General features: G+C 42.0%; 4 protein-coding genes across 7 annotated transcripts; 3 read left to right on the top strand and 1 right to left on the bottom strand.

Moving 5' to 3' along the window:
• Positions 1 to 80,376: 80,376 nt before the first annotated feature.
• On the bottom strand, positions 80,377 to 110,411 carry cep192 (centrosomal protein 192). Of its 2 annotated transcripts, none has more exons than XM_053881602.1 (50): positions 110,326 to 110,411; positions 109,265 to 109,499; positions 108,260 to 108,367; positions 107,914 to 108,038; positions 107,712 to 107,728; positions 106,333 to 106,474; positions 106,107 to 106,222; positions 103,383 to 103,686; positions 102,989 to 103,167; positions 102,822 to 102,893; positions 102,211 to 102,366; positions 101,248 to 101,455; positions 101,015 to 101,164; positions 100,252 to 100,316; positions 99,915 to 100,139; positions 99,666 to 99,810; positions 99,516 to 99,592; positions 99,171 to 99,434; positions 97,909 to 98,662; positions 97,711 to 97,828; positions 97,476 to 97,632; positions 95,881 to 96,526; positions 95,584 to 95,769; positions 95,280 to 95,428; positions 94,962 to 95,192; positions 94,760 to 94,882; positions 94,305 to 94,445; positions 94,154 to 94,232; positions 93,956 to 94,095; positions 93,353 to 93,445; positions 92,500 to 92,618; positions 92,084 to 92,275; positions 91,876 to 91,966; positions 90,526 to 90,705; positions 90,188 to 90,448; positions 89,961 to 90,082; positions 88,843 to 88,952; positions 88,604 to 88,751; positions 88,351 to 88,441; positions 87,636 to 87,714; positions 87,444 to 87,567; positions 87,255 to 87,360; positions 86,962 to 87,181; positions 86,820 to 86,896; positions 85,872 to 85,967; positions 85,656 to 85,775; positions 84,428 to 84,540; positions 83,528 to 83,654; positions 81,584 to 81,642; positions 80,377 to 81,382 (listed from the first exon to the last, which is right to left on the bottom strand). In XM_053881602.1, the coding sequence occupies exons 2-50, from the start codon at positions 109,435 to 109,437 to the stop codon at positions 81,250 to 81,252; spliced, it is 7,911 nt and encodes a 2,636-aa protein (XP_053737577.1). In that variant the 5' UTR covers positions 109,438 to 109,499; positions 110,326 to 110,411; the 3' UTR covers positions 80,377 to 81,249. The 2 variants fall into 2 exon arrangements, with proteins under 2 accessions (XP_053737577.1, XP_053737578.1); XM_053881603.1 differs by having other exon boundaries at positions 94,169 to 94,232.
• A 709-nt stretch (positions 110,412 to 111,120) lies between these two features.
• On the top strand, positions 111,121 to 119,739 carry seh1l (SEH1-like (S. cerevisiae)). 2 transcript variants are annotated; one of them, XM_053881037.1, is made up of 9 exons: positions 111,121 to 111,326; positions 111,642 to 111,692; positions 112,361 to 112,507; positions 113,627 to 113,838; positions 114,295 to 114,393; positions 114,782 to 114,922; positions 115,751 to 115,905; positions 116,335 to 116,488; positions 119,548 to 119,739. In XM_053881037.1, exons 1-9 carry the CDS (start codon positions 111,216 to 111,218, stop codon positions 119,720 to 119,722), a joined length of 1,245 nt encoding a protein of 414 aa, XP_053737012.1. In that variant the 5' UTR covers positions 111,121 to 111,215; the 3' UTR covers positions 119,723 to 119,739. The 2 variants fall into 2 exon arrangements, with proteins under 2 accessions (XP_053737012.1, XP_053737011.1); XM_053881036.1 differs by lacking the exon at positions 119,548 to 119,739 and adding an exon at positions 116,568 to 117,692 and having other exon boundaries at positions 111,122 to 111,326.
• A 2,439-nt stretch (positions 119,740 to 122,178) lies between these two features.
• ptpn2a (protein tyrosine phosphatase non-receptor type 2a) lies at positions 122,179 to 131,601 on the top strand. Its single transcript, XM_053881816.1, has 9 exons — positions 122,179 to 122,378; positions 123,436 to 123,526; positions 123,609 to 123,709; positions 123,788 to 123,886; positions 125,489 to 125,626; positions 127,015 to 127,224; positions 127,781 to 127,942; positions 129,677 to 129,870; positions 130,074 to 131,601. Exons 1-9 carry the CDS (start codon positions 122,322 to 122,324, stop codon positions 130,261 to 130,263), a joined length of 1,242 nt encoding a protein of 413 aa, XP_053737791.1. The 5' UTR covers positions 122,179 to 122,321; the 3' UTR covers positions 130,264 to 131,601.
• Positions 131,602 to 133,390: 1,789 nt separating this feature from the next.
• cep76 (centrosomal protein 76) lies at positions 133,391 to 142,053 on the top strand. Of its 2 annotated transcripts, none has more exons than XM_053881305.1 (13): positions 133,391 to 133,604; positions 134,105 to 134,260; positions 134,353 to 134,434; positions 134,516 to 134,740; positions 134,831 to 135,016; positions 135,701 to 135,798; positions 135,885 to 136,013; positions 136,395 to 136,583; positions 139,746 to 139,912; positions 140,800 to 140,959; positions 141,104 to 141,268; positions 141,522 to 141,739; positions 141,838 to 142,053. In XM_053881305.1, the coding sequence occupies exons 1-13, from the start codon at positions 133,542 to 133,544 to the stop codon at positions 141,974 to 141,976; spliced, it is 1,977 nt and encodes a 658-aa protein (XP_053737280.1). In that variant the 5' UTR covers positions 133,391 to 133,541; the 3' UTR covers positions 141,977 to 142,053. The 2 variants fall into 2 exon arrangements, with proteins under 2 accessions (XP_053737280.1, XP_053737279.1); XM_053881304.1 differs by having other exon boundaries at positions 134,350 to 134,434.
• The last annotated feature ends 2,126 nt before the right edge of the window (positions 142,054 to 144,179 follow it).

The raw sequence follows: 144,179 nt of genomic DNA, 5'->3' as shown, positions 1-144,179 counted from the left end.
TCAAGTTAATTCTGTGACTATCAAAAACATTGTTTTTCTAATATAGAGTTCTTTTAATTCAGTTCTGAGTTCAAGGATTGGAGGAGCAAATGAAAGCAAAAGCTAGACAGAGCCCGCCGTCGCTTTTCCTGACACTGTATGGTTGTCCAGGTGTATCTATGTGTAGCTATTCATTCAGCAAGTTTATAAAACAATCCTCTCATTACTTATCGCCCCATCTGTCCCTTGCTGAATGCCATCACCTGCTACCAGGTGATCAGAAGAGGCCAGAAATTCCACAGCTTCCTGCTATGACTAACTCTGTTGTCAGTTTGTTATTCCATTTCATTTGTAGATAGTGATTCCTTAAGCTCAACATAGTAGAGCCAGACAGGAGCAGGTACAATAGCAGTCAATGCAAGTCTAGGAACTGCAAGGTCAAATGAATGCAAATGCGAAAGAGCATGGAAAATTATGGAATTAATGAATTGATATATTACCTGCTGGATGTCCACTAGATGTCATTTTTAGTATGTACCGTATTCGTTTATGTCAGGATTAATTGCTTGAGGAATGTCGGAGAATTTGTGGACTATATGCTTGGTGCATGCAGCTCTTCACCTCCATGTTATAGTGTTTGCTTACTTGGTTAGTTTGCATTGTTCTCCACTGCATGTTGACCACTATGTGTTTTGTTTCAATTCTTTTCTTTTCTGTGTTCCGATTTACTTGTCTGTTCTCTGTTAGAGGTCTTTTCCTTAAGTTCCATGTGAGTGGTCCTCTCCTGGTTCAGTAACACCCTCCGCTCTCTTCTCTGTCCTGTATTTTCATGTATGCATAAATTGTCAAATCTCACTGTTGCCTGTCACAAAATGCACTTTGGTTTCAGCTGTTGTGGACGCTGACACAGTCGACAAGTATAGAAAGAATTCAGACAGAATGGGTGGAGGTCAGCGAGAGAAGAAATAAGTTGATCCATCGTAGAGGAGTCAACAGTTAAGAGAAGAATAAAGAGGCATGTTAACAGGCATGGAGAACACTCATGTGAGGAAAGGAAAGTGAAGAGGAGTCAACAGAAAAGAGGTAGAGTAGAGAGGATTGAACTGGAGTGGATGGATGTGGTGGAAAGGTATTGAATCCACTGAAGTACAGAACAGGTGCAAACAAGTGCGAGGAGCCGATAGGACAGTTGCAGGGAAAGAATGGAAGAGGACAGGTAAAGAGAAGATCCCATAAGAAAGCAGAAACAGGAAACAAATGTTGACCGGAACGTGATAGGAATCTTGGCTCATGACAAAGAACTCCCCAAAGAAAAAAACAAAAAAGTCATACTACACGAATGAATCAATGGGGATAGGAGAGGAGTCGACGGCAGAAAGAACTTGAGCATTGAGGAGGGGAGGGAACAAGAAAGCGTGGAGCTGCAGTCTGTCTAGACAGTATTCATGATCCATCTGTCTGCCAGTGTCACGGCAACAGCCAGCGGCCACAACAAGATGGCAAACTCCATTACCAACTCAATTTGCCTTCCTCCCCTGCCCCTTCTACTTCCTCCTTCTTTTTTGCTTTCTGCTCAATTCATGCATTTTGCTTCGGCTCTGTCTGGCTTGTTCCTTTCTCGGCGCCTCCTCCAGCTTTTCATATCTGCCTATGTGTACCGTTTCCCTCTTGTTCCATCTCACGCTCCCTCCTCATCCCTCTCGCTCTGTGTCTCACTCCTCACCAGAAAATTGCAATCATTGTACGGGGCTCTAATAACGCCGGCGCAGACACAGACTCTTACATTAACATTCACTCCAGACGGTTAAATATTTTAAGTACCTGGCTCGGCGTTTGGCGATGAACTGCCCCTTCCCCATCCTTAAAATCCCACCAAAGGAACAAAGAAAGGCAAAGAAGCACTTGCCATGGGGAAACTAAGGTAGTGAATAAGAGATAATAAAAACCGAGTTGAATTTACCGAAAAACAAAGTTGGAGGGGTTTGAAGTGAAGCTCATTTGGAGGAGGGAGGTGGGCAGTGGATGCAGGAGAACAGATGAGAAGGAGAGATGTGGGTTGAAGAATGCACACACACATACACACACAGACAGCATCAAGGATGAAAGTGCTGCTGTAAAAAAGTTTCCCTCTCCTCCTAAAAGTCGTTGAAAGAGAACGCTGCTGCACTTCAAAGTGACCTGGCAGACAGCCATCGGAGCCCACTGTTGTCCTTTCTTCTCCCTAGATCCTTTCACACTCACTTGATTGAGGAGAAATGCACCACGGTTGCGGTCTGCGGTGAAGCAGTGGAATGGCAAAGTGAAGAGAAGCTCATGGGGAAACGTGCCACGATCAGTGGGGCCAATTTCATTTGTACACTAGAAGTGTGAACCTTTACTTTCCATTATAGTAACTCTCACGAGGATGTTTGTATCTCCAGATTGATGATAATATGCATTTAATACCAACAGTCTAGTATATATAATAGTATAGTCTATGATAAGCTCTTGCCTTAACATGACATGGCTGGACAGCTGGCATCTTTGTAAAGAGTCCAGCTGTGCAAAGTAGAGGTAGACCTGACTTTCTTACTTGACTCAAAGTACAGAAACTCTGAGTCAAACTCTAGTCTACTGAACGTGAATGTTGCTGTGTGATATTATTACTTGAGTAAAGCTAGTAGAAACAGCTATTAAAATTAAGTATCAAGTACAGCACTTCAAATATTTTCAGGAAAGATGGGATTGTTAAATCCTTTTGTTCCAACAATTAAGTCATCATATGAATACCGTAGTACTTTAATATTTTTATTTTTATTTATCAAATTTACAAATAATGTATTGTCAGTCAGTAAAAAATACATTAAGATGACGTTTCACAGTAGATGAAAACATGGCAATAGTTTAATCCAGGTTCCTTGGTCATGACTGACTACAGTGAAGTTCAAAGAGGGCAAGTATTTAACAGTGACAGTGTAACAGCCCTCTTGCTTTAGCGTTTCATCATGGCCAAAGAGACTAAGAAAACAATCCAATTACCCTTACAGGGCGCATGTACTGTTGTACATAGTTGGCGTAGACAACTCTGGTCAAAAGCCTGTCGTGAAGGTGCATGGAGAGAAGCGGCAGACACAGAGTGGGCAACAGGCTGTGTGTATCCTACTTCATGAGACATTCAGTTCGCTCCTCAGCTTGAGAATTGGCTCTGTCCCGACAAGGACACCTCTGTGAGATAACAAACATGAAACGCGGAGAAACAAAAAGTCAGCAAGAGGTACAAGTTGACAAATGTTTAGGGTAAAAGGGACCGTCTGTCTTGCTGCAAGCGTGTTTGATGACGCCTGCTGATCAATAAGTCCACCACCCATCCATCCAGTGATGTTGTCTCCCGTGTGCATGAGTCTATTGTCAAAGTTGGGCATGAGCCACTCCAGTGGACACTGGTGTTATGCTATAAGCTGCTTCCATCAGTCAGAATGAAGTGCAGCACAGGAGATGGATATTGGTGGGTTCCATTCACCTCTGCTGAAGTTGAAAGGTAGAATGGAAGGAATGATGTCTGCAAACAAGTAGGAAAACAAGCTGAGCTTTTCCATGCTTCACTATAATGTGAACAATTTTTGGATAAAAAGGGGTACTGCCACAAAAAACAGGATGAAGGGTCACAGATGGAGTTTGCATGTAACCATTTCTGATTTTCATGTGTGTTTCCTTATTAATTTGTGTTTGCATAAACATTTTGATTTTATCAATATTTTGGATTTGCTCACGAGAGGAACTGGGTGTGAAAGGAACAGTTTGGACAGCTGATGACACAGGAAAGTGGTTTCTGGCAATTGAGAAATCCAAACGGATCAGTTCACAGTGGGACGGGATCTGCGCTGCTCGAGCGCAGGGATCCAGCAGTCTAGTTCCTGTTTGTCCCTTTCCTGCTGCGGAGGGGTTTGGCATCAGCGGTGAGCTGCCCAAGCAACCTGATCCACATTCATCTTCTCATACTCTCCAAGGAGCAGCCGGGTATCATTTTATTTTACTGGCTTTTGATCACACCGTACCTGAGCAACGCTTCAGGCCTGAAATGTTTTATGTATTATGTTGTTGTTATGTTATTAATGATAGCTGTTTTGGGGTTTGAACTTAATCATAGCGTGACATTTTACTTTCAACCATGCCGTAACTGATTCATTAAATGTTTAAAAGGACACTGAAGGGCTCCATTTCTTATATTGTAAAACTGTAAAACTAGCCACAGAAACAGCTTGATCAAACAAACTTTTCGTGTTTAAAATATTAATGAACAAGTCAGTTCTGAATAACCCAATGTGGCTGAAAAGACCCACGCACATTCTTGATCAGTTCTTGCTCTAGCTCATATTTGAGTGTATTTGAGGTTTTGAAAAGAAATTACTACGTTGAAGTTGTACAGAAACAAGGTCAATCCGTCAAAACAAAGACACTGAAGTATTCCACATGTTTCTTTGATGTGACACAGCCACAAACCATCACGCGCTCTGGGTCACGGTTATCATCCCAAGTCCCTTTCCCCTCATAAAACGGTGACGGTGCCTGATAAGATGGGGCAGCAAAGCTCTGCATACTTGCGATGACAAATCTAAAGTTCAGTTGGTTTCAGGAAATCAGGAATGTAGAAATGGTGACGATGAAGCGTTTGGTGATGGGGGGGGGGCTTGAAGCGTGCTGCCCCGCAGTGTGATGTGTGGAGCAGTGAGCTGCTCCAGTCACGCTGGGCTCAGCAGGACTTCATGCTGTCACACTCTTGGCACGCATATAAATATCCAGAAGAAACAAGAGGAAAAAAAGCAAAATATTATGTGCACGCATCAATAAACATTAAAGATCAAGAAAGAAAGTGCGTAGAAATGCAAATCAGATGAAATGAGTTTTGGCTCATGTTGTTGATGTTGAGCCAGGTATACTCCTCAAAGCTACACAAACATCTACGCTAACCACAGTTGACCAACGTAACTCTGTTATTTGCTCAGCATTCACTTGAGCTCTTTGGTGAGAGTAAAGTGTGAGGTACAGTAAAAAAAACAAAAAAACAAAGGGATGATGTTGGTTCTGTCCTGGATTATCCTGGAAACAATCATTGCACAAAAGTTAACGCATGAAAGAAGTGTGTTGCCTGGAAGCCTCAGCTGATTAGACCCAACTGAGCACAGAGAAATGATGTGTTCACCATAGCAACAAACCAGCTTTGGCTCTTGTGTCCCAAACTCATCACTTGATGTGACTGCGCAGGTCTAATTGACTGCTGTAATCATGTCTCCACCAGATTCCTCACTTTTCTCTTCTACTGTTTTGTTTTTAGGCCCCATCCTAACAAAAAGAAAATGATCTTTACAGGAAGTGTGGGGTAGGGTGCTATACCACTGCTCTACTGGGTGGAGTTTGTCTCACCACTCATGGCAACAGAGATCATCGACATCTGAAGAAGGAGAGCAGGCTGCATCATGACGTACACCCCTGTCTCCAGCTCCCATCTAAGGAAGGAGACTGGTCGGCCTCCGATGTCCACTGACTGTTGAGCAATGCTCCACTCTGCAGGATGAAGTTTAAGAATTGATTTGTATGAACATGCAATGTTGGTAATGGGACAAAGAACAGATGATCCTGCTGGCCATGCTGTAGTGCCACCTCTTCTTCGCACCCTGAGGGTCGTGCATTCCATAATCCTACTGCCATTCCAATGGTCATGTGAATTTAACTAGGAATGATATTAATGACACTTCAAATGCTTCAAAAGATATGTTATGACATAGGTAAAATAAAGGGAGGGCAATTATATCAGAGGATTCCAGTATGAGAGGCAACTTCACCGCATTATAATCGAATTACAACAGCATTGTGGTGCTCAGTCATCCCTCAGTCACAAATGCTGACCATAATGTCATAAATTGTACTACAGTGAATTGAATCTCTTGCTGCTGCTTCTCTGTAGCCGTAGACAGAATGACACTGCAGATTCTGTCTTCCTCCTCCTGTAATAAGCACAAGTTGTTCTGCTGTTGTCTAGACGCTTGCCAGGGGTGTGGAGGGGAGGAGGGGGCTGGCACGCAGATCTGATGGAGAGGACAGACCAGCACGACCGTTCTCTGGAAAGAGCATTTCCCTTGTCTTTTAAGTGCCAATTAGTAAGGCTTGGATGACTTGTCCAACCTCTCTTCACTTTGTCTTTCATTTTGTCTGTGCTGTTACTCATGTCTTCTGTCTGCCTCCTCTTTCTGACTCTCCACCTCCTCTCCGGCTCCATTACACTACATTTGTCCCCCATGTTGTCTTCCCTCTCCCACCCATCTCCTCTCTTTGCGTCTCTGAATCTCTCTCTCTCTCTCTCTCTGCAAAGTGAAGTCTGCTGGAACTTGCAGGGCTCTAAACCCATCATGGATGCGCACTAATGGTGATATTTCACCCAAGTGAGACGGGCAGGTTAATTAGAGTGATTTGAAAATGCCAGACGTGCTGGTGAGATGACGGATCTCCTGAAGCTGCGCCAACATGCTATTAGCAAACTCCTAATCACAAGGATGATAAATATGAGCATGAAAGAGAGAAAGGAAATAAACCAAAATACCATTCTGGCTCTGGTTACTTCAATGCAAGTGTAAATATAGAAGTATTTTGAATATCTGGAGGTTCATTTCAGTATTTTAACTCACGTAAAGCATGAATGGCACTGTGGTAGCTTAGCTTATAACAATGGACATCAGAAATGCATGTTTTAAATTGTGCAACAAAAAGAAAAAATACTATCAATACTACACAACAAATTACCTTTTTTTTTTTTTTTCAAAAAAGGTACCAAAGTGTCAAACCTGGCATTGCAGTATATCGACCATATTGTTTGCAACTCCAGCTGCCGGACACACTTTCGTGTCATGATAACCCCAGTAAACTGTTGCAAGGACAAAGATCTTATGAATAGTGGAGTCTAAGAGGCTGAGGAGGCAACACACTACAGCGCACTAAACTGTCAATACAACATGAAGAATGTTAGCTCCAGCTTGTACAGGATATAGATAGATAGTTATTAGGAGTGGGATGATATGGGTACTGTGGCAATATTTCGCCCATGGTAACGCTAATATTACAATACTCAATGGCTGCAATATTTGATACATTTGTAAGAAATTCCATCAGTGATATATCCCGCTGTCTCTGCTTGAAACAGAAAGAAATACCCTTAAAAAGGAAAAGTCACGTAATGATGCATTTATTCAATGTACAATTTACAAAGAAAATTGAGCTCAAAGAAAGGCGCATTTGCACACTGTCTCACTGCCTCCAGTTTTGTAAGCATAAGAATGGACAGCTGGACAAGTTAAAGTGCCTGAACATTAACATAACAGTGCGAAGCAATGGTTCTCCCCTCTAGTCTTGAGTGCATATATTGCCACCATCCTCGCCATTCAAAGGATGTATAACGGCTACGTTAGTCTTCCTCTTAGAAGCCAAGATGACAACCACGTGATTTTACCTAGATAGGAACAGAGCTTCACAACGGAAAAAACGCAATGCATTGTAGGGCAACTGGAAAGTTTGTCTGTGACACAGTCACCAGCTCTTTGCAGTGTTTGTTTGTTGATGTCCGTCTTGTTAAACTTCGGCCATGTTGGAAAAGTGCTGTTATTGACTGCCACACTCGTTCCCATGACTGCTTTGGTAAAACACTGGTTTGCGATAGCTCCCGTTTCATTAATGAGGGAAGAGCCAAGGATGCTGCTTCCAGATGTAGCAGTGATGCAACTTATAGCCTGGATAGTGGCCGCGTAACTTCCAAAATGGCCGTCTGCCCACTGAGGGTGCCCCATTCTAGTGAGATTCCAGCAGGAAGGGATGAAATTCATGGTTCTCAAGGCAGCATAGCTGGCCTGAAATGTCACGGAATGATCTGACCAGGATAAGCTTTATAATGACAGGAAGATGCAAGTGGAAATGATAAAGAAGTTCCCTCATAAAGAATGAGACATGCATTATCTTCCCTGCGAAACTGTGGGTTAAATTCCCAGAGGGTCGTGTGGTGATCTATAAAACCTCAGAGAAGGCTTGTCATCGCTGAAAGATGCAAGCAATGATTAGTATGACTAGACTATGACTTGTTCAGAACCTTCTGAGTCATAAGAAAAGTTTCACAAAAACAATGATTCATAATTCACTGTATCCACCTATCTACAATCAGGTTTTCTTACAGGACTCTGCAAATCAAAATGCACTGCTATAAGAGATACCTAAACCTGGCTGGGAAAGGAACATGTAAAACAGGGGCTAAATATTACTGGAACTGTTCTCGCTGCTCCGGCTCTCACATTCCCCCCTCAAGACTCTTAGATTAATGGGGAGGGTCAGAGGTGCCAGGAAAATAGTAGATGGCTGGAGCACGAGTGATTCAGGACTAAATGGAGGCTGGTCACTGTGGTAGGGCACTGAGCCAGTCCTGCTGGGGTTTCAGTTATCTCCACGATCTTTCTTGGACACTTTGGACAGCAAGATATCTGGGACTTGTCTTGGGTTTTGTTGTTCGATGAAAAATCTTTGTCTGCTGACAAAGAAAGAAGTGAATAACTTTACTACTTTGTCAACATTAATAACAACAAATTGTCACATTGATTTCGTGGCACAACTAGAGTAGAAATTCTGCTGCAATATTGCATGTATAACCAGGTCTAATTGCTTTTGATGAAAGGAGCCAATTTAGAGTCCTGCACCTGCTCTTTTGATGATGAGAAATATACTGACAATTAAAACCTATTAAGCGTGGGACACTGGTGAGATCACCTGTGCCCCTCCACACTCATAATGACGCTAATTTAACTGAAGGGGGTCGTACCTCTGGAAGAAAGCCACACTTGAGTTCAGCTTTTTTATGAAGCGAGGTGAAGAAATTATTAAAATGAGAAACAGGGGAAGCCTGTTCAGAGTGTGTGCAACTCAATATTTCTCACAAATGTGTCTCCATAAATCACTGAAATGACTTGAGGTAATGACCCTGATCCTTGGGGTTATGATGAAAAAATAGTGAAGAATGAATGATCAGATATTGTGTGTTTCGAGATTAAAATGTGTTGGTTATTGCTCACTGGCGACTCACTGGAGGGAGGGTGTTTGCACTCAGAGAGGGCAAACTTCTGCCAAGCAGCTTAGGTCCAGCCACAACAAAATCTCCTAATGTGTCTATCAAGTTACACAGTAGACAGTTGCAGCGAGTAGTCGTGCAACCTTTTCATTCATTTTTAAAAGCCACATTAACACGACGCAAGCATTATGAACACCTGTAATTTTTATCCCAAATCAGACATTTCTCAATGTCTCTTGCGGGAGATGTCCCTTCTGTGACGTGAATGGTAGCAGCCAACTCAGTGCTGACAGTCACATCCAGTCTGACAGCTGTGATGGGATGATAAAATGTCACTTGTTCGTGTTCTTTAGTTTTTTTCTGAGGCTGTTGCCTAGTAACGCCAAATTATCAAGTAAAAACATACAGTATCGCTCCCAAGGAGAGGGTTGTAGGTTGTTCACAAGCACAGCTGACAAACAAAGGCTGTCGTGTGCAGATGTACATCTATAACTTTGTCAAAAAGACTCAAATGTAATGCTAGATTAAGGCATTCAGGTGAAGTCACATGATAGTCATTGTAATATGATTTGTATTTTTGTCTATTTGCATACACGCTTTCTTTTCAACAATGTCTGTAGTCATTTGTCTCGCATATTTCACTGGCAGGATTGACTCAGTCAGCATGTGATGAACAACATAAAGCAATTTTTTTGCAGCCATTAGCACAGTTGGTAGCAGTCTCTTCTTTTCTTGCCCTCTTTCTCAGACACGCTGTGAGGCAGGGATCAACTATTTGTGCTCTGCTTGACTACTATATACATTTATAAGCCGTGTCCAGTTGGTTCTCAGCTACTTTTGAATCAACAATTGCAGATTCACTCATTTGCCGAAGACCCATAGATTTTGGCATTATGTGTAAGGCATATCGAACATACTGTCATATGGTGATAGAGGATGATAAAGTAATAAAGGATATTACTAGTGTCCCCCACTCCATATAAACTGAGGATTAAACCACGTCAGTGGTTTAATTAACGGTGAGTAATCTAAGGTATAAGGGGCGTGTTTCAGGCATCAAAACAGGCAGTAAAGAGCAGATTTCAAGCTTACTATTTAAAAAAAAGTTTGTCATCCAGTCAGAAATACCATCTATTTTAAATACATTTTCTCCCGTTGGTAATGAGAAAAAAGAGTGCGATGTCCTAATGAACATCACAATGGCGGCTTGCCGGGTCTGCATCCTGTGTATGTGCACCACTTCGGCGGGTTTAACAAATGTGTTGCAGAAGCATCTGTGAGCTACGTAGGCTCAGGGCATTCTTCCAAACTGCTGTCCTTCTGTCCCCCGCCTCTTTTTTTCATCTCTATCCCCGGCCGCTCCTCCTCAGTTTGTCACTGCTGCTCTCACCGCCGCTATTGGGATAATTAAGCCTGCCAGAATTTTGCTGACTAAGCACCACTAGGAGGGGGGGGGGAGAGAAGGAAGAGGCGGGAGGAAGACCTTCAGACTGTGTCTCTTTACTGCAGCCAGGACTGTGTACGCACAAGTGAGTTGTATTTGCCTCAGGGAGCTGCGGTCACTCTGGACCACAGCAGAGTTACACTACATATGAGCTGTCCTCACTATAGTTTGCCTGTCTGGCATCTGTTATCATGGTAACAAGTGTCTGACGCATGCTGTTACTCCGTCAGAGCAATGATATAAAGAGGATACAATGAACAGTGGATGGATTGGGGGTTCTGTGAAGGTTTGAGAGTACCATGTTTCGAGTTCCTTTTGTGAAGAATCTGGTATCTTGAAGTTGTTATCAATGTAGTATACTTATTTGGTATATCAAGATTCTGCAATGAATGCGAAAACTTGCCCCCAATAATGGAATGACCAACAGATTCCTTTTTAGACTCTTATTTCTTTTTTTCATACATTCTTTTCAGTCTCAGCTATACTTCAAATGTTGGTCCTTCTGTCATTGAGTTGGCCACTGGTGCTACAGCCCATGAGTGGCCAACCAGTTGTTGCTGAACAGAGCCACATCCTACAGATATGAAAGGCTGTAAGGCTCACCTGAACAGCTGGTCACGTGACTTAGCAGCACTATAGGGGTTAAAGCACATCCCTGTGTGTCACAAGGTTGCTGGTTCGCTTCCGGCGTATGTCTCTTGTGCATGCATTTTTAAAATTCATACATTTTACCGTGATCCTCCTCATAATATCAAGTCGTGTACATAGATTTATTTGACTCATATATATTTTTTACATGGCTCATGCCACCAAAAACGTCACCCCAGTCTATATGTGTGAGCGACGCTGCAGACTGGAGCATCTCATCTTCACTCCACTGAATTAAAGTGACTTCACAATGTTCAAAAATGAATAATAGGTGAAACACATGCCATACGTTTAGTTTAGGGAATGACAAACTGAATCGTGGAACTAAGAACCATTGAAAGTGTCTATGTTATGTCTATGTCTATGTTTCAAAGTTACACGCAAGTCAGTCTTTGAACAATATTTTGACATTTCGCCGGAATAGCTCTTATTTTTTTTGTCTTATTTCCTGTATAAACCATCATCTCGATAGCAACGTGACCAAAATCGCAGCCAGTTTGGCGACTCATTTGGTGAAGAGCTGCATGAAACTGGGGAAAGAGCCGCATGCGGCTCAGGAGCCATGGGTTGGCCAGGCCTGCTATAGTCGATTCAGATTCTTAAGAAATCTTCACTGGATGGCATGAGCAAAGAAATCCGTCTGAACGTGTCTGTAGTTTCGGGGAAACGTGAAATATTAGAACCTCTGATGAACAAAACAGGGTTCAGTGCAACGCAGGACCAGTCTGTGAATGTAGTTTTTCCAATTTACTCAACAGTTTGCATCATCTAATTTTTCTTCTTTTTTTCTTTAGTAAATTTGATGAATATGACTTGCACCTGGTTCTGCTGCTGGTTGGAGTTCTCAATGACAAATATCTTTACGGTGATCACATGGTTTTATGTCATTTCACAAGATTTCGTTTGTTTGGGTGCAGATTAGACATGGTTACTGAACACAAATAAAATCAAAAGTAACAATAATAATAATAACAATCATGCAAGAGTAAATTGACAGATATATTAAAAAAGGCAGAGGAGTGTTTAAAGCTAGAGGAGAACAAGAGCAACACCAAGGAAGCCTTGGAGGCACAGAGGAGAAGAAAAACAGGACATCATTTAGACTTTTTGGTGAAAATTGGACCTTCAGTCATGAAGCAAGAGCAGGCTCAAAACATGGGCAAGTTAAGTGGGAGACTGGCGTGGGAGGAGTCAAAGCCTCAGATTCACGTTCATGATTGTCAAGAGGCCATTATGGATGTGGTACAAAGTATAGAGAACAAGACATTGGTGGGCGGTGAGACATGTACATTGTAAAAGTATAGAGTGTATCTGTAACCTCTCACTATAAATTGCAACGTTCCCAGAGAGGATGAAGATCACAAAGGTCATACCCCTACACAAAGTCAAACGAGAACGAGAGAGATAAAATATGGACTACCACAATGCTCAGTTCTGCGACCTGATAATATATATTAATAATATACAGTATGGTGTCAGGTGTCAGAACAATTGAATCATGTGGAAAGGATTGAAACATTGAGAACAATGAAATGAATAAAAATGTTAAATGGCTAAATAAATAGCCTCTCGCTAAATGTAGAAAAAAGATAAATTCATGGTGTTTTAAACATAAACATAAAGAAGTGAAGAAAAAAATGAGTCCACAATGTCTGATGTATATTATTATATATTGATAAAGAAATATTTTTTCAAGAGCTTGTTTTGTGACTTCCGTGAAAATCAACTGTGTTTTACCTTCCCAGAACTGTGCACATTAAACAGAACCGCTCCAAGGTTGATCCATAATATAGAAGCTGTGACTGGAAATCAATATAAAGTGATGAGTCAATACTGTCAAACTGCACATGCCCTCGCCTACAGAACCCCACTTTCAAACAGACACCCACCCATTGAAACAAACGTACACACTCTCTCGGGGGTCGCCACCTGTCCACTGAAATACGGAAATGTCCCATATGAGACGCACACATTATTTTAATGAGACAGTGTGCGATTTGTTCCATATTTGTGAGTCCCAAGTCACTTGGTCATTGTCTTCCTGTTAATTATATTAAGTATTGAGAATTAATTGTAGAGCATGAACATCTGGTGTCAGAGGTGTCATATGATGTGCAGAGGTGCTGAGACAAAATGCACTTTTACTGTCACATCTTCTGCCAAGATCTCTCAGTGACATGACCAAGTTCTGTCACTTATATGACCAATTCCTTCACATCCACTACCAGGATCTCTAACTTCTTCGACCAAACAATCAAACTCTCTCACATCACGACCAAACTACTACTACTATGAGCTCATGCACAGGTGTGTCAGAGATCTTGAATATATGGGTGTGAGTTCTTGATAGTACACATGGGAGGAAGCCGCCTTGAACAATGGCTCACTTGAAATCTCAGGTTCTGATTGGTTAACATACAAAACCCACCCACCGATAAATGAGCTTCTCAGCTTTACAGTCGATTGATATCGTGACGAAACTAATGTCTTCTGGGTATTTTCAGAGAAATTGACAACGCAAGACGTGTAGACATAGATTATTCGGAAAGCTCCACAACTCTACACAAACAATTTCTTTGTTTCTAACCAACAATTCCACGGTCATGGCCCACATTTAGCAGAATTAGGGGAACTGTATGTTTGTTCATGCTCTGGACACCCGTCTCACCACAATACATTGTGCATTGATCGATATCGATTGGTGCTGTGTCGGTCTGCCACTCCCCAAACTCACCCATTCTGTTTGTTCAAGATGGCTTCTTGTTTGATCAAGGTGGTGCTGATGTGAGAGAACTTGGTGATAAAAGTGAGACAACTTGGTAGTAGATGTGACAGTAAAACGTGAACCTCATAGTGTAAACATTTCAGCAATGATCTACACATTGGTTTTCGGCACTCATGTACACAATTTGTAAATTTCCTCGATCCACTTTGTTGATGAGACATTCTGTGGGAGCCCTCTAGTGGACACCTATGCCAGCACATATATAAAACCCTTCATCAAATGTCCAACAACTTCAACTCAGTGGATCAATTCTGGTTTTGTGTGCACATAAAAGCACTAGAAATGCACATGAAGCATGTTTCAAGAGCTGAATGAATCACACCTTCTTGAATGTTCATCAGGATCTCTGTCTTCTTTGTTGGCTTTTGTTTACTCATCTTTAAAAGCATGTGCACACCATTAAGAAAACCTGGCCTGAAGGAGCACTCTCTCAGCTGCAAGACTGCTTCTCCACAACCCTTTGGGACATATTCTCCAGCCACGACCTCCAGGAGTACACAGACACCGTACTCTCCTACGTCAGGAACTGTGTTGACACTGTCACTGTCAACAAGAGGGTCAGAGTGTTTCCTAATGAGAAACCCTGGATGAACAGCGAAGTGCAGTCCCTCCTAAAACACCGCAACACTGCCTTCAAGTCAGGAGATGGGGCAGCATATAGAGCAGCCAGGGCAGACCTGAAGAGAGGCATCAGGGAAGCCAAGGCAGCCTACAAGAGGAGGATTGAAGATCACTTCACTGACAACAACCCGAGAAGGATGTGGCAGGGGATAAATCACTTAACCAACTTCAGAAGCAGCAACCAGGAAACAGCTAGGACGGACATCTCGCTGGTAGAAGAGCTCAACCACTTTTTTGCCCGCTTTGAGACGGCCAGGCCCTCAGCTGACACACCAGTCCCACCCACCCCCGGCACAGACACACTGACGCTTCAGGAGCATGAAGTGAGACGTGTGTTAAGGTCAGTGAACCCCAGGAAGGCGGCCGGCCCCGACGGAGTACCAGGCAAGGTACTCAGAGCATGTGCCGACCAGCTGAGTGGCGTTTTCACTGAAATCTTCAACCTGTCCCTATCACTGTCCATTGTCCCACCCTGCCTCAAAACCTCCACCATCATCCCCATCCCTAAAAAGTCAGCAGTGGACAGCCCAAACAACTACAGGCCTGTTGCACTTACGCCTGTAGTCATGAAGTGTTTTGAGAGATTGGTCTGTCAGCACATCAGGACTTGTCTGCCCCCCTCTCTGGACCCCCACCAGTTTGCGTACAGACCAACCCTATCCACCGAGGACGCCATCACCATAGCACTCCATGCCACGCTGAGTCATCTGGAGCACCAGGGAAGCTACATGAGGATGCTCTTCCTGGAATTCAGCTCAGCATTTAACCACATCACCCCAGAGATCCTGGACCAGAAACTGTCCCACCTGGGCCTCTCCTTCCCCATCTGCCTGTGGGTCAAAGACTTTCTGACTGACCGCCCACAGACGATCAGACTCGGCCCCCACCTGTCCAGCACCATCACACTAAGCACCGGTTCCCCACAAGGATGCGTCCTGAGTCCCCTCCTGTTCACGCTCTACACATCCGACTTCTCCCCGACTCATCTCTCAAACACCATCATTAAGTTTGTGCATGACACCACCGTGGTCGGACTCATCTCAGGGGGGGATGAGTCTCACTACAGAGATGAGGTCAACAGACTGACTGCATGGTGTTCAGTGAACAACCTCCAGCTGAACACCACAAAAACAAAAGAACTCATCCTGGACTTCAGAAAGGGCAGAGCGGACCCGCCCCCCTCCACATCCACATCCACGGTGACATGTAGTGAGGAGGGTCCACTACATGAGGTTCCTGGGTGTGCAGGTCTCTGATGATCTCTCCTGGTCTGCAAAACACCAGGCGGCGGTGAAGAAGGCTCAGCAACGTCTCCACTTCCTGAGGGTGCTCAGGAGAAACAACCTGGAGGAGAGGCTGCTGGTCACCTTCTACAGAGCCTCCATAGAGAGTGTCCTAACGTACTGCATCACAGCGTGGTACGCTGGGTGCTCAGCTGCAGACAGGAAAGCTCTGCAGAGAGTCATCAAGACAGCCCAGAAGATCAGAGGACATCGCCAACTCCCACTACTTTAGCAGAGCCGGCAACATCGTCAAAGACTCGTCCCACCCCAGTGACTCTCTGTTCGGCCTGCTACCGCCAGGCAGACGCAGATACAAAACCAGGACAAATAGACTCAGAGATAGCTTCTTCCCGAAGCTAACAAAACCAGATAAAACAGTCTGCAAAATTCATTTATTATTGACCATATTGATCATAGTGCTATAAGAAATAACTATGTGCAATTATTCACGTTTACATCCAGATGAGTGGCACTTTCTGTTATTAGGCTCTTTTTACTGCTGCTACTGGTGTATATATTATTTATTAGTACCTACTTGTTGTCTTCTGCTCTGCTTGATTGTTTTTGATGTATTCTTTTTACGTTGTTTGCACCGAGGGAGTAGCGCTCGAATCTCGTTGTACACTATACAAGGACGAGTCTGTCTCTGACAGAGGCTGCCTGAAATAAGTCAGTTCATGATGCTACTAGGGCGGGTCGGGCTGTCGGGAGGAGAGCGTCGGAGCTCAACTGACAATGAGCATGGCAGGAATAAAGGGCAGCTGTCATTATGTGACAGACAGTGAGTGGTCATCCAGCTTCCTTTACACTGAAGTTTTAATCTTCAGCCGATAGACAGCGCCACTCGATTCAAGGGTGATGACTTCAAGGAGGAGATTACGGTGATTTATTATGTTTAAGCCATATGATGTGCGGAGAATCAGGCTGAAGAGTTTGGATTTGAGAAAGGACTAATGAAAAGACGTCTAGCAATTACAGGAACTCAACTGAGCCTCTTTGTTCTTTGCACTTCTGTCTCCTGGCGTTTCCTACACCCTTCTGTCCCTCTAGAAGGAAGGCAAAGCACCGGGTAGTTTGACTCTCAGCTCCTCTGAATTAAAATTATTTCATACCAAACAATGATGAATAATACATGAAACGGTAGTTTAGTTTTCTCAAAACTGAAAAATGCTCACTCCGGGTTATAACACAAAAATAACACCATCGACATAAACAGTGTAAAGTGTAATGCATGACCATCCATGTCCTTGAATATTAAATAGTTAGACATGTACTTATACATATGTTTGACTCATCACAGAATATTATATATACCTGCTACATATATGAACATTTGTGATCCCAATCGTGTAAACAATATTTGAGTTCATCCTCATACCATATATCTGCATATATTGCTGTACTGTATGTACATGAATCTACGAGGAAATAAATGGCACTTACAAGAAAACTGCCAATTTTACTTTATTTGTTTATGCCTAAATGTAAATATTGTGCCACATGAGCAGGAGAAAAATGGGCATATGCACTACATATGTACTGCATATTGACATACGTTACATTTTCGTACGAGAAGTACAAGCAAAGTAATTAAACTATTTCTAGTTAAGTTAAATGGATTGCTGTTGGGAGGGTTATTTGTGGTACATTTGAAATATATGCTCCATGGAGGCATTTGTTCCCTCAATTGTTAGTAAACAAAAAGTCATTTCATGTTGCCAATATTGTCATGTCCGCACTTTATTCATTCTGTTTATTGTTGTATTTCTTTCGCATCCTGTCCTGTGCTTTTATTTTGTTACTCCCGGTTGTTCTTTCCGTTTCCTGTCTCTTCTCCAGCTTTACAGGCAACGCAGCTGGCGCTCATCTCCTCATCAATCCTTCCAGGGATAAATTCCCTACAACGCCAGCTCTGTTGGCCAGTTGGTAGTTTCTTGCTCCATTAAGGTAGAACTCTTTCCAGACTTCTGTGTCCAGACTTATCGCTCTCGACCCTTTTCTCATCTTGCCTCTGTGCTCGAATTCCTATTCAGCCATACCTTAGTTCCTCGTTCCTCCTCACTCCATTTCCGTTTCTCTCCCTTGAATCCATTCAGTTTGTGCGTGAACTGTTGTGTTATATTTCCGCCATCATGACAAATATAATATTCTGATGGTGCTCATGATTCGGACTAAAATTGCCTTATTTCTAGCAGCAAAGTTGCATGTTAATGAGGGATCTGGAGGTGAAGCGTTTCGAGAGAGTCAGGTTTGTGGAATGATGCAGGTGGGAAGACAACTATGGAATATAAAGGAGCATAGATGATAACGAAATGGGAAAATAATCAGGTGTGCTATTATCAAGCTATTATCCAGCTAACACGATCGACTATCTCACCTCTATCTGTCCCCTTGCTCCCTCTTTTGCTCTCTCATTCATCAGAACCTCACTACTTCCATCCTTCTATCATACTACCATCCCTGTTCTAGATCAACGCCACCTTCTCCACAGTACTGCCTGAACTCTTCCCCCTGAATTTCGTTTCTTCCTTTTAACTGTTGCTACCTCTCTCTTTGCCCCTACGTCCACCCTCAAAATACTCTCATGGTCCTTCTGCTTCATCCACAATTTCTCTGATTCCATCTTTTTCCGTTCACTGCCCTGGACCGATCTACTCCAGCACCACTTCACAGTCTCTGTCCAGATGGAGGCCAAATGCTGCCTCTGTGTCACATAAGATTTCTGTCAGAAACCGGTGCTTTCAGTCAATGACGGAAAACTTTTTGAAACCTGCTCTGAGAGTGAGAAGTGGTGTCATAGTCTTCCCTTCACCTTCACCTTCACCTTCTTCTACCGCTTATCCGGGGTCGGTCGCGGAGGCAGCATTCGGAGCAGGGAAGCCCAAACTTCCCAGTCCGCACAAACCTCCTCCAGCTCTTCCCGGGGGATCCCGAGGCGTTCCCAGGCCAGACCGGAGACATAATCTCTCCAGCGAGTCCTGGGTCTTCCCCGGGGTCTCCTCCCGGTAGGACATGCCCGGAACACCTCCCCAGGGAGGCGTCCAGGGGGCATCCGGATCAGATGCCCGAGCCACCTCAACTGGTTCCTCTCGATGTGGAGGAGCAGCGGCTCCACCCCGAGCTCCTCCCGGATGACCGTACTCCTCACCCTATCTCTAAGGGTGCGCCCAGCCACCCTGCGGAGGAAACTCATCTCAGCCGCTTGTATCCGCGATCTCATCCTTTCAGTCATTACCCACCTGATCTGACCTTGACTGGTGATGTTGTCGGGCGGTGGAAAGAATACTTCAAGGGTCTCCTCAATCCCGCCGTCACGTCTTCCATTCAGGAAGCGGGGACTGAGGACTCAGATGACTCTCTCATCGCCCGGGCCGAAGTTGCCGAGGTTGTTTGTAAGCTCCTCGGTGGTAGGGCCCCGGGGGTGGATGAGATCCGTCCTGAGTATCTGAAATCCCTGGATGTTGTAGGGCTGTCGTGGCTGACACGTCTCTGCAACATCGCGTGGCAGTCAAGGATAGTGCCTCTGGATTGGCAGACCAGGGTGGTGGTCCCCCTGTTTAAGAAGGGGGACCGGAGGGTGTGTTCCAACTACAGGGGGATCACACTCCTCAGCCTCCCTGGGAAGGTCTATTCCAGGGTACTAGAGAGGAGACTTCGGCCAATAGTCGAACCTCAGATCCAGGAGGAACAGTGTGGTTTTCGTCCCGGTCGTGGAACATTGGACCAGCTCTATACCCTCCATCGGGTGCTCAAGGGTTCATGGGAGTTCGCCCAACCAGTCAACATGTGCTTTGTGGATTTGGAGAAGGCGTTCGACCGTGTCCCTCGCGATGTCCTGTCGGGCGTGCTCCGGGAATAAAGGGGTGCGGGACCCTCTGCTAGGGGCTGTCCGGTCCCTGTATGACCGGAGCAGGAGCATGGTTCGCATTGCCGGCAGTAAATCAAACTTGTTGGCCTCCGCTAGGGCTGCCCTTTGTCACCGGTTCTGTTCATTACTTTTACGGACAGAATTTCTAGGCGCAGCCAGGGGTCGGAGGGGATCCGGTTCGGGAACCACAGAATTTCATCTCTGCTATTTGTGGACGATGTTGTTCTGCTGGCCTCATCGGACCGGGACCTTCAGCATGCGCTGGGGTGGTTTGCAGCCGAGTGTGAAGCAGCCGGGATGAGGATCAGCACCTCCAAGTCTGAGGCCATGGTTCTCAACCAGAATAAGGTGGTTTGCTCTCTCCAGGTCGGGGGAGAGTTCTTGCCCCAAGTGGTGGAGTTTAAGTATCTCGGGGTCTTGTTCTCAGGGAATATGGAGAAGAGCTCATTCAGAACAGCTGTTAAGCTTGTTGGAAGTAATGTCGAAAATCGTCCACTATTTTTGATTACAGTAAGAGGGAAAACAATGTTGATGAACACTGCAGACCACATGCACCTGCTTAAAAACATGATCACCATATCACCTCGCCAATTTGTAGTGACTGTGTGACTGAATAGAGCTCAACCTTTGTGTTGTTCATGTTGTCGTTCTGTGTGCCGTGTGTAAAGCATCTGTCTGCACATTTGCTGCTTCTTATACAGTATAGTTATATTATATAGTCGGGATGCTTACCTTTCACCTTGGAACCGACACATATCTGGTATGTGAGAATCGGCACTCAACTGTACTCATTTTTATATTTGTGTGTGTTTATGCGGTAATACATAAAATCTCAGTCCCTTAATTGTTAATTATTTCTTAATGTAACAGGTGATTTCATTGCAACCTTTGAACATTTTCATTCATTATCAAGCATCAGAGTCTCACCACCTCTTCGACTAAGCATGGGGGAAACATATTTTGGTCACATCCATATCAGGTGCTTCAATTGCATGAACACCGTAAACATGTAAGACGTGATGATTGGAAGATACACTAATACAAGAAGCCCATTGTCCATCAATATAATCAATCGTATAAGCAGTTTATGATTGCTCAATCCTACAACAAAGATCTGGGAAAAATAAAGACAACCACATGTGCACCACGCCCAATTAATTCTTCATTTCACATGTTTAGCACCGCTAAAGCTGAGAGTGTCTTCACATTTCCAGATTGTGAGAAACACATCGACGTGCCTGATTTTTTGAAGGTTGACAGCACAACTTAAAAAAAGCAACAACAATGATCGAGATGGATTTATGTTTTTATTACTCATATTTAAGGCCGAAACCTACCAAAACAAATTATTAATTTAAATTAATTGTGCTGAAATAAGAGAGTCGCATGACTCACATTGTTTTCTCAACATCCAAGGCATGCGCTCTCCCGCAGCGGCGGAAGAAACACAGGGAATGTGGGAATGTTGCCTGCTGCGTCCTGTACAGGTACTGACACACAGAAGTGTAACACAGCCAAAAGCTGCCTTTCTCATCAGTATAGTAAGCAAAAGTCCCCGTTCCCAACATCAATATATTACGCCATAGGAGTGAGGATGGGTTGTCCAGAGTGAGGAGGATGCGTCCAGGCACCAAGACACAGCACCGTTGACTGGCATTAATGGATGATACCAATGGTTGAATTCAGTACCTATCTCTACAATCTGAGAGATTTACAGCTCCTCATGCAGGTCTGCTACATGTACTGCACCATTGTAGGCGCTTTTCAGTGAAACATCTTCATGTTGACAGAGCACTTTTTTGCTATTTCCTCACACACACAGTTGAATTCTGAGCTGTTAATGAGTAATTTATCAGCATTAGGCTAAATGCGTAAAAACTGGTGGATTCAAGTCCAGTCAAATTGGTCACTGGGAGGTCACTGGGGGCACGAGACCATACAGCCTCCCTTCTATGCTCAGTGGATCAGCGTTTTGGGCTGAGTTACATCATCCTTTAAAACCATGGTGACATGTCTTTTGTGGTTTGTACCTTGTACAATGAGACATGATCAAACTGTCACCTACTGTAGGTCTTCTAATACAGAGCTCTCCCATGAAGCAACTTGGTGCCCTCAGATGTCTCTAGGTCCAGTCCTCATTGCTCTGTTGACAATGATGAATGTAAATGAAGCAGACAGTGACATTCAACATTAAGATGTCCTGAGAAAAGTGGGCATCTGCAGACGTGGACGCACAAAGGAAATACACAAGGAACCGTGTGGAAGGTAGGGTGGGGAATGGCACGGTCCTCTTTAGCTCCCCACACCCACCAGTTCTTACATGAAAGAAAGAAGTTTTAGAGAAAACAGAGTACCCCATGTGACCCTGTTTCACAGAGGAGGGAAGAGATAGAGCCCCGTGTCAGCGTGCCACTTTGAAGTCTGTCTGATAAACATGCTGGAGGAGGCTGCAACCCGGAGAACAACAAACTTTATTTACATTTCAAATGCGGCAAGCACCGCTTTTTTGGGAGGGGTGCAGTGAGGTTAGAAGGGAGGGGGTCTGGCAAAGTAATCAGAAAAACCAGTGAAAAAAATGAGATGTCTCGGCAAGAAAGGAGAATGTCTGATTTGGTTAAAGGATGACATCGTTCCTTTTTTTTTTTTTTTTTTTTTCACTGCAGCTTGCAGCAAAGTGGAGATATGCGACTGGCATAGAGGGGCTGATTTTTAAATTGAATTGGAAAGGAGGCAGAAAACCTGTAGGATAAAAAAACTAAAGCAGCGAAAAAGCGATAGCTAGACATATCATTTGGTGCAGCTTTTTTTGGGAATAACAAGAAGGATGACAGCAGAAGGGAACGTGAGGGAAGGACGGAATGTGTTGGTGCAGAGAGCAGACAGATGATAAACAAACACACCCTGTCTGGAGTTTGAAACTGCTCGTCAGATCTCAGTTAGCGGCGCTCGCCTCTTCTTATCAGAGCTTATCACAGCGAGGAGACACAGAACAGCTTGTGCTCTGGCAAAGGCAGAATGAAAGGCTAGAGCCGCGCCGCTGTGATGCAGCAGGATATTGACTTTATTATTTCACTTGTTTAATTCACTATTTCTGGATTTGACAGAGTGAAAGTAGCTCTTGCCCCAGCTTGGTGTGTGAGAAGTTAGAGTTCAAGGGGTTCATTGCTTCTATTGTGTGTATGCAGAATGTGGAGTTCAGCGCGTGCCTTTGCTTGACTCCATTTTTGGTATCACTGGTGGGACCTGGGGCTGAGTCAGTTGCAGTCACTGAAGGTCCACATTGGCTTGAGGCATGTCCACAACCCTGGACTGGACCTGGCTCCCCTGTCTCAAATTTGGTTGCATGTCAAGGAATTCAAACTGAGATGTTTATATCAGTTCATCTTTCTACAGCTTCGTCGTAAAGAACAGAGTTGAATAGACTACGCTCTTACTGTCCACCAAGGTGAAATGTTGTCTCTGGCTCACCAACAAGGTAAAACAGGCAGTTCTAAATGGCACATGCAACAACAGTGTAAAGAAATTGTGGCAATTAAAATGAAAATAAAAGTAAAGATTCATGATTGAAAAATTCAGCTGTTCATTGTATGGCATTTGGAATAAAATATTTTTTTGAGGATGTCTTTCGATGGGTGTTCAACTGATCCACAAAAGGGCACATGTGCTGTGGTGCCTCTCAGAGGATGGGAACTGTCTGCCACAATTCTCCCAGGTTTTCTCCTCACCCGAAAGATGGCTGAAGCTTTCCCATAATTCCCATAAATAAATCGGTTTAGTTTGTTCTTGCACAAGAAGAACTCCTTTGTTTTCAGCACATTCAACCGCAGCTGGCTATCAAGATGAACCTCCACCTCTTGCGATTTCCCTCATGGTCTTGGCCCGCACTTTGGAACCTCTGCTCTACATGCTGAACCCAGCTGTGGTGAAACTCACTCATTCATTTCTTGTTCCTCCATGGTTGACAGCATAACTAATAGGTCACTTATTGTTATCGATCTGCACAGCTCTGTCCATGAACACATCAATGATGCATCCGATTCACTGTTACCGCTCAGGTGTCAAGTAGAGTCGTGCTGACTGAACAGTAATGGTGACCAACGATGCCAGGAGTAGTTCATTCACGTAGTTTCTGTTTTTTTGGTTTATTTCAGTGGACTGAAGATGAGATGATGTCTGCAGTGTCGCTCACACACACAGACTAGGGCGACTTTGGTGGAGGCATGAGCCACGTAAAAAATTATATCAGTCAAATAAATAGACTGCACATTTCTATCTACGCCGCTTGATATTTCGAGGAGGATCAGGTAAAATGAATGAATTTAAAAATGCATGCACAAGAGACATATGCCGGATGCGAACCAGCTTTAACCCCTATAGTGCCGCTAAGTCACGTGACCAGCTGTTCAGGTGAGCCTTACAGCCTCACATATTTGTAGGATGTAGCTCTTTTCAGCAACACTGTAAAACAATGTGGCTCTTAGCCTCTGACCGGTTGGCCAACCCTAGTACTTTGCTAGGCAGGATCATGCGGTACTGTCCAGTTTGGGTACTTTGACACTGCCATCCCTTCTTTATTCACCGATTGATTTCTATTGTTTGGATTGTTTTAATATACTTGTGAACAACAGAGAGAAAAACGAGCTCAGCTTTCAAAACTCTAATATACTCAGAGGAGACATTTGTTGCCTGGCAGAAACTGTGCTGGGTGCATTAACTTCCTGCTGACAGTAATAGTCAGTACGCCATCATCTTAATGTGAACTCCAGCAACACACAATCAGTCACCAAAATAAATGAACACTTCATTAAAGCAAGGAAGTGAGCGTTAACTGCCTCAGTGCTGCAACAAAGCCATACAAGACCTCTTACCTCTCTAGGGGTTGCCAGAAGGAGGAAGCTCTCCAGCCGAACTGGATGACAACAACAAGTGTGTCACGCACGGTACTGTAGTCGTCTGCTGTCGAGGCGACAATGATCTGAAGGACCCTGGATGTCACTCAGGGACTCGTGCTTATCAGTGCGACCGCTGTGACGCAGACAAACACAGAGCTGGAATCATTTAACTAAGAGTCACCTCCTAGGAAGCAATGATTACCGACTAAATTCAATCAAACTTTCATTAAATACATTCATTAATACTGAGTTGTCCCTTTTCAGCTTGTGTGGGTTGTTAATGTCAACTGAGACACAAAAACAGAACAAAGATATCAATGATCGAGGCTATTTTTTTTGCACAATGCTTCACTGTGGTCAGCATCAAAACACTGCCACACTAGTCCACAGTCTGGTTTCCCCCTTGAAGCCCAAACATTCATCTACTTCCCAGTCTTTCATTTTATTCTCATTCACCTAGCAATTTTCAGGATCCTGACATTCATGCTGGCTTGTTGAAATCAAATCATCATTGTAGTCTTTGTAGGTCGTGACATCTACTTACTTTGCTTTGCTGACAACCTAGTTTTCAATGGATTTGATTTCCTTTGACTGCATTAAAAGATCTCGCTCTTCAGTTTTGATACATATGTATGTATGTATCACCAACGATATATGGGTTTGTCAACGATTCAAAATATCAATAGTGTCTTGTAAACATTCAAGTCCAACTATGTCCACAAACTACATCCGCAGGGGAAATCCAAAACATCAGAATGTCCAAGCTACAATGAGAAGTCTGCACATCATTTGTCTGCTCTATAATGCACAAGACTAAAATACATCCGCTAAATCACAGACAATATTGTGAAAGACACACAAGGCAAAGCAGGGGAAAGGAACTAGTAGTAGTCCATAAGGAAAGAGCTTGCCAATGTGTGCCAAAGGGCCCCTCCTATCCTCAACATGGTGGTGCCTGGCTCAAGGACACCACAACAGCACGACCAGGGACGGGATCATGAGTGAGAAAGGGTGACAGGAAGTATCAGCATCACATTGTTTCAGCATGATTTATTAGTGGTTGTAAATATGAACCATTTTCTTGGACATGAAATGAATTTGTGACATATTTTGTCTCCTTGATGATCTCCTTTTTTTCCCTTTAATTGAATCCAAACAGCTTTTTAACTCACTTTTTAATTTCATGCCATTTGATCTCGTATTTTGACGGCTTGCCTTTTGTTTCCTAGCGAATAGAGCAAGGACACATTCGTCACTGCCTCTGCACAGAATCCTCAGTTAAATCATCACTTTCATAAACAAGCAAAGAACAGCCGAGTGAGGCCTCCAGCAGGCGGGATGATCTATGCAGCCGTCACTTAGTTCAGTGTTTACAAGCATCTATGTCCTGTTGGCCTCAGCGGTCGATCGAGGACAGGTCCTCTAGTTGCAGCTAGTTAGATAATGATCATCCGCACTGTGAAAGATTAATGAGGTCCACTCCATTGCACTTCATTAGTTGCATCTATACTGAGCTATGTTCTGAGCTTTAGCTTGACAAGTCTGGATTACTGCCAGGCGGAAGAGTGCAGAGGCTTTTTAAGGTGAAAGACGGTGTATCACACTTCACCCGTGACTTTGAAAAGAAAGAGCTCTTCGATCAGGAGGGAGCACTTGGCTATGTGTGAGGCGGCTTTCACACGCTGGACTCCATCTGGTCCAAGTCTGATTGGCTCAAGTTTTGGGCACAGATTTGAGTGCACCTGGTGACCTTTATAGCACCGGGCAGCAAGAGGTGGGGGATTTAAAAAAGGTTGTCTACTCATAATCTTGGAAGAAAGCAAGTCCACAACAGACAGGATGGTGCTGAAGCTGCATCAACAGCATTTGAGGGAGAATTGTTTACGCTGACAAAAGGAGAATGCTGTCATCGGAGACTGCTGAGGCAGCATAATCTTTGTTATAGAATTAGTCGCATGCAAACAATGGTCCCGCATATGCTATAAGAGTGAATGCAGAGAACTTGCTAAGAGTGTGATCTTTAAGGCTGAGATGATGGCGAGTGGAGTGTTCTGGCGCCGATTTTTAAGAACAAGCAGGATTCTCAGAACTGTGACTCCTGAGGGATCTGGTTGTTGAGTCACACCATCAAGGTCTGGGGAAGAGTGGTTGAGTTCAAGCTTAGAGGAGAACTCAGCATCAGTGAGCAGCAGTATGGTTTCATATCAAGAAAGAGCTCCACAGACCCGTTTGTTTGCTCGGAGGATGTTAATAGAGAAGCACAGAGACGGTCAGGAGGAGTTACACAGTCTGTGTGGATCAACAAAAAGCCTATGAAAGCATTCCCAGAGAGGGAGTTTGGTACTGTCTTACTGTACACCAGTATATCAGAGGGACAGCACATGGAGAACTTTGGGGAGAGTTAGGTAAAGTGTGGAGCTCAAGATGAATTTGGAATCAAACAAATAGCAAGGAAGGCAGAACTTGGCATATTCTTCCAGGCTCAGAATGCTTGCCACATTGTGAAACCCTCTCAGACTTTTCTGGCCTCCTTTTACTTTATCTGGAACCAAGTTTGGACACACAGACTGACATTGATCAGGCCTTGCGACCGTGGGAAAAATATATGAGGAGATATAGAAAGTAGAAATCTGTGGTTATGGACAAAGAGCTGTTGCAGTATAACATGTGGCTGTAACAGCCAGGAAAAGTAAAAAGAAAGACGGACAATTTTGCAACACATTGTGTGATGGATTTGATGTTGTGTGTTGTCAGCATCTTTCAGTGTCCCTGGCAGCGTCTATAAGGTCCTCATCTGCATCAACACCTCTACTGCTTTATTTGCACCGTGACTGTCACTATCACTCTTATGTTGCTCTTAAGTCAGTGGAAGAAAGGAAACCAGGGCACTGTAAGTCAGTCGGGGTGGGGGCTCAGACTTGTGTTCCGTGTTACCAGCATACAGTACATTAGGGGAAGTGAAAAGAAAACAAGCCATAGCAAACCAAAACGATTGCTCTTATGGCCGACAGGCAGATACAGCAGCCTGGACTCAAACTAACAATCCTGCCTGAGAGACAAACTCACCCACAAGACAGAAGAGCCAATGGGCACAATTAGCTCAGACTTCCACGAAGAGACAACTGATCAAACGCTCCTCTCTTCGGGGGTTTCTACAGGTTTACTTTAAATGTCTCCTGATGAGAGGTTTAGTATTTGAGGCCGTTTGGTGGGTTGGTGGTCCAATTATCAATGGGACTGTTCACCGACTCCACTGAAAGACGTAGCCGAGGGTGTAAACATGACGCATTGTGATGTAATTTCCCTAAAGTGAACCGTAATGAGCTGTCAGTAACAAGCTGTTGGGTTTTTATACAACTGGCCAGGACGTGAAGGCAATGTTTGATTTTGTGGTTCTGCGTGCGTCAGCTCCCAGGCTAGACTCAACTATAATATATGTATATTTTGAAAGCACAGAGGCAGGATGGTGCCGTGACCTAAAACAACTATATTAATAAGAATTAAATTTTTTTATTTTGGCTTTGTGAGTATTTGCAAATACTGATCAGAGTTTTTTAAATTTCTTTCAGTGGGTGTTCCCTGAACAAACACCTGACTCTACGGCCACAGATGCACATACCATACCATAATGTAACCCTGTGTTAGCATAGGGTAGCACAGATCAACAAATGAAGTTTTTTCCCGATTTTTCCCATAACAATGAATGGAAAAAGAAATAATGTGTTCCAAGCCTTAAAATAGTCTTTTGTAGGAGTGAATGTAGAGTGTCTGCTGCAGGTGCACTGTTCGTCTATGTGTGTGGCCGCTGCATGTGGGAGGTGTCGCCGGGTGAGTGACGTCTCCAGAAGAGGTGCCCGGTTCGTGTCCAGCTCTGAATGTGCGCTTCTGTGCAGTTTGGCTGTGACAAAGTCATAAACCAAGTAACGGTCTGTCCAAGACTCGCCTCATCCCTGTCCCAGCTCCAGCCCACAACAGGACATCAAACCCTGGAGTGTGCGCTCCAGCCTCGGAGGTGTGGAGAGCGAGCAGCTCCCCTGTGACACTCTACCACGGTCCAGTGCGGAGACAGGAAAGGTTTTACACCTCAATATGAAGAAAAAACAGTCAGTAAATGAAGCTAACGGGACACGTCTGCATACAGAGGCTGCGTTATACACAATAACAAAGCGCGTCGTGGGTCAGCTGATCGGTCCGCGCACGTTATGTTTTTTCCAGCTTTTTTTGGGTTCAAAAACGAGGTACCAGTGTACAAATAAAACTGCGATCATGAACTCTAGCACACTCAGCTTTTGTGTCGGGTTTCACACACCAAGGAGCCACGGTCATATTTCACTTGCTATTTTGCCGTTAAAAAGTGCGTAAGTGTTTTGTTATGACAATTTCCTGGATTCGCCTCACTTCTCTCTGATTTACTTTTACTTCTAACTAGTGCCGTCATTTTAACGCGTTAATTCGATTAATTAATTACGGTGCAATTTAACGCATTAAAAAATTTAACACAATTAATTATGAGTATCAACAGTGGCGAGCCAATGCTTGCACATTTGAATTTTGGCCCATTGAAGGACCCGTAGAGGCATGTTATACTTATATATTATTGAGCTTAAGTGCCTATTTGAGACAGCCTTATTTTATTTCAGAATTTTATTTATTTGACTGAATCGCTGTATTTGTATTACATTTTTGAAAACAGCCTTATTTTATCTATTTAACCGTATTGCTGTTTGTTTTACATTTTTGTAGACAGCTTTATTTTATTTATTTAGCTGTATTGCTGTATTTGTTTGAATAATGCACATGTTTGAATAATGCACCTGGCCTAACTGGTTTGAGGATGTGCTTGACCTTTACTTTGCTCTGCAAAAAAAATGGAATCGTTGCCCATGTAAGGCGGACTGGAGGGGCATCACCAGCCCTGTAAAAACCCACAATGCATTGACTCCACGGAACATAGCAGGACAACACTGTTGTAGGTATCAGGTGCTGTCATGAGCCAGTATTTGACAAGTATGAGTACTGCGAAATAGTATCGGTACAAGTAGCAATGCTGGTATCGGGACATCCCTAATGAGAAACAGAGGATAATCCTTGTGAAATATTGAGTCAATGAATGGTGTCAAGACTTGACAAAATCTGAATGACCAGTGCTACATGCTGGCTCTGGAGACTTTGACATTCATGCGTTCAAGTAGAAAGGATTTGTAAAAAGCATTTTAAGTTCAGACATTTCACTGATTGAGGCAACTGTATAATATGAGCCATGATTCCCCACATCTTAGGCTAATAATAATGTAACATTTTAAGAGGGGAGTGCAGCCGGGAGGAGACTGAGACCGAAGGTCACATCCAACAATTTATTACCAAAACAAACCAAATACACTCAACTTCAGCATTGAAAGGAGACAGGAAAACTAAGAACAAAAAGATGCAAAAACACGAACAGAATTATTCTCTCCTTCTACACTAGAAGGAGGCAGGAGAAACAAGATGGGACAAAATCTCAATACAAGAGGGAGACAGGTCCGGAAAAATAAATCAAACAGTTCAGAAATCCAAACGAGAGTCCATGAGCGCCAAACAACCAGAGTCCAAGAAACGGAGTAAGTCCACAGGATTGGGGAGGGAGGAACCACGGAGAACGGGCACAGACAGACACTGAAGGACAAAGGAGATGGATCAGGAAAAACTCACAAACTCAAAGCGCATGGCAAATGGCCACAGTCAGGAGAGGAATCATCCACAATATGAATTCGGGCACGGACCATATATATATCAGAGTGAGCATAACCAATGAACTGACCCTGGTTGTCTTCTGGCCGGTGTTCCAAGTAGCGTGGAGGATGATCAAGCTCTTTGCTTTTCTAACTCATTTACTGTATCTTGTCATTTGCCATAAATCACCTACAGTAAACAGCGGACAACCATTGGCAATACCAAGCCATACCAACTATACATTGAATTAGCCATTCGTATGTTTGTATTCGGTCAAACATGCCAACAATTACTGTATGATAAATGCACTGGAGAAGTGTTAAGAGAAAGATTTTTACCACCTCATTTTCGATTCATGTGTGCACAACTTTAAGACAGCGGCAGGAATGAGAAAGGCAGCTGGTGGTTCACTGGCAACCCCACCCAGGATGCCCGCCACCTCACACCCATGGGCTACAACTATTCTGGTATCATTGATTCAAAACAAAAAGAAGAACTCTGACACTCCATGCTGAACTTTATATGATTATGGCCACCAAGAGCAGTGTGTCACCTTCAATGACTCCCTAAACTGGGCACTCATTCTCTTTATGCTCAACTATAAAGGTCATTCAGAGTCCAAGTGGAAGCCAGTAACAATAGGTCACGGCTCACAGAAGAGACATTAAATCTGATTCTTCGAGTGAAACAACTGGCTGGAGGTTCACAATCTCCGAGTGCCGTGTCTCAGCGGCTCTGAAGCTGCAGTGATAAAAGGAGCTGACTCAGGGAAGCAGCAATGATAATGCAGTTGCACTGCAGCGCCGAGTCCTTCTGGACCTTCTGAGTCAATGCACACCGATCTCACCCTGCATTAATCAGCCAGCAGTCATTGTTAATGAGCAGGGGATTCTCACTCTCCTGCTGCCTCAGGTTCATGTTGTCACGGCTGACACCTCCACGGCCTGCGCTGCCACCGCAGACAAATGAGCGGCATGAAAGTGGCTATTTTCCATACAGTCCTGGGTGATTCAGTATTCCACCTAAAATGGGCGAGTTATCTGGCTGAGGGGCCGCACTGTACGCTTGTCGTAAACTATCCTCCCCTCTGCTCATTCCTGGCTCTCGCAGCTGGCTTTTGCACCTTGCACACCTGCAGTACAGTACTGCCGCTCTGTCCATTACATCCACAACCTCTCGCCTGAATTCACTCCACACCACCATGCGATATTCTCAATTACTGGTTCTATTGGTTTAAAAAAGTATCTCAAACAAATATAAACACGTCTAGCTTAATCATTTGTGTACTCATAATTTTGAAAATACACCAGCCAACTGCATACTTCTGTCTGACCCCTGAACTTGAAGCCTGTCCTCCTAGCCAGAAATCCTGCATGATCACATGATCAAACAAGAGAAAAGCTTCATGACTGGCCACATTCAGTTCCACGTCCACGTTCAAGTCTGGTTAGATCGGCTGTGACTATACAAAGATATTTTCTTGCTATGTGTTTAACACTTATGGACCAGACTGTTTTAGTGACAGGGAACAGAAGAAGAAATGAGGTGTTTGCCATCCTTTGTGGGAAGAGGGCAGAATAGGTTAAAGGCAGCCGGGTCATCGTGTGCACCCTGTGACACACATGACATTAGACATTAGAGTTAGTCTGGTCTCTGAAAGTCCGACTCCCCACCCCAAAATAAGCCCCAAATCCAATGGGCATGAATAGAAAATGATATATCCAAACCTGAGAAAAACAGGAAATAGAACATATACCTGATCTATCATGAAACCAGGGCTTTTTTTGTCAAATCCGACCATTCTGAGCTTCCTTTATGTACCAGACCTGAATATGCAGTGTATAGACGGTGTTATTCTGAAGAGGTCTCCCTCCATATTGACAATAGAGCATCACACATTACTTGTCTGGCCTCAGTGGTGCGCATTTTAAACCTTCCACTCTTCTCAGAGCTGCAGGACACTTGCTTCACCCATTATTACACAAGTGATTGAGCATGCTGTCCTTGAGCATTCCTCTATTGGACAAAACAGGCGGACCGTTATCAGGCTTTTTTCAAAATTTCTGTGATTCATCGTGACGCAGGCGTTGACCTTGTAAGCCTCATTACGATAGCATGTTGCTGGCTCATGATTCCGGTGGGGACGAACACGTCTTGGTGTGGTTAGCCAGTCGCCTCCAAAACGCAAAGAAGGGTACGAACTAGAACTCAGAATGTAACTCCGAATGCCATCAGATTCAGCCTTAAAGGTAATGGGGGGACGAGGGTTGGGCATGGAGGATCATAATAGGGCTCCTTTAAAATGAGTTATGCACAGAGTACTTCATTCCATTGATGGGTAATCCCACACTTTTAAAGGGGGGGCTATATTGGTCCTCACTCTTTATGTTGACACAAAATGCTAGTGCAGGAAAGTACAGGAGTGATGAGGTCACTCATCTTGCTTTTATATCTCATTTCAAATGTGATGGAACACTGGGTCTGTTCGCTTGTCAGACTTTGTTCTACATCAGCCTTCCTCTCGAGCTGGATCCAGGTTTTCATTGCACAAGGTGAAACTCATAAGGAGACCTATTTCCCCAGCTGTACTGGAGGTCCCTGTGGACCTGAGGAGTCTCTGCTCAAATTGTTTTCCTTGACGGAAACTGTGAGCAGATGTTTCTCAAATTCCTTTTTATGTCATCGGTAACGATTTCAGCAATTTAATATCTCATAAATGTAACGTACGTCCAAAGAAGAACGTGAACCTTAGTTATAATTAATAAGGCGTAGAAACATAAAATCGATCTCCATGCTGGTCGACTCTTGCATCTAAAATGTCTTTGGAATATAGTCAACCATTTATTTTGACTCTCCGAAAATGCATCACATCACCTTCAATATGCGAAGAATCTGCCAAACTGTGTAAGCCACAGAAACACAAATCACTGAAAAGCTCGGGCTAAATGATGTGGAACCATTTCCATCTCCATTGGTTTCATCTGAGGACATTCGCTGCCTGCACTGACAGATATAGCAGTAATCAAATTACAGAACTGACACTGTCAGTCATAACCTGAACATAAGGAGAATGTAACTGCGGGCAAACGTATAAAACCTAAATCACTTCTGACTTTAATATATATGAGAACAAGCTTGGGGTACTTCCACCTATTAAATTTCCAGGGAAAAAAAAAAGGCCTTTCCTGCATATTGCATGAAGAAGAGAAGATGAGCTGCAGAACAGCGGTGTGGCCTCGGGCTCCAGTCATCCCATTGCTATCACATCCTATATGATGACTCATTCTGTTTCATATTACCCTCTCAGCCCCCCGATAATGATACAGTATGTTTGCCTGGTAAAAAATGCCTCTCGGAGACTCAGAGTGAGTTGTGCGCTTTGCGGAAATTTCTTCATTTAGACACACACGAACGTGAAGGCGCAGGTCGTTCCCAGCCTTCCGAGCAGTAGCGCTCGTCTTACAAACATAAACAGAGCTTCTTTACCTCGAGCAAACACAGGAGCGGTCTTTATAGTCTTCCTAAGAGTATCATTAAACTCTGAGCAACCTCAGCCGGGATGTGCTCATAACAAAGGCTCAGTGATGTGTTATTACCGATAATATCAGTCAGCACAGGGAAGTTCCCACAGCTATCCCATAACCGAGCATCATTATGTGTTGCTATAGGTTTGATACACTTGTTTTCTACTTCCTTTGTTTGGTGAGATAACACTGAGCAAAGACTGTGGGAAGAAGTCAAACTGCACACCACGAACGCTGGAAAAATGAGGGAGAGGAGCAGGTTGTATTATGTATGTATAATATTCCATACACAGGAGATGCAACAGATTTTATTTTTGATGCGGGTGGAGGCATGTGAGGGATGCGCCATTTGTTGTGCAAAACTGAACTGAATTATTGATTTTGGAGGTTAGATGCAGTATTTCAGAATTTTCTGAATCACCACCACCATCATTATCATCAAACTTCCACCTACTTGTTCAGAAGCCTCTGAACCTGGAAGGGGAATAAAATCATGGTTAAATCGGAGTTATACATACCTACATTATAGTACATACATTCTCAGTTAAGTCATTTAAGTTGATGCCTTTCTATCATTTTTATTTTTATTTTTATTTTTCAAGAATCAGCCTTGACATCATCATGAAAGGCACATTCCATCACGATGGAGTGAGGTGGCTAAATCACCATCACATAGTCAAATAATAAAGCGTTAACCCTGTCATCCTAATAATGCTGGGGAATGTTTTTCTGAAAAATCATTTTGCCGAAAGGGATCATTTTAAGGGGTACTCTCATTTTAATCGGAATGTAAATGGCATATTTAATACAAAATATATGTCCTCAGGCTGTGTTAAAGATTTTTTCATCGAGACAATTGTGATCACCAGAGGGAGGAAAACACACTTCCACAAATAGGACACTTTTGAGATAATGCATGGCAAACACCTAACATTGCACTATCAATTATTGTACAATAACATACTGTCATTTTAACATTTCTATTTCAATAGTGAAAGTTTAAAAAAAGTTTATCATCATAATAACAGAACAAATTCTTCCTGTTACAGAACTTGGATCAATGAGATTTATACCTCTACCACAAGCTCGATCTCAAGGTTGACACACTGTGTTTTCTCATAGAGGTCAGATGCAGAATGTTTTGAAGAGCAACTGAAACAGAGAGGGAGAATTGCGACTCTGTCTTACTCTTTTCAAGTTCTGTCACTGATGTTTCCGTCCGCAGCTTTGACGGTGCTTTCCTGTTTGTTTACGCTTGAAAACCGAAAGGCAAACTTAGTGCCAATAACAGTTCTCCCTTTTTCTTTTGAATTGCTTCATCCATTTTTTTCAGGACACTCTTCATGTTTTGTGGTGAACAATCGTCAAGAGCTTGTTTACTGTTACTTAATGGATGCGGCGACAGGAGCTGACTCTTGTGACATCATCACGGCATGTTTCCAGTTCCCTCTTTGCTGAATTAGAATTCACTTTTCCATTATATACTGTTCCAATTCAACAAAACCGACTTTGTTTACAATTCAACATCATTTCATTCTGCATGTTTATGAGCAGTTCCAAAGCCTTGTTTGTGACTCTTTAAGTTGATGGTTGTGTTCATGGAGGTCAATAAGAACAAATTAAAAAAAAAACAGTAAGAAGAAAATGAGTGTGTAAAAGCATTCTTACACAGTGAAATATAGTGGCACAAGATTCGCCTGAAGAGAAAGAACAGGTAAATCTGTTGAGAGAGACAATAGATAAAGGCCAGCCAGTCCAGCCCGGATCTGCTAGACATCACGCAGAGAAAAGCACAGACAGGAGACTGAAAAAGGAGGGAGGATTGATCGATGATGGCAGGGCGGGAGAGTGCGATGAAGGGATGCAGGGAAGAAGGGTAGACGATGCTGAGAGAAGCAACAAGGATGGGATTTATAGCAATCATTACACTTGATGGACTCACACTGCATACTCTGTGTCTGGGTCCTTTGTGTCTGTGCATCAGTGTGTGTGGTTGGTTTACCTATACCTGTGGCGACCAGTTCCGGGGAAAAAAACACCTCCTGGTGAGGACCTTTGGCTTAGCTAAGACCAGGCTTAACCGAAAAAAAAAGTTAAGCCGGAATGTGAGTGTTGAAACTTGAGATAACTGGGTCATTATAATTGGGTTTAAGTTTGGTCCTGGTTAAGGTTAGCCATTTGTTTTGGGTGGTTATGTTTAGGGTGAGAGGCTGGGGAAAGGGTTATGGCAATGGGAAGTCGCGGATAGAGAGGATAGAGATACAAACGTGTGTGTTTATACGTCATGAATTTAGTTTCAAGCGTTCTCTTTTCACCAGCAACTAAAAGAAAAAGAAGCTTCCACTTATTTATAGTTCTTCTTTGTCTTTTCTCTTACATTGTCAGTAACGTGAGACAAAGCGGTGAAGTCGAATGGGCACCTAATGTAAGGCTTTATTGCAGTGGTGTCACTGCAGTTCCCTGGTCAGAGAGATCGGTCTGAGGGAGGTGAAGGAAGGTGAAGCTGCTCATGACTCCACCTGAGATTTCAGGGCTTTGTCAACCTGTTGGACCTTCCTTTCCCAGATCAGCTCATGAGACAGAAGTCATGAGGAAGTGCCAAGATGTGGCCCATGGTTGTCACTGGAATCATCTTTGACAGATTGAGTTTACTAAACAGACTATTTCAGTTGATTATTAACTTGACTTTGGAAGGTAAATCTTTGAATTAACCCAAATTATTAACTGAAGAATACACAAAGAAGTGAGTCAGTCTTTGGCTGAAGCATTCCGACAGTATCCCACCCCTCATCTTCAGGCTCAGGTCCACATGCTCGTGCGACGTTGAAGGAAATAACAGTCTGTCTTTGGGATTCAAGTGAGCTGTTCGTCTTCCCAGTCAGTGGTTCACACCCCTCACTCAGGCAGAGGAGCTCAGGAGACATAGTTCCAATTTACAAATCAGCAGCCGCCTTTTATTTCTGCCTCACTGACTCGTCTTGCACCTTCTGAGCTTTATCAGCCTGCAGCAGACTGGATAAAGCCACGGGGTGAGGGGCAGGGGAGGCTGACACAAATTACTGAAGGTGGTGCGAGAATTAAAAAAAAAAATGGAGAAGTGGGAGGGAGGAAGTCAGCAGAGAGGAAAGGGGACGTATCATACAGGGGGCTCAGACATTTCAATGTGGTCTTGCCCTGTGAATGACCCCGACATCATGGTGCGTGTGTGTTTGTCTCTTCCATTCAGATTCCAGCTGATCTCAAATATTAAATCCTGCAACCTGCCATTCCATCATCCATAAAATACGCCGACATGCGCAGACACACACGCACACACACACACAGACTCACATCAGCAACACACCATCGCTCAGCTGTTATTGTTTCTGGGTGGGCAAATTGAATCAGAGACGGATGCTGCTGAGGGATGATACACTGGAGTGCCCTGAGTTTATCCACCAGAGTGATGGTGTCTGCGTGTGTGTGAGTAATTCGTAGATTATATATGGCAGGTTGCGGGGTTTCATATCAGAGATCAGCAGGAATCTAGAATCCAATTTGGTTAGAAGCTGTCGATGAGCAAGGAGAGCATAACATGCGTCCTAAGCTTGTGAAAGATTATCAAGCACTTCCAAACAACATGAAAAGCTTTTAGCGTTTGTGAGTGGTGGTCATCTCGGTCTCAAAGAAACACTTCGACAAACTGCATTTGTTTCGGCCCACACACTTAAACCCAACTGAATGAAATGCTGAGACATGAATAAGCAGTAAATGGGTGGGGACTGACGTAGCAGTATCAGCGTCTCGGACCACTTTAAATCCACATGTGAGGGTTTGGATCAAGTGAGTGTGAGACTTCAGTCTCAGGAAGGGAGATGCATTAATCCAGGCCTGGTCCATCCAGTCCTAAGAGGAACTACTTACCCTGATTTAAACTAACCAAGAGCGACTCCTGGCACCGTCAGAAACGTGTTAGTGATCCGGACAGAACTGGGGACAATCTCTCAACATTCCCCAGATTCCTGGATATACTAAAGGACTGGAAAGTTAGGAACAAAGCTTAGAACTTTTAGAAAAACTGGTGTTACCCTGTCAACATTTTATCCCAGGGTGAACCAGGACTTCCCTCTCCTGTTTGATATCCTCCAGGTTGCTTCAGAAATGGCATGTCTACTTCAAGTTACATCAGTAGCCACTGTCGCTCTTTATAGTCACCAGAAAGTGATCTCAATATAACGTTTGTTGTATTTGGTTTCTTCAACCACCAGGGGATAATTGTTGAGAGAATGAAACAAAATATACCAATAAATACCAATCTCCTTTGTTTGTTTCATCAAGCACTTGCATTTTTTTCTGTTGCTGGACACGTGTCTGGTGTTAAATTTATGACAGAAATGTTGCAGTTTGGAGGAGCATGTCCACAAACAGAGGACGTACCTTCCATTTCATACCTTCCAGCATCAGCAAAACCACTCCATATATACTTTGTGGAGGACCAATTCTTAACAAAACCCGATCCTTGTGAGCACTGAATGACATGCTGCTGGTCCCTGTGAGGTTAAGCCTCAATTTGAGGATGAAGACTTCAAAATAACTGGGTCATCATCATTAGGTTTCAGTTTGGTTCAGAGTCCTGGTTAAGGTCATCTATGTCTTTGGATGGTTAGGTTTAGTGTGGGAGGCTGAGGAAAGCATTATGGTAATGAGAAACCTCACAATGTCCCCACAGGGATAGCAATACAAACACCTGTGTGTGTGTGTGTTTTATGAAGCTGCCTTGGTAAATATCTACTGGTCCCTGCAGGCAAGAGCGTGTCACACTGACTTGGTCCCCACGACTTGAGCCAAATGACTCATTGGCCAGTTGTGTTGACATTTGAGTGAGCTGCGTTGACCTGCTTCATTCGTAAGGAGCTGCATTGTAACAGTCAAACTATGACTTCGTATTTCAGAGGTTATTATCCTGGAGCCAAGTTCAAATTGTTTTGTTCTCAGGAAGGCAGCCGTTATCAGTTCCAAACATATGCTGGTTTTAGGAAGCTTCTTAATAGGCTTCAGAGCAAATTGCTTCATCTCCAGCTGCAGTGAGTTTCTCTGATGAGCCACTTGCAGGCACTGGCACCTGAGTTTGGGGACCAATTCAATCTCTCAGATCAATCTAGTTCCACTCTTTCTTCTGAGAGAAATGTTTCAGTGTTTAACAAAGTCCACGTTATTGGGAGGTTTGGTGTTTTTCAAAGATGAGGGAGAGTTGGAGCAGTTAACAAGTAAACTTCATTCACAAGTACCACAACTCCTATGTCTTCAAAGGACCCAAACAACACCGCAATGAAGGCAGTGTTTCATTGTTGACATTTTCTCAAAACCCCTTCGAATAAAGAAGGTGAAATGAAGTGAGAAATGACACCAAGCAAAATGCAGAACTGGTAAGAGATTCTTATGGACAGTCCCCGCAACCATGAACAGAACTAAGCAGTGGTTAGTTAAAGATGTATGTATAATAATAATAATAATAATAATAATAATAATAATAATAATAATAAGTCAATTATTATGATTTTGAAATCTCTTTATCATCTTGGCTCCAAATAAAATAATTCATGCATTCATTTTAGGAACCTTGCCTCCAAATGCAATTCAGTTGTGATGAATCTTCACTTGATAGCACCCCACAGATTTGTGCAAGTATGGTTCTGATGTTCCCCTGGAACCATCCATAAATTATGTGAAATAGCTGGAAATGATGGAGATGAGCCAGTGAATGGTAGGAGCTCACAGATCACTGGGGATAAGCCAGATATATTAAAATGCATCTACAGCACAAGATCAAATTGCTGTTGGAATATTTCACACTACTTTTTATGTCATAAAAGGAAATGGCATTCTGGGATTTAGACTGTAGCTTGGAGAATCGGCCTACAAAGCGCTGGAAATATCGCTTTATTTATATCTTATGTCGGCATCTGTTAGTTTGAGAAATAACTTAAAATCTGAATATGAAATATGAAATAACATATGATTTATTTTGTAAAATGTTGATGACTGATCATCAGTAGCAGCCGGTGGGGTGGTCACCCACATCTCAATACATGTATATAGGTCTTCACATTCAAACACGATACATGAGGTTTAACACGGACGACAGACTAGCAATGACAGTGACTGGCTAAGCTGCTGTGCTGGGGCATTTTTTTCCAGCGTCCCACAGGCAGCGAATGATCAGGCAGCAGCTTCCTCCAAAGTATGATCTATATTTTAAGGGCGACATGCTGTGGAGCGGTCCGAACACACTCTTACTCAAAACAGCAATGATTCATGCTGAGTAATCAAAAACAATGAATAAAATGCTCATTAAAAATAAATGCACCCCGTGGTTTTACGCAGGTACTAAGAGGTGTGGGGCTGTTTCGCCGGAGCCCCCCACTGTTTCTAATGGACGGCTGCTTACAAGCCTTGCTCTGTTCTGAACTCACAAAGAATAACCTTGAGTTTGTATGACTGACAATCAATCTACGAACGTAAACCAACTTTTAACATTGGTTTCTAAATGTGTGAATGCACTGTTTTGCCGACACAATTCCTGACTCATGGAAGTGGTTTTATTGATTTGATTGTGTGCTGCGTTCTGTTAATTCATGTGAGACGAGCTCATTGTTGGAGTTATGCGCCGTCTCAATGTTTTCTAGCTATTGATTTGACATCAACATTTCTGCATTCTTCCCTGCCTGTCTTCCAGCTGAGCTCATTGTCAGGTTTATAGACTTCATCCAAGTGTAACTCAATGATGACGGATTTTTGGAGTTGCTTTGAATCAGCACGTTTCAATTAGATTTGGTTGAATATATCTGTTAGCTGGACCATATTCCTCATCTTTTCTCATTTGACTTGAAACATTGTTTAGCCAGGAGATGGAGAAATAAATGGTCCCCATCCCAGCAGCTCCACCACGTGAGAAGCGACTTAACTCAACCGTCATCTGCCGAGGCAGCAAACTTTCTTATAAAACGATAATGTTTATGACAGCAAAGCATTATACCATTGTGCGCCGCGCCACTCGGGTGACAGTCTCGCCCTCTCCGTGTGGAACTGCAGCATATTTGGGAGAGATAACCTTAAGCCAGCAGAGGAGAGGTTTCACTATCAGACGTCAGATTTCTTTGGGATGGAGTCACATGCTTCGGTGACTGGCTGGTTCAAGTGCAGATCAGATCAGAACAGACAGGAAGCCTGAGCACTGAGATAGTTTTGCCAATCGGGATGATATGAACCACACACACACACACACGCAGATATTCTGGCCTGAACACCGCCAGTCAATGTGTATGAAAAGCAATTAATAGCTGCTGCAACACCGATTTTTACAATTCTTCGTTATCAGCGTCGCCAGCCAGGCAGATCTGCAGAAGCAGGAAAACGTGGTCTGAGTTTGAAAGCAAACAAGATCGGCATGTCCCCACAAGGATGGTAATACAAGTGTGTATGTTGGCCTGACTTTTCACCTACAACATGGGGACACAGGTGATTTACTACAAAGTACTAATACACTATTATACACACAAAAAAAACAGGTAGAATACCTGGCTGATTCAAAAAAGTAGCTTGTATGAATTATGGGGACCTCATGCCCATCCCCAGAAATCACGTCAAACTGTCAAACCCAAAGAAAGGAGGGTGAGAGAAAACTGAAAATAAAAATCAAGTGATGGCATCATGTGTGATTATGAAATTACACTTTTAAAATACATCGAAAATGTTGGCTTGTTGCTTGTTGTTTCATTTAATTTAAACCACATTCCATTTAAAAATTCTTTATCTGTCTCATACATTTCAAAATCTACTGTCAATTCTGATGTATTTTAAGGGACAGGAAATACTCCTAAAATAGCCCACAGAAAAGATGAACAGTGAAGAAAAATAATCACACAAGAAAGTTGTGTTTCAGTTGCATCATAATGAGCAAAAAACAATGCACAAGACAAAAATGTCAGCGACAGTATCAGTTCTATAGTTTTACCCTGACACCAGGAGGGCCACATAAATACAGTTAAAGGGCCAGATTTGGCCCCCAGGCCGCACTTTGCCCATACCTGGTTTACTTCAGACTTCAGGCTGATCAGGGTTTTCAGTCAAATATTATAATTACTTTCAAGTAAATATTGCAGTGGTCTGCTTGAGCTAGTGAACAGAATGTTCGAATCAAAGTGCACGTCATTTTTCTTGTACAGTTAGTTGAGGAAATGATGTTGACAGTACATGAGCAGATGAACCTGATCAGGGTACATATGCCAGGACATACTAATGTATAGTGACTACTGTTTGGGTTATTAAATATCAATTATATTTTCAAAAATCATTCACAACATTAAAAGTGAATCTCTTTAGTATTAAGAGAATGATGAAGTACAGTATTATTATTCAATCTATTTCTTTTCTTGTTGACCAAATGATGTAATGAGTCTTTCCTTTTCTTCCAGGCTGGTAGGACCAAAGTCCAGAGTCAGAGGAGTTTGGTCTTCAACCCACCAGCCTGATCACAGAGGCAAACTTGTAGACTAACAATATGGTTTCTAAAGAGTAACAACAGCCTCCTGTCGCATCGAGCACAGTTACTTGATTTGCATAGAAAAGTCATGTGAGTCCAAGTGTGGAGAGGTCAGATACAGCCTTAACAAAAGGTTCATTCAAGTGTACAAAGTATATTTATTTTATGCTGAACCGGAGATAGCATACTTTAAACATACTATATTTCAAATACATAAAATAACACACTGAAGTATAATTATACTCAAGTATGCGGAATAAAATGAACAGCTATACTTGCTACCAAAAAGCACAGTAGTGGAAGACGATTTTATTCAGTATACTTAAGAATTACTGTAGCACTACATATTACAAACCAGGCACTTGTAGTTTATTAGGAAGTAAACTCATGTAATACTTATTCAGACTAACTTAGTACACTATGTTCAGTACATTTACATGTATACAAGTGTACTCATCTATATGCTACTTGTGTGCTAGGTATATACTACTTGCCTGCTTGAAGTGGCATACGTATCAATCTTATTTACGTTCACTCCGTACACCTTGCTTTCACCTCAGAGGTGTATACTTTGAAGGTTGCTGTGATGATGGCATCTGCACATCACCACATAACATTTGTCAGCCATGACAAATAAAAAAATACTAACTAACAAAAACACCAGAAGTCTAGTTTGTACCATCATTCTGCCACTCCCATAATCTTTACTTCTGGAGCATCACAATAAAAGACTTGAATGCAGAAGACCAGGGGATATTGTGACACCAAAGAGGAGGCCAGAACAAAAGATGAGGAGAATGTAGATTTGGGAGAGAGGGAGAACAGGAAGGGCAGAATGGTTGTGAGTGGAGGAACCTTGATTGTGTGGACCATGACTGGCAACAATTGGGACTTTGCAGATATGATGTTGAAATCATCGATCAGCATATTATATGTGCTGATCAAGGGAGGAAGGCTGGGAAAATTGGATATGGATTCAAGACCTTTTCAATGGTGTAGACAGAAAGAGAAATGGTGAGGGCATCATTTTGAAGGATCAGTGGAGTCATGAGCTTCCTGAAGCTTGACGTCGAAGCAGTCATGAGGAACATAGTCAGTTCTTAGGACCTACAAATAAGATGGCAAGAGGAGAAAGATGAGTTCTGGAATAAGATGTTGAAGAGCGTTGGACAGAGGGAGAGAGTTGTGACAGGAGCACACTTCAATGGCCATGTAGGTGAAGGAAACAGAGTTGATGAGGAAGTGTTGGAGAGGTTAGGAGTAGAGGACAGAAATTCTGAGGGTCAGATGGTGGTAGATTTAGCTAAGAGGATGGAAATGGTGGTGGTGAACACGTACTTCCTGAAGACAGGGAAACAGGCAGCTTACAAGAGTGGAAGGAAGAATTCACAGGTAGATCACATGGTGAGCAGTGTCCACTAACATAACTTGCTATTTAAAAAAAAAAGACACTGTAAACATATATTTGTGCAAAAGTATAACTTTATAAAACCAAACATATTGCATCAAATATCATAAATGTCATCAATGCCACAATAACAAATTCATAATGCAGAAAATGCCTGGGGCTCTGAAGGTATATTTTTCGAGCAGCTGCAAAGTCAAAATCAGCAAATCCACTTCTTCTTCTTGTTTTCTGATGTTGGAGCCTCTTCCTCGCTTTCCTGATCTGATGAAGGGATGGGACTCTCTCCTTCAGATAACTGAGCCTGATGAACTAAGAATAATAATTATTTCCCTTACTACAAGCTATCTCATCGAGAGTTTTGTTCATCTTCCTTCATATAGTGATGCAAGACAAACACAGAGTTGTATCAGCCGTGAATCCGTGATGGTTTTATGATCTTTCACACATTTAAACATTCAAACAAGAAAGCAATTCTGACCTGTTTTTCCTTCAGGGAGAGTGTTGTCTGTCTTGTCTTTTTCATTTTTCACACAAAGATTTGGTTTGGAAAATGTTTTATAGCCAATACATGAAAAAGGACAGCAACAACTGTAAATATTTCTCTATGAAATAAGTTCAAGTTGCACGTTGTTCGGCAAACGCTGCATGAACACCAGTTCTCGCTTTGTGAGAACTGCGCTGGGGAGTTGCGCTGTCGCCATGTGGCTCGTCCGATTAAAAGGCTTTCAGTTCGTTTTGCGAACAATTGTTTAAAGTTTTGAACTTACCTGACTTTTCTTCTTGTAATCGTCGCTCTTCCATGCCGCGTAGACCAATGAAAATACGAGTGTCGCAAATCACGAGATGTGAATAACCGCGAGATATGACGTTCGCGGGGGCCAATGCTCCGGTGACGGTGCTGGGTTGAGACCCAGGGAATTTATCATATTCACTGAAAATACTGCGCGGAAACTTCTTCTCACGAAAATATGATGAGACTATGGTTGGGGCGTTACGCAGGCACGGATTAAAAATTTATGGCGTCCGTCTGGAAAAGAAATGGGCGTCCAACTTTTCTCGTTTTGCAGTTCCCCAGCTAAAAGCCTGAGGAGAATGCCTGTCACAGAGATCATACAGAGGACGTGTGGTACCGCATGAGGATGTCAGAGTCATCAGAGAAGTATGTGAGGATTGTGCAGGACATGAATGAGGTCAGTGACACTGTGGTGAGGCGTGCTGTAAGAGTGACGGAGAGATTCAAGATGAAAGGAGGAGTCCATTGTTTGCTATGGTTATGGACAGACTGACAGACGCGGTTAGGGAGGAGCCTCCATGGACTATGATGTTTACTGATGATATAGTGATCAATACAGAGAATGCTTTACTGGCCAAAGAGCGAAGAATGTTTTCACTTGCTCAACCTCGATGGTAGGCAGCTGGGCCTTCAGTGAGTGAGGACTAAGGAAACGTTAGGATGATATTCCATAAATGCAAGCCTACAGAAGGGAGTTTTTAGCAGGGATTTAAAGGTGGTTCTGTATTTTACGTTTTGGATCTCCTCTGGCAGACTGTTCCAGATTGGAGGAGCCCTGACAGAAAAGGCTCTGTCACCTTGAGACTTAAGTCTAGACTAACCCTAACCCTAAGGTGAATCGCTGATCGACTCCTTCACAGTACTGAAATAGGAACTGGAATACAAAAGCATAACTCCTACAAAGAAGAGTCAGAATTGGTTATTTGTTTATCTATAGAGAGCCAAAAGTTATCAACATTTTTTTGTAAACTGAAAGAATTACTCAGCGTGGAAAAACAAGCGGCGAAATTCTTGCTAGTTGTTAAACTACAGTATTAGTTTAATGGTTTAAGCAGTCCAGTTTTACTGATTTTTTTGTGGCCCTTGAAAATAAATACGCTTTCCAGTGTTGGAATTATTATCATTATTATTATTATTCTGATCATGAAGGGTGGTTGATTCTTGGAAGTGAAACCTGAATACTAAACAGGGAAGTGTTGATGTGCCAGTGATTTTCTCGCAGCTATCACCATCAATATTCTAAACAGGGAGATGTCACCACTTCTACTGGCATATTTTTTAAGATGTTTGCTGAGGGTCAAAATTGTGTTTTCAATGCCAAAACACGGCGGCCCATTCACTGAATACTAAACAGAAGGAGGGAGCAAACAGTTTGGCAAATTGGGCTGCAGATGCTCTCAGACAAAATGAAGAAACCTTTTCCGAGAAGGCCTTTATTTCACATTGTCCACACTCAGATAAAGAAGTGAAAAAGTTACGTGTTGTACTGGCCCTGAGCTCGTTCCAAATAAATTTGAACCACAAGATGACTGAACCTTTAAAGCCATTCATCAAACTCCAGAGTCAGACACATTGAATCTTCGGCCCCCTTCATCAGTAAGATGAAGGACAGAATGTATTCAATTAATTTCACAGTATTCAAAGGCAAAATCTCCAGACGAGAAATGAGTGGAAATAAACAGGCTAAAGTGAGGGGAGGGAGAAGATTAAAATGTAATGCTGCACATATTCATTCATCAACAAGTCATAGTTGGAGGGGGGGGCGACACACTTCCAAAGCCATACTCTTTAAATGTGCAAGAGTAGAAAGATGACCAATGTACTGTGGTTAATAATACCTTTATCATTACTAATGAAAATGATGTGCGATGGGTACTGTAGATGACGTTTCATAACACAGTATCCTGGTTTTCAGAGGCAACTAGATGTCACAAATGTCAGATATCTTTCCCCAGTTTCATGCGGCTCTTCACCAAATGAGTCGCCGAACTAGATGCAGTTTTTGTCTAGTCGCTATTGAGATGATCGTGTACACAGGAAATAAGACGAAATAGTAAGAGCTATTCCGGCGGAATGTCAAACTATTGTTCAAAGAGTTTGACTTGCGTGTAACTTTGAAACATAAACAATAAACCTCATGCTCTATGACTCAATGCCGATGTGAGTCGCGGTCGTAACACGATTTACATGACTTACTTCCACGTGTCACTTTGTCATTCCTTAAACTAAACGTATGGCATGTGTTTCACCTATTATTCATTGTTGATCGTTGTGAAGTCAGTTTAATTCAGTGCAGTGAAGATGAGACGCTGCAGTCTCATCTTCACGCCACAGACTGGGCGACGTTATTGGTGACACGAGCCATGTAAAAAGACAAAGACAAAAAAGATATAAATAAAATAAATGTTCATCCAGCATGTTTTCATGTCCATCTTCCTCTGAGTCTGCACGTTGCATTGCAGGATTATTGAGGTGAATATTTTGGATGTTTTTACTTGAGTTTGGCACCATGCATGTTCTAACCCCATTCCCTCCTTTGGAACTTGACAGGGACATGGAAGACTGGAAGTCCTATTTGACGGGTTATGAGTGAGAGTGTGTTGGTGTGTTGTCTGCACACTGGATTTGCCAAGGGGAATTTCACCTCACTGGTTATGTTTTGTGCCGGCACTGATTTTAATCCTGTTTTTTTGTAAAGCAACTTGTGTCCCGTTATGTCTAAAAGGTGCTGAATAAATAAACAGTTATTATTATCATAATTATATAGTGAAATGCTTGTGTGCCGTAGTACATTTTCTTTAATGGATACACATATTTTGTCAATTATATTAACTCAAGCAGAAACAATGCAAGCAGTTACAGACAAAATCTTTTTTATTCAAATGAGCCCTACTGTGCCTTCTAGTCAAGGGTAAAATGGCAGCATCACACTATTCAGTGAGGGAGGGGGTGGCCTCTGGTCAACTATGATTGCGTATCAAAGGGATGGTGATAGCATTTAGAACCAACTAGGAGGCCCTCATAGATTCCGTACCAACCAGTAGGCACAGGAGGAACCTAGTGGTCCACATGAATGAGGGATATGTACTCTGAAAACCATCCATTCAATGGGATGATTACATTCGTGTAGGGTGCACCATCGCATTCACTGACCCTTGAAAAACTTGGATTAGGCTAAAACATCAAAACTACTTTCCTTTTTGTCGACAACTCTATGCAAACTCAGCTCAGACTTCGGTCCCCACTTCATCCAAACTCTGTTGGTAATAGTTACATTCATTGAAAAAAATGTTATTGTAAATTATTTTACAGTACAGTACATATTTTACTACAAATATGTGAAACAAACCATTTTTATAAATTATAATGCACATTTAAAGTGTCATTTTCAAAAAGATACACTCATATTTATTGCATGCGCTGGGCCGTCTCGGTACTAGTAAATGATATTTCCACTAACAAAAAGGAGCTGAAATAACTGATGTGTCCCGGACCATTTCCTAGTATTCTTTGCAAGGGCTCCCAACAGTGCTTTGCTGGAGATAGCACCATCCATTCTTGAACACCATCCAGCTCACTTAACACATTTTGTCAACAACAGCACTGATACCTACAATGCCCCCACAGGTGCCGAGCTGCAGCTGGAGTATCTCATGCTCTCCTGCTTCAGATCCAGCAAAGCTGTGTGTGTGTGAAAAACATTCATCTGTGAATGCATACAGATAGTCATTGTTCATGGAACAGAACTGGTGTCATTGACCCAGCCCATTATAATTTGAATTATGTGGCACTCATTCATTTCAGTATTTCATAGGTATCGTTTGTGAAGCGGAGGAACAATTCAGAACCTTGAGGTGTTGATCTATTTTCATTGCTACACAATTTCCAACTAGTTTGTACCGTACCTGCCAAGATTAGATGGAATGGTGTCAAGTTCTACTGTGCTAAAACCTTTTTATCAAATCCTGACCAATGCCTTTCTTTGTCTTGTCTGTTGCTGCAGTCATATCTTCCATTAATGACATGGAGGTCGCCCTATTGGGTCTATATGGTCTGCTATACACCCTCAATAAGGAACCCTTCATTAACTGGGAGAGACTGTTGAACTTTAACCCAAAGTACTTGAGCAGCAGGCGCACAGCGAGAGGTACAGACGCGAGACCCCTCCACACTGATGCTCACGGGTATAACACACCAGCAGCCGTCGCTATCTCCGACGTTTACACTTGCGGACAGAATAATTATAGTGGGAAAGGGACACCACTGAGAAGACAGAAATAATGAGAGAGAGAGGGAGGGAAGGAAGGGCTGGAATATGGGCTCTCAATGTGTTTGACTTATGGCTGCTGATACTATGACTTATGAGGGGATTCTAGTCATAAGTCATGAGAACTATGATCCACCAAGGCTGGAGGTTTGACTGGAAGTCATGTGGTCATACATCTGGTATGAGTCAATCACATAGAACAAATAACAATCCCACAGCACAATGGTGAAAGTGAATGATTTGAGTTCAGTTTTCTAAAAATAGAAGTGTGTTTGGGGAAGACGTCCTGCTGTCATTGACTGCCACAGCAAGTCAGTCACTTGCCTATCTTTGTCATGGCATGTCAAGGAACCCAGTAAGCTGAATTGGTGAAGGTTTACAGATGACTCAGGAGAGCGAGGGTAGTTTTAACAATTTATTACAGTAAATAACATAAACACAAAAGACGAACAGGAACAATGAACCTAGGGCGTCAACACCAAAACGCGGAGTGAGGAACACAAACGGGGGCAGGGAAGAACCTGAAACAGTAGACAGGCGAATAAGATTAAGCCTGACTAAGGGGGACAACAGAAAATGCACTCAGCGGTTGCTCACGAGGCCCAAAAAACAAAAAGCGTGGATCTACTCACACACACACGGAGAATAACTATTACAGAGAGAAAACAGAAAAGATGAGTCCTTATGGATTAACAAAAACACTCACACGAGAAGTAAGAAGCGATGAACAGAGGCGGCTGAGAAAAACGTGAAGCACACACAGAATTTACATAACAGGAGCACGAGAGAAACAAGAGTCTAATGAGTTTACGTAAGGTTGTGAAGCAACCATCTGGCGACACGAGCTGTCACCGAGGTGTTGAAATCCATGAGAGCTTGATTAGCTTGATTCGAATGCACAAGCGTAAACGGAACGTCACTATCTCATTCCTGCTCCTGAGTCACAGGAGTGGTTTCACACCAGCACATCTATACGACGGTCCCAGTTCCCAAATGCAATTTTGAACTGGCCAGCATGTTCAGATGGAAAAAGAACTGGTTCAGAGCCAGGTAACAAAAAAAGATTTGTTCAGATTTGTGAATCGTGAGCAGTGTTCTTGCAGTCTCTTTTTACAGAATGAGAAGAAAGTAGCTTTAGTGGTGGAAATTCAATTTAATTAAATTTGTCCTTTGTTCTGGCGCTCCCCCTGGAACTGCAACCTTATCGTGGTGGGGGAGTTCGTGTACCTTGAATGATCCTAGGAGCTATGTTGTCGGGGGACTTATGCCCCTGGCAGGGTCTCCCATGGAAAACAGGTCCTAGGTGACGGAATCTCATTTTGCTGGGGGGGAACAGCCTGAGCTTGTGCGGGAGTTTGAGAGGTACCGGCTAGATATAGTCGGGCTCTCCTCCACGCGCAGCCTGGGCTCTGGAACCCAACGCCTTGAGAGAGGCTGGACTCTCTACTTTTCTGGAGTTTTCCGTGGGGAGAGGCGGCGGGCTGGCGTAGGCTTGCTCATAGCGCCGCAGCTCTGCAGCTTCGTGTTGGAGTTTACCCCGGTGAACGAGAGGGTCGCGTCGCGACAGGTGTCTCACGGCGGTCGCGGCTTACGGGCCGAACAGCAGTGCAGACTACCCAGCCTTCTTGGAGTCACTGGTAGAGGTACTTGACAGTGCCCCAACCCGGGGACTCCATTGTTCTACTGGGAGACTTCAACGCCCACGTAGGCAATGACAGCAAGACTTGGAGGGGCGTGATTGGGAAGAACGGCCTACCCGATCTGAACCTGAGCGGTGTTCTACTACTGGATTCCTGTGCCACCCACAGTTTGTCCATAACGAACACCATGTTTGAGCACAAAGGTGTCCATAAGTGCACATGGCACCAGGACACCCTGGGCCGGAGGTCTATGATTGAGTTCGTGGTCGTGTCATCTGACCTTCAACTGCGTGTCTCAGACGCTCGGATGAAGAGAGGGGCAGAGCTGTCAACCGATCACCACCTAGTGGTGAGTGTGATCCGCTGGCAGAGGCGGAAGCCGGTCAGACCGGGCAGGCCCAAACGTATTGTGAGGGTCTCCTGGGAATGCCTGGCGGAACACTCTGTCAGTGGTGTCTTTAACTCCCACCTCCGGGAGAGTTTCTCCCAGATCCCGAGGGAGTTAGGTGACATGGAGTCTGAGTGGTCCATGTTCTCCTCCTCCATTGTCTCCATTGTGCGTAGTTGCGGTCGCAAGGTCTCCAGTGCTGTCATCCTGTAGAAGGAGTCCTATCGGGTCTTGTTGGCTAGTGGGACTCCTGAGGCAGCAGACCTGTACCGGCAGGCCAAGCGTGCCGCTTCCCGTGCAGTCGTGGAGGCAAAAACTCGGGTCTGGGAGGAGTTCGGAGAGGCCATGGAGGAGGACCATTGGTCGGCCTCAAAGAAATTCTGGCAAACCGTCCGTCGCCTCAGAAGTGCAGGGGGGAGGCTGCTGACCTTGACTGGTGATGTTGTCAGGCGGTGGAAGGAATACTTTGAGGGTCACCTCAATCCCGCCGTCTTCCATTGAGGACTCAGACGACTCTTTCATCACCTGGGCCGAAGTCACCGAGGTTGTTCGTAAACTCTCGGTGGTAGGGCCCCGGGGGTGGATGAGATCCGTCCTGAGTATCTGAAATCCCTGGATGTTGTAGGGCTGTCGTGGCTGACACGTCTCTGCAACATCGCGTGGCAGTCGGGGACAGTGCCTCTGGATTGGCAGACCGGGATGGTGGTCCCCCTGTTTAAGAAGGGGGACCGGAGGTTGTGTTCCAACTACAGGGGATCACACTGCTCAGCCTCCCTGGAAAGGTCTATTCCAGGGTACTAGAGAGGAGTTCGGCCAACAGTCGAACCTCGGATTCAGGAGGAACAGTGTGGTTTTCGTCCCGGTCGTGGAACACTGGACCAGCTCTATACCCTCCATCGTGCTCGTGGGTTCATGGGAGTTTGCCCAACCAGTCCACATGTGCTTTGTGGATTTGGAGAAGGCGTTCGACCGTGTCCCTCGTGGTGTCCTGTGGGGGGTGCGCCGGGAATATGGGGCACAGGGCCCTCTGCTAGGGGCTGTCCGGTCCCTGTATGACCAGAGCAGGAGCATGGTTCGCATCGCAGTAAATCAGACTTGTTCCCGGTGCATGTTGGTCTCCGCCAGGGCTGCCCTTTGTCACCGGGACCTTCAGTATGCACTGGGGCAGTTTGCAGCCAAGTGTGAAGCAGGGGATGAGGATCAGCACCTCCAAGTCTGAGGCTATGGTTCTCGACCAGAATAAGGTGGTTTACTCTCTCCTGGTCGGTGGAGAGTTTTTGCCCCAAGTGGGGGAGTTTAAGTATCTCGGGGTCTTGTTCTCGAGTGAGGGAAAAGGGGAGTGTGAGATTGATGGGTTGGTGCAGTGGCAGCAGTGATGCGGTCGCTGTATTAGACCGTCGTGGTGAAGAGGGAGCTGAGTCACAAGACGAAGCTCTCGATTTACCGATCAATCTACGTTCCCACCCTCACCTATGGTCACGAGCTTTGGGTAATGACCGAAAGGATGAGATCGCGGATACAAGCGGCTGAGATGAGTTTCCTCCGCAGGGTGGCTGGGCCCACCCTTAGAGATAGGGTGAGGAGTTCGGTCATCCGGGAGGAGCTCGGGGTGGAGCTGCTGCTCCTCCACATCGAGAAGAACCAGCTGAGGTGGCTCGGGCATCTGATCTGGATGCTGCCTGGACACCTCCCTGGGGAGGTTTTCCGGGCATGTCCTACCAGGAGGAGACCCAGGGGAAGACCCAGGACTTGCTGGAGAGATTATGTCTCCGGTCTGGCCTGGGAACGCCTCAGGATCCCCTGGAAGGAGCTGGAGGAGGTTTGTGCGGATCAGGAAGTTTGGGCTTCCTTGCTCCGAATGCTGCCTCCGCGACCCGATAAGCGGCAGAAGAAGGTGAAGGTGTTTGTTTCAGCTACAACAGTCACATCTGCAAAACATATCGGCAATACACACACTCATTACATACCTAATCTTATGTCATCCTTGTCTATGTCTCGTCATCATCATAGGTCGTCGCATGTTTGATTATATTCCAATGCGTGAGACTTCAGGTGGGCCTGGGTTCGACAAAAAAAAACTAGATAATAAAGTTAATTGAAAATTATTGCATTAATAAAATCCTGGACAAGAACTGGCTACTTTGTCATCAATGTGGTTGTGCTTTAGCCACTATGCAAACGCAAAGTCACGTGATCAAGAGCTTGAAAGTCTCTTCATTTTTCCTTACTTTTATTACACACACTCAGCTGATTCAGCTAGAAATGCATGAGGCATGGGAAGTGTCAGCGCCTGACAAGCCTCATTTGTGTCTCACTTCAACTGTGTGAGAGTTGGCAGCCCTGCAGAATATCAAAGCGACTTGTCATTTTCCCCCGGCTCCACTGCGCTTGGTTCCTAACATTCATTATGAGTGTTTGAATTATTTCCTCGCTCATTTAAAAAAAAATTAGCAGAAGCTGTAAATCCTGACAGAAAAATCGAATTACGTGCACTTTAAACAAGGACCAGAAAAATGCCTGAATCATGTCACAAGAGTCTGACAAGTGCGAGTCATTGCTTGTAGAACAACGTGGTTTGAATAAAAACAAGTCCTTTGTTTACTTGAACCTGCTCTTCTTCCTAGAAAAACATTGATAAAACCTCAAACCTTAGCTGCGTGCATCTGCTCTGATATAAACTCTAGCTTCCTGCTTGTTTGTAACAGCAGCTGCACTACCTTTATTCTATGTACACTGAACATAGGGTTCATCAAAAAAATCATTATTTACATGCAAACCCCAAATGGTTTGTGGTTAAAGCAGGAAATATTGTAACAGCAAACTTTAACTATGACGCTAGTAAAGCAATGCAAAAATGTTATGATGACAAACGTGAAAGAGAGTGAGAGAGAAAGTGAAGAATCAGGGAGGTTGACGCGGTGCTGCAGTGCAGCAGCGCTGGCGCTGCCTGTTAAAGTTATAGCCATGACAATGTTGCCTCAGTTAACCAAAGGTCCAAGTTATCAGCAGGTAAATGTATCCCTGCTGGATCTCAGTCAATTATCTCCACTCCAGTGGAATAATAACACACACTGAAGAGGACAAGGACATGCCAGCTTATAATGGGCTGTCACTCTTAAGTGCACATGCTGTTCCTCAGAGAGGTGAGCTGTTGTTTAAGTGAAACACACATTTAAACTTCAAAACTGCTCCCAGAGACTTCATGACTTCTGTGCAAAGGGGACTCAATAGTGTGGTGGGATCTGTCATGACTCGCCTAATGATGTGGTCATGGAACTATCCAGGGGCGTAGGAATGAGTTCAACAATGGGGAGGATACGTCGGCAACCTGGCATCCATATATGGTTTCAGAAATAAGTCATTAATGAGACACTTTTTTTCTGTTTCAAAAATGTGTTGCTGCACTTGCAGGATGAATAATGTTGGCAGACAGCAGCATGGTCTGCTTTGTCATCCTCAACCATTCTGACTATCGTCCTCTAAATTCACGAAACAGTGGAAAAAAAACCCTGTGTTAACTAAATGATGACGACTCTCAGAAGTATCAACATATTTAACTGGCCTGGCTGCTTATTAGAAAATGTTTCCTGCCTGGAACTGAAGTGTTTTCCCTCCCCACCTTAATCTCTCTAACAACAGGAATTACAAACTCAGAGTCAATGTTGTTTCATTTGTTAAAAGCTTACGCTCCATGATGCAGTATATCCCAGTTCCTTATCAGATCCAGCCATGCAGGGGAGACATTTCCCCTCTGCATCAGATCAGAGATGTTGTGCGTGATTCAAGCTAGGTAGTCCAGTGTTCAGCAATAGGAGGACATGTACCACCTTCCGCTGCATCTCTTGAGCAGCGTCTTATGTGAGCAGCGCGTCACATAAGAGAAAGACAGAGATTGGAGTTAGGTAAGCCATGGGATGGCGCTCCTTTCATTCTACATGTAACCCCCCTCAAATGCGTTTCAGTCATGGTGAGTGTTTGACAGCATCTTCCGTAAGCATGAGGTTATGAATAGCAACTGACATCCAATGTAATACAGGGTGGAGAGCTCCCCAACATCTCCCCAGTGCCTTGTGTTTCCCATTCCCCATTAGCTCATTGATGCTGTCACTAATCCCATGACATAGAAATATATGTGTGTTACTGTTATTAGATTAATTCTGCATGTGATCTATTTGTAGGGAATAGTCAATAGTGACTGACCGCTCCTTCCAAATAACTTCCCACAGCTTCCATACCCTTTCCTCCTCCTGATCCGCCATCACCGCATCTCCTCCCACTACAGAGAGACAGTTCTCTTAGTACACCTGTGCCACATTCCAGTCAGTATTTACCTTTCAAGTCGATACAGTGGTTTGAACTCATGATATTGACTGCATTCAAACTGGAACAATAATTGTTTCATGCATAATTCCTGTATTTGTAAAAGGGTATTTCTTCTTGTAACTGAAGTTCATGATTAAATTGTAGTGTACAGATTCTTGAGTAGGCCTTGTTCAAACACAATGAAAATAAGGGGTGATGGAGGTAAGTGATTTCGAAGATACTGTATATGTGGACAAGTGTTCATGAGTGTCTTGCAATCACAGGCCGGTAAAAGTCCAGAGTTCAGGAACCAATATAGCCAAACTTCCCGGTGCCAATGCAGAACTGGTTAGAAATGGAAGACAGGCGACACCACCTGGTGCCTCACTGCTGTTAGGTTATTCCTTTTGGGAAGTCCTGTGGCAGAGCGTAGTCAGGGATTGTTGACCTTCCAGTTGGAGCATGTGCATCAGTAGCAGTTGTAGAAGAGGTGACTCAATGTGAGGTCTCTCTGCGGAAACAATGGTATTCAATCCCTTAAACCCAGCTAGTCGGGACAAATGCAGTTGTCACAAACCCTGACTCAGACTCACTGTAGATGACCGCCCCGACACTGGTTCTTGACTATCTCCATGATTGCTCACACCTCAAAGCACCCACGGACTTGGCACCTATGCTATTGTCATCTTAAGAAAACACTAGCATAAAGCTGGCTTCCGGATCACCTGTCATTTAACATCAGTATTTTAGACCGCGTGCTTGACCATCTCGATAGCCATTTATCTGCCAATGATGTATAAAATGACATAAAATATTAGCATGGTTCCTGTACTTCCTTCTGAAATGAATTGATCCTTCATCCACGTCCTTCTTGGAATTGTAGTTTTAGTTGTGAGGTAGGCAGAATCTCTCGCTACAAGGAAGGGAAGCATTTCTGTCATATAGTTTCTGGGTGTATGACGTTACCCCTGCAGGGTCGAGCTCACCCAAGCTACCAAGGCAGTTCCATTAACTTTGTCACACACGGCCATGTAGATGAAGAAACTGCTTACTGTTTACAGCTGTTATCTCCGACCTTCTCATTTGTTTGATGACCTAGGACATTGGACAAGTGTGGCAAACACTCTTTCTCACCATTGTACATGGTTTATTACTTGGTTTAAAATCAAATGAAGAATGAAGTCAGTGCCACACAATATACAAAACAAGGCAGTAAAATTCTGTTTTCTCACTGTAACGATGAAAATGACACTCATTGATAATTGTGTATCACAAAAGAAAAATGAGACTGGAGTTGAATAGGATTGTAAAATGTGAAGACGGAGGGAGGACCTTTGTATACCTTCTGGTCAGGACCATCCCATATTGTTTGCATACTTGTTGCCAATGACATGATGCGAGCCGCCACTTAAAATGTGATGGCAATTGTCTGGGGCACATGGGATACACCCCACCCTGTCTATCCTCAAACTCTCGCCCTCACATTTAGTTTGCTGCAACACTTTCGTCAACTGGCCGGGATCATCCTCTGCCCATTTCACACATGGTGGAGTGTAACGTATGCTGGTGATCTACATACAGCGCTGTGGCTGCAGCAGACCTGATAGTGAGAAGGGAAAGCAGAGCCCTCTGTCTTACTGACTGAGGGGAACTCATATTCTCTATGCTCGATGAATATATTTAGAGTGCTCTCATACATATAAAAAGTGAAATTTTACTCTGTCTGAAACGCGAGAGTGCACAGAGCGAGGGCAGCAATCGATATGCTCATTTACACCATGCTGACAGGAGGTTGGGAAAGAAGTGAGGAATGGTGGGGCAAAGTTGGTTTGCAGTTCCTAAGCCCAGAAGAAGATAGAAAAGCAAGGAATTAAACAGAGAGGGGCTGGAGGACCTCCTCCTAGAGGGCAGGAGTTTAAATCGAAGTGCAAGAGAGGGGTAATGCTGTTCACACTTTGATGGATACGTTTTGCTTGAGTCCCTCAAACACTGTTCTGATGTCAGCAAAATGCTGTTACACACGAACACGGTCTGAGCTTTGGCAACGACGAGGTTTTTTTGAGTTTGTTAAAGCTGAGTGTTCACATGGGTCTTTTAATTATGTAGGTGTCCTTGAACCTGAGCTCAGGTGCGCACTGCGCCACGTGCCACTGCCGGCCTGAGGAAATGAGTGTTTGAAATAGTGATCAAGGAAGAGAAAACAAATTTACAGTGCACCTCAGCTTTTCAGAGCCAAGGATTTCAGTGTTTGAGGACACAAAAGAATTCATGATAAGTTATTCCCTCCTTAGATCAGGTGTAATTCCAAAGATATGAATAAGACAGCACCCATGTTAAAAACCAAACATACAGGATCGCAGACTGCAGATGGTCCAAACAAATCTGGAAAGACTAAATAACTTTCAAGTGGCAGTGAAGGAAGGAATTTTTTTATTTAATGTATTTCACTAAATAAATACATATATAAGGTCATTTCCGGACTATAGAGCGCACCAGAGTATTAGCAGCACCCACTGAATTTAAGAAGGAAAACAGATCTTGTTCATACATAAGCCGCACTGGTCTGTTAGCTGCAAGTTCAGTGGTGCTGTCTGCGCGGTGGGCCGGTCAGTGGTGCACCGGCTTAAAAACGCTTTTCAAAACTAGTTTTGAAAACAGGGTCCAGCATCGAGAGTGAGGAAATAGTGGAAACAAGCTGCTGATTTAGCCGCGCTGCTCTCACAATAGACAAGGTGCAGCTCTCCAGCTGGGATCAAGTCAGAGGCCAAAACCCGACTATCTTGAGTTGACGCGAGACGCGAGCCTCACATCTTTTATTCACGGTAAAGCATGCGCTGTTTCCCCGCTGCTTGCCTGAAGTCAACAACATGTTGTTATTGACTGCCACGCAAACGCTAAAGGTGAGAGGAGTTTCATGTCCCTCACCAGCCTATGTATTTCAAGATGGAGTGTGACTATGAAAACATAAGATTCCAAGCGAACAGACAAACTAGTTCATGAAAGGGAAATTTAAACAAAAAATCCTGGGTAATCCACTATGTGTGTTCTCATAAAATATCAATATTTGCCATCAGTGTATTGATTATTTACTGCGACAGTGAGTGTAACAATATGTTTCAATATTGTTTTTTCTCCCACCTGCTACCTGTTTGTACTGGTCAGACTGAAATAAACAAGGAATGTTTGCTTGACATGTGACGATCTGCAGGAACATGCACGTCAAGTCTGTGTTTTCCTTTCACCGCTTTTCTTCATTTTTAATGGGTAAAGCACTGATCTAAGCCACATGCCCTGGTACAATCTCTTTTGAGAAACCCAACCTGGAACCATTTGTATCTTTAGAGCAATTTCTATACCTCTGTTTTTAACTTTAGTGAATGAAGAGTCCATTCAAATTTTAGATTTCAAGTGGACACAAGTTTGAAAGGTTTTAGTTTGGCGAGTGCACTTTTGAATATCACCAAATATGCAGTCGCAGACAAAGAAGAAAGCGAGAGAGTGTAGCTTTCCAAGAAAATTCACGAAACATTGAAAGAGGAGCAGCAACTTGTCGAGGAACTTTTTCCAGGGAAACAGTTTAGTCAAACAGAGCATTCACCACAGTAGAGCTTTATATACCATTTGTCCTCATTTCAATACTTTCATTTAAGCACAAAGCCTAAGCAGGAATTTAATAATTCAGCAGCTCCGTTGCTGGAAGCGTAGATTTCCAATTGATGCTGTTGCTGTGAAAATCTCTGCTTCTGAATCGTTTTCCTGTTTTATTCAGATTAATGATTCACATGATCTGCTGTGTGACCTGAGCAGTAGACATGCAATCTGTCGTCTTTACCGCACTCAGTGTGAAGTCCCAGCCTGAAAGCATCTATCGCCAAAAAGAGGTCGATATGGTCATGCAATGGTGTGGTTGCATAAGGCAGCATGGGGTGAATGTGCTGAGCGCTGGTATTTGGCATGAGCATGCTCACTTTGTGTGTCAGCAAGGAGCGAAGCTGACCAAGACTCTGGTCAGCTGTGGTCAGTGCATTATTGATGCAGACTGTGACGAAGCCACGAGGGCCGTCGGCTACTACTGCTGACATCAGAAGAAGCCATGAACTCCTGCTGAACTCCATGGCTTTTTGAAAGGACACGGTGGAGACTCTGGATGTCCCAATGTTTCAGCCGTGCATGCTGCTCTCTTCCAACTCCAGTTCAAAGATGGCTGGATCTCAAGAGTATCTTGTGATGGTATTATACAAAATGTATCGCCTTCATGGCTGTTTAATTCAGTGGAGTGGAGAGTCAGGATGTGATGCTCCTCTGGCACAGACTGCTGCAGAATCATCTCTCTCAGATATTAGTGAGTACACTGTCCGTGATTGGATACAAAGTTAGATATATTGCAGGTCAGTAGTAAATCAGAACAAACGTAGTAATGAACCCACTGCCAACACACGTATAACTGAGATTTATTTCACCAGCGCTCAATGCAAAATGACTCTACATTGTGTTGCTTTACTTGGTTTGGTCTCTTTAAATGCGTCATCGATCACGCTGCATTGCTAATGTCGGGTGTTTCAGAGAACTGATGACACACGTCGCCTCCTGCGAACCCCTTCTAGAGTGAGTCACTGCTCATGGTGCGGCGCTGTGCACAGATGCCACAAGTCGCAACTGCTTTAGCGTCTACATGCAAATTGTTGTCTATCATGACATACTAGTTTAAATCTCTAACCAGATTTCCACCCACAAATTCTGACCCAATATTACTTTTCTACATTTAATGAATTTCAGCAACGTAGCAATAGTGTCCCAGACGAAGAAACAGCAAAAGTTTTGAGCCCCTGTCTGGAAAGCACCCAACGGGTTGTTTAAACCAGTGATTCCTAACCATAGGGCCGGGGCCCATGGTTGAGCTCCTCCTACAGGGCAGCTAAAAGTTTTTTTGTTTTATACCTCTGGGCCGTGAGGGCTGCGAGACGCCCGGTTTCAATACATGAGCCACATATGGTGGTAGTAGTGTGTCACTGAATTGACTTGACAGCTGTCAATTCAGTGAGCAACTATGGAGAAGTTCTTGAAGAGAAAAAATGATCAAGAAAGTGATGCGCCCCCAACAGTAAAAACTGTTCGTGAAAACACCTATTGAAGCAGTTTTAATAAAATATATTATTTTTATTTTATGATATTAAGACATGGTTTTATTACATACATTTTATTCCAAATTTTATTACGTTTTTCCAATTTTCTCAGCACTTTGCATCAAGGGTATTTTTTCCTTTTTTTTCTTCAGTAAATTTGATGAATATGACTGGCACCTGGATCTGCTGCTGGTTGGACTTTTCTCTGACAAATCTTTGCGACGATCACATGGTTTCATGTCATTTCACAAGGTTATGGTTTGTCTACGTGTAACTAGAATAAATATGGTTATTGATCACAAATGAAACAGAGGAAAGAGGAATGAATCGGTTGTATTACTTGAATGGGCCCTGGGACAATTTGTTCCAATTCTGATTCTGATTCTGGAAAGGTGGGGCCCAAGATCCAAAAGGTTAAGAACCCCTGGTTTGAACCATGGCGACATTCCAGAGTCACAATACTAGTGATGGGTAGACGAGGTTTCATGAAACAATGCCTTGATTTTCAGAGGCCACCAGATGGCACTGTCTGCAGTAAAATGTTTGGACTTGAACAACAAATTAAATGAAACATCACATCATTTCTGAACCAAAGGTGCCATCTAGGGGCCTCTGAAAATTAGGAAACTGTCTCATCAACCCCACAGTACTGTATCATGATGCCTCATCTACCCATCCGTACTCTACATAGGCTCAAGGTATCTCATTTTTTTCGTGTCACAATCCTGAGCGAGCAATGAGAGATTGAGCACGTATCAAGACAAGTCTATTGTAATGTTCAGTCACTCCAGTTTGTCTCACTGCTCTAAGCCTTTTGGCGTAGGCAAGAGTTATTTGGGGAGAGAAAGGTACTGTCTGTTTTTATACAAATGTGGAGTGTTATTGTCATGTATGTTTCAGACTTTTGAGGATCTGAAACTAAAAACAGCTGAGCTGAACTTTTTCTCCACTACAATTGAACAGGACAGTCGTTCACAAATATTAATATCGAACAAAACCTCCTGATCAAAATTCATTTCACTGTGAAGGCAGCGTGTTTATTTTCTCTCCATCTATCCCCCATTGATCTGCATTCAAGCTGCTCTCAAATTTCATCAAACCGAACCACCTTGAACTTAGGGAGAAAAAAAAAGCTCATGAAAAGGATGAAGGATGGTGTCCTTGGAGTTATTAAAAACAAAATAAATCCACATGGAAGCCAGAGTTGTATGTGAGTTTGACTTTCTTTCCTTATAACCAAGCAAAGTCCACATTTCATCACAAACCCTGAGCAGCAAAACAAAACTGCTCAAGGTTGCACTCAGCTCTGACTGAACAATATTTTACAGCTAGAATTGTCCACGGTGAGTGATGTAGCATGTGAAGGCTCCTGCACCCCTGAAAGAACCTCTGATAAGCAAAGGATGGCATGATCAGGTACTGTCAAACTCTGTTAAAAAATGCATCAGTCACCTGGCTTGTTCACTGTCCCGCTGCAGCCTCCACCATTGTGGCTTCCACTGTGAAGATCGGTGGGAAAAGGTAACAGTGCAACAGCAGCTGAGCAACATTGCAGTATATTGACAGAACATACTTCTGTTAATAGAGAGAACTGTATGAGCTCCTGCTGGCACGTGCACAGACATGCCAGAAAAAATGGCATCGGTCACAAAAAAGCATTTTCATTATAATAATAATAATAATTATTATTATTATTATTTTTATTGTTGTTGTCGTTGTTGTCGTCGTCGTCGTCGTCGTCGTTGTTGTTGTTGTTGTTGTTGTTGTTGTTGTTGTTGTTGTTGTTGTTGTATGGTATGTTCATTTGGATTCATTTCATTTAATGTGACTGCTCCTAAATCAGAGGACAAGCTGGAAAATTAGACTTAGAACAGAACACAACATGATTATAAAGCACTGATATGATCATCTTTAATGTGTCTTCTTTTTCACAGGGCTTCTCCCTTCAGGGGTCGCCACAGCGGATCATCTTCCTCCATCTCACCGTGTCCCCTGCTTCCTCTTCTCTCAAACCTACAAACCTCATGTCCTCCTTCACCACCTCCATCAATCTCCTCTTTGGCCTTCCTCTCCACCTTCTGCCTGGCAGTTCCAACCTCAACATCTTCCTACCAATGTACTGGCTATCTCTCCCCTGTACATGTCCAAACCATCTCAGTCTACCCTCTCTGGCTTTGTCTCCTAAACACCTGACATGTGCTGTCCCTCTGATCTACATCCTATCCTCACTCCCAGAGAGAACCTCAGCATCTTCATCTCTGCTACCTCCAGCTCTGCCTCCTGTCTTTTCCTCAGTGCCGCTGTTTCCAAACCATGCAACATTGCTGGCCTCACCACCCTTTTGTACACTTTCCCGTTCATCCTTGCCGACACTTTACACGTCACACTTTTCTCCAATTATTCCACCCTGCATGCACCCACTTCTTTGCCTCTTTCTCACACTCTCCATTGCCCTGGACAGTTGAGTCCAAGTACCTAAAATCCTCCACCTTCTATATTTCTGTATCCTGTAACTTCGCCTGTCCACTTGGGTCCCTCTCATTCACACACTTGTATTCCTCTCCTTTCTAAGGCAAACCTCCACCTCTCTAGCTTATCTTCCACTTGCTCCCTGCTCTCACCACATACCACAATGTCATCTGCAAACATCTTTGTGCAAGGGGCTTCTTGTCTAACCTCATCTGTCAAGTTGTCTATCACCATTGCATACAAGAAAAATCTGCTGTTCTCATCTATTCAACATCAGTTTATGGAAAAGTTAGGGCTTGTGTCCATGCAACAGTGCCACAGCGGTCAGAGGCCTTCTAACACCAGATTCCCATCCAGCGTCATTCTTTTAAATTAAATGCATTTTACCATAAGCTAATTTGAAATATCAAATCAAATAGCATGACCATATATATATGGTGCTTTCTGACAACCAAATAACATATCAGGCAATCCAAATATATCCTCATAAAACATGTTAATACGCTGGCGGAAGGGCATTGCACATAGACCATGGTTTGATGCTAAATTTGCTGGAGCTGTAGGTCAACCTATCTGCGCGGCATGAGGGAGAATGGGTGGAACATGACCCAGTTCTTATGAGGAACAATTCTCACAAGAACCCAAATAAAGGCTGTGTCGAAAACCTCAATGCATTTGGGCAGTATTCATGAGAGAGTAACTTTTCTTCCCTGAAGAATTTAATAATGAAGAAAAATGAGCTCCAGTTTGGGGCACTTTTCTTCATAAGGGTCAGCTGTGCGAGTCCCTGATCTCCAGAGATCATCCACAAGCATAAAAGCCATGGTAGCTTTGTTAGTACTGTCTTTCAGACTGCCCCTTTCCCACCCAAAAAAAAATGTACCGCTCTCAGGCAGCATTCCCGAAGTCCCAGCATTTGCACCATTGCATTTCTGCTGTATATATATATATGTGTGTGTGTGTGTGTGTGTGCATGTACTTTGGGCTTCCTGACCTCCCAATATCAGCTGTGACATAATGAAGAAGCGTTCTGCTGAGAAGGTGATCGGTTGCAGCATGCCACCTCTTCATGACCTGTATGCCTCTAGGACCCAGAGACGTGCAGGTCGGATCAGAGCCGACCCTTCTCACCCTGGACATAGACTGTTTGTTCCTCTTCCCTCTGGCAGGAGGCTACGGTCCATCCAGACCAGAACCTCCCGTCACAGGAACAGCTTCTTTCCCTCGGCCGTCAGACTGTTAAATTCATGAACAGCCTTGTTGTAATGTTATTTTATTTATTTTATTTTATTTGTTTTTTGTTGCACTTTATTCCAAGGCACTTTCCTAGTCAGTGGGCTCCCCACTGACCATGGCAATAAATTTGATTCTGATTCTGATTCTGATTCTGATTCTAACTATGAACTCTTTCATGTGTCACTGTGGTTGTTTCAGGGTTCATACTGAAACATTGAACTTTTAATTTCAGTCATTTCGATCTTTCCTATTCAGGATAGAGGTCTATCGCTTACAGATCTAATGTTTCAGCAGTGTAGTTCATAGTGCCCCGTGGAGAATGTCTCCATTATACTGTATATAGAGTCCAACAGGACCTGCATTTCAGTTGGACCCCAGGTCTCCTTGAAAACTCTCCTGCTCCTCCACTCGTGCACTGATAGTGGAACTGCTGATTTTGTACAAAAACAGCACATTACATTGTCTAGCCCAGAAGCGATATTTTAAATCAGGAAAATACTGCTAGTTGGCATTTTGGTAATGAATCCCTCACCCCCGTTTTAATACTGGATGTAATATAAGACCAAATGTCCTGCAGGTAAGACCATCAGACTTATTCGCCACCAGAGGAGGCGTCTTTGTGCTCGCTGGATTTGGTGTATGCATTAAATCTTTCTAATTTATCTTCCACCATAAGAGCTGGCTGAGCGAAGATTATCCGCCGGCTTGTTTCCGTTTGTCTGTGTCACCGAGCAGCGAAACAAGAGTCTGGTCAGCATATACTGTGCATTGAAGGATGAGAATGTGAATATATCTGATCATGAGTGTGAATGTGAATATTAGACAATTATTCATCATGCCTGCCTTAACTACTGGATCTGTAGTCAACTTTAGATTCTGTACACATTCTAATACACTCATGATCTGTGCGTACAACACTAAAAGGTTGGTCACCCTTTGAGCATTTCAAAATGAAAGTTAGAGTAACAAGTACAAATCCCAACCAGTAGGCTCCTCCTGCGCCTCCTGGTTGGTACGTAAGACTGTTATCTGTCAGGGCCTCCTAGTTGGTTTGGGTCAGGATCACTTGTTATGAAGTTGGGATCAGCAGCTATATGTGCTACCTCACTAAGCCGTAAGATTCCGTCAGGGTGGCCAAAATGTTTTTGATACATAATCATAATTGACCAGAGGCCACCAATCCTGTAATGTATGTTTTATGACAATATGATATACCCTAGATGCTTCATTGAGGAAAAAACAACCCGTAATTCACTGCAGCAAAACAAAACGTATCTAAATGGGTGATGCATACTATAAAAACCTGCCATTAAATGGGGTGATTTTGTCTGTATCGGGTGCCAGAGGAAAAGGGGATGAGACAAGAACTGCAGACGGATGTGATGATGTGTATCTGGAAGGAGGACTGCCCTTGATACAGTCTCCATCTAATGTGGATGTACTCTGAATAATTTGATGCTGTTCTGATGCTGTCAATGATGATGTGCTGAAGCTTATTTAATAAACACAGTCATCGTGCCACACGGGTTATCTCTCTTCACGTCCCTGGAGAAGTCGGCTTGAGACACAACAACATCTCCAGAGAAGAAATGCTCGGATTCAGACCAAATCTTGTTGGTTGAGCAAAAGAGTCCCTCAACCAATCCTGTAAGAAGCTCCTTGTGTCTGTCACGACTAGGTTTTATTCTGACCAAAGAAGAGAAAATCAGAGAGACTCTGGCTCTTTCTTTCATAGGTTGGGTAGATGAGCTTCAGTAGAAAAAAACATTGCGTCCAACCCTTTTCTTCAGAGCCTCACCTGAAGCACCTCTTTCAGCTTTTACTCACTGCAGTGACACTGAGGGCAGAGAGACATGTTGAGTGAATGGAATTTTAAATAATAGTTGAATGAAAGACAATTTAGATGGGGAAAATATTTTCTACTATTTATTTATGTTTTTACTTTATTCTAAATATCAGAAATAAGACAGTGTGTTCTTTATAGAAGTATCAACCCCTCGACTCCTAAATTGAAAGAGACATGTATTCAAAACTCTGTGTGTTTGATCCCAAATAGCAGCTTTATTATTCATATTTACATTTTACTCTCAGTTATCACACTGAAGTTCAGTTAATTGACAGTCACTCATTGTGTATCTGTTCTAAATGGTGATCAAAAGAAGATGTTATCAATGCCAGAATGGCCGATCATGCTTTGCTCATGCCAACATTTGTTTCCTACAACAATCCAACATAACAGATACTGTCAAGAACATTCTGGAGAAAGCACTGGAAAGACTCAACAACATGCTACAGGCATAACATTGTTGGCCACTCTTGTGTTGGTTACATCTTCTTACCTTAAGAACAGATACATGTGTGATCCATTATTCACAAGTTAACTCACCTCTAGTGTGATTAATTGAGATTTAAAAATGTTATCAATTGACAGCCCTATCAATATTACTTTTATTCAAAGCAATATTTATAAACAATCATTTACTGTGTCCTGAGAACAACAGTTATGTTGTAGTACCTTTATGGTGCATAAAGTCCTACAGAGTATTGAGGTATATCTTTGAGTCCTAGTCACTGTTTGTTCCTGCTTTCACAATCTGGAGCGAACAAACAAGCCTGCAGTTGACATTCCTATCTGTAGCATGTCATACACGTGGATTATCTTCAATTTTTTGCCTTTGCTCTATCATCAACTCAAAGTCCCACAGGATATACACTCCCGAGAATACACTGAAAATGGCCATACGCAAGTATTATTCTCAGTTATGGCATGGAAACGGTTGGCTGTAAATGTGAGAATTAAAGGCTTAAGTTATTATAGGTTTGTGAATTGTCCTGACTCAAAATCACCAGCCCTTTCTGTTTATGAATTATTCATCACTCAATGCATCCCAATTTGCTTTGGCACAATGGATTTTCTTGTGTGTGAAATCAACTGCAAAATGGTTTTCTTTCAGACTGTGATTCAAGTGGTCCAGGAGGCAGAAATACCGAGTGGTTGCCAGGCAGATGTGCCGTTCTCGTGCGGACTGAGTCAGCAGGTGTGGGTGAGTGTAGGCTTGCATGGAGGAGTTTGGGAACAAGCAAACAGAATGAGGCAGGTCAGTTTTTCACTCAGCAAAGATGGATCTTCTCAGAATCACTGCCTTCAGGAAACAATTTGATGCTTCTCCCGTATCTACTGAAGTGTTCCGAGACACAACCTTTTCTCTGAGCCATGTCTTCATTTTCTGCTGCGTCTCCCTGTCTCCGTCTCACCAGAGGCCATTGTTTAATTGGCACAGGGTTAAACAGCACACTAATTTATCATCTCCTTTCAGAAGTACTTGTCAGGGTTTTCCACAGCGAGTCACCTCCAACATTCTTCGTCAAACTGGCTCCCTGTCTTTCCAAAGCATCTGGGCTTGACCTCTCTACATGAGCTGTCCCTCTGATGTACTCCTCACTCTTTACTCATGTCCTTCACAGCGAGTCAAAGAATAAATGAAAGAGAAAAAGAAAAAAAAGAAGGTTGTCGAAACCTATAGTGTTTTCTCATGATCAAGAGATTTGATTCGCTCAATGAAATATAGATGGACACAATAAAGAAGCAAAAGCGGCACCATCTGAACTGCAAAAATGAAGACGGCGCTTCATTAAGCCAATGACAACCAGGGCTGAATGATATATTGTTATCATATCCATATTGCCACAACCACAAACCTCCTCTCATGTTTGCCATTGATTGACAGCTGAACACTAATGCTAACAGCGGTGAGTATGAACATGTGTCGGTGCACCTTCATCTGATTTAGTGGCCAAAAAAGTCCTCCTCCATAATATAGAGATTTGGTTGAATCTACATAGAAATCAAAGCACGAGGTGAGCCTCTCCTGAGCTCCTGGTCATGTGACTTCATGGCAGTATAATGTCTCCAGCAGGACCCCGTGATTCACAGAGTTAGCGCCAGGTGTATGTTTCTTATGCATTCACTTCACTGCGCTGTGCCGTCTTCTTATTTGTTGCTAGAGCATTAGAGCGCCACTAAGAGTCCTGGCATATGTACTGCATCACTCTGAGTGGATCGTGTGGAGGGCAGAAATGGTGGAACCTGAGTGGACAGGAAGAACTGGAAGGATTGTACTTGGGAGCGGAGGGGCGCAAAGAGAGGTAGAAAAGGTAGAAAGGTAGAGGTAGAAAAGAGTGGTTGTTTGAGGAACATGAAGACATTGTGAAGACTTGTTGAAACCAGCCTGAGAGTTGTCACCATCAGTATGTTTCATGCAGAGAAAGACCTCCGCAGATGCAATGTTTGCCTCGAGGTTGTTGATAGAGAAGAACAGTCAAGTTAAGAAGGAGCCGCACTGTGTTTGTGAAGAGCCAGAGAGAGCCTGGAGCGGAGGTGTGATACCGGAGAGGAATGAATGTCAGTAGAAGCAAGACAGAATTCTCTCTAGCAAAATGATGGGTAGACTGACAACAAATATTCAGTGAAATTAATTGACTTCAACAAAAGTGATCTAAATAATTTGCCTCAGTTAATTGCAGTTTGATCATCTGTTTATTCATACATATGACAGCTACATATTATGCAGTTACTGTACAAGTTTTAAGAATGTACAGTGGTACCTCGGTTTTTGGACGTCCCGGACTTTGAACAAATTGCCCAGATCAATCCAGAACTCGATCGCCCCCGAAGAACAGCCGGACTCCAGGGTTTGATGTCCTGTTGTGGGCTGGAGCTGGGACAGGGATGAGGCGAGTCTGGGACAGAGCGTTACTTGGTTTATGACTTTGTCACAGCCAAACTGCACAGAAGCGCACATTCAGAGCTGGACACGCACCGGGCACCTCTTCACTTCTGGAGAGACGTCACTCACTCGGCAACCCCTCCCACATGCAGCGGCCACACACATAGACGAACAGCGCACCTGCAGCAGACACTCTACATTCACTGCTACAAAAGACTATTTTAAGGCCTGGAACGCATTATTTCTTTTTCCATTCATTGTAATGGGAAAAATCGATTCAGATTTCAAACAATTCACTTCTCGAATGGCCGTCTGGAACGGATTGTGGTCGAGAAGCGAGGTACCACTGTACTGTCGTAATGTTATGTTATTGCTCATCACAGCTGTTTTCCACCTTACGATGGTAAGTGAGGGTTTACCCTAATTACTGAGTATTAACTTCAAATAAGAAACTAATTTCCTCATAATTGTTATGTTATTTGGGATCACAGTTATGAGGAACCTCTTCCCTCCACTGTGAAGTTACCACATCTACATAGAAATCAAAGCACGAGGTGAGACTGTCCTGAGCTCCTGGTCATGTGACTTCATGGCAGTATAATGTCTCCAGCAGGACCCCGTGATTCACAGAGTTAGCGCCACATCTTCCATTCTTTCCCCCGATGATCCACCAATTCTTCCAGTTCTTCCTCTCCACTCAGCTTCCACCATCACCGCCACCATTCATCATCTGATTACAAACCTTGTATCAAAGCGTGCTTCACCTGGCATCACTCCACTGTACTGTGCTACCATGTGTTGCTCTCTCATTCCTTCTGTCCTGCCCAACACAGCAGCTACATCCACGCAGAGCTGTGCATTTTCCCATCCGATCCTTCTCCTTGTGGGTCTGAAAAATCGGAGCCATTTCTGCCCTCCACATGATCCACACAGAATGATGCAGTACATATGCCAGGACTCTTAGTGGCGCTCTAATGCTGTAGCGACAAATAAGAAGACGGCACAGCGCAGGCTGACATGTGTGTGACTGTGTTAGCATTAGTACATTTGCACAACAAATCAAATCATATTAGACTGCGTTAAAAGACACTGGTGGTTTCTGGAGACGCGGTTGGGCTTTTATTAAGGCTGAAGCAGGGTGGTCAGTTGGGTCTGGCAGGGTATGGAAGCTACCAGACCTTGGCTCCAGGGGACAATGTTGTTGTTGACGGAGGTCAGAGCGGCAGTGAACTTTAGATTCATTTCTCCTGTAGAGAAAACTTGAGGGAGGAGGTCCAGGATCCAGGCTGTCAACATCATTAGTGAACCTGGTATTAGTGCACCTGGTATTGAGAGAAATTGATACACTTTGTTTTCGGATTGTTGACTGGTTGCTACAGAACACAGTACATGGCCTTGCTATTGAGTTTCATATTTTGAATTGGCTCACTGTCAAAAGCATTATTTTAAAAGTGAATGCACAAGAAACATACACCTGGCGCAAACTCTGTGAATCACAGGGACCTGCTGTAGACATCATACTGCCGTGAAGTCACATGACCTGGAGCTCAGGAGAGTCTCACTTCTTGCTTTGATTTCATGTCTATGTGTGTTTGCTCTTCCGCCACATTTTTTTGTCTACCTCTCTACGTGTTTCTGCATGGCATGATGTTCTTCTTGGTGAGATTGTTTTGACTCACATTTTGTGTTGTTTTGTTTATCTCCTTGAGTGTGTGTGTGTGTGTGTGTGTGTGTGTGTGTGTGTGTGTGTGTGTGCGTGTGTGTGCGTGTGTGTGTGCGTGTGTGTGTGCGTGTGTGTGTGTGTGTGTGTGTGTGTGTGTGCGTTCCACCAGCAGGTGCTTTTTGTTCTTTGAGACTTGTGTAGTTCTCCGAGTGCGTTTTTGTTCTCCTCGTTTTACGGCTGTGTTTGACTCCCAGTGTGTTATCTTCTCCGTCCACTCTTGCTGTGACTACATTTGTTCTTGTTACTGTGTGTGATTTTTTTTTATTTTATTATTACTATTTTTTTTAATCAAATTTACTGGCAAACTTTACCAGGTCAGACCCGGTTTTAAAAGGCATCACATAACCGAACTGAAATCGACGGATCTGTGTGGACGAAAGGCCTGTCCTACACAGAACTTATGGACCATGTCTCCAGAAATTTGAAAACAATTAGTATTTTTCAATTGCATGTGAACCAACAAGCTGTGTGACACGAAGTGGAAAACCAACATGTATCTTTGACATGTATGAAGCACATGACTCCAACGCAAACTGTGGATCAGAGCTCAGTGTTTCACAGTGGAGATAAGAATAGGGAGACTTCTAGAGTGATGAAGTTCCCAGATGAGAAGCTGGTGCATGCTGCTGTGCTGGAGGTACAGATTGGCTGATATTCTGGGACAGAGAACACCAGTCAGAAAAGACATGGCAGAGAGACTGGCAGGCGGATCTGAGCCTCTTTGGAGACACACCATCGTGGGTTGAAGATCAGACGACGGCAAATCGGGCCAGGACTTGGACCTTCAGGTGACTGGAGGCAGGTGTGGAAGTGACGAAGTGAGAAGGGCGATGACATCAGAAGGGGGGGAGCTGTAACACTATCTTATATCCATGTACAGAAGAATTTGAAACCTCAATACACTACTATGAAATCATACTATTATATTATAATTATCAAATAGGTCTTCTTTGTAGATGATATTATTCAAGACGTGTCAACATCTTCTTCACCCCATTATCAGTTATGTGTACAGAAATCATTTCTCTTACTTTTGAGATACATTTTTATATAAATGCCTCTTAGAAGTCATATATAATATATAAATGTTGACCTTGCCACTTAAACATAATAATACTCAACCAAGAAAAGCACCTCAAACACTCGGTGAAAAGCCATATTAAACTCATGGGTAAGTTATATTTAACTTGGCTTGAGAGAAAAGAACTGAATCGTGAAAAATGAATTTACAGAGATAGCGCTAATAACAGACATAGTACATGAAATATGATTTAAAAACAAACAATTATGGCTTGGAAAAATTCATACCACACAACGCAGCTCAAATTTGGGACACTAACTTACTCCCAAAACTATATTGAAATGACCAGATTTAAGAGGCATTTTCAACGAGTTTGGTGCAGGTAGATCACAGACCTTTGCTATCAGGGAACAGGGCCATTATCTGGACAACTTTGAAATATCTGACAGGCATGAAATGTCAACAGCACAGAACGCAAGACAACACTTATCAATTCAAACACTGCAAGGAATAGTTATTTTTTGTTAGTTTTTTTTAATAAAGAGACAACAAAAACAAGACTCCTGTTTCTGTCCTTAGATTCTGTCAAATTATAGGAATTGGACTCTAAACCTAGACGTCACCTGGCGCTTTCTTTGTCTGGGTTCTGGGTCTGTTTGCTTCTGCAATCTGTGACTTCTTGTTGCCCGCTGCTAATGCAGCAAACAAGGGACCCAAGTAAGTGTATCTCTGGAGTACCAGCACCTGACTGGAGTGGATCCCTGTTCTCTTTAGAAACACGTTTTTCCAGGGGTGATTTTGTTCCCACCACACTCATAACCCTGGTTGTTTTCAGTAGTATAGAAAATCCTGACACTCATTAATGCACCATCTGCAAGTAGATCAGCGCGTCACCTGAGTCACATGTAAAGGAAACATATTCCTCGCTCAGATCAGCTCAAGCAGGGAGCACGTGTAGCTTGATGTACGGTGGCCTGAAGTGGACGAAAAGTCTCACAAAAGCGGGATTTATGAAAGAGGATAAATAATTGCAGAAGTTAAAAATGTGATAAGCCTGTGTCGCTGGTGCACTGATGTGAAACGTTTGAAAAAATTGAAATAAACCAGCAAACAATGTAGTGTCATTGCTGAAACTTAAATGTGTCTTCAGGCTGGAAGTCAGCCAAGAGTACCTTTGACGCATGTTTTTAAAGCACGGATGAAATTTGCAAACTGAAGCTCTGAATGACTTCAGAATAGAAAATAACTCTTTTGATTGTGACGGCTGCCAAACCCTGAACTCCACGACCCCTGCTGGCTGATGAATGGATGAAACGACTTCATGTATTTCTACCTTTTCTCGATTGAGTAAACTGGAATCATGTTGTGATATTTCAGTGAAAGGTTCATGCTGTGTGTCATAAACACGTTCATCCTGTGACTCACTGATCTAGCAACTCTTTGACTTTGTCCAGCTGTGGCTAAAGTTTTTCTCCCAACAAAGTCCTCAAAACAATGTCAGTAAAACTCAGATGAGTCTCACCTCTGCAGCGTGTTCCTGCTGGGGGCACTGCAGTCTTCACTGGCCAACTGTTCTGAGGTTGGCAGCTGGCCACCAGTGACAGCACACTCTGGGGTCCACACAATGCCCTCACACACAGATAGATGCGACACACAAGACGGTGGATAGGCCATGAATCTGTCTGCTAGGCTGAAATGAGCTTATTGCCACCAGGGGGCTCTTCAGCAACATGCACACTTTCAAGTCTCGTGGACCATAAAAGCCGATCTGCTGCATGGAATTCACAGAGCGTGAGAAATGTGGATGTTGTTGTCTGCACATGCATCTTCCAACACAGGGGTTCTTAACCTTTTTTATCTCGGGGCCCACCTGTCCCTGAATCACAGATTTGCAGCTGTCAAGTCAATGCAGTGACACACTACTGCCACCATACGTGGCTAATGTATTAAAACTGAGCATCTCACGGCCCTCATGGCCCAGAGGTGTAAACAAGAGACTTCTAGGGGGCGCTAGAGTCCCAACCACAGGCCCCGGCCCTATGGTTAAGAATCAGAAGAGTCAGTGTTCTAACACATACACTCAAACTCACTCGAGCCAAAGTCATGGCGAAACAAAAGCACAGAGCCTCAAGCTCACTAGAAGAGCATGAAGACAACATCTACAGTTCAAGACAATAGATCGATTAAGCTGCTTCGTCCGTTTGTGTCATGTTCCCTGGTTTACATGCAGTGCTGAGACAATCGCAGTTGACAGGCAGAGTGGAGCCATTTCCGACTGTTATATTGAACTCTGTAGTCAGAGATGGTGCTGAGTGATCAGCTAGTTTCACTTCAGAGGTCCAGATTCAGCCCGTCCGGACCAATGGTTCAATGCCATCACACTTATGAAGCTGTCATCGTTGTCAACACGCTTCCGTCTTGGGTATAAACTCCACTTGACGTCCTGGACAGGACACTTGAAATTTGAAGCACCAGATATTTCTGCATCATTAAAATGACTCCGTCCTTATCATCCTCTCTTAAACAGAAGCTTAAACGATACACTGGATGAACACTTGAGTGCAGTTTCTGCAAATCTTCACTGCTGTGAAACAAAGTGCTTTCATGGATTGTTTGTAATTGAGAGATATTCATTGTTGTCCTGGTCACTAGTTTCAAAAGTAGTGAGTGAAATGCCTAAGTGACGTGGAGCAGAAGGTGTGGCAGCTCTGTTCTGCACCTCAGGCCAGTTGCTGGTGTCTCCATCAGAGCGAGGTGCTACACTCAAAGACAACTGAGACTGGCCCAACTCTTTTGACGTTTGTCAACGCAAGAAGTCCTCCCGACCCAGCAAGTGCTTCAGTGGCACACCTAATCTTCGTCACACTTCCTCACAAAGCGTGTCACTTTTTTTGTCACAATCCTTAGATCTCCTGAATACAACGTAGCTGCTTTGTCAGTTGCACTGAAAAAGTGGGGATTGAATTGGTTTAATGGCTCCAGACTTTGCCTTGTTCGGCTGAACGCTTGAAATTCCTCCAAGTCAAAGTCCACCAATGAAAGGATGCTCTGGTGTGTGAAAGTACAGTAGGAGATCAGTCTGTGTCACTCCTTGCCTCCTGCTCCTCCTCGACTCGTGGCTGTCCATCTGTCTCTGGTGTGGTGCCATCTTGACCCACGTCACCCCTCTTCTAGCCGGTTTCCAAACTCCATTCCTCGATTTCGATGTGAATTAACAGCAGCCTCAATTCATTAAACATTGAAGCAGACGTGTCTGATTTGGTTTTCATTTGGTGAAGTGCTCGGGTCCTATTTCGCACTTGGCTGACCGTGCTCGCTGGAACCTGCTGCTTTGACAAGGAGGGACACCCTGCCTTCTTTGACTTCAAGTTTTGATATAGGCACCTGCACCGCTCTTGTGAACATGGAAGCGCTGGTGATTATTCTTAACTTAAGTCAGAAGAACTTTACTTTTGATGTTTTTAATTGAACCGTTTAGTAGTGAATTCGCTGAGGCTGTGTGTCTTGGGGGTAAATTACACATGAATTATGTGAGAATGCTCGGTATACAGGGCAGATAGTCAGCCTTAAAACATGTCGGACACACAGGGCTGACACCTCTAGTCCATAGAAACACGACGGCCCTGTAAACACTCAGCTTTGTGCTCAGTCAGATAGCTTTCACATCCGGCGTGCCTCCATCTCTCCTTTGACAAGTCGGTTCTTCCCAGCAAAACCCATCACTCAGCTGCCCAGGAGCCGGTCGCTAGAGTCGTTTGGTTTTCTCGTTGCTTATAGTCTGTATATGAAATGGCCACTTTTGCGAACTTAACCAACAGCTGCTGGATACTGACTGAGCGTATCCAGAGTCAGTGTCATGGAGCAGCTCGCGGATGCACTTCACCAATGCATGGCATTGGGAATTTAGTGGGGTCAGTTTGTACAAGGTGGACGAAATTGTTGGATGGAATTTGGATGTATATTCCATCTTGCATGTCATTTTACAGTCGTTCAATAGCAGCAGATAGAACCAATGTGGGAGCCAGTATGCATCCTAGTTTGACTCCATTTAAGGTCTGGAAGACATCAGAGACCTCGCCATCGACAAGGTTTGTGGCCCGCTTGTCTGTGTGGACGGCCAGTCGTCGTGATGGCCATCCATGCCATTCCCTCTCTACTGAGTCAGACACCTTTGTGAAATGAAGACAATGTACAGTGACAACCTTGGCGTTGTCTGAGTGGAAAGACCACATCTATATTCTATATTTTCCTGCCGCAGCCAGGTCAGAGGCAGCACTGATTCTCCAGGAGGTTACATGCAGCCTTTAGAAAACAACCTTAGCAAACACCTTTGCCAGCAGTTCTGAGAAGTGAGATTCTCTGGGAGATGCCATAGTCACGCTGGTCTCCTTCTCATTGGTCGGTGCAAAGTCTTATTGAGCCCCATAGCAAGTGTTTTTAATCAGCTCTTTACATACTTTACATGCAGTATTTACATCTCTGTGATTTCCATCGCTGCTTGCAAACGCACACAGCAATTTCACCATATTTTAGGAATTTATTACAGAAATACAAGTAAAAAAAGGTCATTGAGAGTTTTCACAGTATCAAGTTGAACAAAATGCATTGAATGAAAAGGGAACAAGTGAGTGTGGAGGATAGGCCTAGACTAGCCAGTGGGATCCTGCCTGGCCAGTTGCTGAGTTGTCATGCTCCTGCAGCATATGGTGACAGTGAGCTGCCTGGGGAGTTTGACTCGTTGCGTATCGTCGCCAGCCTCGGGGCAGATGGTTGCTCACTGGGCCCTGAAGAGCAACTGTGTGGCAGGATGTACTCTGATGGCACCGCTTTCCTTCCTCGGCTCATCCTGAGGCCCCGTCACATGACAGCGGGTCTCAGGACACTTAGAAGTACATTCGCACAATCATGGAAAGAAGTATCAACCTTGAGTTTGTGTTTCTGCGGTGACTTTACTGCTTTACTCTGAGGGCGGCATCACTAGATTTCAGCTACCTTTGCGCTATTAAAATAGGGAGGTAATGGTTGTACAGAGAAGAATAAAATGCAGAAGATTTGAGGTGCATGAGCTACACATAAGGACAGTGGCCTGAATGAGCAGTGTTGTGTATTGCTCACCACCATGAGCACCTTCGCTTCCAGGACAGCGTTTTCCTGTAAGAACCTCAACATGCAGTCTTCACTTTGGTGAGATCAGTTCGTCCACTGGTCCCTAAACAACTTGTCATTCTTCCTGCGAGGTTGCCAGACCTCACATTTAGGCACCCACTCTCTCACACAGACAGGTTTGTGGGGACCTCTCATTGACATAATGCCTTCCCCAGCCTCTCACCCTAAACTTAACCATCCAAAACACATACTAACGCTAACCTTAACTGGGACTCTGGGAACTAAACTTGAACCCAATTACAATGATCCAGTTATTTTGAAGTTTTAACCCTCAAATTGAGGCTTAAACTTGCAGGGACCAACGAAAATCCACAAGAAGGTGTCTCCACAATTGGTCCTCACAGGCGGAAACCTCCAGAGCCTCTATTTACTGAATTACATTGAATGTCATTTGCTATATAAAACCCCTTAGGTGGCTCTCATCTGTACTGAGGGGGTGGCAACCGTCACTGAAATGCACAGCCGTTTGAGAGGGTTTAAACCGCAATTGACACGTTGTGACACGTAGAACGAAAGGCCCTAACCCCAACCCTTCTGCCTGATGCATGGCGTCAGGATATGTCACTGAGCGAGGGACATGTGCTTCAAACGAAAGCCTAACATGCTGCACTGAAAGCTATCGTCCTTGCACAACGTAATATTGTTCTGTTTGATATCTCAATAAGTTTGGAAAATTGAAAAGCTGCGGTCATTTTGGTTTGTGGAAAGTGCTTCAAAACTGAAGCAGCTGAAAGAATGTCTCCACTACTTTAGGCACAATGGTGAGTCCTTGCTTAAAAGTTTGTTATGTCAAGACAGAAATTCTTCTGAAGACAATGAGGCAGACATGAGCTTAGTCCTGTTCCGGGTTACAGGTAGTGCTGGAGTCTATCCCAGCAGTCATTGGGGCAAGAGGCAGGAATACACCCTGGACAGGTCACCATTCACACACACACACACAAAGTTATTTTTTGTTGGGATTTCCTTTTTTTTGGGGGGGGGGTGTCTTATTCCGTAACTCCGCTGAAGTGGTCCAGACCCCACATTGACCAGAATAACCATTGTTGAGCATAATTACAAGCGTGCACATGTGTGTCCATCCTTCCATCCGGAGTTCAGCCTTCTGCGGCAGACCAGATCCAGCAAGTCTCCGTCTCGCACACTCATTTCCCGCTTCAGGGGGTGAGAAGCTGCTAATTGGTGAAGACGTAAACACACACGCTGCAGCTCGTACAAAGAGACAGACATGCGCACAAAAGCCCCAGATGGACACTGGTGTCTTGTTCCAGCAGTGTGAAGCAGACAGACGACCTGGACACGAGGATAATACCACTGCTAATACTGACTTCCTTTCATCTCGAGTGCTTCATTATTCCCTCCTGCCACCTGGCATCGTCTCACGTTGATCTGAATGATATCAAGATGATAATGAGAAGCCCAACTGTGCAGCTAGGATTCGGTATGAACCAGATCATGAGCGTGCCACAGCAAGATTCATGGGTTTACAATAGTTACTCACGCTTGATGATCAAAGGTTTCACGGAGACTGTGGGTCAAACTCAAGGCCCAAAAACGAGGCAGAGCGTGCAGTGAAGGAATACAACAGATGTTTTGAGACTAACTGTAGAGCTACGTGATGCGACACCTGCCTCCCTGTGTCATCAGCAGAGCAACCCTGTAGATGTTTCAGGTTTTCCTGCTTCAAGAACAAGTTAAAGGTTGGCTGGATTAAACCCTGGCAAACACTGTGAACGCTCCAGAGTGGGATCACAAATGACAGGTGAGACCCCTACTCAGAGCCTAAACTGCGAGACTTGCTGGCACACATGAGAAATGTTGCTTATTAGAAAGGTCTGTAAGGTGAATCATATCATTACGTAGGGGACAAATTAATGCGGTGAAGTCCATCCGTCTGGATCTCAACCGACATGAGCTTCAAGTCAAAATATCATTTGCTTACCGGTTCTGATTCACACTATGGGCACTGCTCACTACTGTTCTCAAAACAACAACATGTTTGCATTCTCCAATCCTCCAGTTCTTCATCGGGTTTTCATATTTAAGACCTACCACTCAGGATGACTGACGGACTCTTGACCTCATTGCTCCCAGCACCGGTAGAAACACTTCGAATAACGAGACACGCAGAGGCGGAACCGACTTCTCAGCTGTATCTGCTGCCACCTGCTGTTGCGGTCGGAGACTACAACATCACGATTAATATAAGTGGTAAAGTATATAGAATCAGAAACAGCTTGCCATGGTCAGTGGGGATCCCACCAACTAGGAAAGTGCTTTGCAATAAAGTGCTGTCAACATAAAATAAAATAAAATAACAATTTAGAGATATTTGTTCCAAAACATGGAAACAGTCCAAATACACTGATTTCAATTGTGTGTTGATGGGCACTATATGTATATATATATATATATATATATATATATATATATATATATATATATACTCTGCCTGGCCAAAAAAAAAGTCGCCACCAAAAAAAAGGGTCATACACTCTAATATTTTGTTGGACCGCCTTCAGCTTTGATTACAGCACGCATTCGCTGTGGCATTGTTTCGATAAGCTTCTGCAGTGTCACAAGGTTTATTTCCATCCAGTGTTGCATTAACTTTTCACCAAGATCTTGCATTGATGATGGTATTCAGACCTGGTCATTCAGTATATTCAGGTAGTCTGCTGACCTCATTCTTTGAGCACATAATGTTGCTGAACCTAGACCTGACCAACTGCAGCAACCCCAGATCCAGGATCCAGGTGGCAACTTTATATATATAGGGTCACTATGATGCAGCAGGTAGCCGGCAAGGAGCACATATTACTGCATCCATGATTTATGAATTGGACAGAGTCGTCGTTCTGAGTCAACATATAGCAAATACTTTTGTGTAAATATATATTTCAATCACGACTTTTCCCCTCCACCACTCGTCTGACCGAACCGAACTTGTAGAGGATGTGTGTAGCAGTGATGGGAAAATGAGGTTTCATGAGACAGAGTCCAGATTTTCAGAGGCCAGCACATGTCTGTTTGGATTTGAGATAGTTTAATGAAATCACACGTCATTTCTTAACCATTTAGTGGCCTCCAAAAATGTGGACCCTGCAATACTGTTTCATGATACCTCATCCAGTCATCACTACTGTGTAGCACACTGCCAATCCAAGTATTTCAATTTGTATCTCATTATGTGGCCTCTATCACGGACATGCATTCTGAAGGATTTGTGACACTCGGGCAAGTGAGAGATTCAGCTCTGAGCATGTGACACACAGCAAAAAAAAAAACAAAACTGCTGTGGCATTGTTGTTTCTGTGTCAGTGTTGAAAAAAGGTTTTTCCTGATGCTGGTTCTTTCACCATCAGTGGCAGCCACAACCTCATTGACAAAGACGGACGAACACGCTCCTTCCCTCTCCTCTCTAATGGTTTCTAGCCCCATCCTTCCAAGTTACTACGTTAAGTAGCAGTGACTCATTTAGGTCTCTCCTTTAAAAAAAATAAAAAATAAAAAAAAGAAACGTATTGTGCCTGGACAAAACAAGAAGTTGTTTATGCAAGGATTAATCAACCCAATAGTTGGGAGAAGGTGTGAACATCACAGGCAATAAAGGAATTATTCAAGAGAAGCCATCCCCAACCCCAAAACTACCCTGTGCCGGAATTTAAAAGGAAAAAAAAAACGTCAACTCAACCAAATTTCCAGAGCAGAAGGAGAACACCACACCAGAACCTTTTCCTTACAGAAAAACAAGGATAATATGATCAAGTCTTTATTTCAAAGTTACATAGAATATATTACATATTTTACTTAAAGGAGTGCAAATGTTTGATGAGTGTTCCGGCAGTATCTCCAGTCTTCATACTGAAACTAGGAAAATGGCACATTAGTGTTGAAATGTTCTGCATCCTGATGATACATCTGATGGAGAAGGAAGGAAGCCGCGGCTGCAGCGGCAGACAGAAAATAAAGGGGCTAATTTCATGTGAGCGGAAGCATGATGAACATGCTGTTCTCCATGGTAACTGTATGAAGTCAGGCTGGATGGCAGCCAAGCAAAGAGCCCAGCAGGGGAAGCTGTTTAGCTTGTAATAACAATCATTAAACAGCCTAATGTTGCTGAGATGCCCCTGAATTGACAACATCTGGAGCATTTGGATGGGTCTGGCAGAAGACTCGCCGGCATCACATGGAGCTGACAGAGACGCATGTGACAGATGAGGGAAGCATTTAGATGCGTTGAGGTCGATGAGTTCTTGCAGGATCCCTGGAGAGGTGCAACTCAACCGTAGGCGTGTCTAGACTGTTGCCACGGCCGCACCATGCCAGCTTTTGTGCCAGGACGGATTTATGGACCAGGTGGTGAAATACTTAGTTGCATCAAACACTGTCACTAACTGATGTGAACCACACGGCACAAGAGAGACATCCAGTCTTACACCCCAAGATGAGAACACTTGGACCTCTTTCAGTCTACAGGTCGACGAAGAGAAGCCATCATTTGACCAGCCTGGATCTGAGTGCAGGATAAAGGACTGAACCAAACCCATCCGTCTGTCTTGGCTGCAGGATGAATAAAAAGATGTCCATGGCTTAAAAAAAAAAGAATTCCATACGTCCATGGAGATGGATGGTGAGTTCAAGGCAGAGCTTCTCCGGTCAGCTGAACGACAATACTGTCACTCCCCACCGGCTGGACCAGCAGCAGGCCGTCATGTCTTCCAGCAGTCGTGGGCTTGAAGTAGACGGATAGCTTTACAAAGTGTTGTGACCTAAATGAAGCAAGGGAAGGAGACACAACAATAAAAATTCTAGTTCTACTGTTGGTGTTTTTAACAGCATCTTTTCATCTGACTACTGCATTTTCTGTTTGCACCATCACATGAAAAACACTTTGGCCACTTGATATCGGAAGCTGAGGTTTTGAGCATGTGGAGAACTACACTACAAGCAGCATCTTGAATTTCACCTACCTCACAGAACATTTGAACTTCTTGATGTGGAACGGTTCACGAGGGTTCACAAACTTCAGCTGCAAGAAGCCAAACATGACAAATTCAATGATCAATACTTAACATTTTGCTTCAGTCTCCCAGGCCATACAGTTAAATCACAGCACAGACTAGAAAAACCCACATCATTTGCACATTAGTCAGGTCAGGTGACTGCCAACATTTCAAAAACTACTACAATACCTGTAGTAGTTCAGCGCAAAGAATGCAGTATATTTGGCATAACACTTGAAAGCTCTTTATGATAAAAATAAAAAAAGTCTGTGTTTTCAGAAATAGAAGACTTCAAGAAATTTCAAATGAGAGACTCTTTCAGCACATTAAGTTACGTTGGTTGAAGGGAGAATAAATGTAAAACTTTCAGTCCATTCTGCCTTGAATTGCCATTTCACTGTCCACTTTCACCTTTTGCAGTGAACTTAGAACACATTATTTTCTGCAATAACAGAAACCATGTGTGAATGAGCCTCAATATGTGTAAGCTACTCACTAGTTTTTGACCATTGAAAAAAAGGCAAAACTCCACTGGATCATTTGAAAACTATGTAGAACTCTTAAATGCAACTGCTTTAACAGAAGAAATAATAAATCCACAGAACCATGCTACACATTGATAAACCTTCACCTCGGGACATTCATTATTTAAGTTTTCCTGTCAATTGATAAGGACGATGTTCAGGCATTTCTAGCTAGTCTGGGTAGGACGGAGCCACCTAGTGGTCTTTTTGTCACTGACAGCTGCAGCAGGCTTTGAGTGAGACTCATGCTATAAAGGTGAAACAACACCCCCAAGAGTTGCAACGACAACAAAATGGTTTTCCTTCTCATTTCTGAACGTAATAAATGCTCAATAACTCATGGTGCAAACCAGCACTCAACACGACTCAACACTGCTCGGCTTGTCTCGCACCTTCACAGTAAACTCACTGCTGAAACTGCTTGTTTTACAGTCTATATACCGTAATTTGCATGCATAAGCTGCAGTGATGCAGGTGTATGCCGTAGAAAGGTCTCTGTGACCATACGTGACATCACTACTGAATACGTTTTGAAAAAGCAGTCCTGCATCTATCGATGAGGAAAAACAAAAGCTGATCACAGCTGCAGCATGGTGAAATGTGCCAGTAATACACATGGGTGATCAGCACATGGAGGACTTTAATGTCAATATAACACATGCAGTTTCACTGGTCTGAGACAAGGCTCAATATCTTGGTGGCAAGAAGCTTAAAACTCAGTAAATTTGTATATATATTTGTGGTGGGACGAGTTAATTACGATTAATTCATTCATTCATTAATCTCCAGATAACAGGGAACCTTTGTAAGTGCATGAGTTCGTGGTCCACTGATCACACTGATGCACAAGACACGTGGCAGCTAGGATGAGAACAACAACAACAACAACCATGGAGGAATCCCTGAACAAAAGCATCTGTTTGCTTTGGTTCAGGGATGTTTTTCACTACACAATGGCCAGGGTTTCCACTACTCTGAATGGACTTGAAATTCTTATAAAATTGAAATTCTTATACAAATATTTTCAAGACATTAAAAGAGCTTTAGTTTCAATTAGGTTATATAAAAACTTGAATATAGCCACCATCGTGATTTATTGTGCTATTGTCAAACTGATGCAAAAGAAACAATATTTTGTTGTTTAAATGTATGTATGGGTCCATCATTAGATTCAGTAATAAAAAATTCATTCAAATTGAAAAATGTGGCTTCTTGTGGCAAATATTCTCATACCATTAAACTGAAATGAATTGGGATTAATTAAACACAAATTGCCAAATATATTGGCAGGATTGTCAATAGTGGGTTAAGGAATAGTAGTTCAGGAGCAACAAATAAATGGCTGACGGAGCAGACACTGTCCAGGACGCACACACAAAAAGCTCACCTCGTGTGCGCTCGGAGACCTATTGTAGATGTCCACCTTGATGGTACTCGACTCCCCGATGCGTGTTGGTGGGAAAGTATACACGTCTTTTGGAGAGTACACGCCCCTCGGTGCAGCCTCACCATGGCTGAGAAACACAGATGAAAAAAAAATATCATAATGTGCTAAACATGCTTTAACAACTTGTTGATTTCTGACGCATCACTTTTCCAAAGAGCATGTATAGTTGCAAGTGGGAGAACTTCTCTAGATGTTTCACATTCAACTGAAACTGAAAGGGAAAAAAACTGTATATAACTGTATGTATAACTGTATGGAGTTACAGTCTGTCATGATTCTGATATGATCAAGGATTAGTGATGGTGATTAGATCTACTTCAGACTAAAGGCTTGGAATATTTACGCCTCAAAATGCCTGGTGGGAATTGTGTGTCTATGGATAGTGACAATTAGGAAATCAAAGGCAAAAAAAAGAAACACCTTAAGAACTACTATGCCAATGATTACTACCAGTACAGTTATGGCCACAACTGTGAGCTTAACTCACAAAAATCAATGCATTGTAATAGCAAAAAGTAACATCCATGCATCAAACAATATCAACAATAAATTCAATGAAACCTCCCTTATGACTTATGAACAGCCTGCTGAAAGATTGCCATAGCCCATATGTGAACAGAAGGCATGTCTGACAGCGAGGCAAGGGAGACCAGGGCAGCCATTTATTCTGCGCTTTGAGCTCATTCTCTTCAGCGAAGCCTGTTCCGAAGGCTTGGTATATATTCACAGAACTCAAGTTAAAGGAAACCATTAACAATTTCTTCACATCCATGCCACTGTTACGGCCAGAAAAGCACTTCTTGGTTCACTCTCAGTTTTTGTTCGTTGACACATCCGTACCCGTTTTTGCTCGGCAACCCGTCGGTTCGCTTCCTGCTCTTCACTGAGGCTTCGATCTTCACCAGAGAGCAGTCACCTTCCTGCGCTCCTTCCACCAAAGCCGATTGTAGACCCTTAAAAACACACAGCGGGCAGTGAAGAAACAGTCACGTAACTGAAAAGCTGTTTAGAAAACGCTTTTCACTTCCGGTAATGAGTAATAAAGCCAAATAATTCCATGTTTTTCTTCAATTCAACACATACTACGGTAATCATTAAAACTACCAGGGCATTTGTTGCAAAGAAGTCTTTGACTCAGAGGCTTTTATATGACTCCAACACTGCATCAGTCATCATCATCATTATCATTTAGCTAGCACACACTGAGCCATCTCTCATCTGTATGTAGGCTCTGAACTTTGTCATAACACTTCAGCACCAAGCCGCACACAGGCGTCGCTAACCGAAACTTCTCAGCAGGGGAGCACTCATTACCACCCCACAAGCATCTCTTCTCATTTGTTAATTCTATTGCCGTCACCCAAAAGGGAAACATTTTCAAAATGTTTTCAAAAGAGAGAGTGGATTCCAAGCAGCTGCCCATCACTCTCATACAGAGCACCGGAGTTCACATCTTTCCAAAATAAATCAGACCCTAAAACACTTGTGCCCGGATACTCGACAAAAACGCCAATCCGAACAGACAGACACACTCTCAACATGGCAAATCAGAGTTGAGAGTTTTGCTAGTCCAAAATATTACAAGTAAATAAAAGACCAGTAGTCTAATCTGCAGTTTCCATTGCATTCTGATTTAACAGCCTCACTTTTCTGATCATGAGCTAGATGGCTTGTGCAGCATCAAGAACAAGAGGACAGATCAAAGATGGCTGGATTACAGAATTAACCTGTGTGTTCAGAACACAAGGGATTCCCCTGCAACGGTCAAGCTTTAAATTGATCAAAGCATGCTGCGGTAACTGATCAATTGTTGCTTTCCATTCATAACCTCTGAAAGACAATCACAATACCTACACCCAGGTTCTGACTCAAAATATGTTAAGGTTTATTGACACTGACATGAACATTATGAATACCACTGCGTCAATTGAGGCCAAAGTTATATCAGGAGGGAAACAGTCCCAATGGAGAAATGAGATCAGTGGACAGGTTTACAGGCTATGATTGAGTCCGAGTGACAACGATGGCAATTACAGTACAAAACAATAAAACTGAAAGTGAATCTCACAGTGCCACAGAGTTGAAAGCGGATTCTTGTCTTCTGTTGTGGCTCCGACAACGGGTGGCATTCCAGGTCCCAGAACTGAGCATAGTCACCACGGTCCCTTGGTAGGAAGGTAAAGGGAACCTAAAGAATAGAATAAATATGAACGGGAGTCAGCACATTTTGACCTGCTTGATGCTTTCAAGGTGAAAAAAATATGCACTTGTTTTTTGGGGCTACCTTCATCTTTTCCTTTGCTCCTAAAGTACCAGAGACTCTGCAACACCTGAAAGCTGTGTACGTGGCCCGGTAAACATCGCAACTGCTGTCCACACCCTGATGAGAATAATATACAGCAAATATTAATGACAATATCATTAAATTCGAGGTTAAGAGAAAGGCATAAAAAAAAACCAAACTTTTTTTGTAGTTGTACAGTCAACTGAGACAATTGTGATGTCTGAGCCATCTTCTGGCTGAGTGTTGCTTTGGTATCATTCACAAATACTGGATGGTGTGTTGCAGTACTTTGATATCATGTGTCCCTGGTTGCTGCTTAAAATCCAAAGAGAGAATCTAAAAAACATCTGATCCTGAGATGTTCTTATGTATACAGTAATTTTCAGACTACATGCTGCTGCTTTTTTCTCACGATCTCAACCCTGCGGCTTACACAACAACAAGGATAATATGTGGATTTCTGTAGGCCAAAGAGCATCACGCTGCCAAATCATTGAGCCTCATCACAACCACTGAAATCATAGGCTTTTTATTTACCTCAAAATGCCAACAGAGCCGATTTCCTGGAGGACGTGATTGTGACGTGTTAATGATTCAAGTTCAGAACATTGATGAGTTTGTTTCATGCAGCAGTCTCGTTGCTATACCCCGTTTTCAAAACTAGTTTAGAAGTGATTCTGAGGCATTTTTAAGCACCACTGACCTTTCTACGGCGCAGACAGCACCCGCGACTTATAGACCAATGTGGCTAATGTATGGAGAAGATATATTTCTGCACTATAGTCCAGAATTTATGCTAAAACTACTTAATCCTTTCAGGTGGTTGTCCTATTGTTTGATCTTTATTTATGCAAAGTATTTTCTAATTATGAGGAATAAAATAATACATTTTGGGGACAAACAAAATGCAAATCAAACTAAGAAATGTTGAGATGGAAAGAGACCTACCCTCACATAGGCAGGAGCAAACGAGGACAAGTACCACCTCACTTCCACTCCTCCATTTTCCACCTCAAGCACGGCCTCTAAAGGGTAGAGATAAGATAGAACTCAAATTTCTCATGACACACAATTCAAAAGCAGCTCCTACCTGACGAATCCCCTGATAGTGTGTTGGGGAAAAGGATATTTCGGTTGTTGATCTGTAACAGGGCCGGTGCTGTAACAGGTGTCACTGTGGATACTGCCACAGGTCTGTTGGCAGCTAAGGTTGGGGTGGCAGGCTGCGGGGCCAGAGCTGAGAGGGTTGTATCAGCTGGCGCAGCAGAAACATCAAGAGCCAGATCTTGACGAATCTGGACCTTAATGAACTGAAAAGATTTTCCACATTAGAATTCATATTTCTCATGTCACGTTAATATGCATCGTCGGAACAAATTATACCTTCTGTTGTCCATCACACTGAACGTAAATTTGTCCGCTCCATGGCAGCAGTGAAGATTTGTTTGCGAGAGAAGGATTGGGGCTGACTAAAATCTGCAGGTGACACCTCACATTTAAAAAAGAAAGAAAGAAATTAGAAAAGAACATCCTGTGAACATATTGTAGAGCACAATGATCATCGTGTCTTACTGAGGCTCAATGACTCCATGTTGAGGAGTGACAGTTAGGCAGTGAGCAGGCCAGGACAAGTCGAAGCTCAGCTCCTTAGATGTTTTGTTCTGTATCTGAACCCGACTGGTGCAGGCAACACCATCTAGGAGCAATTTAATAAAGTGATAGTCAAATGCAAACCATAATTAAGAAGACAACAAATCCACTCACTTGGAGAAGGAGCTGGGAGCAAGAGTTGCTCAGGTCGAATCAACCATGACTCGCTTGGCTTGGTCAACGGTTGTACACTCTAGAGGTGGATTTAAAAAAAAGAGAATAAGTAAACCACACTGCTCATACAAGAGGGAAAGGTCATTCACACGACATTGTCGTGTCATTATTATCATCATTACCTTTACATTAACAAACATGTAGTAAATTGCATTTATGAACAAAAAAAGCTGCCACTGGGACAAAAACAGCTGAAGTGTCCCATGGAAGACCTTTTGTCCTTTGTCAATGACCTTGTTAGCAGAAAACTCCTTCACTATTTACTTGTCCATTTCCCACATTTGTTTACATTGACATTCCCCAGTGATGCAAGACGCCAGACACACAAGGTGCAACGCCACGTCACGACAACCTCACAGTCTTGATTTTCATGTGACGTTATTTCTGTTGTGTTACAACTTTAATGTTGTATTGTCACAATTTTCATTCTCAATGCTACCGCTTGAAGCATTTTTTAATTGTTATCGCTGCTTAGACATTTCTAAACTATTAAAGCAGTCACCAATCAATCGCTACACCCCAACAAAAAAAGAAAAAGAAAAACTTGGGGGAAACAGTGCCCCTTAACTTCAAAACCATACATTATACAAAATGAGAACGCACAAGAAGAAAAAGAGAGGAAAAAAAGTTCAAGTTCATCTCCACCATATGATACCTTCGCGGAGGATTCCGAAATGGTCATTGCAGATCCTTGGGGTCCTTTGACTGGCAGCACATCCAGAGAGACATTTCCATTGTCCAGACTTCTGGAGGGCAACATAACACAGTGCATAGAGGTGTAAGATAATCCAGTACTCAAGCAAATGTAGTTTATTTCATGCAAAATCAATAAAACGATAATCAATCAGTAAGACAGACCACATTTTCATTTCCAAATCAACACATAAGACAGAGTTATATGTAAATACCTCTCTGTTTTCCAAGCAGACGATGTTGACATCCCGGTGTCACGTTCACACTCAGTGTTTTTTGTAGTCCCCAGTAGTGACACAACCACTTTCCTCATATTTCCAAAGAAAATGTGTGCCTCATTTGGTCGCTGTGGCAGATTGCAGGCTACAACAGAAAGATAATCATACAACTGTTTTATAACATATTATATACACACTTATTTATACTGCATCATTGATAGAGAAAGAATACTTACTTTCTGTAATGGTGTCCTCTCCAAGGAACTTTTCATTAAAATCAATATTCTTCTGCAGACTATTCTCAGAGAGAGCTTTCCGGGCAGCATCTGGTTTATTCTGCAATAATCTGGACAGAAGGCAGACAAACACAGAACGTGTTTTACAATATCTTAATCTTCTTAAGCAGCAAATTCGATTTTTTTTCGAAGCACTGGCTGGAGACACATTTTCATCAATATAAAAGCAAGATAAGAGTTTATAAGAGCAAGTAGAGCCCTAGAGTTTACACTCATTTAGACTGATTATCTTGTATTACTGGTTCAGACTCGGAAGGAGTGCTGTGAATGTGGGTTTTCTATTAATAGAACCTTATGATATCTGCAATAAATATATTGCAAGTTGCCAGAATGCTGTTTTCATGGGGAGTTGACTCAGTGGTGCGCCCTACAACAAGTTGTCAGATCCTCAACATAATCACACCTGCAGAGTGCCTAGACACCAGAAAAAGGTGGGATGGAGCAAACTTGTCCTCGTGAGACACAGACAAATGGGGAAACTTCAGTGAGTAGCTAAGCTAGTAGTAACAGCTTCAATAACTTGTTTAAAACACTTCTGAAGAGCTTTAAATCATTTGCTGTTGGCTGTCATTTTTCAACACGACAACAACCGTTTTATTACTAGCTGCTGGTTCTTGATACACTTGAATGTACTGCATGTTACAGTACTGAGACTCAATACAGAATTCCCAAAATTAAAAAGGATATTGGGGAATAAATAAAACTTCACATGGCTGAATATTAAAGGAAACTAGTCTCCACCTATGTAATTGACATTTTTCTGCTATTGCTATCTACATCTGCCATCAGCGCCATACATGAAAAGTAAAACACTTTACTTTACTTCTGCCTATTTTCTAAATATGCTGAGTAAATTTTTGGATTCTCTCAAGCTGTGCCCATGTAATACATAAAAATGTTTCCTCATAACATGCAACTGACATGCAGCACAAATGAAGAGAAAGAAAAAAAAACCTTCAAATTTTTAAAAGACCATGCAAACTGAAAGCTCCAGTATATTCCATTTTGCTTAACAGTTGAATTTGTGAAGAGAAAGAATTTTCTTTTAGAAAGCTCACCTTCTGTACTGTTGCCTGGACACTTCATCCCCACAGAACAAAACAATCGTAGCCATGAGAGCAGTACCTGCTTGTGCCAGACTAAGCTCTCTCTGGGTGGACTTTACCAATACAGTGATCACCTGTTTGTTGGTCACATGATATATTACATAAGTTATTTAGGGTTAAGCCTCGTCGTCATGTCAAGCATAATGTTCACCGTTCTTTTTAAGAATATATGGACTCACCTCTTGAGTGCGCTCCTTCAGTACAAACTGTGACGGGGCGAGACTCATGACCGTGGGCTCCATAACCAGCCGAGTTGGCACATCAGAGAAGGCAACAGCTTTGACAAAGGCTGCTCTGGAGCCTGTGTTTCTCACACACAAGCACACCTTGCTGACATGATCTACAGCGATATCTGTCAGTGTGGCCACATAGCCATCAGCCTGTTTCCTCTGGTCCTCCAGGATTATGTTGCTGGTACCACCATAACCAAAAAGTGGAATCTGGATCAGAAGAGTAGTGAAGCCTCATCAAACATCTGTAAGATGACACATGGGGATAGAAACAGAAACCTACTCACAGTGAATTTGGTTCCTGATTGTGAGGGTCTGGCTCCAGATCGCTTGATCTCCAGCCTGGCCAACATGCAGGCCACTCTGGTGGGTGCAAAAAGGAGGTGAATGGTGACATCCTCTCCCGGACGGATGGTCACCTCTCCACGGCGGGTCAAGCCCTCGTCAGAGCTGAACATGCTTTGGAGCTGCAACACATTTAAGAAGTATAAACCTAACATGCTACAATTGTGGACTCACTTCACAGTGTTAAAAGAAAATGGCTCAAAATATTGCAAAGTAAATAAATGACAGCATAACAAGAAGCAATGTTTAAAGTGATTTCCTCCACATCTGCTTATAGACTATGGCTGTTTGTACCTAGGCATATAATTTGTTATCAGTACACAGTGACCTGAAAGTAGTTCAAACATGCAGGTGCACAATGTCTGGCGTCTCCTCCAACAACACAGTAATGGACTATGTCTGAAAAACGTATCTATATGCTGCGTTCTTGTGGCCTCTTATACACAAGTGCATGAAACCCTGATTCCTGATTTATTACTTTTCACCTGAAGTACTTTATTACAGTGGACAGGACACCAGGAGGAATGACCTCAAATCTCACTTAGCAATAACTGGGAATGGAACAACATCAGTGACAACATCAAAATTTGAAGTAGGTAATGAACATCAGAATGGAGACAGGAGGAGGATGGATATTTATAGAGGACGACAATGGATAATGTTTACAGGCGAGTAAACAATAGACAGATTTGCTGAGAGTTTGACACTTGTGAAGTAAATTGTCTAACGGCCAAACTAATGTGATAGATTAAATCTGCGCTACGACAGTGATTTTTTCACAGCAATGCAGTGAAGTGTTCTTAGTGTCTCTCCTCCTAATAATAACCAGAACAGAACTAGGTAGCTACATTGAACACATCGGTTTAGATTATTATTCAAACAAGACCTTTTGATGTTGACCGGATATTTCATATAGGATACAAATGTGTATAGTCTTCTCAAGGACAAATAAAGACCTCAGTTTTAAAGAACTGGAGCTCTCTGTCAACTCTTTTATGCATCATGCTTCACAGCAATGTTCCTGGGTTATGTGCCATTATTTTAATATACGTGTTTAGCAATGTATGGTGTCTGAGTATCACAGTGAGACAATTTAAGCAACTTTAGGTTAAACAGAAATTCAAAATGGGTCCAAACAAAGTTAATCACGATTAGTCGACTATTTGAATAAATAATTAATAGATCAGTGGACAACGAAAACAATTGTTAGTTGCAGCCCTATTATGAGCTAAACACTTGAGGTTCACAGTGGCAAACATGCTAAATAAGAAGCACGTATTGAATGAAAGTACCTGAAAACAGTCCTGGTCTTGACCTCGAATGAGCAGCTGTAAATACTGGGTCACATCAGATGAGTTGTTCCTCAAAATCAACTTCTGTTGGCTGGGAAAAAAAAATGGACAACTCATATTGGGACAAAATGTCTGATTAGATTAGCATGTTTATCATTTCATGCTCTTATTCATGTAGATGAAATGAAATGAAATTCAAGTTGCTTACACAGCTTGTCCAAGGGTGACCCCTCCCCAGGTGACAAATTGCCGGTTGGAGAGAATAGACGGCACGTCTTCATTAACAACAGGGGCTGTCGCAGAATGACCGCTGGTTTTTCCAGGGTTGTCTGGAACTACCTCTCCTTTCAGGTTCAGCTCATATTCCGGCCCAGAGGGCATCACCAAGATTGTGAGAAGACTACAAGAAAGGAAGCCATGAGTGCGCTATTTTGAACATTACAGTGACTACCTGTGTCATCAACAAAGTGAAATTGACTAACAATTCAATAGTAAGTAATTCTACAAGCATTTGACTCAGAATAGACATTTAAAGAAGAAAAGGCAAAGCAGAGTGAACTTGCACTTCATGCAGTTCATTTGGTTAGATCAATCTTGAATCTGCGATTGTGTGTAAAAACATACCTTTCTGTACATTTTCTGCTGCCCTGTGCTGTGAATGAGACCACAATGCCTTGCTCCTCTCCCACTCTGAGGGACAGCTCAGAGGGCATGACTTTGAAGCAGCCCTCAGCATCACTGCTCTATAAAAAGAAGAAAATATAGTCAGAACTAACGAAGCAAAGCTGGCTGAAAATGGGAAACAGATTTCCTTTTTTTGCCTATTTCACCACTAGATGTCACTAGATGCAAAACACAAATTTGTAGTCACCAATTACAGACTGAAAATGGTCAGAAAGACAACCACCACCATTCGTACTGTAGGTGTTAGCATGACTCTCTAGCTGTATCTCTAACATGATATTCTCTATCTGTGAAGAATGGAAGCAAAAGCTTTAGAAAAAGACAAAATCTCCTTGGACCGTGATGTCTTGGACTACAGGATTTTCTTAGCTTTTCAGGCCGCCTCTTGACTTGACAGGTGTGGCTCAAATCAAGCCTGAAAATAAACTAAGCTACCAAAAATACTGATGAAATTGACAAAATAGTAACACTAATATTTCATCACCGAACAGTTGGAACTACCAGCACCTTCACATTGGGTCATCTACGTTGATATATTGATATATTTCCCCTTAATAGACTACAGTTTAGGGCCACATTTTAGTGAAAAAAAAAAGAGGAATAGAAAAAAATATATAAATCTTTTCAAGCGGGCTAACATAGACTGATAGTAACACAAAGAAAGCTAATTCATCAACAGAAACGGGATGAGCAATCCCAGTCACTGAAAAAAGTCTAGTCTACAAAGTCTAGAAATAAGTCCACTAAGAAATGATCAAAAAAAACTTTGCAAGAGAAAAAAAGTCACAGTAACCTTAAGTTTTAGTTGCACATCAATGTTTCCAGCATTCTTCAAGGGCAACGTCTGCCGAGTGGACCTGCCCAGAGAAGCTGAGAGGCGGACAGTCTACACATGAAAAACAAACAGAGTTTGATGTCAGATGGAGAAAAAAAGCAATAAGCCAAAAAAAGAACCAATGAGCACACACAAGCTCCAAAACTGCATATGTCTTGTGCACTCTCCTGTGTCCTAGGATTTCCCTTCATGTCTTCCTTCACCACATCCATGAACCTCAAAGGTTGCATCTCAGTTCCATGTTTAATCAGTACCTCCATTTTAAGCTTCTTCATTAAATATGCTTGTCTCTCCTCTCTACATGTCCAAACCATCTTTACTTTTACTTCAGTTGTTTATCAGTGCTTCGCAATAACAAAAATGAAAGGTTCAATCCAGGACAACCACAGAAAAGCATTGGTATTATTCTTTAGCAGGGTTTTTCAATGTTGAATGGAAGCCTATTAACTATGAATAATGGATTTGCTTAAGCTTGTGACTTTAAAAGAGAAAGATGAAGCGTACTTGACCAAAATGAGTAGAAAGTGCTAATCCCTAATTAAATTGAATTGGTTTAGCTACCTGCAAATCTTTGGGCGCATGGACCTGTGCAGTTCCAGACCTGGCTCTTATTGGAATACTCTGGATCACACGACTGGCACCTGGAGAGTCCACTTCAATATCCACCCTTGCAGTGTATTCATCAGCAGAACCAATCTCACCTAGCAAGGACAGACAGGAGCTGAAGAGAATGCAACTTTCAACTCCATAGATACTCACGAGAAGGCAAGTTACCAGAGGGAGGCCTGTATTTTTGAGGGGCTTTAAAGTGAATCCACACTATGAAACTTTCTGGATTCTGTGGGGACAAATAAGCTTAAAGACGAGAAGATTTCTGTAGGGTTGATAAAGGCATTTAAAAATTGTTCACCTCTCCATAACTGGCATGCATCACATGGTTCATCACTGAGGGAGAAGAGACTGTGGTCATGTGTCCAGCCTGCTGAGTCCCCTCAGCTGTCAGGGGAACAGGCTGCTTTGACAGCGTAAAGCACCGCCACGCTGTTGCATTCTAGACAATGAAAGAATATTGAATTTTCCGTAAGGAATTTTAACAACTGTTAAGAGTTAGTAATAATGGTTGTTTCGAGTAAACTTTCTGTGGCCATTCCAGGGTAAAATATACTCAAGCATAACAAGTGCCTACTCAACACTTTATAATGGTTAATTAGTGGTTAATATGCTGCTAATACACATGTGAACAAGTGGTTTATTTATAACAATACAAGTTTCCTAATATAAAGTGCCAGCAGTTTTTCAGCAAGAAAAGGTGTTTAGACAGGTTAGACACAGCAAAATCTTATTTAAGCCAGTGTGACAACTTACGGCACTTATTACGAGCCTGATGGGAACGGTAGCATGAGTCCTGTTGATGATCTTAAGAGGAAGAATTTTGGCACTTCCCCCCGGCAGATCTCCAAAGTCCAAGCCTAATTTACTGACTTCAACCTAAAAAAAAAAAAAATTCAATTAGGAAAATTACCCATGTGGGTTGGTGTCAAGAAAAAAGTAAAATAAAATTACTAACGTCTAATGATGGATTCTCGGCAATGGCAATGAGCACAACTCTTCTGGCAAAGATTTTGGCCCTGGCTGCTAACTCTGTCTCGGCAGACGCCGGCCATGAGCAAACACTCAAGACACAGTGGTAGACACCTGGCTGGGGTGGAATGAACAACACTTTCTGTTCCTCTGTACTCTTGGGCCCAATAATAGTCCTGTTCTTCACTATGAGCCACTGGTAGGGGAAACTCTCAACCTGTCAAGATCAAAACACACTTCATGAATCTGATAAACCATACATAAATACATTTCCACAAAGAGCAACTGTATCCCCTACTCTTACCTTTTCTCCATCGATTGCTAAACTTGTGACCGAGATTGACACTTGCTGCCATCTTTCTGAGGGGTTAAAAATGCTTAGAGAGGTTTGGGAGGCGATGCCAACGCAGCAGGAGTTAGGGAACTGCAGCTCCTCCGGCACCACCACTTGACCTGAGAAATATATTTGAGGAGTGGACAGCATGTCCTTCATAGTGAATACATTGATTTCTTCTTATTCTTTTTTTTTTTTTTAAACATACTTTTTTCAAATTTCAGCCAAGGTGTGAATTGAGGCCCACAAAACATACAATCTAAGAATGCTTTACCTCTTAGTTCCTCAAGTCCGCCGGACATAATTGGTTCAGACCCAAATTGACTGTATAGTTTTTCCATCCTTTCCATTTGTTGGTTTGAAGTGCTCCCAGGTAAGAGATGTTGTCCAGCATGACCCAGAACACCAGGTTGTGATATGGGAAGTACCTTTCTTGCTGCGAGGTCACCGGTTGATACATCTGATACATAGGAATAGTGCGTGAGGTTAGCCATTTATAGGCAGTTGAGATCAATTCTATAAATGTATTAACAGGGACCAGAAATACCTGATGATGAAATATTATACAGACCTCCTCCAGTGTTTGCATGATAGCCACTTGGTACTGGAACTTCTGGGTGCAGATAGGGCTGAGCAAGTTGGGAGTTGAAGACAGAAGATCCGGTTATCAGAGCCTGCATGTCTCTTTGATGGGGAATGTCCATCATGCCGGGACATAACGGCCGAAATCCAGATAGAGGAACATAGCGAGAACCATCTGGAGGGAATGGTGGCTGCATTACAATTCCACTAGAGTACACACATGCTGTGGCATTTGGTCCATAAGGCTGTTGGGTTTGAGGAGCTGCTGTGGCACTTGTCTGTGGCATGTAAAGATTACTACAGTAGCCAGATTCCACTTTAGTCAGCATCTTTGAATTGGCTTCAGTAAAGTGATCATGAACTTTGCAATTCATGGCTGGGTCGCCAGTTCTGTCTCCTGGCATGCGATGATTACACTCACTCTGGCTGCGGGTACAGCTGAGAGTAGAGGCAGTACAAACAGGTGCTGAGTCTTTATAGTTCTGTGTGTCCAGACTTTTACAATGCTGAGCAGGAACTTGGTCAAGACTTTTGGAAAACCTTTGAAGATCCGCATTAGAAAGTGCTTCCTGCTCAATAGGAGGCGTTGGGCTGAACCGGATGATGGTGGTGCTCAATCCCATGGTGCAATTACTCTGCGGTGAATAAAAAAAAAAAAAAAAACAGTGCTGAAGTTCTCATCAAAAACAAAGCATTACACACACACACACACCGATGACACTAAGATTTTATTAGTAAACAACTAAATTGTCGTGGGGCATTAAAAAAGTACCACTGGATATCAAATGTGACTAAAAAGGAGTTCATTGCAAGTGCATTTTGATTTGAAAAACATCTGCATTTTTATTAACTTTAATGCACAAGTGACCACCAGAAGAGAAACCCTCCCGCTACTTATTAATTCATTTTCAGTCTAATGTTGCATTATCCCAACAAAACATTAACATATCTACCAAGATTAGTTCAACTTCATTGAAAAACAGGAAAAAATCTACAGAAATCCCTTTAATCACTGGTCATTTACATTTTTCCTATATCATATTTTACAGCCCCATTATCTGGCTGTATGAATGCATACGTTTGATGCATTTTCCAAGGTAAAATATTGTGTGTGCCATGTTCCAGTTTGTGTGAGTGACTGCACAACTAGTCAGTAAGAACTTAAGTAAAACCTCTTTCGGACTCACATTCTAACTCAAAAAATGCTCCCCGACACACAGGTTCCCTCTTAGCAAAGTCATCACTGGAGTTCAGCAGTTTAAAGAGAAACTAATGTCCAAACCCAAGTTATTTTCTTTATAAAGTTCTGCCCTGTCTGAAATCTTGATGAACAAAAGGTTGTGAGAGCGGTGCCCACTGTTACATCACTTTGCCTCCAGAGTAGCTCAGAACCCACCCTAGTGATTGTGATATAAAAAAAATTGGATTAAAAAAAAAAAAAAAAAGACAATTAGACCAGCACTAATCACTAAAACCATGACACAGTTATTATTCTCTCATATGTACAAATGTGTTTGGCTTTTTGTAATTTTCAATGACTACAAAGTTGTTTGTTTCATATCAAGGCATCTGAAGAGAACTAACCTTTTGTCTCTCTGGTGTTGGAACAACGGTGCCATCATTAAGGGAAATATACGTGAGCCTACTGAGGCTTGGGCTGGAGCAAGTGGACTCAGGGGAGATGTCCACAACGGGACGTTTGCCTGCAGGGCCGCACTTTGGTGTCATTGGAGACACCGCTCTGGAAAAAAGGAGTTTGTTCAACAAACATCCATTTGGAAAAAATAGCAATTCAAGAATTAAAGGGATTAGTAAATACCCGACAGCAGGAGGCGGCACCGTCTGACTTGGTGAGGAGTGGGTGAGTGGAGAAGTGGATGGCCTAAAGTTGCATTGAGTTTCCTCGCCAGAACTCCCAGTGAGACCCAATCGAAGTTCTGAGAGACATTTATTTTGGGTTAGGGTAAAAGTAACGTTTATAAACAGTGGGTTGCCCATATGGATCACTTTTACTCACCAGGTGCACAATCAACAGCAGGTTGGCAAGATGCGTTGTCAAGGGACTTTTGAGGTAAGGGAGCAACCATATCACTCATTCCATGATGCATGGTCTCTGGAGAATTTGCAGATCCTTCATGCTGATGTTTAACCATCATTCCTCCTTGCCGAGGACTCTGTGTGACCGATTCCCCTTTAGTTCTTTTCCCTGAAGTTCTTGGCAAGCCACTTGAGCTGACAGGAATTTTTGAAAGTGACGTTTCTTGAAAAGGCTGAACTTTGTTTGATGCTTTCTGATTCAATTCTCCTTTGGTGTCGGTGGGGCTTTTGCTACTACACAATGGTTTCACCTTCATTGAAGGTTCGAGTACGGAAGTCCCCAGAGATGATCTGGATGAGCTGAATGTTGAGCGAGGAATAGAGCTTCTTTTTGACTGACTTTTGCTTTGGGCAGCTGATGAGTTTAATTTTGGACCGGCGACAGAAAGGGGTGCTTTTTCAGCATCATCGCCAACTTGGGATTTTGGATGGCTCACAGTGCAAGAGTTCCTCGGCTCCTCAGAATATCCTGCCTGAAAGGTTGTTGGTTGATTAACGGTGTCAGACCATCTTGTCAATTCAAATGTAGTATGTCCCACGGATGTTTCGTTGCTGTCTGACACATCCGCCTTTTTCAGGTATTTCTCAATGTCGAAGAAGCTCAGGTCTTCGCCATGTGTGCTCTGCTGTAGCGTGTCCAATGTTGTACTTTCTTCCAAGCTCCCATTCACGCTCTTAAAATATTGACAAAAAAATATGTCAATAATGAGTGAATAAATCACCATTTCCATCTTCCCATCCCTGCCAGGTCAAGAGTGTGGGTGGGTTGCTCGACAGTACACTTTAATTTTAGTTCTACATTAACATCATTATTGCATGAAAGTGGCCAAAAGACTGAACAACCAACAAGCAAAAATGTTTCCTGAGCACACAAGTAAGGTTCAGCAAATTTTTGCTTGTTTGTCTGAGCTCAATACCGGCCTCAGCTCACGGAATCTGGTTTGCCAAATCTCCTCCATTTGTTCAGGAGGAGAGGAACACTGCTACAGTATGTACATACTATACTTGTACCCTTTTGGCACCAATGTCACCAAAATTGAAACAGGCAACATAGCAGGATTTAATGCGGAAGAAGCCACGGGTGGAAATACTTCCGTTTTTAACAGGCAACCTAGTGTGATATTAAGCAGTCACAACAAGTAACCAGACAACTATGATAGGTGCAATATTTTTGTTTCTTACTTCTTCAGTAGCTTCTGAGTTCTCCGTGAAGCTGCTTGTAGCATCCGTTGATTTTGGGAGTCGCCGCACTCTGCTTTTTTTAGACAATTCCAGAATCATGTTGGCCAGCTGGGACGGATCAGTACTGATGGATGCATCTGCAATGGCTGAGGCAATGCTGCTGATGCTTAGCATTAGATGACTATTATTTTGTGGGGATGCAGAGCTTTGATTATTTGGCTCAGGAATATCTTTCTCTTGAGACAGGACAACAGTGGTGCTCAGCTTCCAAGCAATGAAGTAAAAAGAGAGTCAGACACAATGGAAGTTGAATAATCCAAATGAATCTTTAAAATAAAAACATACCTTGTTATCTGGATCGCAAGCATCTCTTTTTGGGGACTCTCTTTCCTCTTGTGACTTAAGAGTGTGGTCCAAATCCTCTGCAAGTGCATATTTATTAATACACCAATGAGCGCATGAATTAGAAACCCAAATACCATACACTTTACATACCAGGGTTGAGTGTTTTGTCAGCATCACTGAGGTCTATGGCATCATTCTGAGGAGAGTCATCCTCGCTTGGAGAGAAGTTAGCAGGTCGGAGCAGTGGAAATGGTTCCCTCTTTTCTGGGGATGTAATGACATAGCCAAAAGACGGCTGAGGAGGCAAAAACCATGAGCTCAACATCAGTATGTTAAAACAGATGAGGTATGAGAGAGCAAAACTTTATATGTTACACCATAAAAAGCTGTATAACTGACCCTTTTGATCCAGTTCAAGTCATCAGTAACTCCTAGGCAGCCCAGAGCTTCAGAGCGTTGCTCAAAAAACTGTCCTAAAGAGAGTCTTAGATAACTTTGATTGTTCTGATTGTACTCTGAAGCAACCTGAGATGCTCTCATCAGAATGTGACTGCTGGCAGGAGCCTTCCAAGATGAATCACTCTGAAAGGTACTATTGCCGCTGGCTGGTACAATCTGTTCCTCCTGCACAAACAGAAACAGGCATTAAATTACAAACAAGACTTTTTGTTAAACTCAACTTGATCCAACATTTTAACCATACTACCGTACTTGAATGAAAAATATTGATTGTTACCTGCATGAATTGATGCTCCTTTTCAAATTCAGCTTGATCTTTGGCAAGCTTTTCCAAAGCATTACCTGTGAAATTTGGAAACACGATAAATTAATATAAACAATATTACATTTAGAGGCTTTCAGTAGATTGTGTGGCTGTTTGGCCCAGTAAAAGGAAATTTAAGAAAAAAGAGAAAACAAAAACCCATGAAATTGTTCTTATTTTCCTTTAGGCTTCTCCCTTCAGGGGTTGGCCTTCTGCCTGGCAGTTCCAACCTCATCTTCTTCTTACCAATGTACTGGCTATCTCTCCTCTGTACATGTCCAAACCATCTCAATCTAGTCTCTCTGATTTTGTCTCCTAAACACCTGACATGTGCTGTCCCTCTGATAAACTAGTTCCTGATCCTATCCATCCTGGTCACTCCCAGAGAGAACTTCAGCACCTCCAGCTCTGCCTCCTGTTTTTTCCTCAGTGCCACTGTTTCCAAACCATACAACATTGCTGGCCACACATCATCCTTGCCGACACCCTTTTGTCACACATCACACCTGACACTGATTCCACCCTGCCTGCACCCGTTTCTTCACCTCTTTCTCACACTCTCCATTGCCCTGGACAGTTGAGCCTAAGTACTTAAAATCCTCCACCTTCTTTATTTCTGCATCCTGTAACTTCACCTGTCCACTTGGGTCCCTCTCATTAACACACATTAAAACACATAAATGAAATAACATAAATGAAATTAAAGTGTCAATTATTTGTAAATTCCGTTACGTACTTGCAGAAACAAAATCTTCAGTTTCAAATTTATTATCATTCTCTGGCGTCTTCCCATCAACTTCTTTTTGAAAGGACGAGTAATAAGCCAGGTCAGTGACCCACTGCCCTTCTTCATTCTGGTACACCACACTGTTTGTGGTTGTAGCACCTGCAAAGCAAGCAATGTAAGAACAACAACAACAACAACATGGCTGCACAATGAACTTGCACAGTGACGGAAACAAATCTGACCTTGCTGAAACTCAAGATCGAGACTATTTGAATAGTTATTCCAGACATCATCTGAATCATCTTGGTCCCCTTGGAAGCTCTGGGTAAAGTACTTGGCCTCCAGTGAGGTGGACAGTGGATTGTTGTCACCATCGCTGTTAGTATCTGAGGCATCAGCATGTATGGTATCACCAAAGGGGCCTTCCCTCGGGCCAAACGAAGGCAAAACCTGTGAAATATGAGGACATATGTGGGGTCAAAAGGCACAATCAGTTTGTTTGTTGCACTGTAAAATAAGTTCAGTTACACTCTAGATTAGGAAACATACAGTACATTACTAGAAGTACTTATTCATATGTGTACTAGCAACATCTTAAACACATTTGACTAAGGTTTGAAGTTGTGTCTTAGATCGAGTTCCGCAGCATCAGCTGCTTGCATGTGTGCGTTGAAAGGAGTCTTAGTTGATTGATCAATAATGAATAGTCAAAAATACATGCCAGAAGATTAGTTAAGAATATTATTATGCAAACTAACAAATTAGATCATGTGTCACTGGGCTGTCCAACTCAGATCCGTTGATCATCAAATAAAATCATCACAGAGTCGCTGTAATTCCGGATGTCATTGTTAAATGTTTACTTGAATTGTGCAATTAAAACTAGGTTCGTAAAGATAAAAATCCTCCTGAATCTCCCGATGCTGCTTCGCCTGGTCTTTGTTTCTCTCGCTGCAGAGACGGAGAAGGTCATAAAAAAGCTGATCAGACGACCACATACATACCACACTAATAGCTAGTTTCTATGCTTTGTTGCAGCACCTGGCTGCAGAGCCCATGATGGGTTAATGTGAAGACCAATAGACTACAACAGGGCAAAAGTGGGTTGGAATGGCAGATGCTTGTATTAAGACATGTTAATGGGTTTCATTCCAAGTCTTAAAATTGCTTTTAGTATTGATGACATTTTGCATTGCGTGGCATACTTGGGACAGGCACAAGCTCTCCTGATTGCCTTGAAGGTGGTTCACACTTAAGCTTGACATGTCTGGTTGCATTCCAAGTCTTGTTCCACTCTTGAGGTAGATAGAATCCAACATTCCTTCAAAATTAGCAGAAGACTGCATGCTCTCCAAGGAATCCTAAGATGAGAATTGGTAATATCAGAAACCTGCAGCCCATTCAATTGCTCATGTCAGAAAAAACTAGAACGCACAGAGGGGGATGCTCAATTGAAACTAAAAAACATGCTACAATAGAAAACTTTTGTGATGGTTTAATCTTTTTCTTTAGTCACTTCAGGTGAAAAGGGTCAGGTAAATTAGATATCATGCACTGCAAAGAATCACTGAAAAATGGAAGCGTGCATACAATCTGAAGCAACAAGGACAGCATGACAACATTGCTAATATGTTAATAAATGGGAAAACAAAATATAAGTTAAGACTACAATGGCATTTATGGTATGATAGAATATGCAGTTACAAAAAGGAAAAAGTTACATAAAAGGAAAATCATTCGCAGGGTGAAAGGGTTAAATGAACTCCCTGGCATCAGAAAAGTCATGTTCTGACAAACATTTTCTGTCTATACTTACCAGCGCCCCACTGAGCCTGCGGGCTTCTCCTGGAGACGCCCCTGTTCCGACTGGTCCCACACGGTCTCCCATCTGAAAATAATAAAAATATCTAATCAGTTATTTCACAGACCAGCCAACACCAGTTCTATTTTCTGAACACTGCTGTAAGAGTTACAGTTCCTGACCCTTTCAAGATCTGTCGGCATGTTTAGGGCAACATCCTCTTCTTCCACAACATCACTGCTACCCACAAGTCCCATGCCACGTAAAGCATCATAGTGGGCAGGAATAGAGGGAGTCGGAACTCCTGCTGCATTCCCACTGTCTTCACTCCCGCTACTACCGTCTCCCCCACCTCCATCGCCTGAGGTGGACAAAGCAGAAAACTCAGACCACAGTACAGAACAAATAAGTCAGGAAAAACATAGTACATTAATCTGAATACAATTTTTATACATTTATGTGCATTCTTTTTTCCCCAAAAACATTTGGTATTAAAAAAATCAATTCTCTTGAAAGTAAAGGTCAATTTGAACTGCTACTGCTCTTAACGTGTTGGACAAAAATCAATTTAAAAACCTGTGACAGGTGGGTTAATAACTTGTCCCTCAGCAGACCGTCGATGCTCAATCGCAGACGGATATGGGCCATTGACTGCACTTGAAGACTCATCATCTGAGCTGCCACCCTCCAATCCAGGTCGAAAACTTGGGCGATTGCTCTCCCCGACGAGTTGTCTGGTGGTGCTTGGTAGCAGATGTGTTTCTGTGGAACCACTGATCCTTCTGCCAAAATCTAGCTCATCCCCAGTGTCCTCATCACTAGCTGGGCAGGAATCCATACCAGTGGCTGCCACACGAACATCAGGCATCTGGAAGTCATGCTGGAGAAACAGGTGACATGTTCACTGTGGTTAGTGCAGTGCTTCTCAATTATTTTCCGTTGTGTCCTCCCCGAAGAAGAGGTAAACGTCTTGCGCCACCAAACTCTCCGCCAGCTCTGTAAATTGTATCATTTGTCTATAAAATTATGATAAGTACACCTCTGCATAACATTGTATCCTTTTTAACATTAAACAAAAAAAAAGAAAGTACCGGTAATATACATCAACTTACAAGGACTAGGTTAGTGAATGAAACAGTTTAATTCAAATTCTTTGTGTTGGTGGACTTATTGTTAAAATAGTACTTGATCATAATCAAGAGCTGGTTGGATAGGCTGCTCTGTGACTGCAGAACTAGGATTCAACATGTTATTGAAAGTGGCATGCAGCATCTAGGAAAGAGCAACAAAGAGCGATGAGCATATAGCCGTAGTGAATTATATATTTAAGAATATATTTTCCCTAATTAGCCGATTACTACATTCATTTAAATGCAGTCAGCCCTGTGGAACATTTTGAGTATTCTAGGATCTCTGCTGGGTCAGAGATTACCATATGGTTGAGGCAAACTATGGAGCTCATATCTATAATAACAACATGCAATCATTAGTCTGTTAACACAAAAAAGATACAATAATCCCAGAGGAAACGCTCATTATAAGACCCACCAATGACATGCACCTTCATGAGATGTTTGTCACAAGGGTTCAATGAAATACTTTATATTCATTTATTTTGTAGAAATCATATTCAATACATTGATCACAATGTCCTTGTGACTGATGTACAGGGGTTGAACAAAATAATGGAAACACCGTGTTTCCATTATTTTGTCCAACCCCTGTATATCTCTCTTAAATTCCTGTCTCTTTCCCTCTTTCTTCTCTATGGGCAACATAGAAACTCTCAACTTACTGTTTCAATGCTCCCCTCACAGTATAGTAGCAATATTCAATTCCATATTAGATCGAACAACAACAAACACTTTCATCAGCATTTTTTCCCAGGGAGATTTTCTTGTATTAGTGGCATCTTCTATTCTAAAACTAGGTAGTAGTTGGCAACTAATTGACAGCAAGAGTGTGTGGGTGAGTACTCCAACTAGCGTGTACTTAGACTGTATTAGGGCATGAGTCGTTGAACATGATTTATGGTGGCGAAAGCTGTTTAGAGTTATGAGATCTTGTGGACTTGCGGACTTTTGTTTGATGAGCAAAATCCAAAATTCTCTGTCCATGTCAGTCATCCTAAGTGAGTAATGTGATTTGCCCCCTTAGTTTTTCTTGGTTTAATGCCAATTTTATCAGCAGCATAACAGAAACTCTGACTATTGGAGGTTATCTTGTATAGCTGACTTGATTAGAATCACATAAGCTAATCAGGTATACATTGAAGTGGTATTTTCAATCAAATATATCTCGTACCCTGGGATGGAAAAGGTGACTACCAGTGACCTCATGGTGACCCTTCTAGCATATCTCCATTTACCGTCAGTGAAAGGTGGTCATCAGCACAAGTAGAGATGGCCATGAAATTTGCTTTCTCTACATGAAATGATTATTTGTGCCAATCTAACCAACTTTTAACTGTTCCATTACACTTTTTATTATCAACATTGTTTTCTTTGGGCTTCTCCCTTCAAGGGTCGCCACAACGGATCATCTTCCTCCATCTCACCGTGTCCCCTGCTTCCTCTTCTCTCAAACCTACAAACCTCATGTCCTCCTTCACCACCTCCATAAATCTCCTCTTTGGCCTTCCTCTCCACCTTCTGCCTGGCAGTTCCAACATCAACATCTTCCTACCAATGTACTGGCTATCTCTTCTCTGTACTGTACATGTCCAAACCATCTCAATATAGCCTCTCTGACACCTCACATGTGCTGTTCCTCTGATGTACTTGTTCCTGATCCTATCCAGTCTGGTCACTCTGCCTCCAGTCTTTTCCTCAGTGCCACTGTTTCCAAACCATACAACATTGCTGGCCTGACCAGTAATGGTTCCCTTTCATCCTTGCCGACACCCTTTTGTCACACATCACACCTGACACTTTTGTCCAATTATTCCATCCTGCCTGCACCCACTTCTTCACCCCTTTCTTACACAATGTAATCTGCAAACATCATCGTCCAAGGGGCTTCTTGTCTAACCTTATCTGTCAAGAAGGGGCTCAGAGCTGAGCCTTGGTGCAGTCCCACCTCCACCTTGAACTACGCTGTTACACAAATAAAACATAGCTCAATCTTCACAGGTATCATTGATGTACAGAACAAGGTGAAAAATAATGGGCCAATGCTATGCCCTGGGCTGAACACACTACAAACTGCCAACCTGACTGAGAATTAGAGAAACTATTAGAAGGTTTTTGCATTTTTGACCGTTAAAGAAAGTGAAAGCTAAAATAAAACAAGATATCTTACAGCTCCAGGAATCTCCTGGCCTTCCACTTGTCCCCTCTGCATGACAGGAGGCATCAGTTTCTTGAAGTAAAGTTCCAATTCCTCATCAGGTAAGTTGTTGAGATCGATGTCATCATCTGGTTGATAAAGAATACATTTGTTGCACCAAACAGCAGTGTAAAATACAGACTCATATTATAAACATCTATTATGAAACAGTAGTGCTAAGAACATAAATGAATCACACCTGTAATGTCACTGTTGATGCTGTCCAAAGTCATCAGTTTCTCATTTGCCAAAAAACTGGAGTTACTCCCAGTGAATTGGTCACTATTCGCTCCTTCGCTCCGCACGTCTTCATTATTTTCTGGACTTGGAGCAGACAGCATCTGTCCACAAAGAATAATTTCAAAATTAACATTGCACATTTAATGTTTTCATGTGGCAGTAAAGTTTTATACTTGAAATTGTATTTTGAGAGAATGGATCGGTTGCTTCCACTATTTAGTTCCTTCAAAACTGTAAAATCGTATGTCATGCTAAAATACTTACTTAGTTTACTGAATCCGACAGACTTTACGACTCCTACTACTTTACTGAATCCTACAGACCAGTTACAGCCCACATCAGACGAAACGAGAACAAGCTAAACTAACTAAACAGCTCCTCACATGATTACAGCTAGGAAACAGGTTTAGTTAGAGTGTGGTAGCAAATACCAATTTTAACAATACAAATAATTTCAGATCACACACCTGACTAATGTTGAAAGCTGAAGATAATGCACATATGAGGTCAAATAAAATTTAGTTCATTATAGGACCGCAAAGAAGACCAGAACACCAGAGAAGTTTGTTGTTGCAATATATATATATATATATATATATATATATACTGCAATATTAACACAAACTCACAAGAATTCTCACCAGATTTGAAATAAATTAGGTTGGTTCTCGCAAGTGGATCTCAAACATTTATACAAAGTGCCAAAGTAGATAAAATGATGAAAATATGGGCAACAAATATGAAAAAATTAAATTAAATGGTTAATTTATTTAGCAGGGAGAATTCTTGCAGATAAGTCAGGTTATTTATGAGCTCTATAATTGATTAAACCTCAGACAATGTCTGACGTACTGTGTGATAGAAACAACTCATCCCTCACAGATTTATCCTCCCGCTCCTGAGAAGTCTCAAAAAAAAAAAAAAACACATAGCACACTGCCCCGTGATGACACTACCACACATGCGCACATCGCAATGACGATGTTCTAAACCAGGGGTGGCCAACCAGTCAGAGGCTAAGAGCCACATTGTTTTGCTTTGTTGCTGAAAAGAGTCACATCCTACAAATATGTAAGGACAATGAATAACAGGTGAAACACATGCCATACGTTTAGTTTAGGGAATGACAAAGTTTGGTGAAGAGCTGCATGAAACTGGGAAAAGAGCCGCATGTGGCTCGGGAGCCACGGGTTGGCCAGGCCTGTTCTAAACAATTATCATAATGATCTATGCTGAAACATAGTCTGTACAAGTCTGTGCACCCTAATGCAGCATGTCTATTATAATCACTGTATAATTGAAATGGCAAAATTTATATGTAAAAAGAATGTTTCTTACCTTTTCTTTAGAAAATCCTATGGAAAACAGAAGAATGGAAACACATTCAAAGTTCATGTCAGCTCTTAGATAAGACACATTTTATATACAGATTTAGATATTGACATATTTGGATGCACAATAATGTTTGTGTAAAAATTAATGATTACAGAAAAACCAGTTTGTATAACACTCCGCAAGTAATATGGAAATAGTTTCTAACCTGTTCTGAGACCCATGTCATGACATTGATCCATGTTAGATGGTGGTGGGAAGCTCTCATCCAGATTTATTTTAACCAGGAGGTCTGAAAGTCGACGCACTGCCACAAACTCACCCGACTGGTCCCTGAATTTTAAATAAAAGATTAGAAAGACCAACCATAGTCAAACCAAGACCATGGTCAAATGAAAAAAACTTTTTAAGGGAAGAGTGTAATTAAAAATATGTGATTTATTTGCTCCCTTGAAAGAACTTCAAAAGAAGTAATGCAAATTTGAATGCAGTCTCAGGATTTCTAATGATATAAAGATGACACTGTTCTGGGGAAAAACATGCATTTTTCTTACATGTCATCTTTAAAGCCAAGAGTAAACTTGGGCTTTTCTCCCACCGACAAGTTAGTGTCAAGAAATTGTTTTTCAGCCTCTAGAAATGAAGACTCAGCATGATCCACTCTGGAAAAAAGGGGGAAGAAAAACCTTCAGAATGTTATTATGAATAACATTTCTTTACTTCTTTCTTGATAACATTTAGTTTCCTCACTTTCTGTCTTGCATAAAATCATTGCTTTTGCTCAATGATATATGTTATGGCTCATTTTAATTTTATTTATCAACGAAAATGTCATCTGTATATAGTTAAATGATCATGACTGTGACCTCTCTCTGCTATGGGGAAAACGACCACCAATGGTGAGATGCCCGTGGACCAGTTGCAGGTACCACAGTGGTCCACTTGTGGAATGAATTGATGGCACTTTCTACCACATGCCAAATATTTATAAGTACAAAAGACGAAGTATATGTCTGTTCCACTTCCTAGTCTGACGAACAACTCATTGTGACTGGCTGACATGTAGAAAACTTTAGACAGACATCTTGATTTGATTTATTTTGCAATCATTTGGGCATTATCAAAAAGCAAACCAATATTCTCCCTAGTGCTCAAAACTAGAAGGATATATGCTCAAGTTGGTAAAAAAAATTACAAAAACAATACATTTGTCAATACAAGATGAAACAAAAGCTGAAGGGATTAATCAGAATTTTTCAGTTTGAATAAACAAAACATTAAATTAATCAGATCTGTAAAATATTACATTAATTAATAATAGACTGCAATTGCAGAAGAGCACTTTTTAAAATAGCCTAAAAGCTCTAAATCATACATCTGTAATAATAATTTTTATGACCAGTAGGAATATTTTGCCAAGTAATACTGCAGATTCTGTAATAATACTGCAAGATCATTCAAATTAGATACACAAACATTGCCAAACATGGTGGCCTCAATGATGACAGATATCTTAGTAGAATATGCCACATCTGTCCCAAGTAGCAGCAAGCGCCCACCTGTTGTCAAGATCCGGTCTAATTTTAGCAACTGTAGAGGCAGCCACTGGCAGTCCCGGGCCGGAACCAAGAGTGACATTCCCAATTGTGGTGCGGTTGACAGTGCTGTCCAGAGACTTGCCTAAAAAACTAGGGAAGGGTTCATCCTCAATTTTGTAGAAATTTTCCGCCATGTCGTAAATAGAGCAGCCATAAGTGGCCTATGTGCAGCTTAGGAGAATTCCATGAGAGAAATCTGTGGAGGAAAATAAAGCAGGAAAGCTAGTGTTACAATTGTTCTGTCCATGGGAACGGGGAAAAGAAAACACACTTGAAAAGTGGCACTGCTTTTCTCAATTTAACAGAAACTTTGATAAAAAAAAAAAAACTCAAAAGCCATTTCATAGCATTGTGATCCCTTACCACAAACCAATCTGAATAATCAAAATATTAGTATAATATTGTCACATACATTTCATTTGCGACGGTTGCTCAAATACTAAACGTTAGGTTAAATATGAGCAGGAAACACAATTTGACAGGTACAACGGTGAACGATTCGATAAGACATGCAGTGTCACAGAAGGTAGGAGCTACATTCATTAGAAGTAGGTTCGGAGATGGATCGTGCAAAGGTCCAGCTAGTTTTTAGTCAAAAGCCAGAAAATGTGTCACCCTTAAGAGAACGCCAGAATGGATCTATTCAATAGCTTTTGAAGTGGCTGTGAAAACTAGCACTCTTTATTGGCTTAATGTGCTAGCTCTGTGCTAAAAACAATAACTTTTGTTCGAAGCTACACGGAATGCAAACTGCTTTGCGTCAGTTCAACACATTCACACATCCATCAACAACTAAAAAAAAAGGAAAGTGCTTCTTTAAAATGCTTAGAATTCTTGGTCAGCACAATAACATATTCAATATTTACACTAAACGCTGAAGCCCAACTGCAGGGTCCGTAAAGTAGAAAGACAGCCCAAATATCAAACCGACTATCTGAAAATAGTCTCTGCTTTACATATTCGCGTCCATGTGACGTTTAAACAAACTTAAGGCCGTCTTTAAGACTTTAACGGAGTCGTACCTCACTCGCAATGCAATCGTTGATAAGTTTGAGTTGACGCTACAGGAAGCCCGCCAGATCGAAGTTCGTGCTCTTCTTCGTGGATTTTACGCTGTTTGGCAGGTCTGCGTGTTGTTACGCCAGCGCCATCTACTGTGTCAAGTCAGTGCTACGCTTTATTACGGCAGCCGTGGTTTCGAAAAATTCTAATATTTCAGTGCACGTTTGAACAATGAAAGAGCAGAATAAACAATCTGCATCAATTATCAGAGAGTATATAAATGACTGAATTACATTAATAAATAAATATTTTGCGCATTATTATTGTTATAAATACGTAATTATTTGCCGGTATCGAGTCACGGACGTGTGAAGAATGTTGAATAAACCCGAGGCTGGTCATTCATTTATATGAAAATAGAATTTGTGTGTTGACAGTCAGCACCAGAACCAGAAATCCATATTTGAGAAACTGAGCAGTGAATGCAACCACGTGGTCTTGAACAAAACACGGGTGAGTAGAAGATGAAAGTAGCACAAGTTTCCCCATCAATGGATGGTTTTAGGAAAATCTGTTTACCACGGAAGAGATAAACGCATCCACTTCCTGTTAGAGCCTCGTCAAAATAAAAGCCTATTTTTTAGAAACACCGCAGTTTGTTTGATACCTGGCCTGAAATGAACTGGCGAACTGTTAAATGTGCCTCTTGCAACTCATTAATTTATGTCAACGTCTGGGTTTCACCTCCTCGCGACTCGATAAAGGGAGACCAGTGCTTTCAGTGTAGCGAAAGCGCCCCCAGGCGGTCAAGGGCTACTCATTGCATGTGGAGTAGTGAGGACCCGCCAACATAGCAAACACATGAAGAGCCTGCTCAACCGGGGAAGTTGATTCGATTAATATTGTGAACATGTTTGTCGCCCAGAGTATCGCAGCAGACCACAAAGACCTCATCCATGACGTGTCTTATGACTTCCACGGCCGGAGAATGGCAACATGTTCCAGTGACCAAAGTGTCAAGGTATCTCAACGTTTCATTGCTAACGCTAGCCACAGCTAGCTCTCGGACAGGTTGCTGTATATTTATTAATACTCTTCCGATTTTAATATGCATTCGACTTAGATGACACTATATGTTGCCGTTTATGACTTTCGTGATTATTGTGGCTTATTATTTTTATTTTCTTGATCTTAATCTTAATCTTCAGTTCATATGTTTAGCCTTTAAACTGAGTTGCATTTTATAAAGTTCGTTCTGTACGGTGGCTTTGGGAATAAGTAAAAATGATATGTGCACAATCATTTTCATGCCTGACGAGGTCATTGTCTCTCACAGGTTTGGGATAAAAGTGAGAATGGAGAGTGGCAGTGCACAGCGAGTTGGAAGGTAAGCAATAGGTCACGTGTCCTGGAAAGATATGTTCATTCTTATGGTACTGTTTCTGAGTAATGGGGAAGCAATGAGTGTTTAACTATTGTTGCTAATGGCAGATTGCTGCTGTACTTGACTATCACAGCACTTGGTATTCATCTATCCTTAATAACTATGTAAACACAAATCTCAACAAACACAAAATGCTGGATATGTAAAAATGTAGACATGTGAAATGGGTTATACAGTCAATATATATAAAAACTATCTAATCAAATAAATTTGAACAAACCCATTCCTTGATTTCTCAATATCCACAAATTCCCCTTGTGATTGTTTAACTTAATACAGACCTGCAGAATTTAAATGCCTTTTTATCATGTTAAGCAAGAGAACTGTGGATGAGTTGTGATGGTTCAAAAAGTGTTCAGTTGTGAAATGAGCATGTTGATGAATGTCATGCTGGGAGCCTCAAATCTTCCCTCTGGCTTGAGTACATCTTTCATGTCATCTTGTGTATCTACTCCAGTAACCACTGAAAAGACGTGTGAATTACCTGTTTAATGTGCCTTAAATCTTATCTTTACTGTCATTCTAGGTCACTGGATTTGCCTTAAGAGTGTTTCTGTATGTAGTAGAATTGTGAATTCTTGTTTTGAGCAGTGTTCATTGTCTGTTGACAGACACACAGCGGATCTGTCTGGAGAGTTACCTGGGCACATCCAGAGTTTGGCCAAGTTTTGGCGTCATGTTCTTTTGATAGAACAGCGGCAGTGTGGGAGGAGATCGTTGGAGAATCAAATGACAAACAGAGAGGACTGAGCCACTGGGTGAGTTACCACCGAGCACCAATGTAAATGACGCAAATCTGACTATTATGTAGGTCAAAACCCCAAATGTTATTTCCCCATCTAAACATCATCATATCCAGACATAGTCTTCTTGCACATGTCTAATGTTTTTTCCTTGTCAATATTTTGCCCATTATTATTGTTATATATTTTTTGTAACCTGCTGTTTTTCAATTAACGTTTGCCCAACAATCTTGCTGAGTGAGACTGCAGCTTTTATTTTTTCGGACCTAGGTCGGGTTTTGCTTGGGAGGACACACATCCGACCAATCAAAACACTTGTTCACATACCAAAACATTCAACATGGCGGAGCGCTTGGTTGTGTTTATATCCGTGTACCCAGTTCTTTACTGCAAAACACATAAAAACTACCAGGACAATGATTATAAAAACAAAGTTCCCGTCAACAGTCACATCAAAATTCGCTTCCAAATTTTTTCACGTTGCTGTTGATGTACAAGGACCTTTTATAAATAGTCACAGTTGTCAATAACACCACTGAATAAGAGGCTGCAATGGCCCTATTGGATGATGGTAGAAATGTATTACTTGGAGAAAAAAAACAACAACATAAAATACCAACATTTCCGAACAATTTAGTAGTAAAATAATCTATAGACATGCTACACAAGTTTTATAGCACTGAATATTGGATGGAATGAGGATAGTGATCTACAAGGTCATTCATTTGATTACATTTACAAACAAATGCATTATAGGCGTCTATATATGCACCATTATAATTCTCCCTTCATAGTTTAAGGCTTGACATAAGAGAAGAAACCAGCCCTCTTGTGACATTTGTCTGTTTCATTAAAGTTTATTTGTCATCCAATGTACTGGTGTGTAGTTTCCTACTCAAAATATTGCATATTATCAAGCAGATCATGCTATAAATCACTGAAGAATTGTGTGATTGTGTGAATGTGATTGTGTGATGCATCAGGCTAAACTCAATTAAGCGGCATGTCAGTGATCATAGTCACAATCTTATTTCATGCCATTATCATGAATAAATGAATTGTATGGTCACTGCTGCTCATGAGAAGATTTTCTGTAACCAGATATTGCTTCTCTTTATTTTCTCCCCCTTCCAGATTAAGAGAACCACACTAGTGGACAGTCGAACGTCGGTCACTGATGTGAAATTCGCCCCTAAATACATGGGCCTGATGTTGACCACTTGTTCTGCTGACGGCGTGGTGAGGATCTACGAGGCCCCGGACGTCATGAATTTGAGCCAGTGGTCCCTGCAGCACGAGATTTCCTGCAAGCTCAGCTGCAGCTGTATCTCCTGGAACCCATCAAGGTATGACTCTGAACAGTTTTACTTCAACATTATCTGCCTTCTATAGTTATTTTCTAACACATTAATACACACAAAATATTTAATCATGTTTAATCTAGTTGATACAACTAAAGGTAAAATAATATGAGGTAGTTTTGCTAACCACAGAGCGACTCATTTTTAAGCTTTCTGGATAGATGACACAGTAGTCTTGTAAGACTGACGAAAGTAGTTTTTTGGAATTTAGCTATGATGTTTAGTGTGGCTTTGAAAGTAGGAAGAAGAAGAAGTAGTCTTGGAGAGCAAAACATTATCTGTAATAGTGACACAATTTAAGTTGCTTTTATGTGGTGTGGGTGATCAATTTCTTCTCTTCCAATATGATTTTCTTTGGAAACTATTGTTGAACTTATTTTTCAGTGATCCGACTGTCCATTCTTGAATGTGACTTTATTACTTGTTCCATCTTTCACATAGCTCTCGTGCTCATCCTCCAATGTTTGCCGTCGGTAGCGATGACAGCAACCTGACAAGTGTTGGAAAAGTCCAGATCTACGAGTACAACGAAAACACAAGGTAGGATTTGAGATATCATCATCCAGGGTTTCCACCAGGATTTTTTCAAACAGTGGTGGAAACACTGTCCTCATATCATATGCCAATTAAGAAGAGGTCTTACAGTGAGCAAACAAACATATTATTGCCATTTAGTTGTATGTATGTTTCTTCAGAGATTTTTCTGTTAAAAACCCACCAAAATCCACCATAATCTTGTCCAGATCCACGAGGCCTTATGCATTTTCTGTTTGTTTCGATGTTTCCTCTTCATCATAATATGTTTAATCTTGTGAGAGTGCTCTACAATTGTTTACATGTCACGGCAACTCTGATGTGTTATTTATGTTATTATTAAAAAACAAAAGACTCCATCTAAATGTGTAATTTCTCCCTTGTTTGTTTTCAGGAAATATGCCAAGGCAGAGACACTGAATACCATTACAGATGTAGTCCATGACATTTCCTTTGCGCCAAACCTGGGAAGATCCTTCCATGTACTCGCTATTGCGACAAAAGATGTCAGAATTGTCAATCTTGTGCCAAAGAGGTCAGTGTTTTTGTAATTATTTTTTTTTTGTTTGTTTGTTGGTTAGTTTGTTTGTTTTTTGCATTCAGTAACAGGTTGATTGCATTAACTTGGATCGCAGCATTATTCTATGGTGCTATAACATATAACAGCTAGAGCCTACAGGGTGGCTTTGTAGTACTGATTCAGATTCAAGTTCTCATCTCAACTGCAGTCTCACTCCCTCAGAAAGAGCAGACCTAGGGGCATAGATTAAACATGTTTTGTCGAGGGGGAAGGATCGATCCAGTCTTCTTTTCGGGCTCTGATATCTATGTTTTTTGACAATTGGGAATTTGCTGATTGAACCAGTGGACATTTCTAAGCTTCATGTTGTCAGTTGAAATTTCTTCCCAGTCAGCTGCTCAGCGAGCTCACTGCAAGATGTATTTTTTCCCACATGCGTCTCAATGGGACATGCTTTTATTCAGAAAATCCATTGCACAGGTTGCAGCCATTAAGCTTGTAAGCATTCAGCTGAACCCGGAAGCTAAAACATGCCTTATAAACATGTCCGCTGTGTGAATCACCTGGCATGTGCATTCTATGTGATTCAGTTGGAAGCCAAACTACATGCAAATTTTTTTAGCACAAACTGCCATGCTCACTTGACATACCTGCAAATCTATCGAAATCTAAGTATTTGTACTGAACCCCCAGTACTCTTAAATTGGCCTGAAAACTTAATAATTAAAGTCCAGGAGTGAACTTTTATTGTAAATGTGTAGAATAGTTCAAAGGTTAGATTTCTCATCTTGGTCATTATGTTATTATAGAGTTCTTACCTGCAATGTTTTGTCGCCTTTCTAGGAAAGAGAGCACGTCGGCTGGACCAACCAAGTTCGATGTGGAGGTGGTAGCTCAGTTTGACAACCACAACTCCCAGGTTTGGAGGGTGAGTTGGAACATCACCAGCACTGTACTCGCTTCCTCCGGAGATGATGGCTGTGTGCGACTGTGGAAAGGTGAGGGCTGTTTTCTTCTTGTGTAAAATTATATTTCTATAAATTATTTTACTGCAGACCAGAACTAACTAAATGTCCCACTGATCTGTGAAGGTGGTTTTGTCATTGTTGTTAAACAATAGTACCTATGGCTGCATGAATTCATAAGTGATTCAAAAACTCTGTAATGTCTCATAAACCATCTGGAACTGCCTTTTCAAGAACTATGCAGATTACAGTTGGATGTTGAAAAAAAAAAAAGGAAAGGAACATTTGTACGACAGACGTTCACCTTTCATATAACTTCCTTTTTACTTGCTGTATATGCTTCCCAAAAATGTTGTTTTGGCAATGTGCCCCTCTATTTTTGTCCGGCAGTAGTTACAAATGCTTGTACTCAATAGCAAGTTTGACTGTAAATAAAGCTTCATTAATCCACTCGTCCCGCAGCAAACTACATGGGAAAATGGAAGAGCACAGGAATCCTGAAAGGTGATGGTAGCCCGCTGATGGGATCTTCCAGTCAGCCCACGTCCATGAGCACTGTGGTGGGCACTTCTGCTCAGATATCCCAGAATGCCTTCAACGGGGTGTCTGGAAAAAGGTAGGTGGTGTGGTTCAACTGACGCCACTCACCCTGCCTGAGCCAAGCCACACAGAACTGACAGCTCTCATCCTCACAGTCTGGGACATTGACCCTCCAGGAGTCCCAGCAGACTAATGCAAAGAGCTTTGCTTTGCACTGTCCGGCACTTAGTGGTGTGAAGCCCCAGAGCAGAATGTGTATGTGCATCATTTCGCTTTTTTTTTTTTTTTTTTTGAGGAGTTAATTTCACTCATTAATGCTGTATGTCAATAAATATGTCTTACTTAGTTGGACTTGGATTTTATTACAGTGAAACTTTTGTAATTTGTCTGGCATTTGACAGTTTTGACATTCATATCTGTGTCTTTTTTTTCTATTGACTGATTTCATAAATCTGTTCTTGGATATTTTGTACCACAACAAAGTTAATAAGCCTAAATAACTACTAAAGCATGAATAAAACGCTTTGAGCTCGAAGTGTAGTTTGTGATTGTGAAAAAAACATTGCTATCTTCATCTTTGAAAAAGAGACGGTCAAGAAACTAAAACATGGGTGTCCCAAGAACCGAAGCATTGTCAACATCTAGTTTGTTGCACTGAAATGTTCAGCATTTGTGTTTTTTCAGTCATTCTAAAACAGATTGAAGGACCGACTGTTGCTATTTTTTCATAATTCACCAGTACAGCACTGGGTGTGCTGTTGGTTTTACAGTTTTAAACCTAGAAAAACAAAGGTCCAAATTGAGTACCTCATGTCTGAGAAATGTCTTGTCAGTGTTAGGCTGAAGTATGCTGCATTTTTTTCGGCAAGAAGGTAGTGGTTCGGAGTCCACTTTATGGGAACTTTGGAACTACTTCTGTCTCTGCGTTACTCCTGTTTCCCCCCATAATCCGACATCATACAGTGGTCAATTGGTGTGTTCATAGATCATCCAACAAAGGGTCCCCTGCTTCTCGCTACCAGGATCGACTCAACCCCTGTGTAAACCAGCGGGAACATGCTTGATAAAAGAATGTGTCAGGCACATTCGCACACAAGTCACACTATAAGTAACAGAGCTTCAATAATTTGCCTGTGCACAGGAGAACAGCTGCTGTGCAATAGCAAATATTGAGACTGTGGCAGAGAAATGAGGATGTTCCATTTGACTCCAAAGTGGTCAACTTAATCTCCTGCTTGACTTTGTGCTAATTCTTGTCCTCTAACTTGATTAACCGACTTGTGTTAAAGCTGTTGTCTTTTGAATGTGTTGAGTAAAATATTTCCACTTTGTAAATAATGTTTCACTGCTTGTTGCATGCAGGATTGGCAAAAAACCCATCATTGTTCCTCCCCTGCGGCAGCTGGCTTCTCCAAAGATGTCCCAGCATCCTCCTGATTACTAATGAACTGTTGGACACATTGCGTGGCACGTTTCTGGCAAAACCAATTACATTTTTTTTGTTTTTTTGTTTTTTTACTGATTGATCAGTGTTTACTGTATACAACACACACTCATGCAGTTGAAACCAGAAGTCCATATACACAGAACTAAATGTATGACTGTTGGTCATTTACGATTAACTTAAAGAAAAGTACTGTAACTTTTCTTAAATGAATGTGAGAATAATGACGGGGGTTTGCCATTTTTTAAATTACTTTTAAAGCTTTCTTGAGAATTACGCACATTCCCAATTTGGCTGCAATGCCTTTGAATTTCGTGACTTGGGTCAATCACTTTAGGTCCTACAATCTTCCCATAATAGTCTGCTGTAATTTGGTTCAATTTCTTTCCAAGAATTGGAGCCGATTGTTAAATGGTTCAGGCTTAGAATGGTTAAACAAGCAAACATGGGCTCTGTGTAACCGAGGCAAGGAATGACAACTGTGTTTTAGTCTATTAATCGTGTTAACAAATGTGACGAATGAGCAGCAGTTCTCTGACAGACTCCTTGTTCCAACATCGCTGTTTCCAACTTCTATAGCTTTCAGTCGAAAGGCTTTAGACCGGAGGCAGGCAAAGTGCACCTCTGCATTTATGTGGCCCTCTTGCGGTCAGAGCAAAACGGCTATAACAATTTTGAATTCTGAGTATTATTCATTCTTTTTTTTTTTTTTTTTAAGTTCATTTTCTTTTTTCTTTACTTTTTTCCTCCTGAATTAGGTTCTCGCCATAAGTGATGCCCATGCATTTTAACAACCTTTATTGTCTTTTTTCATCATTTTTACTACCCGACGTTTTACCAAGATATGTATTACTTAAAAAGATCCAAAGTTTATGATTGACATTGAAAATATTTAAATAAAATGTATTTGAAAGAATTAATTTACATAAATTGAATATGGCATACCATAATTACAGTTTGCAGTATTTTATTTATTATATATAATACTTGATTAACAAAATGCAAGTAAAATTTAAGATTCTTTTCAGTCATGTAGTTAGTAATATAATTGTCCTCCTCTACAGATCATCCAATCATCACTTAGAAACGTAAGTATCCTTGTAGTGTATTGAAGATCAGTAACCTTTGGGTCATAAATCCTTTCAGTCAGAAACATCACCAGGTGTTTTCTTAATATGCATGTTTCACTCCAAAGCCAATGATGCAGCACACCGCCCGTCTCCCACTGGAGGAGTAAAATGGCTGGACATTCCTATGGTGTTTATTAATGCGTCGAATGGATTTGTCACCTTCCTCCAAAGTTGTACCATCATAATCCATACTATCCTAAATAATCGTAATATTGATGAAGCATTTCACTTCAAAGAAATGAAAAGGTAAATATTTTAGAACGGATATAAACAGGAATGGTTTTGAATTATTTAACGCCTGAAAAAAAAAATATTTTTTTAAGCAGTGATATGTACTGGTGGTTTCAACTGTGCACATGTCTCTCCTTTATATTCTGGTGTCTAAACACAGGATGCTCCTGACATGACTGTGATTCCCTTTCAGTGTGCCTGGATAGTGTCTTACAACTAGTAGCCTTCACTTTGAACACTTTTTTTTTTTTTTTTTTATCCCTGGCTTTAATGTTCAATTCCCCCTTTGTATTGCACTGTCCTTGTCTTCTCCCATCTGTTGTTGCCCAGGTATTTCGTTCCACCTCTGGATCCTCCCAGAGCTGGGATGTGGTGCGGTCATCTGCTGCCTCCTTCTCAGCTTGAGCAGTGTGATGCTGAGCCAGTCCAGCCTCAGCCGCAGTCCCTCCCTCACAGACTGTCTTCGAAAGCATTGGCATCTTTGGCAGAAGTTGATGGCCAGTAGACATTGGCTGTCACAATAAACGTCTCTCCCTGTTTCATAGAAGACCCCATTCTTATGTTTCAGTTGCATTTCTTGCAGTAGAAAATAGAATGTGGAAGTGATTCTGAATGTATTTGTGTTGAAGTGTGACTGTCACTTGCACACATCATCTCTGCTTGCCAAAACACAAAGCACTGACCTACATTTACAACCTTAATTTGTTTCACAAAATTGAGTGAATCTATTACCAACAGCTTCATTTCGCAGCAATCCTCTTGCCTGCACTGCTTCCAGTAAACGAATGTGAATGTTTGATTTTGGGTCCAATCAGATTCCAGCCTATTTCCGTTTCCATGTCAATCTAATTTGCCTAGGGCCTTCAGTATTGTCAGTGCTGGTCTGGGTACCTTCAGATTTAAAAGTAATGAGATGTTTCTGTGACCAATACCATTTCAAATTCTCCTCAGCTGGAGCACAATGATGTCAGCGTGTTTCCCCTAACTGGCCGGTCGGTGAAAACCATGTCTGAAGCCGTCCACATATTTCTGTTCAAGTTTGTATGCCCACAGTGGGAGACGTTGAGACGATTCACAGCCCAGGGTTGTTTTTTCCATGTCGTCCTGCGCAAATAAAGAAGGATGGTTTTGTCCACGAATAATCGCTGGTCTTTGCAATTTATATCTTGCATTTTTTTTTGTATTTTCACCTTGTGTCCAACAAGCTGATGAACAAATGTCTAAATTAAATAATGTAAATCACATTTTGATCACCACTGTGATGATCAAAAGCCTGAGTTGTGCCTCTCCCCGACACACACCTTGGGGGACCTTGACGTTTGCTGTGTCTCATATTATTTCATAAACAAACTTTATTATTGACGTGATTATGGCACAGGTTTTAGTTAAAATGTTGAGTTATATTAACTTTTTTTTTCTTTTAGATAAAAGATAGATACAGTATGAGACCGTTCTCTGTGTAATACCATGCCTCATTTGTACAGTAGTGATTGCTTTTATAATAGAAGGCAATGAGAATAGTGTGAGGGTAAGGTTGATGAGAAGGGAGTCCAGGATGAAAATACTGAAGGTACACATGGTAATATACAAGAGTGAAGGAAGGAGTTGATCTGTAGAATACCTCAAGCGTTGTAGGGTGACTCTGAAAGTGATAGTTGACTATAAGGTGTTGCCTCGTGATCAGATGGATGAGCCAGGTGCAAGCTGAGACAGGAACAATTCTGTTCAGAGTTCAAGGAGAGGTGCACACAGGCTCTAGATAGCACAGTGATGGTGGTGTTGGGTGTATTATGAGGGGAAAGTGGAGGTTAGGGGATGGATTGATGGGGTTGTGGATAGTATCAGGCAATATTAGAAGGCAAAAAGAGGAGGCAAAGGTTAGTGCGACTACAATAACGTGGTCGGACTTGGTGTTTAACATGCCGTAGGACAAAGAGAGGTTAGCAAGGCGAAGGTAGGGGGCTATGAGTGAGTTGCATGAGAGACTGGATACGGATCGCAAGGAAGGTGAAAAGTATATACCGGAGATGGACAAACAGAGACGATGGGAGAAGATGTGCAGCAAGTTTGTTTGAGCAAGAATATAAGCTGTAATTTATGATCAAGGGACAAGGCCATGAAAGAAAGATGTCTGGAGTGCCTTAAGGAACTGATGAATGAATAGTGGGAGGTGGCAGGTGAGACAGATCATCTGGCACTTGACTTTCCAATATGGATGTGGAAATGTGTTCAGAAAAGTCTTGTCTTGCTTCGACGTTTGTTTATAGCATCCAACTGTTTGATATGTTTACACTGGTGGAGCTTGGTGTACAGAGACAACACATGGAAACATGTTAACCTCTGTCAAAAACAACAGGTTTTCTGAAGATTATGTGATCGTAAAAAACATAACTGCAAATATATATAGAAAAGATTCCTTGAAAGTAGTGACTTCTCGATCAAATACATGTAAATGCTGCTAATGTAATGATACACTTTTTTTTATCTATTGATATGTGTTTTAACTTTACCTTTCAGCATTTTATTAAACTTGTCTGGAGCAGTGGACTATTTAAGTGTGAGAAATCATAATGTGATGACACCACCACATCACTCTAATTTTTAGATTTTGAATATGAAAACTTTTTTTGTCAATAACACCTTTGAATCAAGCCATCTAGTTACTGTTTTTCTACGGTATGACTTGTCTTAAAGTAGCTCTTATTTCGTTGCATGGAAGGTGACAATCCTAGCAGACGACCAATTTGGTCCATAGACTTCGTTGTCTATTAGAACTTAACTTAGTTTCCATCTTAACTTGTAATTGCGAGTACTTTGGACAACTTTTCGTTCGATTATTGTTCAAAGCTTTATCGTAATTTACGGGAATGACTGCAAGGATCTGGAAACCCGTCAGCGTGCGCGTCCTCGCGTAAGCAGGGACGAGCCGCATGCTTCCCGCAGGGATCCTTGCGGTTACACACAGTGTTGCACTGTGTATATATACGTGTGCGTGGTAGCGCGCGCGTGTGTACATGGCTACAGACAGAAGGGACTGACCGGGTGAACGGTGCTTCAACTACTCAGCGACAAATATCCAGTGTCTCAGGGCGCTAATTCACAAAATGGAGCAAGAGTTCGAGTCGATCGATCTATCCGGGAAATGGCAAAACATTTACAACGTAAGTCCTGACCCGTGGCCTGTCGTGTTTCTATGGCGATCGTTTGCTAACTTACTTAGCCTCACTTGTTTTCGAGACAGCCTTGTTCGTTCTCATATTGGCTGCTTGATGTCTAGTCCACGTTGACATCGGTAGGCTTCAATACTCGCTACCAAACGCAATTGCGCGTCAGTAGTTGATAAAGCCCGGTAACGAACTTAGATGTCCGGGGTCACTTCCGTAGCGGGCGACGCTGATGTAGCTAATGCTAGCTGTAGTTTCTGAGAACTCGCCGGGACTTCCTGCGAAAAGCGCATGTGTTTAAGCATCAGCCTCCACCACAAGTTCTCTTTCTCTGTGCTGCTTTACCTCCTTTATCTCCATTAAAACAGGCATATGCTCGTGAACTTGCGTCTTCTTTTTTACATTTTTATTTATAGATTTCATTTTTAGCGTCCTGGAGAAACTGTTATCAAGTGGAGGTGACTAATTTGATGGAACACAAGCGCGTGTACGTGACTTTTTTGAATATGCCAAACCAGTTTGGGACGGACTGTGAGATCCGGATTACTGTCGGTCAAGTCATTACATGCCAACCCGAATCCTTTATCATGTCTTTGCGGGAGTTAGTGTCAAGTTATGGCGTTCTGAGGGTAGCAATAATCCAGATTTCACCATTTCATTTCAAGTGATTTATTATGACGTTCACATTCAGTCTTCTGTCATGACTGTCAGGTTTTGACTAGCTCTAGTTCTTCCTAAAATATTTGACGTTAGGGCGTTATTTGTTATAGAAAGCAAAGACATGCATTCCAAGACTTGTCACACAATATTATCTTGTAGAACCAGTCATCTGATCATTTTAATTCAAGTGTTGGCTGATGTGATCAAAAATTCCTGATGGCACCGTTACACCTGTGACGTGGTTGAAAAGAACACACTCAAGAAGCAGCTCTTGAACGTGTTCTTGAAGTTGATCTGAAGTGTAACCGTTAGAAAGTACATATACAGTATGCCTTGCATGTGTATTGAAACATGTACTCATTTTTACTTCCCTCCTGATCCCTTACGCTCAAAGGAAATCCGAAACCAAGCCAGTGAATATCCTTACAAAGTAGCAAAGCTTCCGGCCAATAGGAATTTAAACCGCTACAGAGATGTCAGTCCATGTGAGTAAAATGCTCCAATTGTGTTGCCAAAAGACACGTGGTGTTCTTGCTGTTCATACCACCTTGTCTCTTTGCTGATCAGATGATCACAGTCGGGTAAAACTTGAAAACTCTGACAATGACTACATCAATGCAAGCTTAGTCGAGATGGAAGAAGCCCAAAGAGCCTACATACTTTCTCAGGTGAGCTGATCTACTTTGGCAGGAATGCTTCTGCTTGTGTCATCTCCTTATGAGCTTTTTTATTTTTGCTTTTCTCAGGGGCCTTTAAGAAATACTTGTGGTCATTTCTGGCTGATGATTTGGGAGCAGTGCACCAAAGCTGTGATTATGCTGAACAGAGTCATTGAAAAGGGATCTGTAAGTATTAACTGTAACTTTCTTCTCAGGAAATGCAAGAGAAATTGATTTTGCCTGCGATTGTTCATTTGAAGAATTATAACAACGCTAAAGTTCAGCTAAACAATATTGTTGAAAAAGTTGGTCTGCTGGATGACAATGACACACGTATTCCTTATTATAGTTTCAAATGTTTTTGAATTGATGTTTCTAAGTGTGTAGCTTATCACCTTTCTTGAATCTGAGCTTTAGATAATCTTAACTTGGGGCAGTCAGGCGTCCTTGTTGAGATAAGTGGGGATGCATTTTGCCTGTGTTGAGCTTTAGTAGATGGCATATATAGAATATATGAACTGAATCGACAAATTCAATTTGACTTTAAATTAGGTTTGGAGTATAGATCTTTCAAATGTAATATTGCAGAAGCTGACACAATCTGTCCAAAAAAACTATCAGTCTTCTGGTTTAATGAAACTGCACTTATTTTCTTGTATTTATATTTTGAAGTGGGTATCAAACAATTATGTTCATTAGTGTTCTGGTGAGATGTGATGGCAATGTGTCCAGGTTAGTGGACTACATAAGAAAACAATGGTGTGGGTTACTGTCCATTTGTAGCAAAATTGTCTTGTGCAACATCCAAATGCCTTGTAGGGATGATGATTGCACCCTTCTTTCAGTTAAGGCCAGTTCACCAACTAATTTGTAAATCGATAACTATATCCATATCTTATTCCGACTAAGCTACATGAAGAATCTGCTTAATGGCTTATTTAAGCCTGCATGTAACCCTTGCACTTTGATTAAGATACCTGAACTTCTGCCGTGCCACGGAAGTAAACACTAAAGTGTCAACTCCTCAGGAAGAAGTTAAGACGATCTGGTAACATTATATACAATGAAAAGGTCATGTGTGTATCCATAACTGCTGTAACGGCCCTCGGTCTGCAGACGTGTAGATTTGGGCTTCATTCACGTTCACTAAGGTCCATTTTTTTGGTCGCTTCTTCTCACGGGAACATTAAAAGGGAAAAAATAGGACATTTCTGAAGTCTTTGTGTGCAGCAGCTCTCTTCTGACAGTCAGACAAGTCCTTCTAGCAATTGCTGTGTTACACAAGTAAAATTTAGTCATCTGTACAAATTTCATTAAAATATGTTTGCTCAGTTTTGGCTTATTTTGAATCGACATTCACGTAACAGCCAAGGTTTTGAATCGACATTCACGTAACAGCCAAGGCAGAGGACATACAGCCACTGTGATTAAACACATTCACAAATGTAAATGTTGACAAAGTTCAGTTCCCAGTCTTTGCACACGATAGGAACTGGCTTTTAATAACCAGTTTTGCGTTGAAGACCCGTCATAGAATGGTACATTAAATATGGTTTACTTGTTTTGTTTCTCTTGCTTTTTTCTTGCTCAAAATGATATCGCATGACTTTGATAAATCTCGACAGTCGGTTTTAACTCCTCAAAACAATAATTATACTGATATGATTCTAAATAAATGATCAGAATGTGCATTTTTTACTTCCTCTTATTAAATTTGCTACAATCTTCCCCAAAATTCCCCATATTGCTGCCAATTCTTAATCCTCAGTGTCCATTCTCCTTTTCCAGGAAAAGTGTGCACAGTACTGGCCAACCCCAGAAGAACTCGAGATGTCTTTCACAGATACAGGGTTTGTTGTGCGGCTCCTCTCAGAAGAGGACCAATCTTATTACACCATCCGGTTGCTGGAACTGCAAAACAAAAAGGTAAGCGGAGAATTGGAGATTTGCCTGGCCATTAATCTTTGAGAATGAAAGAAGATTGTATCACATGTGCCGTGGAACTGGTTTTGAATCATGTTACACTTTCGCCTTTGTTTTGTGTGGCACAATTACATCACTTCTTTTGGTTTCCTTATTGGCCGCAACATTCATACTTCAGTAGGCTGGCAGTGGTTGTGCCACGGTGGGGCGGAGATCTTATAGTGTGTTCTAGGTGTGTTCAAACCTGGTAAATTACAAGTTACACCCTCCAGTGTATACTTCCCATTTCGGAAGGTGGGAGAATTCTCACTGTACAAGTACACAATCCATGATGGCTTCCTGAAGCGTGAACACGAAGTACAAGTTTTGAAATAATGAAATTTGCCACAAGAAACCAACATGTCACAAATTTGGGTTTCTTCTTCACCTTGCTGTTTTTTTAGTGTCGCAAAAACGCATTTATCATAAAGTTGCTTACATCAGAACAAGGCACACGTGAGAGTCGCTTTCATGGACGTCATTACGTCCGACTTGTATACCTGAAAAGCATGGAACTCTGCTGTGATGTCATGCGTAGCTCCAACTTCTCACTTCCCACTTAGCTGGAATGCAGCATGAAGAGGATGTGGGGAAAGATGTAGACTGCTAAGGCCTGACAAATCAATTGACATGACAGGGTCAGACCACAGTGCATGGCATGATAACCACAGACTTGTCAGGGTGTCTATGGAAAGCACAGTTGGCTCAGAGCACTCTTTACAGCTGTTCTGTTACTCGTCATCAGGACAGACTAAAGACGTTTTCAAATGATAACACTCCTATTAGCCCTCTTTCAGACCGAACCTTTTCTGAGGTCAGAGGCCTGACCAGAGACAATCCAAACCCATGAGCGTCAACGCTGTTGACATTGGGAACCTACTTGCTAAAATAGCTCCTTCGTCATCAGTTCTGTTTTGAGGAAACTTCAAACAGGTGTTCGACATTTCTCAGTCCTATTTCAATTCATTTCACCTCCAGCTGCACCACCATGACCTCATCCTTCTGGTTCTTTGTCAAAACAGTGTTATATAATTTGTAATATCTGAAATGCTATGGCCGTGTTTGGATGTTGCTCATTGTTTTAAGACCCAAGTACATCATTCATGATCAGTTTCTCTTCCAATTGTTTGTTAGTTGTTATGCAAGTCTGATCTTAGAGCTATAAATGCAGACATATTTAAATCCTAACCATAGGTTCAGGAAGATGACGTTGATTGCTGTGCCAATCTTTTTTTTTTTCTTTTTTTTTTTTTTTTTTTTTAACCATAACTGTTATTTAAGCATGTTTGGTTGATTTACCTTTTGTGTGGATTTCAACTGGCCATAGTGTGACTCCAAACTTTCTTTTGCAGACCGGGGAGTCGAGAGAAATTTACCACTTTCATTACACCACGTGGCCTGATTTCGGTGTGCCAGAGTCTCCTGCCTCTTTTCTGAACTTCCTCTTTAAAGTTCGTGAGTCCGGGTCACTGGGCCCTAACCACGGTCCCTCTGTGGTCCACTGCAGTGCTGGGATTGGACGGTCGGGCACCTTTGCCTTGGTGGACACCTGCTTGGTCCTGGTGAGACACTAGAGGGAGTTTATGTCTCATTGCCTGGCTTTTAAATGATTTGTGCCAGAAGTTTCCTTAAGACCAAGATTTTCAATGTATACAAATGCATATGCTTTCATAATTATATAAGTAATTTGTAGTTAAACCAATTCAGTGTTCATTTTGTTCTCTGTATTATATTTCTTCATATTGTGAAGTTCAGCCACCTTGGTTCTGTTGACAGGAACCAGCTGAAACATCCTGGTTTTGCATAAATAGTTCCTCTTTTAAACTACTTCCTGTCTTTGTTTCGAGTTTTAGTTCACATTTTACATGAAAAAAAAAAAAAAACTAAAACTAAAAATGTAACTAAAACAGTTTCTTCTTGTTATCGTTTGACACCTGCTGGCATTAAAACATTCCTGAAGTCGGTCTGCTTTTGGAAAAGAAGTAATAATTGAAATAGTATTACTAATAATAATTTGTTGAAGATGATCTTGATGAACTTTTTTCTGAGGAAGTAATCTCAGTCAGCATGATCAATGTTCCTTTCGTAGAGTGACATTTAAAACATTTGTAATTGCAGATGGAACGCAGGACGAACCCAACATCCGTGGACATACAGAAAGTGCTTCTCGATATGAGAGAATACCGCATGGGCTTGATCCAGACGCCCGATCAGTTGCGTTTCTCCTACATGGCTGTGATAGAGGGGGCCAGATCAACTTTGGGCTCCAGTCTAGCACAGGTAGCTCTGACTCTTGCTTTCATTTGGTACTTCCTTAATACATGCTTAATTCAGTTATAACAATCAGTAAGAAAATAATCTAAATGTTCACCATTCACTCACTATATGATGGGATAGCTAGATGGATATCAGTCCCATCAATTACCATTTTAGTTTAGTTTTTAGTTTTTTCTCACTTATCTTTTTTCCAGTGGATGATACTGTTATTTTTTTCTTGCCAAAAATAAGTCGAATTCTGGTTATTCATGCCTTTTGTGATGGCATTTATACTCAGTGACTCCTCACTGGATTTGGAATTCTGTGTTCTGCTTCAGTATAGACTTGGGAGTTTTCAGATCCGGTTTTGTTGAATGCTCTCTCCTTGGTCAGGTTTTTTTTTTTTCAGTTGTTGGTGAGTTCCACCTTTAAACTGATTATTGGTTGGTTCTGTATAGTTTGTTACTCTTCATCACTTATTTCTTTCAGTTTTTCTAGGATTCAGTCATAATCCATTTTTGACTTTCAACATGAACATGAGTACAAAGCGGTCATTTGACTGTGCACTGTAATTTGCTCCATATTTATTTGTAGAGCCATTTTCCGTCAGAGAAGCAGTGTGAAACGTCGGTATTGATTACTCCATACCGCCACTCATGTTGAGTCAGTGTGTATACTGATGTTAATCAATGGCTATGAATGAATTCCTTGCTAATTCACCTGACTTTCATTTGTCTTCTGTGTAGTATTCGCCGTTGTTTGGTTTTTGTGGTCTTCATAATCAAAGTTCTTGAATACGCTCCAGTGGGGGTTTGTCTGTAGGTTTGTGCATGTTCTGTTGTTAATGTGTTCATGTCCTTTATTGGGTAGACTCTTTCATCTTTCCTTCTACCAATAGGGCTCGAAAAAGTTACATCACAGAGTTGGGAGAACTGCATTGCGTTGTGGGCCTTTAGGTCAACTAGAAAGTCTGTTTACAACACAGTCGCCAGCGCTCTGTGGCTGCACTGTTCGTTTTTTGAGTTTCATCTGGTAAACTTAGATCATGGTTCTAACATGTTGTGTTATTGACTGTCACACTGGTTCCCAATCCCACGCCTGCTTCAGGAACACATTGGTTTGTGATGTCTCTCATTTCAAAAGTGTAAGAAAAGCCAAGGACTCTAAGACTCTGAATAGCGTGTATAGGATGTATAGCAGTTGTAAGATGGTCAAACATCACTTTGGATGGTTATCTAATCACTCAACATATGTTGGTGTGTTCACTGCCTAATTCTAATGAAGTATCTTGTGGGTTTTTTGTTAATCGGTGTGGAAATGAGGCAAATTACTTTGCTAGCTTATGGATATGAAGGTATCAATGTCCCAGTTTTGCTGAAATCTTAAACAAGCTTCTCGAATGAAGCAGAGGTCCTGTTTGTAAATGGCTGACCAAGAAAGACCTGAGCATTATTAAGCCGGAATTGAACTACAGTGCCAAGCTCAGGAGGCTAGAAAAACTGGTCGTATGTTTTTTTTTTTTTTTTGCATGTATTAACTGCTACTCCATGTAATTCAATGTCATTTAACTTGACTGCTTTCGTGGCCTTTTCTGAACACTTTTATTTTTACTTCTACCTCAATAAATCCAACAGTGATGCGACATGGCACATCCCATGCTCTTTTTATTTTTATCACATTTTTGTAAACCTGTTTTGTGAATCAATTATCTGGGGCCTTGCAATTAATCTGGTGAGGAACTGCTTCTTGTCCTTACAGAGCAGCAAGCAGTTATCGGAAGATGATGAGGTGCCATGTGTGGCTCCTCCTCCACCTCCTCCCAGACCAAACCTCAATAGCAGCCGACCAAATGGTCAGCCAGGATCCAGACCAGAGTCGATGCCGGTGCTCGAGGACCACCTACCATCTGAGGAGTCTTGTAGCTCTGTGCCTAATGAGATGGAAAGTTCTGGGTGAGTAGCACGCAACCATATTCTAATTTCTAAAGGGGGATAAGATACTGTCTGCCGGAAGAATTTAGGTCTAATCCCTGTTGAAGAGAGAATGACTGAATGAATAAAAATAATTCTAAATTCTGTCATGACAAAAGCTTCATTCTTGACACAGCTGTGGCACTGCACCGTTATCTGACACCCTCCTTTTCCCCCTAATTCAGTGCCAGGAAGCGATTTCGCGAGGAGCGCATTGCTAGCACCTCACAGAAGGTCCAGCAGATGAAACGGAGACTGGTGGAGTCGGAGAGGAAACGTGACAACTGGCAGTACTGGAGGCCAATCCTGCTCAACGTCAGTGCCGGCGCGGCTGTGGCCGCTGGCCTGCTGGTCTTTTGGATGTACTCAAACTGACTTTTACTTTGCACCAGTACCTGGGATTAGGTACTACTCCAAGTAGATTTAGTGGTAATGTTTGCATAACTGAGGGTATTTATTTCTTATGGAAGAAGAAGCGTGAGCGCTAGATCAAACGAGCGTGTGTATATTTTTCAAGCAAGATCATAACAAAACTTGCGACATCTCAGGATCTTGGTGCCAGCACGATGATTTTCCTTTCCTTCTCATCACGGATGTTGAACTGTGTCATAGTAAATCACTATGAATTGCGCAGTACAAAGACAATATTGATAGTTTTATTTTTCCATTTATTTGTACTGATCAGGTATTTGTTGATCAAATGGACACATTTCAAATTTACAACTGTCCTACCAGTAGTTTTGTAGGATGTTTCCTGGTTCACTTGTATTTTTTTTTTTTTTTTTTTTTTCCTTTTGTGAAATGCTCTTGCATGCATTCAACCCCCCCCCTCTTTCTCTCTGAACAGCTTCTTGTTCTTCCATTCACATTGAGCAGGGCATCCCAAAATGGACATATATATATATTTTTATGTGACTGGATATGACAACTGCCTTGCTGGTGTTTTCTGCTAGAATGCTAATCCTTTTTGTTTTCCATGCCTCATTTTTAGGGTCTCATCCCATGGATAATGTCATTCAACTCAGTGATATTTACCCACTGGATGGGTTTTTATGTGTGTGTGTGTGTGTGTTGGCCCTCTGTTGCCCCAAAACCAAAGCAAGTGTGCCCGTTTAAGGAAAGGAAACGAGTCCTTGTCGTAGTTCAATGCTAGAATGTATTTTCTGTTGGATCCCTGGGATCTGAAACCTCTGAATTCCTGGCCCCAGAGTTCAGTGGAAGCTTTATTGGTGTGCAGAGCTGTAACAGTTGGCGCTGGGATGAAAATATTCAGAGTGATGGCAAACAATTTGACCTATTTGATTGCTGTTGGTTTTTAATGTGCCTTGAACTAAGTTAAATTCAGAGATTAGCAAGTGTGTGCTATACTGGAAAGTGTACACGTTCCTTTTCCATAAAATGCTGTAGCTAACGTCACTGACTGGTTTGTCATATTTGATGTGCTGCAATAGACTAATGGACCCTTTAAACAGCAATTTGTCTTAATTTGACCATTCCCACTATAGCTCATGGTATTTTCCTCAGTTCCCCAATAAACCAGGAAAGATGATCTGTGACATTCCATAAATTCATAGCTCCTAAACCCAGTTTGGTCATCTGCTGTTCTGCCATGTCGTGGCGATGTTAAACATTGGGATTACATAGCAAAACGTGACAAACTTCATGAATAATAAATGATTCCACCCTTTTTAAAAGTATTTTTTCTTTGTGGTGATTGTTTTTGTGCAGATGTGTCATTTATCTGAAAGTGACACTTGTTTCTGCCTCTTTGACTGTGAGCCAAATCGTTTTAAGCAGAGTCAGCCCTCTGCCTGTGGGTTCCAGGAATTGATTCAATATTTCAGAAGCCAGCCGTCTTCTTACTGACTGCTGCAGTAATTGTATTGAGCCGATGCAAGCTAGCCAATACATGCTGCAGCAGCGTAGGACAGAGGAGTTGCACATTGCCTGCCTATTTTAAGAGAGTATAAATACAGCTGTCTTACTGTTGAGTCGTGGTTCATCTAGCTACTGTCATTTTGCACCGGGTTGTCTCCTCAGCTCATAACTAAAATCAAACTCCATTACATTTGGGACCAAAATGTGTGGGTTGAAAAATAAAGAATGCATTTTTGGTGTTTCATAACAGGATGCAAGAGTCAAAATAAAACATGATATCTAGCTAGTTTTAGTTGAGCACATTTGACTAGTTTCTAGATACATACACTGAGTCCTCATGACACAAGACATAAACTTGAATTTGCTCTCTCATCTATTACAGGGGTTCTTAACTTTTTTTTTTTTTTTTTTTTATCTCTGGGTCCAACTTTTCTTGAGCAAATGGACCCAGGGCCCATTCAAGGAATAGAACTGACTCATCACTCTTGATTTCATTTGTGTTCAATAACCATAATTAGTGTACTTACACATGAACAAACCGAAACCTTGTGAAATGACATGAAACCATGCACTCATCGCAAAGATATTTATGTCATCAAAAAGTCCAAACAGCTGCAGAAGCAGGTGCAAGTCATATTCATGAAATTTGCTGAAGAAATAAAAAGAAATTTACAATTGATCTAAACTGTTGAGAAAATTGGAAAATCTATACATGTTAGGAATAAAATTCTGAGTAAAATAAATACAATAAAACAATGTCTAAACATTGTGAAATAATGAAATATGAACTAAAGAAGATGCAAGTAAAATGTAAATGAAAGTATCGCCATCAAATTTTCTAATTGATTTTAAAAACTGCTTCAATGAACAGTTTTTACTGTTGGGGGAAGCATTACTTTATCATTTTTTCTTTTCAAGTAGTTCTCCATAGTTGGTAACCACCACAAATTTGCAGCTGTCAACTCAATTCAATGACACACTACCGCCACCATATGTGGCAAGTTTATTAAGGCTGAGCATCTTTGACTAAAAGCGACCCACTTGTTCTTCGGAACGTGAGGTTATTGGACGTGTTAAAGGAGGACCTGTGGTGGATTGGTTTAAGGGGGGCGGATGATCGAGGAAAGTAAAGGTGGTGTGCTGACTTGTGGCGACACCTGATGCTAAGGATGAAGAGGTCTCTCCACACAAAACTGAACACATGTAGACAGAAAGATGCAGCTGAAACTAAAAGAACTGTGGCAATAATTGAGTGGGTAATACAAAATGACTACCGAGGTCCACAAAACTAAAGTATTGTTTGTGAGGGACAAAAGACACGTACTAATTCTCATTCAGTTCCAGTTACATTTGGGAAGACAGCGCCGATAAAACTACAATGGGGTCCTTTGCCGGACGAACTGGAAAAAGCGGACCAGTATATTGCCTGAATAAAATTACATGACACCCATTCAATTACTGACCTATACAAACGTGCCATTTCGATATCTACTGCATACGCGTATGAACGCATTTAGAATACCCTTTTCAAATAAATGTAATACGAAAAAGCCTGAACATTACAAATTGAAATTCCAAGGGCACACTAGTCGCAGCGTTCCCGCTTCTATTTCCGCCACTGTTTGAACTGTCAGATGGGAGTTTTGTCGTGTTGTCTCCAAAGATCCAACTTCAGCTTCATAGTAGATTCAGTATGAGTGGTGCGCTCGCACAATAATTGTAATAGTCTAACTACTGTGTTTTTGGCGTTTACTTTAAGGTTATACTTAGAACCCATGTCTTTGCCTACGGAGAAAACTTCCGAGCTGAAGCAAATGATTCACAGCCATCTGCTGAAGGTAAACAAGTCGATGTCATTGACTGGAATCAAAACCTTAATGATGCACGCGTATAAGCAATGTACCCAATGTAAAACCTCGTATTGACCAGTGAACTATTTGCTCTTAGTGGCTTGCAAATACCGAACACTGGTTTGTAAAAGTTTTATTCCCTTTTTAATCCTATTCATTCTTGTTAGTTGCTGAGTTAACTTTATTGTTATCTATGTCCCAGACGGCGAGATTTAAATGTCTTATTTACTCATTTCTATCCTTGTATTTGTTACAGCAACCCTTCGAATTTATTTATTTATTGCAAGTTTCGATGGCCTTTGATACACATATATCCAAGTAAAAGATGCTTATGACTCTAACAAAAATACAATGAATTTGATCTTCAAAAATAAATAAATACTGCACATTCCAGTGATATTGTGAATGTTTGATTTCCAAAGTGAACATTTACTTTCATGAAATGCATGTATTGTTATTTTTTCCTTTTTATTTTTTTTAAATGTCAGATGGATATAAACAAGAAGGTCCAGCAGGTTCTCGCTGAAACTGTTCGGGACGGCCAGCGAACAACACATGGTGCTCTGTCCGAGGCTGATCTTGTTCATGCTCTGCAGCGCAGAGGCATCATCGATGAAGTGATCAGGGACATTCATGCGAATCAGGTTCCTTTTAATTTTAAACCTAGATTATATCTAAAATAACCAAACACAACATGATTTTTTTTTTTTAATATCTGACCTTTATCTGCAAGGAGGTCTCAACACAGCCAGAACACGAGTCTGTCCTTAAGTCATCTTCCCATCCCAATGGTAAAATACAAACTGATATGAAAAAGGGTGAGTCATTTTAGAAAGTGAACAAATAAAGCATTATAAAATCAAATAGAACCTTATTTTTTTCCCCTTCTTTTCTTCAAGCCAATGTCAATCCATCTAGGCGGCACATGTATCTGCAGGTGCTCGGTGGTAAGGCCTTCCTGGAGCACCTACAAGAGCCAGAAGCTTTACCTGGGCAGGTGTGCCCTACATTTACACTTTACATGCACTTCCGTAATCAGAGGTTTCGCTCCAAGGCTGTTCCATGTGCGTGTGAGCCAGATCTGAATGAAGGATTTCTCCTAGAGGTTCACAAAGACAGCCATGGTAGGTTCTAGTACTCGTGCTTTGCTTCCATATTTTGTTTCACATTCGTTTTTTGCCATTGTTTTTCTGATATTATTGACTGTGCTGCAGGTGAAAGCAGTAAGATGGCGGATGCAACCACCATGTTGTCCATGTGTGATCCAATTCAGCTTGTGCTCATCAAAACTGACACCTCTGGTGAGACCTCCCTGGTCTCGTCATACTTCCTTGACTGGAGAAGAGTTCTTTGTGCTCCAAGTGGAAGGACCTGTTTTGCTGTGGAGCTCATGGGAGTTGGTAAAACTACTTTCTTTTTTTGTCGATGGTAATATGCTAAGTAATGCTTTGTGAACCTCTTCATGCAAGCTTTTTGACAATTGATTTTACAATGTTAGAATTAATACTTTCTCTTTTTTTATACTTCAAATTACCTCATGATTTGTTATTTTAAAAAAAATGTGGATTTGTGCTAAAGGGAATGTACATCGCTTGGATAACTTTACTTCAGCTAATCAATGTCACAGTATTTTTTAGTTTGTTGAAAAATAGTTCATCATTGCTGTCCATAATGATTGCATTTATTTAATTAGGCATGTAATCATAGCATATATAATAGGACGTAATAACCTTCACCGAAATCTTCATAGAGATATATAATTTGCTCAATGAATTACACGTACAACTTGCTCTAAGTTGCTGCCAGTTAAAGTGCATTTGTATCTTGGCTGCATCAACTACTTTTTGGTCATATTGTGTAGTTACAAACAAATAAAGTTACAAACTACATTTTTCTTACTTATAGAACTAAAAAGACCTTGGAAGTTTTCAGTTAATGGACACACAGTAGAGATTAACTTGGCGGAGATACAGTATGAGTATATCTTGAATGTCTTTTGTTGCGTGTGTGCAGTGCTCTGTATATAAATGTAACCAACTGCTTTTCTCAACAAGTAAGACTGTGTTTACATTTTGCGTTACAAGGAAGTGAATCCAAGCTCCCAGTAGGGATTCTAACCATGAGTCTGGAGCTTCATCCTCCTCTCAGTGAGGTTCTGAATGCCGACATCATCAGCACGCAGGTACCTCACATCTTCCGGTTGGACCTTTGCTTCTTTTATTTTCATGTATGATTCCTCAATATTGATGATTTGCAATTTCCCCTCAGCAATCACTGGAACGACAGAGGACTGCTGAAAAGGAGAGGCTCTTCCTTGTCTATGCCAAACAATGGTGGAGGGAGTTTCTTGAGATTCGATCCTCGAATCAGTCGAAGATGGTCAAAATCTTTGCACAGGTTTGACAACAATGAAAAGCAGTTTTCTGTACGGGCGGGAGCTAGAGTGAAAGGAAAGCAATATTGGCCAGTAGTGAGAGCTGCCATGATATATGGCTTAGAGACAGTAGCTCTGACACAAAGACAGGAAGCAGATTTAGAGGATGTTCAGGTTTTCAATGGTAGTGTTTAGAAAGGACCAGATTAAAGTCAAACATGTCAGATGGAAAAAGGTTTGTAGATGAAGTCAGGAAGGCTAGACTCGGATGGTTTGGACATCTGAAGAGGATAGCTCGAGAACATGTCAAAAGATGAGTGGCGATGTGCTGCTGGAGATATGTGAAGGTGAAGGATGCTGACTTAGGTAACCCCTAATCATTTTCCATGGACTTCTCACTGCAGGATGAGAATGGGGTCAACAGGCCTGTGTGTTCATACGTGCACATCCTGCGGGCTGGCAGGTTGCTCGAAGGCCCCCGGCAAGCTGCCCGCTTTGTCAGCCTGCTGGCCCACGAGAAGGCTCCAGTGGTGGGCGGAGGGGAAAAGCAGGAGCAGTGGTGTACCCTCATGGCATTTCTTTGCAGGAGAAAGGTAAGTGGAACTGTCCACCTACTGCTGAGAGTTGTCGCTCATTTTTGTTTAATTAACTAACAAAACCCTAAATGACCCCTCTTTGTTCGCATTGTTGTTATAGATTATGAATAGAAGGGTTTGTGTGTGTTTTTTTTTTTTTTTTTTTGCTGTGATGTCTATTTTTCAGGTGTCTTTGTTTCTATGGTGTTGATTATTTTGTTGCTTTGTTTATGTCTTAATGTCCATACTGTTGCTGTGTCATTGTAAGGGCATGTGTGTTGCAACGCCGAAAGCATACCTTCAGCATTCATTAAAATTCATTCATTCATTCATGAAAATAATCTTCAGTCTCTCCCATTTAGACCGTGTCAGTGTAACACCTTATCCTATATACATTCATTTCTTCATCGATGATTAAATTGCCTGTTTGGGGGAAGCATCAAAACAACAGCAAAAAGTGTTGTAGCAGGCTTTTAACTGCTTTATCTTTAAATTGTACTTGAGTCTATGGTGGTACAGTACTATTGTTTGTCTTTTGAAATATGTCAATTCCTCAATTTTTTTCTTTACATTTGTTCACAAAGAACTATCAGATTGATGTTTAATTTCATCTCCTTCAGGCAAAAATAATTTACATCAAGGATGTTTTTGAAATGAACAATTCTCATAAATATAGATTTTCGGACCACTGACTTCTCCCTTAAAAATATCATAGTTACTTAGCAGATTCCTGTCGGTTACTTTCAGAAGCTGTTGACCACAGCTCCCTTTGCCTCAACTTAAAAATGACCGGTTTTCCCCACTTTCTTGAGAGTACATTATATATATATTTATATATATATAAAAAATAACTGTTTGTCTGACCTTGTTTGGTGTCATTATTGCAGCACTATGTCTGTGCTTGCTGATTGGAGCTCTTTATTTTGGTCAGAACAGCTCATTTGTCTACTTCTAGCTGCACCAAACCTGACAATAAAAGAATCATAATTTTTTAAAAAAGCATAATTTTACATAATTTGTTTAATCGGTTTGTCACTAGGATTAAAAACTAGTATATATTTTTGTCAGTTTTGTTTGCCTTTTATCGCTGCCTTTAACTGGTCATTCTGCCAATGGACTATAGATGCTTCATACTAGAAACGCAAAGATTCATTTTAACAACAATTTGATTTGTGAAGTACAAGCCAGTACAAGTCAAGGCCAATATCTGTCATCTGTCATCCATGGACTTTGGTAGTTTTAAGGCTAAATTCTAACATTTTAACTGTGAAGTGATGACCTGGACTCTTGTCACATTTTACAAGTTATTGTAGGTACAATAGTCATATCAAAATAAAATGCAACCAGGTTGGGTGTTAATTCAAACGGAACAATTGATGCTTGCCCCTTTATTCATATGGTGATATTTCTACATGAAATGTAAAACTGAACAGCTTATTTTTTTAACTTATTGTTTTGGAAGTAAGATGTTCGAATATCAAATAAATAGCAAAATGAGCAGTAGTTAAACCTACTACCCTCATTTCACGCCCCTTTACTTCAGCATCATGGGACCTAATGCTAACTCAAAGGAGAGACAAAAGTTATTTTCTGATCTAGCTTTAAATATACCATAGACCTCAAATATGATGTCTGTGCATATGAGTGATGCGTCAATGTTTTGTTACCAATTCACCGGCTTTAGTTACATTTCAGAGAAGGCCACACACAATGCTTTGTGAAATATTTCTTCCTGTAAAATGCACTTGTTTGTCCCTGAGGTGTTGCTGAGTGCAGTTGAATGTGATGGTTCTTCAAACGGAGGACACATGCAGAGTTGAGTGACTGATGCAATTTCCCCTCACTGGTGGAGGCCACAGTCATAAAGACGTTCTCCTTTCACCATAACGGACACAACCCATCTCCGAGAGAGTGGCTGTCGTCAGCGGAGATTTACGAGTTTCATTCCAGGAAAAATGAGGTTATCTCTGTCAGTTGTCCGGATGATCAGATTCGGCTGTTCATTCAAGCAGTTCTGGGAACATCCATCATTTCTGATCTTCAGGCCTCCTCAGCACGAGTCACTAGACAGCCTCCTCCCTGTTTGTCGGAAAAACATAGCAGTTTCTTACCGTCATACACGATTCATTCATTTCTGTGTCTCTCCTCCAAACATCTGCTTTTAGTTTTAGAATGGGGTTAACAGAAAGAGATCAGTCCTTTGTGAGTAGGTGTACTAGTTTTTTTTATGTTTATTTATTTCAAGAAGTTGGTTGTTGTATAAACATCTGCTCACAATGAAGAAACATTTTTCATCATCAGGAAAATTCCGACAATGTAGTGCATAAACCTGTGATCTCTCCCTCTACCTGATTGTTCAAAGTGACTTCAACAACTCTCGACAATATTTAAGTGACTCTTTATCTCCTTGACACAAACCAGATTTTTGAATGGAATGGATAATTATTCAGGCAACTGCTGCGGTTCAAAGCACGGTATAATGATTAAAAAACGTTAAATGACGCAATAATTGTGAAATCTAACCTGACTAACGCTGTCTCATCTAACTGTGAGAACAGCTGGGTTTCAGGCCAGGTAAATAAAATAAAATAAAAACACAAACAATATTATTTTATTATTTTTATATATATATATATATATATATATATATATATATATATATATATATATATATATATATATATATATATATATATATATATATATATATATTTTGGTCTGCAACTCGTGATTTGGATTGTTAACAATGAGTAGACGACTCGATGTATGATGTACAGAATATAGGTGAGATACAGGTCGACACATCAATTGTATTGTAAATACAAATTCTTGTCATGGTAGATATCAGCTACTGAGGTGTATGTACAAACTATAAATTGTTGTGAACACTTTTTCTAGTGTTGGAGGCAGTGCTCTTATAAGCATTCCCTCTTTTGCTTTAGCTTTGTCCGCTGAATCCTCCAGTTCTGATGCTGGACTCGAGTACAGCACTACTGAGACTGTAACATGAAAATATGGTGTGAATTGCAACAAAAGTCAAGACTTTTTTTTTCCAAGTATTGGCATTTCTGGCTCATACATGAAATGTATCTTACTGGAGTCATTTTTGTTTTGCCTGAAAGGTCAGCAGTTCATGCCCAATTGAGCTCCTTCTTTAATAGTGTTGTCTGTCACCACCAGGGGGACTGTGAGGACCATGCCACACTGCTGTGCAGTCTTTTACTGGGCTTCGGCCTGGATGCATATGTGTGTGTGGGCAGTAAAGCAAAGGGAATCCCCCACACCTGGGTCATGACCCGAGGAACAGATGGGAGCATCACTTTTTGGGAGAGCCTCACAGCACGCAGGTTTGCTAAACTACGCTTCAATCAACTCTTGACTTGGGGAGGGTTTTGGAGAAGGTTGAGTGAAACTAGCTTCTAACTTCTACTGACAAAGATATGTGGGTTTGTGAAGCAGTCTTGGCCGCAGATGAGAGCTGCACCAGTTGCCCTGGTAGGTAAGATTACTTACCAGTACGATCTTTTGGGCGTCCCTCCATTCTGATTCAGACTGTGATCCCCAATAAATATATCATGAACTTTGAAAAATGACCCCAGGCTTTTCACAAGCCTGAATACACACTGATATGGCAGTGGTTTTATATTATACACCATGACAATTCATGCTTGTAATGGTCCAGCAACTTTTAACTCATGGTCATCTCATTTTTGTCTTTTGAAAATACCTGAAATCTGCTTTAAAAAAAACTGTCATTGCGTTTTCACGCAGTTATTTGATGAAATATTATCCATATATATGATCCTAGATTAAGTCCAGTGGTTATTCCGGTCACACAGCATCAAACAGGCCTGTGGAAGGGCTTTTTATATCCAAGGCACCCCAATTGAGCTCAACTGGGGATCATATGAACAAACTATTTTTAAAAGTGACAGCAGTTTTAATGTCTTAGTTTGGGCTCTTAAAGTTCATAAAGACTCATCAGTTTTTCCCAGTCATTTTAAAGGCATAGATTTATATATTAACCACAATATTATAATTTTTTTATCATTAAAAAAAAAAAAAAAAGTATCGTCTAATTTCATGTTAACAACAGCACATTTTTCATTTGAAATTTTCTATAGCTGGGGTTCAATAAGTACAGGTATAATTAAATTTAGGTTTCAACAGCAGTGATACTTCTACACCATTTTATGTTTATTTAATGTTGATTTTGTGTCTGTGTGTTTTTCAGATACCTGCATCAGTCTATAGATCCAGATGCTCCACCTCTGGCTCCTCAACCCAAACCTTCTTCTCCCTATCGTACCGTGGGCTGTGTCTTTAACCATCAAACCTTCCTGGCAAACTGTCAGCCTACAGACGCTGTGGACCTGTGTGTCTTTGACCTTCAGGTACCGTCATCACATGCAGACAGTTTCATCATTGATGTGTCAAGTGTCTTGAACACAGAAGAGTTGTTTTCTTACTGAAGTTATATCATATCCTGGACTCTCAGTTTCTTCGCCCCATCTTATTCACACTGACCCTTCCTTCAGAATCAGTCTCGGTGGAAAGCCATGAGTGAAGAGGCTCTGAAGTCTGTCTGCACACCAAGCGTCTCCCCCTCTCTTCCTCCACTCTGCTCCCCAACATTGGATGCTGCGTCTGCTAGCAACCACTTGGAGCTGGAGATGCGGTACCACGTCTCAGAGCACAGGAAGGTAAAAGAAACCAAAAGCACCCAAAGATTAGAGCTGTTTTTTGCTCTTAGCAACAAAATATCTGGGAGAGAGTGTTACATTTGTGTTGTAAATCCAGTCCCCTGTGTCTGTGTGTGATTTCACTCCTCCCCGTCTACTCATGGAAGAGACTCTGCACCATAATGACAGCCTTTTCCGACTGACGTTTTTGCTCCACAATTTGCAAGCCAATGTCCTGTGGTTTACAGCAGCGATGCTCTTGTTCAATCCGCAGGACTTGGGCCTGGCGACAGTCTGGGACGACCACCTGTCCTACCTACTGTCCTCGGCCTTGTCTGCGTATGAGCTGGAGCGCTGCACTGGCGTCTCCTGTGGAAATGAGGAGTTCCAGGATGCAGTGAGGAGGGCAGTGCCTGATGGCCACACCTTCAAAGGCTTTCCCATCCATGTCTTGCATCGCAATGCTCGCCGCGCCTTTGCCACCTGCCTCAAGTGAGTTTACTATGGCATGAGACAGTTTTTTTCTAAACGGATTCACTCGTGTTGTATGAACTTTCTGAACTATTACTTTCTTTCATTTTTGTCTGTAGGTTTCCAATCTGTGATGAAATCGTGTCTTGCCGTGGAGACCACGTGAGACTTGCGATCCGTGTTCGTGTGTTCACCTACCCAGAGGACGCGTGTGCGGTGTGGCTGATGTTTGCTTGCAAATATCGATCTGTTTCCTGACCTACGATGGACGGATGCACCTCTGACCTGAACTTGTTGGATTTTTACTGCTGTAAATATTTTGATGTGTGTATATAACGTAGCTTTTTACCTGCTGATTAAATGGATTTGATCTAGTTTTAAGTACTTTTGCAGCTGTTCGGTGTCATGTCTGAATTGTATATAAATATTGAAATGCAATTATTTTCACTGCTTTCGAACCAGACGCTCCATCGCTGATGAAAGTTATAAAAAGTAATGGCCACTAGATGGAGACATTGGCCTCTCAATGACGGCTGCAAACGCAGATTTGAGTTCATCCTGATCAGGTCTTTTCCACTTAAAAAAACGTTGTTTAATAGCCACTACTTATTAATTTGAGTCGCATGATTACCGTTTTTATTTCTGGTTATCGTGTTTTACTCCTAGTAGATCGCAACTTCACATGAATCCAGCGCCGACAAGCGTGAACATGGTAAAAACTTCGTTTTTCATTATACTCTTAAAACGCTTAAAACGGCGCATAGATCACGATGGAACGCAAATGTAAATGTCGATCAGATTAGACATTTGTAATTCTTCAAACATAGCTGGAGATGGCGCCACTCGACTATCGTGTGACCACATCAGCCCCGGGCCTCCGAGGCCTCGCCGGTGAGTTGAACTGAGCGAATGATGCGAAACTGGTCGTTTAGTGCGGGAGCCAAAAGTGTGTGGATGGCATGCTATAACTCGTGTGTATCGGTATGAATGTCAGAAAATATATTGTGTTCCTGTAGAAATGAGGACGAAACACCGCTCGATGACTCACAAGAATTTATGGCAACAAAATCTTACTTATGATGCATTTTAAATAGAAGTATTTCGAGCTCATCTTCCATCATCTTCTTTCTGTAGAAACTCATTGTATTATTCTGACACAGTCTTCTTGGTTTTCAAGACAATCTGCGTGTATATAAATTTGATGTAAGGCAGGCAGCAGAGTCGGAAGTTGGTCTGGAGGGAAATAAAATCATCATCAATATTATTCATAATTCAGTGTCAAAATTACAGAAACAATTACTGCATTTTTACATCATCTGTCTGACATGCATAAAAGACAGAGAAATATTTTTACTTTAAAGACAGTCTGCTTTGGAGAATCTTGAAATGTCCCCATTGTTTTCTAATTTAATTCACAAATACATGACTTTGGATGTTAACCAATCACATCTGTCCAGTCAAATAACATTTCACACATGAAGAAGTTCAGCGTTTAAATCAAACCTCTTCTAACATAACCAAATGATTGCTCCATTTTCATGCAACCATTACTATTAGAAGAAGAAATCTAGAAATTGTTTATACTTGATTTTCTGTCAAATATTTCAGACATCATAAACGCTGTGCTGTATTTGGCATACTAGCTAGTAATAATAATACATCTGCAATTCATATGCAGAATGAAGTGTAGTTGCTGTGAGAGGTAGTGACACTTTAGAAGCCTGTTTATTTCGGAGCGAGGCCCAAGTTGTTTTAGCCTTGTCGGCGTAAATCAGAATTGTGCGTCAACCGTGTGGATTTAATCCAACATGAAAAATAAAGGGTTTTCTTGTTTGGTGGAAAGACGCTAAAGATTGTTGAGGAAGGTCTGGGGGAGGGGTTTGCGGTGGGCTATTCCTCGTTGAAACAAACAGGGCGTCTAATTAAAGACCGGCTGAGTGTGAAATTGTAAAAGAGGCCGACTAAAGCTGCTGGGGTTGACTGACTTGTTGTGTTGCTGGAACAAACTTCTCTCCTTTGGATCACTCCGTTAAGTTATTTTTGTGTTTGTGTGCCGGCTCGCGCCACCTTGCTCTCCTTGGAGTCCTTTGTTGACGCGTCAGCCCCAACTTTGAGAAGACGCCTGCCAGGACGGCCAATTAATTCAACATTTTCCAGGCTGTAATTTGCAATTCTGCATCATGACAAGGGTTGTAGAACAAGAGGATCAGGGGGGAAGCTGAGAGAGAAGAGCAGGGCTAATGAACGAGTCTTACCTTTTCCTCACAGAATCTCTCCACACTCACCACAGGAAGTCAGAGGAGCGACGGAAGTGTTTGACGCTGGCAACTCAGGTAGGATTTCAGCTCATATGAAACAGCAGCGTTCAACAACAGGTCTTCAGGGCACTGGCTGCAGGAAACGGAGGGAGAGAAGAAACCGCCTTCCATCCGTCGTGTGTGAGAAGAGAACATAAGCGCGA

The sequence above is a fragment of the Synchiropus splendidus genome, chromosome 12 (assembly GCF_027744825.2).
Source record: "Synchiropus splendidus isolate RoL2022-P1 chromosome 12, RoL_Sspl_1.0, whole genome shotgun sequence".
Lineage (NCBI taxonomy): Eukaryota > Metazoa > Chordata > Actinopteri > Syngnathiformes > Callionymidae > Synchiropus > Synchiropus splendidus.
Note: the sequence above shows the minus strand (reverse complement) of the source record. Positions and strands in the feature narration are given on the sequence as shown.

Excerpts from the sequence above, each read along its gene's own strand:
- cep192 (XM_053881602.1), bottom strand. The coding sequence starts at position 109,437 with ATGGCGGAAAATTTCTACAAAATTGAGGATGAACCCTTCCCTAGTTTT. Across the intron at positions 96,527-97,475 it reads CAACACCAGAGAGACAAAAG|AGTAATTGCACCATGGGATT; the intron begins GTTAGTTCTCTT and ends TATTCACCGCAG. Across the intron at positions 95,429-95,583 it reads CGGACTTGAGGAACTAAGAG|GTCAAGTGGTGGTGCCGGAG; the intron begins GTAAAGCATTCT and ends TATATTTCTCAG.
- seh1l (XM_053881037.1), top strand. The coding sequence starts at position 111,216 with ATGTTTGTCGCCCAGAGTATCGCAGCAGACCACAAAGACCTCATCCAT. Across the intron at positions 114,923-115,750 it reads GTCAATCTTGTGCCAAAGAG|GAAAGAGAGCACGTCGGCTG; the intron begins GTCAGTGTTTTT and ends TCGCCTTTCTAG. Across the intron at positions 115,906-116,334 it reads CTGTGTGCGACTGTGGAAAG|CAAACTACATGGGAAAATGG; the intron begins GTGAGGGCTGTT and ends CTCGTCCCGCAG.
- ptpn2a (XM_053881816.1), top strand. The coding sequence starts at position 122,322 with ATGGAGCAAGAGTTCGAGTCGATCGATCTATCCGGGAAATGGCAAAAC. Across the intron at positions 122,379-123,435 it reads AATGGCAAAACATTTACAAC|GAAATCCGAAACCAAGCCAG; the intron begins GTAAGTCCTGAC and ends TTACGCTCAAAG. Across the intron at positions 129,871-130,073 it reads AATGAGATGGAAAGTTCTGG|TGCCAGGAAGCGATTTCGCG; the intron begins GTGAGTAGCACG and ends CCCCTAATTCAG.
- cep76 (XM_053881304.1), top strand. The coding sequence starts at position 133,542 with ATGTCTTTGCCTACGGAGAAAACTTCCGAGCTGAAGCAAATGATTCAC. Across the intron at positions 135,799-135,884 it reads CCGACATCATCAGCACGCAG|CAATCACTGGAACGACAGAG; the intron begins GTACCTCACATC and ends ATTTCCCCTCAG. Across the intron at positions 141,740-141,837 it reads GCCTTTGCCACCTGCCTCAA|GTTTCCAATCTGTGATGAAA; the intron begins GTGAGTTTACTA and ends TTTTGTCTGTAG.